General features: G+C 45.3%; 2 protein-coding genes across 2 annotated transcripts in view; one reads left to right on the forward strand and one right to left on the reverse strand.

The window, feature by feature from the left end:
- Window positions 1-22,913, forward strand: part of Nfkb1 (nuclear factor kappa B subunit 1) — a 113,624-nt gene extending 90,711 nt beyond the window's left edge. Inside the window, exons 13-25 of the mRNA XM_032897276.1 lie at window positions 199-345; window positions 1,832-1,921; window positions 3,259-3,447; window positions 4,576-4,717; window positions 6,791-6,905; window positions 13,028-13,229; window positions 13,664-13,833; window positions 14,131-14,233; window positions 16,278-16,402; window positions 17,103-17,169; window positions 17,448-17,620; window positions 18,407-18,584; window positions 22,057-22,913. Of these exons, the coding sequence (XP_032753167.1) occupies window positions 199-345; window positions 1,832-1,921; window positions 3,259-3,447; window positions 4,576-4,717; window positions 6,791-6,905; window positions 13,028-13,229; window positions 13,664-13,833; window positions 14,131-14,233; window positions 16,278-16,402; window positions 17,103-17,169; window positions 17,448-17,620; window positions 18,407-18,584; window positions 22,057-22,217 (1,862 nt within the window). The 3' untranslated portion in view covers window positions 22,218-22,913. The remainder of the gene's footprint in view (window positions 1-198; window positions 346-1,831; window positions 1,922-3,258; window positions 3,448-4,575; window positions 4,718-6,790; window positions 6,906-13,027; window positions 13,230-13,663; window positions 13,834-14,130; window positions 14,234-16,277; window positions 16,403-17,102; window positions 17,170-17,447; window positions 17,621-18,406; window positions 18,585-22,056) is intronic.
- A 12,157-nt stretch (window positions 22,914-35,070) lies between these two features.
- Manba (mannosidase beta) lies at window positions 35,071-118,978 on the reverse strand. The gene is made up of 17 exons (XM_032897277.1): window positions 118,734-118,978; window positions 101,267-101,361; window positions 98,506-98,611; window positions 97,609-97,779; window positions 91,078-91,201; window positions 86,769-86,944; window positions 85,273-85,383; window positions 70,381-70,532; window positions 67,477-67,594; window positions 65,917-66,003; window positions 64,882-65,049; window positions 61,997-62,215; window positions 57,258-57,422; window positions 42,387-42,531; window positions 39,955-40,097; window positions 38,868-39,125; window positions 35,071-36,314 (listed from the first exon to the last, which is right to left on the reverse strand). The coding sequence occupies exons 1-17, from the start codon at window positions 118,908-118,910 to the stop codon at window positions 36,084-36,086; spliced, it is 2,646 nt and encodes an 881-aa protein (XP_032753168.1). The 5' UTR covers window positions 118,911-118,978; the 3' UTR covers window positions 35,071-36,083.
- Between the last annotated feature and the right edge of the window lie 9,287 nt (window positions 118,979-128,265).

Consider the following 128,265-nt stretch of genomic DNA (forward strand, 5'->3'; position numbering starts at 1 on the left):
GGCGTGTGCCACACTGTGGTCTCTGAGGCGAGCTCTCGGTCTTCTTGTCCTTTGGAATAAATACCGTGCTTCCTCCTTGGGTGCCTGTTATTTCCCTTTAATGCATTTAAAAATACCATGCGAATCCATCGTCTCTCTGCGGCTGCTGGTGGAACCCAATCAGTCTTTCCCTTCTGGTTTCCCTTCCTGTAAATGCAGACAAGGAGGAAGTACAGAGGAAACGCCAGAAGCTCATGCCCAACTTCTCCGACAGTTTCGGCGGCGGCAGTGGAGCGGGAGCGGGTGGCGGAGGCATGTTCGGTAGTGGCGGTGGCGGCGGAGGGAATACCGGAAGTCCTGGCCCAGGTACGAGAAACATCTCTCCTGTCTAAAGCCTTTCATGTTAAGGAGGGGACAGGTCTCCTTCCCAGGTATCCAAACATGCCTGCCCATTGAGTGTTGGTGACATTTACTAACCATCAGATTTCAAATTAATGGAACATTTCCTACAAACGTAAAAAAATTTTTTTCAAAGAAATATATGTTCATCTTAAGGTACAGCACCCCCCCCCCGCACACCCCCCTCATCCAGTTTCACTTTCTGTGGTTTCAGTTACACGCGGTCAGCTCGAGTCTAAAAATATTACCATTGTGTTGACAGAGAGAGAGACCACATGCACAAAACTGTTTTCACAGTCGGCTGTTATGGCTGCCCTGTTACTCTGAGCTACTGTTCTTCATCTCCTTCTGTCTTTTTACATTGTCACCTTTACCTGGGTCTGTATGCGTCTGTAGCTTTAAGGATGGATACTCTGGGGGCCTTGGGTTACATATTATCTCTTTCGGGATAATATGTAAACTGTAAGAAAAAAGCCAACTGAAGTGTTCCTGGAAGAAAACCTTTCTCGAGTCACTTTTGAGTATTTCTCCCTCCCTACCCCTATTCTTTTGGCGGAGCAGTTGGTCCATTATTCTGGGGAAGCAGCTCTCATACCCACTGCATGGTAGACGGGTACACTATGACTGCACAGCATAGTCCCGTCCAGGGCAGCGCTCTGACAGTACGTGCACTGCCCCTCCTAACTGCCACGCACGTAGGTAGCACAGTAAATATTTATGAGCTTCTCGTGGGCACAGCTGCGATCCCCACGCGTGGATTCCAACCATCTATTTATGTCAGCTTTTGACCAGCGTTGCGTCATGCTTACGGGTGCCGGGTGACGCCGCTGTCGCCTCAGATGTTAGCTTAAGCATTTCTATGGAAACGCAGTTCTTATAGAAGCATACTTAAGTGCGCTGTTCAATGACTCATACCTATAGCATAACTGACTTCAGTGCTGTTTCCTGTTTTCTGTGTAAGATACCGTGCTGAGCATGGCTTTCCTTTATTCCAGATAACCTGTAAACGCTTCAAACTGTATGTCAGAGAGTGTGGTGTTAAGTGCTGGCTGGTCCTCTCGAGAAATTTATCATTCATCTTTCCACTGAAAATGAACGTGCTGACCATTTTTTCCACTAAAGTATCAGTATATTACTGTACTGGGTTTTCCTCACCAGGGGTCGTCCTATGTTACTGTAGGTCTGAGTCTTGGTGTGATGGCTTACCATCAGCTTTTCCCTTCTCTGGCAGGAGAGGGCCTGCTCCGCATTAAGTTGTCCAGGCTGCCAGTCTGGGCACTGCCTGGGTTGCCACAGTGAAACTGAACTGTCCGTTTCCCACAGTGTACCCTGCTAACTCTGGCGGAGCCTGTGTAGGCCAGCGCCTCCCCACACCAAGGCCTGCCTCCCCTGAGTGGGTCACCATAGTGTTAAAAATCTCCCTGATGTTCCCTTTGTCTCATTGCTGGTTCAGGGTATGGCTTCCCGCACTATGGATTTCCTGCTTACGGTGGGATTGCGTTCCATCCCGGAGCCACTAAATCCAACACAGGCATCACCCATGGTAAGTCAGAGCTGAGTACCGAGAACACTGCGTGGGCATCAGGATCGTCCTTAAAAGCTTGAGGAAAGAACTTTCCGGTAAATTCGTACTTCACATTATTCTAGGACAGCATAAGGAACACCCCTGACACATATCTGCTCATCACACTGTATTTATGGAGGCAGAACAGAGGCTTTAGACAGAAGATACAGACTTGGCTCCGCAAACGTGGAAATGCCACCTTCGTGCCTGACCCTTCACCTCACATCCCACCCTTTTGAAATCAATTTTTTTTGTGTGGCGCCAGGCCGTTTCCACTCTTGGGCATCCTCTGAGTAGCTGTGGTTACGGGCTGCTCATGGCTTCTACAAACCATTCTTTGGTACCATGGAAATCATTCTATAAAGTCTCTTCATACATAGCGCCTATTCATGCCAGATGCACACATCACTGTAATCTTTTTTTAAAGATCTTAACTGACATTATAGTTTTATCCTATAATCAGGTCACCATTTGTCCCATAAAACAGAATTCCCATTACCCACAACCTCATGACCCCTGTGCATGGCGAACACTAAGCCCAGCCCCTTCTGGACAGAGGTGAGCTTCAGAAACTCTCGGAAGACACAGCAGCAGGATCAGGTTCTGTACCAGGTCTGCCCGGGAGTCTGACCTGTCGCCCTGTCACATAACATGGTTCCGACAGCAACCATATTCAGACATGGCACACAAGAAGGGGCCACACGGGAGGGGAATGAGCTCTGCACAGCTCCCTTCCCTCGTTACTCAGCGTTAGGAAAGAAAATAACCTTACACTCCAACCGGCTCTCAGCGTGCAGAACTTTCTCTCACGTTTCTTCTTCACAGGTAACCAAACTGAGATTCATTTCTTGTTTCTGTCTGGTTTTGTTTGAGAGAGAATGTCACTGTGTGACCTTGACCTTGTGGGACATTTTGGGTGGGACTCGCCAAATCTGGCTGCAGAAATAAGATGTGAGTGTTGGAAAGACAAGCTTTTGAATTGTTTCTGAATGTTTGAAATATGTCTGAAACAGTCGAGGTGTTACGGCACACGTCTTTGGTTCCAGCACTTGGCAGGCAGAGCCAGGCCGACTGCTTGTGAGTTCAAGGCCAGCCAAAGCTACACAGCAAAGCCCTGTCTGAAAGAGTAAAGAAATAAGGAAATATATGTCCAGAGCACGTTACTTATGTTATAAATATTTATAGTTTTCCATTTTCAGCCGACATCCCTCCTTCCTGTCTTCCTTTCTTCTGCCCTGTGTCAAGACAGTGAGTTATAGCTTAATTAAAAGATTTTTTACTAAGAAAAACATTGATGTTTTTGCACTTTTTCCTAGGCACCACAAACACCAAATTTAAAAATGAGCCTAGAGATTGTGCCGAGAGTGACGACAGGGAGATTCTGAATCCCCCTGAGAAAGAAACACAAGGTGAGGGGCCCAGCCTGTTCATGGCCAGCACCAAGACCGAAGCAATTGCCCCAGCATCCACCATGGAAGACAAGGAAGAGGATGTGGGGTTTCAGGGTAGGTGAGCGTGCCCACGAGGGTTTCCAGGGACAGCTGGGGAGGGTGCAATTCTAGGTACAGGAAGCTGTCTCCAGAAGACAGGTTTCCTTCCTGCTGATCTAAAGCTGATGGGTCAGCATCTCGTTTGAGTGCTCTGCCCGGTGCCCTGGGCCTTGCAAGAGAGGCGTCTTGTAGAACCATTCACCTTTGCAGCATCAGATCTGACTATAAAATGCAGAAACTTGCACGTACATTGTCCAGTCATATGCAGTTCTGGGTATGAGAAGAGGCAACTCACGTTGTCCCTGGCCCAGGTCACAAGGAAGTTTCCATGTCCTTCACGTGCCTCCCAGCAGCCAGCTCAGCTGCCTCCTTGAAGATGTTTGCCCGAAAATGGGACTTTTCCTTCTTTTCTTTTGCCCTCCTTGAAGAAGCAGAATGAGAAGGAAATGCTTCCTGAGAGCAGGCCTCATTAGCATATGAGTCATGATTCTAGGTCAGAAGTGGTCTGTGAAGAGATAGTAACTATTTAGACGTGGTGACCATACATAGTAACTGTTTAGACATGGATGGTGACCATACATGGTTACTGTCTTGCACTGTCCTTTTATTCTGTTTCTTAAATACCTCCCTTGACACGCACAGTATATGTCTACTGAGCCATAAGAAAACAGGCTAGATTCGTCCATTTGTGCTGAGCTCCCAGTTTGCCATCCCTTGACCTTAAGACAATAAATTTTCCAAAAATGCTAGGGCTTTCTTTCTGAGTCTGCCTGGGACTGGAAGGGCATGTTCCTTCACTTTAGCTCAGACTGGATTCCAGAAGAGAATTTGTTTACAAAAATGATTGGTTATTCAAAATTATGGCAAAGTCTGAGTACCCTGAGATTGGTTGCTCCCCTTAAATCACTGACGCTGATTGTTCTTCTTAAAATAGCAGTTATATCTAGGTGGCTCCTTGCGGCCCACAGACACTTTAACTTTAAAATCAAACTCTTAACTGTATCATCTGTCAGTGAGACAATGCCCAACTGTGCCTTTCTCTAGTCAACACAGCCCAGAAGCGCCAAAAGGAACATTTTTTTCAGCTACACACGTAGGGCGAGCAAGTGAGACTCAGCTGTGGTTGTGGACATTGCCTTGCAGATAACCTCTTTCTTGAGAAGGCGCTGCAGCTCGCCAAGCGGCATGCCAACGCCCTCTTTGACTACGCGGTTACGGGAGATGTGAAGATGCTGCTGGCGGTACAGCGCCATCTCACCGCGGTGCAGGATGAGAACGGGGACAGGTGAGTGGAGTGGGGACGGCTGCACAGCAAATGCTGTCTCAGGATAGGGATAAGCAAGGGATACTGCTGGTGCAGGCCGCCTACAGAGGGAACACTCTGGGGCTGTAGTCAAAACAGAGCTCTGCCCTCATCAGACAAGGCCTCCAGTGTGCTGCCTCCCTGGGCGAGAAGACTCAGGTATGTGAGCGTGTTAATTTTAAACCCTTGCCTTGTGTGTAAAATAATAGTTGAGAAAACTATTGACAGTCCCGCCAAGTCCCTGAGGCGTTATTGTCACAGTGTACCCAAGGGAAAGCCTGGTAAAGACATTAGTACAGTAACTAAGAGGAAATGCCTTTCTTCCCTAGCTCCTGGCTGCTTCTCCGTGGTCTCTAGTGTGTGAGTGGACCAGGCTCTGCCTCAGCTCCAGGCCAGGCTGCGTGGGAGTCTGACATTCCAGACGCCAAGCCTGCTTTCTATTCCTGAGGTTCCGTTTGCAAAGGCACCTGGCTCCTTCCTAAAGTGTTCTCTTAGTCCTTCCATTGAGCCTTCTGAAATGATCTAAAAGCCTATAAAAATAGCCAGAGACAGCAGTCTTGAGATTCAAGTGCTTTATCTAAGGGGGTCCTAAAATAGCATTAACGCTGAAAAGGAGTCCTTTTCTGTGGCAGCATTTGGGAGTGCCGTGGTAAGTCTCAGTTTAAAAACAAAATGCTTTAGGAGGATGCCAACCTCAGGGGTTTCGTACAGAGACCTTTGTCCCCGTCACTTGCAGTGTAACTAAGGATGTGGTATAACCGCTGGCCTTGTCCTACAGTACAAGAGGAACCCAGAGAACCTTCTCTGTAAAAAGCCCTGAATAGCAGAAGGCGCCTTTAGCGGGAAATCATCCCGTTAGCATTCAATAGCAAATAACCACAAAACAGAGCGGATAACCAGGGCGCACACCCATCGGTACCTCAGGTGCCATCTTTAAGGACTGGCTCAGCTCATGAGTAACGAGGGCAAGCATGGTAGGAAGTGGAACACTGATATCTGAAGGACGCAAGGATACATGTAAGGACACTGGATGGCCATGGGGCAGCCGAGACAGTGGCCGGCATTGCCTAAGCGAGGACAATACACAGAGCCTCGTCCAAGACTTCAACAAGCAGGCTCTCTGAGAGGCTAGGGGTGTGAGACCTGGGAGACACAGAAGACCCACTCAGAAGTGTAGATAAGGGAATATCCTGGTTTCTCATATTTATTCAGCTTGTCATATTTGGACCCTGTCACCATTAGTCATCATAGAAAATACAATAAGGAAAAAATATTGAACCCTCTGGTACTGGGGAAATTCCCCCAGGGGTATGAGAATCTGAGGGGGAGGGGATGCACTTCTGTGAAGCTCTGAGCCTCACGTGGAAATGTTGAAGTAGCTTTTGAAGCCCTCTTACTCGATGTGTGAACGTCTCCATCACTTCTCCATCACGTCTCACAAGCCTCACTTCTGTCAGGGTTCCATCAGGAGCCACAATGAAGCCTGAGGTGTGGCTACAGTGCCTCTCATCAAAGCAGGCATGCTTCACTTGTAGTCAACACCGACACAGGATCCTCTAAAGAGCAACTTTGTGGTCTTCCCTGAAAAGTATTGCTACATGAAATCCTTCAGGGATAAGTAACAAGATCTTGCTTAAAAACAGCAACTGAGTTTTCCCGAACTGTCCCTACGCCTGGGCATTGCCTTTGTTCATGCTCTGTCAGGGAAAGACCAGGGAGAGCTGCCTGGGTCTGAGTCACAGAGACAGAGCTGGCTTGGAGCTTAAGGCCATTTGGTCTCCGACCAACAGGGCAGGTGCCTTTGCACTTCACGTGTCTGGTCAGACATTAACACTCCCACGGCCAGGTGGGCACAATCAGCATATAGTAATCTGCGATGGGCAGTGGGAGAAGTCCTCCAGAGAAATCATGTCATCTCAGATCAGTACATGGGGAGGGCCAAAGAAAGCTATGCCTAACACTTAGATTCAGTCTTCAGTTCCGTCGTTTCTTGACTTTTTTGTTACTGTCACTTGTTAAGCCCCCAGTTAATTATCACCACCGTGTTCATTCCAGTGTCCTACACTTAGCCATCATCCACCTTCATGCTCAGCTCGTGAGGGATCTTTTAGAAGTGACATCTGGTTCGATCTCTGATGACATCATCAACATGAGAAACGATCTGTATCAGGTAAGCAGCCACCTCAAGACAGTCAAGAAGAGAAAAGGTTTACTTTGTAATACATGTGTGTGCTGTTATCGGTAACAGGAAACAAGAAAACAACATCCTTTCATAAGTGGTATCTTAAAAGTATCTTTAGCTGGGAAAGCTATTTTATAAAGAGACGAGTGGGATCATGGATTTGATGACAATCACGCTGCATGGAAATTCACCATCTTCTAGAAAAGCAAACTTTAAGATCTAGAAGTCAGAGTTGATAGTTTTGAGGGAGATTCTAGGGGAGAAAAGTCACAGCTGTCAGGAGAGACAGTCAAAAAGAAAATCAAGGTTCAAAACGCAGTGCTTTGTGAGAATTTTGAGGTCCGAGGAAGGGTATTTACAGTGTGTGTGGAGGAAAGGCTCTGAGGTCAGCTCCTGGAGAGGTGAAAGGCTGTAACAGGAAGAGGAACCAGCTCAGGTTTGAGAAGGTAGGGAGGACGGAAAACTCCAGGAGAAACCAGCTGGAGATGGTGGCGCAGTCAACTGAGGATAGATGAAGATGCTGAGGTAAAGCAAATCAGAAACTCCACAAGCAGAAACAGGACGGTGGCCTCCTTCCTCCCTCACCTCTAATTCTCTCCAGCCCTTTGTGCCCCCTCCCCCCCCTACCCCCCCTTCCCCCTCCCCTTCTACCCCCCTCCCTTCCTACCCCCCCTCCTCTCCCCCCTCCCCCCTTCCTACCCCCTCCCCTCTCCCACCCCTCCCCCTCCTACCCCTCCCCTCTCCCCTCCCCCTCCCCCTCCACCCCCTCCCCCACCCCTCTTCCTCCCCACTCTACCCCTCCCTCCCACCCCTCCCTATTGGCGTTCCCCCCCCCCCCCCCCCCCCCCCCCCCCCACCCCCCCCCTCCCACCCCCCCTCCCCCCCTCCCCCTACCCCCCCTCCACCCCTCCCCCTCCCACCCCTCTCCCCTTTCACCCCACCCACTCTCCTACCCCCTCCCCTTTCTACCCCTCCCCCTTTTCTACCCCTCCCCCTCCTACCCCTCCCTCTCCTACCCCTCCATCCCTTTTCTGGGTCTGTTGGTCTTTTCCTCTTGTTGACTTTTATGTTTCTCTGAACTCACTTGCCCAGTGTGTCTTTCTGATCCCACAGCCAGGATGGTGCTGAGACCTCTGCTTCCAGGTTATGTTGCTTTCATTGCAAAACTGTGGCCAATAACCATGCATAATTTGTGCTTAGAAGAGACAAGAACTAGTGGAGTTCTTACTTGGCGTTTGTTTGTTTGTGTGGGTTTTGGTTTTGGTTTTTTTGGTGTTTTGGGTTTTTTGTTTGTTTGTTTGTTTGTTTTTTTTTTGGTTCATTTTGGTGCTTGGGACTACACTCAGAGCTGAGCGCATACCCTTCCATACAACCACGCTAACTCCATTTTTAAAACAAGTTATTCAAGTTGTTATATCCAGGATTCTCCCTCTCCCTCCTCCCCCCCCACACACACATAGCCCAGGATGGTATTGAACTATCAGCCTCCCACCTCAGCCTCCTGAGTATGGGATTGACAAGCTTGTACCACAGTTCCTGGCATGTGATGTCACGTTAAATTTAAAAAATAATAGTAATAATCATTATTTTAAAGGAAATTAGAAACAATGAGATGACTCAGTGGATGCAGTATTTGGGGTGCGAGTATGAGGACCAGTGTTCAGATCTCCAGACCAGACCGTCACCGAGCCAGATTTAGTAGCAGCAACCTCCCATCTTGTCTGGAGGAAAGCACCTTGCATATGCATCGAGGAACAAAAGGCCCCGCCTCAAAACATTGTGGAAGGCAAGGAACAACACCCACGTTATCCTCTGACCTCTGCATGCACGTCCCTGAACACACACACTCAACAAGGAAGGAAGGAAGGAAGGAAGGAAGGAAGGAAGGAAGGAAGGAAGGAAGGAAGGAAATTGTCTACACATACTCACTAAAACAAAGAGCTGAAACATTTTTATTTTAAAAGAAATCATTAAATTACTTCTTATTTTTTTAATTCAATATTTTAAAGTTACTTTGAAAAACACAAACAGGAGGCTGGCAGTGGATCACATGTTTAAAGCTTTGGCTCTGGTCCCCCACACCAAAGAAAAGGCTGACCAATCTGTTGGCCTGCAGCTCTCAGTTCTCAGTGACTTTCCTCACAGAGGAGCGCAGCTGCTTTCTGCAGGACACTCCGCACTTCTGTCTGCAGCGACTCATGTCCAGGGGGAGCTTGGGGCCTTCACAGAATCGTGAAATAACTAGGATCAGGTATTACTTTAAATGTATACCTCAAGATCGGTTTTCCTCAGGCTTCCATGCCATCTTGGGGTACTGTAGATATTTGGAAAGTCATTGGGTCCCAAAAGTTTAATTTTCCAAACTTTTAGGCAGATTTTAAAAACTGTCTATGGAACCTTCGTGAGCCTCACGCCGTGCATCCCAGTTTCGCGCATCTCCCCATCTCCTCATGTCTGCCCTCTGCCCTGCAGCCTCCCCACAAAATAAAAAACACTCAAATAACAGGAAAAACAAAAGCAAAAAAAAAAAAAAAGCATAGAAAACATCTCAACGTGGAAGCCGTAGTATGTCACAGCGTGTCCCACAGTGTACCCCTCTGTCCACACACCTTCACTTGCAAATGTTCATTGCAATGAATCACTGGTCCTCTGTGACACCACGGTTACTGGATCCTCATGGAGACTCCTCTGCGTTGCTATTTCCCCATGTCGTGGAGATCCTGCAGCTTTGACTGACCCTTTCACACATCTCAACCATTTGCAGATGATATAGATTTTGGGGTGGGTCCTCTCAGAACCCCGGATCTGGGCCTAGGGAGTAGCTGAGCTGGTCAGCCCACTGGCTCTCCTTCATCCACACCACCAGGGTGAGCTCTCCAACACGGCTCTGGCTGAGCCACCCAAGTGTGGCCATCAGCAGGAGTCAGAGTCAGCTTTCCTGCTCTCATGCCCTCCTGGTGGCTCACCCACACCCATGCCTCCAGAGCCAGCTCTGCTGCGCTGCCCAGAGTGTGGTGCCCACTCTCCCAAGTGCTGCAGCCTGTGAAGGGCAGGGCCGGTTCTCCAGCTCTCACACCCTCACGGAGGACATCACCCCCGCACCCACGCCACCTCATGGCAGACACTGGCAGATTGCCTTTTTAGCCATCACAAATATAAGAATAAACTGAAGAAGAGGAAGTGGTTACTTCCTAGTCTTCCTTGCAAAAACTGCTTCCCTCCGCTGCTGGAGGTTGGATTCAGGAAGCCCTGTTGGCTGTTGGCAATAGGATCTTCGGAAGCAGGCTCCATTGTGTGTGAACCAGCTCTTCATGTATGGAACCTCTCCAGTGTGCATAAGCCAAAAGCCTCTCTGATTTGGAGCCCCCAGACCCTCCTTCTCCCCTACTTTTTCCACCTTAGCCTCAGGGACATACTAAGTGACTGGCAGCTTTTGTGTTTCTGGTAACTGTTGAGTTTCTTTGTTTGGCTTCGTGGGGTTGTTTTGTTTTGTTTTGTTTTGTTTTGTTTTGTTTTGTTTGAGAGAGGATCTTCCTGTGTTTGAGACTGGCCTAGAACTTGCTGTGTAACCCAGGTTGACATAGAACTGTCAATCCTATGTTTTCTTGGGTGCCAGGACCACAGATAGGTTTCCCACACCCAGCTTGAGAACTATTTTTTTTTTATTTATTTTTCCCCCCTTTGGTTTGGTTTTGCTTTGTTATTGTCGTTTAGACAAGATCCTACAATATAATGCAGACAAAATTAGAACTCACTATGTAGGCCAAAATGGCCCAAAATTCATGGCAATCCTCCTGCCTCAGAGTCCTGTGAGCTGGATCTGCACCATCACACATGAGGTAATAACTATTCTTGACAGAACAGTATACAGTCCTCTAAGTAATTTGGATTATTTGTAAGTTATCTCAAACACTCTCCCCGCCTGTCTTCCACTAACCATGGTACATTTCAGTGGCCATCTGTCGGAACCCACTCCCTCTCTAGAGTAGCCCAAGTGTGGCATAGAAAGGACGGAGTCTGAAGTCTTTAAACTGCGTTCCCCTCCTGCATCCTCCAGTGTGTGAGTGACGTCGGCCATTTACCTGTGTTAGCTCCCACAGAATGTGTCCCAGGCTCGCTATTGCCATGTTTGTAGTTATTGTAAGTTCATTATAAGCACAATTCTGAAATAACATAGAAGTTTATGCTTTTGGGAACCCAGAATCGCCTTTGCATAGACTCTGACAGGTCCCCGTTCCCAAGAGTTCTTTTCCGGGTGTTGCCTACAGACGTGTGCTCTGGAAAGACTTGTATTCTTTAGTGTACTCGCATGCAGTCTGCACGGTTTTACACATACATTTCCTACCCCACACCAGCCTTTCCCTTTAAGTTTCAATTTAAAGTACTTTCCCAATTCATAACTTTTGCAAAATTAAACTGAGAAGACCTATATATCCCTCCCCCCCTCCCCCAAGATTGAACCGGAAGTTCACCTCCTAGTTTCCCCCCAGCAGTCACATCCTACTTAACACGATGTTACAATTAGAAAATTGCAACAGGCCCTAGTCACATTTCACTATTCGTATGTGCATAAGTACATGGATAGCTCTCTAAGACTTTTTCCCTAAGCCAAACATGGCTGCATATGTGTTAGTTCCTGTTCTTTGGGAGGCTGAGTCAGGAAGAATCCTTGACTATAGATGTCCAGTGCAGGCTGGGCAGAAAGCAAGACTGTCTCTAAAGGGAGTGAATGAACGAACGAGTAGTCAATCCATGTGTACGTAGATTGTGGATGTGTGCGTAGCGTTGTACTGTGTCCTGTCTGGGCTCTCTACGGCGTTTATCCATCAGTTCCATGGACAGCTTGTTTGTTCTCATTGCTTCTGAGGAGAATGCTGCAGTAAGCACCTGCACCATGCCTACCTGTCCATCTGTGACAGAAGCGGGTTACTAGGGCAGTTTGAGCACTGAGCTCCACAGATCGATTCTAGCGATATCTTGAGCCACACATTTTATACGAGTTTAAGATACAATCCTAGGGGTTAAGATCTAGACACCTAAAGTATCACCGTGGTGATTTGTGTTGGTGGCCCACCTGCCGCTGCCTCTCCAGCGGGAACTAATTATTCCCTGAATGGGAGTCCTCACTAGGCAGCCTGGAGTTCACTGTAAAGCTCCGGCGAGACAGACTGGCTGACACTGAAAGGTGTCACTCTCCATCAGTGATCTCAGTTCTTTGACGGACACTTTCGTGATTGGGTTGGCCTTGCTCGTTTCTGAAAACAGTTTTCCATGCATCCTCCTTAGACCCATGGAAGCACAACTTTGTGGTCAGGGTAGTCAGAAAGACTTTCCTGTACCTTTTATGCACAGTAGCTGGGGTTGTTTTCCGCCTGAGCTTTCTTAGGGCGAGTGTTGTGTTGGGTGGCTGTGCCAAGGAGAACCCGGCAGTACCTTGGGTAGCACGGCAGTATCGCTTGTAACTGTGGCTCTCTTGAAGCCAGCGTGTAGCACTGTGTTCTGGTTTAGCATGTGCATTTCCATACTATTGTGAAGGACGGCCCCTTTCTTGATTGCTTTCTTTTAATAGTGTATTTACATTTCCTTGTTAAAACCACTGCATTGGGAGCTGCAAAGATGGCTCAGTGGTTAAGAGCACTGACTGCTCTTCCAGAGGTCCTGAGTTCAAATCCCAGCAACAACATGGTGGCTCACAACCATCTGTGATGGGATCTGGTGCCCTCTTCTGGTGTGTCTGAAGACAGCGATAATGTACTTATATATAATAAATAAATGAATCTTAAAAAAAAAAAAAAAAACCACAGCATTGGTTGGATTTGATACTGTGTAGAATTACCAGATATAGATTCCTATCGGAAATTCAAAAAAGCTTAATTTTACTTCTACATGGCTTAAAAAATCATTTAGTAGAACTACTAAGCGTTTTAAGTTTATCCTATAACCCTGACTGTTGGATGCTGGTGCCCTTCTTGGGCCTTTGAGCCTGGCATGTGGAACAGAAAGCCCCTCGAATGACAGATGTCCCTGCAGCGTGACTCCATGGCATAGTTCTGAAGCCAGGGGTTACAGATGTTCATAACCAACGGCTCTCCTGCCCCTTCTCTGTGTAGACACCTTTGCACTTGGCCGTGATCACCAAGCAGGAAGATGTGGTGGAGGACTTGCTGAGGGTTGGGGCTGACCTGAGTCTTCTGGACCGTTGGGGCAACTCTGTCCTGCACCTAGCTGCCAAAGAAGGACAGGATAAAGTCCTCGGGGTCCTCCTCAAGAGCAGCAAGGCAGCACTCCTCATCAACCACCCCAACGGCGAAGGTAAGGGCAGTCACGCTGCTGGCCAACCTTCCCCTGCCGGCTGCTGCAGAAGAGCTTGGCATTTGGTAAATGCATCTGACTTTCACCATACTCCTCTCTGCCAGCCGGAGTTCCTCAGATGTCGTGGTTATTTCTGCTGTTTACCCTTAAAGATGATTCGGGAGAGTTACTTAGTAAGTGGGAAAGCAGGCCTGGGCAAACAGTAGTCTTATAGAAAGCATCGAGTATGTGGAGAATGTTTATTTGGTAGCTCATTGTCTCCCTCACGGAGCACAATAGAGCTCGTGGCTTCTAAAAACAGAGCAGTGGCCCTTCTGAGCCTTTGAAGCAAGCCCTGAACAAAAACCGGAAGTGCCGTGACCTGGCGGTGTCCCTCCTCCCCACAGCCCAGCTCTGGCAACCTTGCCCACATCTCTGCCTTTGCTTGGCCTTAGGTCTGAATGCCATTCACATAGCTGTGATGAGCAACAGCCTGTCATGTCTGCAGCTGCTTGTGGCTGCTGGGGCAGAAGTCAACGCTCAGGAGCAGAAGTCTGGGCGCACGGCACTGCACCTGGCCGTGGAGTACGACAACATCTCGTTGGCCGGCTGCCTGCTTCTGGAGGTAAAGGACGCCCTTGTGATCTTGAACTAAACGCCCCCAGGGAACTTTGCAAAGAGTGACGCTAGGACCAGCTGTGCTGTCAGCATTCAGCTCTGCCTGGCATCTGCTGGAGCTCAGAGAGGCCACTTCCTGCGTCCCCACCTCCAGCCCAGCTCCCTAACTGGACTTCTCCAGTGACAGAGCCAGCTCAGTCTAGCAATTGGGCTAACGATATAACCTGAGGATCCGTGGAGATGTGGAGGTAGACAAGTAGAGGAGAGAGCCTTCTGCTAACTCTCTCTTTGTGGGCGGGTTTAGGGTGACGCCCTCGTGGACAGCACCACCTACGATGGAACGACACCTCTACACATAGCGGCTGGAAGAGGGTCCACCAGGCTGGCAGCTCTTCTCAAAGCAGCAGGTAAGATGCTGCTGGTCACTGATGGACATCAGCAAAGCAAACTCTGCCTGCAAGTGCAACGCTGCCTTCGGAAGCTGCACTTCTGCTCTGGGGAAGCCTGGGTAAATGAAAACCGCATGGCTGGTCACACTTCAGCTGCAGTGAGGCTCGGTGTGGCCTGATAACCTGGGGTTGACGCCTGTGTTAGTTTCCTCTCCCTGGTTAGCTGTCTATGTCGGGTTGTTCAGGTTGACTCAGTGACTATAAAATCTCGAGCTCTGTCAGTTTCTGGTCCTATTACAAGCCTCCCAGAAGGAACATATCTAAAGACTTCCCTTTTGCAAAAAGAGTCTCCTAGAAGCCGAAGTCGTAGGAAAAGCAAACGGGCCATGTATTAGTATTATTGTGCATGAGGCCTTTCCTGTGTACATCCAGGCACCATGTTGACATCTCACATGCAGCCTCCTTTACCACACGTAATCCTCAGTAACTCTGAGACATGTTGCTATTCCTATCTTAGAGCCAAGTAGGCAGACTGGAGAGGTGATCAAGCCCCACTCCCAGTGTCTCAGAGAGCTTTGAGTCACAGCGCCGCAGCCCGACCTGCAGACTTATCCTCCACACTGTGTTCCTCTCAGTTGGCCTGGGGTTCTTGGGTTCTTCTGGTTAGCTCCCTAGTCCTGTAAAGCACAGGGAGACATTCCAGCTCAGCTCCTGTCTCCACTGCCTAGTGTGTTTAGCGTTAACACATGGTGGGTGAGATTGGCATTCCGGGCCTGTCCAGACATAGCCTGACTTACCTCAGAGGTTGATAAGGGAAAGATTTGTAGACGACACACTCTTCATAGATTCAGGCAAAGAGGCCCTGGTTGTGTTGTGCGTGAGTCATTTTGGAAGTCACTGATTATGCTGAAGAGAAAAAAAAAATGTTGTCTCTTGGTCAGACATAGTGACGTACACCTGAAATCTCAACTCTCAGAAAGCTGAGGCAGGAGAATTGCCACAAGCTTAGGTTACCTTGGTCTACATAGTTCCAGGCCAAACCAAGATGCCTAGAGAGGTCCTATCTCAACAGTAAATGCATGAATAGATGGCAGCGGTTTTACTCGAATTCCCCATGGAACAGTAGCAAATAACAGCCACTCTTGGTTAAACATGGAGTCGAACAGAGCCAGGACGGCCGTGAGAGGCAACTCGCACTACCATTTGGGTTACTTTTCGAGTTTTCTTGCTGGCAGCTGAGGAACAAGCAAGATGCCCAAGACGTGTTAGCACATTTTCCCCATAACAACAAATCCTGCTTAGCACAGGGTCCTTGTGGGGTATATTTCTCTGTGGCTTAAGAACTAGGGCCCCAAAAGTACAGCACTCGAGGATAGAATTGTCCAAGCAGATCTGTCCCACCCAGGCAAGAGAGAGTGTGAGAAGTGTGCATTGGTACATGTAAGTGTGAAAGTTCAGGGCTTTGCCCCAGGTACATCCTGGCCCTGTAAATTGCCACCTACAAGTCCTCAGGTTAAAATGCATCATTTAGTTAAAAAAAATCCAAATCGGGGGAGTCTTATTCACTCACTTTACATCCCAATCACGGCCTCCCTCCTCCCAGTCCCCCTTCACATAACTCCTCCACCTCTCCCCCTCTGCTTCTCTTTCGTTTGTGATAGTATCCTTGGCTATAGAGGGTACCCAGGATACCTTTTCAGTAGAAGTAAACTAAAATGGTGAAAAATTGTTTTAAATTTCCCCAGAAATGGAAAGCTAGCCTGTAATCGCCTGAATGAGCGAGACATAAATTGTCCTTAGAAATGTGAGTCCTGGGGCTGGAGAGATGGCTCAGTAGTTAGGAGCACTGACTGATCTTCCAGAGGTCCTGAGTTCAAGTCCCAGCAACCACATGGTGGCTACAACCATCTCTAATGTGATCTGCTGCCCTCTTCTGGTGTGCCTGGAGACAGCTATGGTGTACTCATATAAATAAAATGAATAAATAACCCCTTTAAAAAAGAAAAAAAAAGAAATGTGAGTCCTGTGTGCAATCCTAACACTGTGTTGCCTGACTCCATAGGAGCAGACCCCCTGGTGGAGAACTTTGAGCCTCTCTATGACCTGGACGACTCTTGGGAGAAGGCTGGAGAAGATGAGGGAGTAGTGCCAGGCACCACACCCCTGGACATGGCTGCCAACTGGCAGGTGAGCCTTGGCCAGCCCATCTCATGGGTGTTTGGTGGGGAGCCAGCGGCTCAGGAATATAAAAACAGATGGTCTTCTTGGCACTGTCTTCCCTGAAGAGCATGCCTTTGTTTTTATGGAGTCTGCTTACCCAGAGGGTTTCTGTCCTAAAGTGCCTATCCATGCAAGAGGGAGGTCAGCTGAGCCCAAGTTCGAGCTGTTTGCTTAATTGGGTCAGAGTTCAGATGTGAGAGGTTAGAAAGGCACAAAACTCACAGAAGAGTTACCCCATCTAAGCACACAACCAGAATCCTTGCCATCTCAGTCAGAAGCTAGCTTGCAGAGCTCGGGTAAGGGGTTTCTGCACATACAAATAAACTAGAAATTCTGCTGTGGATTTCCATAAACATATTTAAAACCGTCCTTAAAACACAACTGAGCTTACAGTTAAAGGAGAAAACACTAGATGTTTGGGCCAAGAGAAAAGAACCAGAGGGCAGGGTAGGCAGTGTATGCGTCCAAGACAGACAGATGTGTAGGAGTCTAGACTCTCTGCACCTCTGGGAGCCCGTTTTCTGGGCTGGGTGTCCCTACGAGGAACACAGAAGACCAACCCTTGACATCCCTATACTGTGCACCGTCAGCAAAGTCACCTCAGAGAGCGGCAGGAATTTTTAAATTCATTTCTGTGAGTATTTTCTTATGTTTTTCTATCCGACAGGTATTTGACATACTAAATGGGAAACCATATGAGCCAGTGTTCACATCTGATGACATACTCCCACAAGGTGAGCTGTGGCAGAACAAATTCTCTCAGCCACTGTTGCCCGGTGCTGTGGTTTACAGGAAGAGAGGAGAAGCCAGCCCGGGCCGGGATGTGCTGCGAACACTCTAGCTTTTATTTCGGAATCTGAGGTCCCTGGTGGCGTGGCTCTGAGCTGCTGCTGCTGGGCAGGGCCTCTGGACTTTGTAGAAGCTTGGTTGCCTCCATCAGAAGCCGGATGATGGCTTGCCCCCTCAGACTGATTGTCCCGGGAAGGCTAAAGCAGTCACGTTTCCTCCCTAGGGGACATGAAGCAGCTGACAGAAGACACGAGGCTGCAACTCTGCAAGCTCTTGGAAATTCCTGATCCCGACAAGAACTGGGCCACTCTGGCGCAGAAGTTAGGTCTGGGGATATTGAACAATGCCTTCCGGCTGAGTCCCGCCCCTTCTAAAACTCTTATGGACAACTATGAGGTAAGGCACCGCCGTACCCTTTAGAGTCGTGTGCAACCATTGGTAGTTGACTGTGCCAACACCACTGAGCGGCACAGCCCTCTCCCCTGCGTTGTAACTTTGTGGAAGGAAACCAGTCGTTGCCTGGGGCATGGGAGGCAAAGGGACCTAGGCCAGGACAGGATGACGCCAGTTTTCCTGAGAAGACTAATTACCTGTCTCTAGGCATTCCCCGTTTTCAAATTCTCAGAGCCTTCTTGTGAAAACGACTACTGCCCACAAGATGGGGATCCCGCCAAGCTGTGATCGGTGTGCTCATCCCTGTGTCCAAGAGGGGGACCCGGGGCCATGGGTTCATTGTTCCGTGGGGTGACTCCTATTAGAGCAATTCTAAAATAAAAAGTAGAAAAACATGGGGGAGATATTCTGAATGAGGCTGTCATTGATAGCTACTGGATTTCTGTGCATAGACATCACCATAAGCAGTCTCCTGTCTCTGTGAACTCAAAAGCTTTCCCCTGCCCCTCTCTTCCCCTCTTTTTTCTTTATCTCTTCACACACACACACCCATCTTTCTTCTCCATCTCCCTCACCCTCCCCTTCCCCATCTCTCCTGTGATTTTTCTGAGAGGATTTGATCTAAGATGGGAAGTAGAACCTAAACACTGTGTTTCTTCAGGTGCTCCTTCCCTGCCCTCTCCTAACCGCCAGGCTCTCTGCAGCAGACACAGAGAAGAGATAGATGTTGGTGCTTGCAGCCTGCAGGCAGGCTTGAACACACAGACATGCTCTCCCTTTTCCTACCAGGTCTCTGGGGGGACCGTCAAAGAGCTGGTGGAGGCCCTGCGACAGATGGGCTACACAGAGGCCATTGAAGTGATCCAGGCAGCCTTCCGCACCCCGGAAACCACAGCCTCCAGCCCCGTGACCACTGCTCAGGCCCACTTGCTGCCTCTCTCGTCCTCCTCCACAAGACAGCACATAGGTAAAGAGGCTGAGAGGTTTTCTTTCCTCTCCGGCAGGGTCTCTGTGCTCTGTGACATGGCACGACACTTCCTTTCCCTAGTCTTTTCCTGGACAGGTCTTCCTACGTGGCTGCTCAGTCCCCGCCGTGCTCCCATACACACAGACCGGCAGTTCCACAGACACTCACATTGGCATACGTGTCACTTACAATCCCAGGAAACAATGGACACTGCTTCTCATACCTGTTAAATTTAGAGAAAGATTCTAAGAAAGATCCACAGGGGTCACAGGACAATGAGTAGGACCCAGAAAATATGCATACTGTATGACCCTTCCTTCCGGGCCACCACCCCTGGGTCCTCCACCTCCTCCCCGCCTTGGCAGTCTCCTTCCTTCAGCTCCTGCCCTGCTCATGGCCCTGACTTTGTCTCCCCACAGTAACAGCCTTCCTGTCGTTCCCCCACATACATCTGTACAAATGGATCCTGGGACAGACCCTGAATTATGTCTTGCACTCTGTCTGTGCTTTGTCCAAACTTCAGCACCCTTTCTTTTTGTTCACTTTCTACCCTAGCCACAAAACTCCACCGAAACCAGGGACAGCTAGCAGTCTCTCATCTTGTATCATGCCAGTACCCAGGCGGGAGGGCTCAGAAGGTGGTGTCTGCCCCAGGGATTCTGCCTACCACCTTCAGCAGGCCCTGGATACCCGATTCTTGTCTCTTTGTCCTGTTCTGTCCGTTCCTTCCCCACCTGCTGTGGATAACCTAGTTGATAGGATATAACTTCTCATCTTTAAAATCAGAAATGTAGAGAAAAATAAGACATCACTTCCTTGTTACATCCTTAAGCTGAGTTCAGGATTCTCAGAAGAGTATGAAAGCCACTGCCCACCTCACTGCTGACCCCTGGTGTCCGGTTCGGTCCCCACCTCTCCTAGGCTCTCCTCCAAGTTGCCTGATTGGCCCTCATCCTGCTCCTCTGTGGCTGCAGCAGTCATAGCTGATAGCCCTCACTAGCCAGTGTCTACTCAGGGCTTTGTCACCTCACACCCATTCTGTCACCCACACCCACCCCGCTGCCTCCTCCTTACCACTGTGCATAGGCAGGCCCAGTCCTAAGCTTCCTCCTCTGCAGAGAACATCTGTATATCTATGCATGTATGAGGCCTGTGTGTACATGTTCATATATGTGTGCACTGGTGTCCTTACAGCCTTTTTATACAGTTCTGGTTTTATTCTCACAACTCCTCGCCTCCCATCCCCCATCCCTGCCCCTGCCCTGTGTCCTCACTTGGACCCTCTTCCTCCCCTGTCTCCCCATCTCTACTTTCACATGTGTTCTGTTACCCTCCCTACGCTCACATCCTTTTAAAGCCTGTTTCCCACCCCCTGAAGGCCCCTTCTAGTTCTCTGGCCTCTGCCCACACTCACTCCCACATAAATACGCATACGTGACTGTTGGAAGCTGGGATCCGCACGTGAGAGAGAACGGTATTTATGTCTCTGGGCTTCCTTGATTAGTATTCTCCAGTTCCATCCATTTCCCTGCAAATTTTATCTTTCTTTATGGTCGAATAAATTTTATCATCTGCACACAACTCCTTACTCTTGCACAAACTCACACTGGCCACGTCTGTCAAAAGCATAGCCAGGCTATGACAAAATCTTCCTGGCATCCAGTGCCTCAGGTTCAACCCAAAAGGTTTCCTCACCTCATGGCAGATGCCCAGTTCAGCCCATCCTCAATGCTTGCCTGAAATCCACAGTGGCTCCTAGTCAGCCTCTCTGTCCCCTCCGTCCCTCCATCTGTCCTCTGCACCACACCAATGTGGCATGATGGGGCTCCTATCATAATCAAAAGCTAAATACTTAGCAGCTAGGAACACAGTGAGGGTGAGAACCTAACTTTGACCTCTGCTGTATCTTTGGGAGAGCCCAGGAGGGTGACAAACATGTGTAGTCCCAGTAGTCCGCATGGAGGAGGAACAGACACTGAGAGGGGCGGATCCATGGGGCTCACTGGCCAGTCTCAAAAAACAAGATGGAGAAGGATCAAGGAAGTCACACAGTGTCGACCTCTCCCCACACGCACACATGTGCACACATCCCACAAACACAAAGTGAATTCTTAAATATTGTATTGCATTTCCCTAGTTATGACCAACTTACAAGGAGAAGAGGTTTGGTTGGGCACGCAGTTTATAATTTCTATTGCCTTTGGGGTAGAGCAAAGCCCTTCATCACGGAGGAAGCATGGGGTAGAGGAATCCTACTCATTGTCAAGGGGGTTGGAAGTGCAGAGAGATGGGGAGGAGCCAGAGCACCGGCTCTCTTTCAAGGCCACACCCTCAATGACCTAACTTCCTTCTTTGAGGCTCTACCTTCAAAGAGTTGCATCACCTCCAAAGAAAGTCACAGGCTGGAAGCCAGGCCTTTACTTAGCACATGCCTTTGTAGGGCATTGTGATAAAGAGTAAGCCTCTAAATACTGCACAGGCCCCGTTACATAACAGCAAATAAAGACAGCGGCACAGGACTCAGGCATGGCCATGGAGTCTCATCACTAAGATTCAGTGACGAGATTCAAGCCTTTTGCTTAGTCAGTGGTGGACTTCTGTTTCTTTAGTCGCTCTATACAGAGATAATCTGCTCTGGTCAGATCCCTGGGGATAAGCTTTCGGTATAGATACATTTTTTTTTTTAATAAAACAGCCTCATTGTCTTGTACCAGAAAAACCATTTTCCGCACTGCGTGTTATTTAAAAGTCCGTGCAGCCCAGAGAGGCGCCATTTTTAGTTCCTGCTTCTGGGAGGAGTTGATTTTGCCTCGTGTTCAGCAGTTTCCCCAGCTGTAAGAAAGTAAAATAATAGAGCAGTTAGGAAAACACGCCTTATTTTTAAAAAGGAAAACGCGTTTATTCTGGATCAAGAGAACTCAGAGCAGATTCCGACAAACAGAAAGATATACTCTTGGCAGGCTCTGACCCTGCAGCGGTGCCTAACGTCACTCGACGGCGCCTGCCCTTCACACGGCCAAGCAACATGGACGGCACGGGGCGGGATGTGTGCTGGGTGGAGGCACATCCTTCCGTGCAGTAGCCCACAGCAGAGCCTGGGAAGGGAGCCCCGCTTCACCGCTGTGGAAGGTGCTCTAGTTCTAGTATGGTGCTGTGACTACACTCTCTAGATTTCTGTCAGAAACTATTGAGGACCGCAGCTGGCAGCCTCGCGGCTCTCGCTGAGCTCGCTTTCTCACACAGCTCGGGACTGTGCTGTCTACAGTGGCCCACATCGGTGATCTGTCAGGACCGTCCCCTCAGACATGCCCTCACAGCAGTCGCATCTGGCTGGTCCCTCATTTGCACCTCCTCCTGCAGGTGATTCTAGACAGTGTGAGGTTGACCGTTGAAGGGCACGAGGACAGCAGGCAGAACGAAAGCCTCGCCATGGCCTAGCGCAGCCCCTGATGAATCTGTGCTTTCTCCTCAGATGAGCTCCGAGATAATGACAGCGTGTGTGACAGTGGTGTGGAGACGTCCTTCCGCAAACTCAGCTTCTCGGAGTCCCTCACTGGAGACGGCCCACTGCTATCTCTGAACAAAATGCCTCACAATTATGGGCAGGAAGGACCTATAGAAGGCAAAATTTAGCCTGCTGGCGGTTCCCCACACTGTAACCAAAGCCCTGAAAGGCCATCATATCGTTCCGAAGGAGCAGGCAAAAAACGCATCCCAAGGTGCTGGAAGGTCACCGGCCTGCAGGGTCAATCTTGATGTCATTCGAGGCCTTCCGAATTTGGCTTCCTTTCTTGGTTCTGAAATGAAATTTAGTTGTCATATACAGATGGTGTCTAGCAATCACGGCTGCACTCGGCTACACTCGGTGTGGCTTGGGGTATGGTGGCTTGAGCTTTTCCAGCTGCTATTGGATTACACTTGCTTCGTGTTGTCACTGCTGTCCCTCTGCTGGGTCCCCGCTGTCATTAAGGTATCGCAGTCCCCACCTGGTGTTCTTTCTAGCCATCTACAGTACAGTCACGCACTCAAATTAAGATTAAGGAAAAAGATATTTTTTAAGTGAGTAATACTTCATGCGCAATAAAAAAAAGACATGGCTTTTTCTAATGTGGTTTATCTGTGATTTAAAAAAAAAAACACATGAACTTAACAATATTTAAAACCTGCTACAATCAGTGCTGATAATAGTATTTCCCCCCCCCTTTCTGCATTTTACTATTGTAAATATGTTTTCTAAATCAAATACTTTAAAAGAAGAAATGTCGGATTTATAAATGCTATTTTTTATTTTACTTTTATAATAAAAGTACAAGCACACTGTTGACCTCATCTTGTCTGGTCTCTGCAGCTACTTTCTCAGAGGAGTCCCTGTCACGGTGGGAACAGCCCACAGCCCGCTTGTCACATCCACGTACTCCTTTAGACACATTCCTTTGCTGCTAGAAATGTCCAAACAGACAGCTATGAAACAAAAGTGCTCTACCCCAAGACTGAGGGCGAGCCTGGCACGTTCTGGCCCAGGCACTTTCATCTGGACACCTGGCGTCAGCATTCCATTCCAGACACCATTCCTCTCCAGGGCATTCTTCCTGTGTCTCTGAGGTATGACATACTAAAGCTTACACGGTCCTCTTCTGGATACAATGTGGCTGTTGCATTCATGGCTGACTACACAAAATCTATACAATACATGGTTCTTTATCATGTATGGGAAGGGACTGATGAAACACACACAGAGAGAGAGAGAGACAGACAGACAGACAGACAGAGACAGAGAGACAGAAACCGGCTGTTAATAGTTGCTAGGTACTGTTGTAAAAATATAAAAAATTAAAAAAGTATCTTTTAGCCCCACTTAGGTCCCGCATCTCAGTGCCCCAAGATATCTGCTGGATATCTTAAGTCTCAGTTAGCAAAGCCTGACTGCTCCATCCCATATCACACTGCCGAAGGCCTCTCTCTGAGCCTGGCAGCAATCTCTCTACCTATCTAGCTCCCAAGGCAGGTTTCCATGCCAGAAACACACATCCCAACTCTGTGGCGGCCCAGACCAGACCAGCCACCGCACACTTTCATACACTTAAATCGCTACATGAAGGAACACACAACACAATAACCTTTGGCCCAATTCATAAGATATACTTGCCCACCTAAACATACAAAGCCCGATACACATCCATCCCTTAAGAACATTTGTAACAACCTGTAAAAGTACAGCGTGGAATCTTAATGTCACCCGCCATATTGTCCTGCCACTGCTTCTCTCCCTGTCCCTCCTGTCTCTTCCTCCTCTCTGTTCCAATCTCCTCTGCTTCCTTCAAACTTTTCTCCTGCCCATCCTTCCTTCTCGTCCAATGACAGCCTCCTTCTGTCTTGTACCTGCCTCGCCTGTGACATCATCCCACAGCTAGGGAAGTGAGTCCTTTCTTCAAATGGCATAGCCTATACCCCAGGAACCATCCCCCTACCCATGCTCATGCAGGCAGCCCTAATTACACTCACTCATGCACATAAGCATGAAGGCACAAAAGCAGCCGGGCTTCTGCGGCAGTGGGAAACCGAGAAGGCAATAGGGTATGTGGATATGATCTCAGTACATCGTATACGTGTTTGAGATCACGAGAAAATAACACATATAATTAGAAACTAAACTTCAACATATGTAAATCATGCACAGTTGAGAACATAGGAGGAGGGGAGATCAATGGCCTTAAACAGACCTTAGGGTGGACTCTGGTGTGCAACCAAGGTCTGCAGTGTAAAGATCAAATCCAAGACCTTCTGGTGGGGAAGTGGCTTGGCAGTTAAGGAACTGGCTGATCTTCCAGAGGACCAGTCCCTAGGTTTAATTCCTGGAACCCCTCACAGCTCACAACCATGTGGAACTCCAGTCCCAGGGCATCTGATACCTTCTTCTGGCTTCTGTGGGCGCCAGGCATGTAAATGCACAGATACACTGCAGGCAACACATCCTACACATAGAAACAAAAAACAAAAACCTAAGGCCTTGCCCATGCCTTGCAAGTGATCTACCACTGATCCCATCCAAGGAACCGGAAACCCACCAGCTACCATCTTTAGGAACTGCGTTCACTACAAAAAGGTACCTCCCCCATTTCCACGGTGGGAGTGAATACCTTGCCCATCTCTGGGACCTTCAGATCCCTGGGAGACAGGCTAAGGTGTTCTGGGCTCATCTCCCTCACAGTTGTCAAGCTCAGGGTACCCCAAATAGACATCTTGTATGTCAGTGCCCATATCAGGGTTGGTACCCAGGGAAGTCCAGTTGCACAGGTATTGGGAGCGAACCAGGATGACTTCGCATATGTTGAATTATTTTACTTAATTAGTCTTAAAAGGGACCTGAATCAGGGGTGGTATGACAAAATATTCCAAACTTACAATGTAGAAAATTGAGGCTAAGAGAGCTCAACTGGGCTGTGGCTAAGGTGCTTCTGAGTTTATATCCAGATATTTAGCTTCTAGGCTCATGAGTCAAGGCATGATTTTACTGGGACAAAAAAGATGATATTGAGTCCACTAGTAGGGATTCGGTGTAAGATTAAGTAAATTGTCATTGATGAAGGGATGGTTAAATATTTTAAAAAATTATTTATATTATTTATATAAGTTATTTAATACTTAAATTATTTAATAAACATTCTACGAGCCTAATCACCAATTAATCCAACCCCTTTCTACCAAAAACAAATGTGAAAATTTAAACCAAATGAATTTTAGACACACTACCAACCTTAGATAAGCATCCTTGACATCGAGAAGGCCCGTCTAAGCAAGATTTCATTCTGTGTTGTGAAAACACATCGGGTTCTACATCTTAGAATGAATAGAAACTGGTTAAAAAGAAAACTCTGTTTTCTATTACAGTATCCTTTCTCCACCCTAACACGCCCTGGTTAGTCTGAGTTTTGGAAACTATAAAACAGAAAGAGTCCTGCTTTGGTGTTCCTTACTACATCCCGGGACAACGATGTCACCACGCCTCAGCCAGGACTTTCTGTGGCTGTCAGATGCGTGTCTTGCAACACGATGCCCTCCCCACCTTAGAGACGCCATCTTTTCCTGGGTTTAGGCTCCTGAGTCTAGGCCACCTGTGGTAGAGCAGGAACGCTGCAGAGTGCCTTCCAAAATTAAATCCCAACTTCTGTCAGCCTTCCCGGAACTTCCTTCCTCAGTTGCCATGTTCAGAGGGAGCCAAGCAGCCATGAATAGAGGGCCAGGACAGGTGTTCAGCCAACAGCCTTACCCAAGCTCCTAGCCAAACCTCGCCACGCCAACAGCTGCCCAGTGACCCTGCTTGGCCTCTAGGCTGTCTCAGCAGAGGCTGCCCATAATAGACACGGGGGCAGATTTGAGAGCAAAGTAAATACTAATGTGTGTGTGGTGGGCGGGGGAGGGGTGTTAAGCCCTGGGTGTAGAGTGGGTGCCCAGGCATCTGATGAGAGAGCTCCCCTACCAGACGTTCAGCATAAAAGATACTGACTGGAAGGACACCAACCAGACTGCTCATGCCAATATAGAAAACAGCATTTCTCTTCTTTAATAAGCAACCCTGGCTCTCTTTTGTTCCAGAAACGTCCCCTTCTTACCCGCTTCCTACCCAGGTCTCTATGCCAATCCACATGAAGGCAGCCGGAGCTGCCTGCCTCTCAATGGAAGGAGAGTCCACCTTCGCCCAGCAGATGGGGATAAACACCGGAGGCAGTGCAGGCGGTCTGCTGGGAAGTTACAATGGGCCTGAAATAAGCTTGCCCTCAAAGCTTGTCTCACAGCAGGCCGCCCCTCAAAAATAGCTTCCTCAGAACTTCAGTCATCTTTTGAGGTCTCTGTACTCTGCAGGCATAACCCAGACCTTTTCAGGATCCACAGCCTTTCTTCTCCAGCAGAAGGAAACCCCGCTGCTGTTCATTTACCCACCTGGGTCCCCTGGGGTAGCTCTCTGCGACACAGACATGGCGGTCAAAGTCTTGGCTAGGGAAAGCAAAGGGTAAGAAGCCAGCCCCTCTCCGTTTCCAACCCAGACACAGAGCTCGAATTTGGCCCATCCCAGATTCAAGCACAGGTCCATCGAACTCCAAAGACCGTCTTTGAGAATGCTTCAGAGTTTTTGATGAAAAATTGGCTGGCTTGTTTTTATAAAAACGTGTCTCCCAGCTCTGTGCAAAGACGGAGTCATAATGTGCCAACACATATGCAAAGTGGGCCCAGAATATCACTACAAGGACATACTGCTTGGTAAAGCCGGGCTTGTGGCACATGTCTGTAATGCTGATGCTCTGGCGGGTGAGGCAGGGGGATCACCATCTGTTTGAGGCCAACCTAGACTACATAGTGAGAGCCTGTCTCCAAAGCAGATGATGATGATGATGATGATGGTGGTGGTGGTGGTGGTGATGATGATGATGATGATTTTGAAGTTCCCTTTTCCTTTCCCAAAGCAGCAGCATACAAACTTGTGTTACAGTATGACTCAAAGACTTGAATGAGAAGCTTCTCAGTGTGGGTGATTTTGTTCTGCAGCGCCCATGTTTATCTCCTGACCAAATGCAAATGTCCTTTACGCATTTCAAATAAAGTTCTCTCTGTGATCTGCAAACAATCATCTTACAAATTAAACAAGCAAATATCCCTTAAAACAGGGATGCTTCCACTTAAAAATATTCCCCAATACTTATTTCCTTAACACTCTGAGGTAAATGGGGGATGGGAGGGGAACATTACACTTCCTGCCGTAGTTCACAAGACCCACGTGCTGGTGCCTGGTCCTCTGTGAGGAGAGGCTAAACCAAAACTCAGCCGTGAGACTTTACAGCTCAGGCCTCAGCTTCAGGTCTGTAACCTCTCACAGAGTGAAGGAACAGATCACACGGTTGTGCCAGGAGCAGCAGCTTGCCAGTCAGGGGCATTGAAGGACATTACTCACAGCTGGCCAGACAGCTGGAAGACAGCATCCCGTGACGCCATTTCCTCTAAGAACACTACAGCAGACAGAACTCCCCCAGACAGTGCAGGAGGGTCCTTGAGAGTGTGTGCTGGTCTTTCTCTCGCCCCTTCTCTTTCCAGACCCTTCTCTCTAGCTTTGGAGATTGCAGGAGTTCCTCAACACTGCCTGACTTTATTTCCTGAGATGCAACGCTTCCCTTAACAAGGACGTAGCCTCAAAAAGCGCACCCATGTGCCCGGCTGTGGTGCACACCTTTAATCCCAGCACTTGGGCGGCAGAGGTAGGTGGATCTCTGAGTTCCAGAGTGGGTTCTAGGACAGCCAGGGCTACACAGAGAAGCCCTGTCTCAAATAACAACAAAAGCCCCATCTGGGCTCCACTCACATTAATGCACAACCCTGTCTCCCAACACCCAGAGTGGCCAACAGGACCGGGCAGGACACCTCTATAGAGCCTTACTGCAGCCTCCTAGGCAGGCCTTGCCACCAGAGCGAGTAATGACCCTTCCTGCTCTCTTCTTGGGGCTCCACAGCCCCTGCACCTCTCCTTCAATCACTGAGACACGAAACACCACTACTCCCCAGGCGCGAGGGCAGTGCGAGCTCACTAAGCGTGTGAACCACTCAGATCTATGCCAAGGCAGCTCTACACTTCGTCCCATCCTGGTTTTGATCCCTTGAAGGTCATAGTCGCTCTTTGTCCCTACCTTCCCCACCATCCAGCCAAAAGCCTATAGTGACTGGCTGGGGAACAGCATTTGCACACAGCGTGGGGGCCAGCCGGCCACTGTGTCTCTGAAAGGCACAGGGAAAAGAGAAGCAAGCAGGAGGCTGAGTGCCAGCCCTTCACACAGGCCATGCCCCATGCTGTCAGGCCGCGGCTGATGGCCACATCTTTTCTTTTGTTTTACTGAGGCTTTTTTTTTTTTAATTTATAAATCATCCAACTTCTCCCCCATCTTTTCCAGAGGTTGGTGTCAAGTTTCCACAGAGTCACGGTAAATAAACTTCAATTAGAAATCACTCAGGGCCAGAAGCCTGTAAGTGTGCCTGCCACCCAAGCCTGCTAACCCAGAACCCACAAAAAGAAGGAAAGAGAGACACACACACACACACACACACACACACACACACACACACACACACACACACACACACATTAAAAATCACTCAGCTGCTATCTGTTTGTCAGGATAGCAGGATGGACAGAAATGAAGTAAATTGAAAGACAGAGCAGGAAGTAGTTCTGGTATTGGAACCCTGTGGCCCAGTTTCCACACTGTCTGCCAGGAGCCTAGACAGAAGCCAGAGCTCTGCTAAGAGAGCTGCAGGCTCCTGCCCTCTTTCTCCTCCCCTCCCCTTCCCCCTTCCCTACCACCCTCTGCCCCTTTCTTTCTCTCCTCTCCCTTCCGGTCACATTCCTCCTTTCCCTTTCTCTCCCTGTCTCTCATTTCTCTCTTTCCTTTTCTCCCTCTCTTCTCTTTCCCTCTCACTTCTCTCTCCCTCGGTTCCTCAACATCTTCCACTCATCGGCCCTCACTACTTCTCCTTTCCTTCTTGAAAACCATTGCCCATGCGTGTAGTTCAGGGCATCATCAGCCAGCTCCCCCGGGCTCTCCTTCACCCTCCCCTCTCCCTTAGAGCAAAAGGGTGCAGAACCCTCCCTCAGGAACCCTCCCCCAGGCATTGGTCAGCCACCTCTGAGCAGCCTCCTTTCCCGCGCATGGGAGATAAGTAGCCTCTGTGGGAAGATGGAGAGCCCTGCAGGGCCCTGGCTCTTGTAGCTCTTTTGTTTTTCTTTTGATAAAACAGACAGAGACATACCAAAAAAAAGAAGGAAAAAAAAAAAAGAGGAGGGGGTGGGTTTGAAATATATTGTTTTCTTTTTCTTCACATCAGGTCAGGTAGACTGGGACCGCCCCCGCCACCGCCTCCGCCCCGCCCCGCCCCCACCTCTGGAGGGGAAGCTTCAAACAACTCTCATTTGAGCAAGAGACTCACTCCGCACACCCGATGGTTCCCACTGTCTTTTGGGGAGCAAGAACCATAAGACAGCATTTACCATGAGCTCATCCCTGCCGGTGCTGAACAATGATTCCACTTAATCTCAGAGCGATGTTGTGAAATACCTGTTATTCTTGACCACGTCTATAAGATAAGGAAATTAAAGCTCGGATGGTACGTGACTGGATCAAGAGTAAAGCATGAGAAGTTAAATGAAGTACACGTAGGCATGGGGAGCCAGCCAGTGACCTAGCATCCTATGGTTGAGGGGAAGCCCAATTGCCCTCCCATTTGAAATGCTATCATTTTATCTAATATAAAAATGATTTTGACTGATTATAAGATGAGATTACCTACGAGTGACTTCAAGCAAATACAGGCTTTTCTTTTTTTCTTTTTTTTTTTCTATAGCATAAGGATTGGAAACAGATAAATCTGTTATTTTGCAGGGAATCTTACTTATTAAACGTTATCGGATCATTCAAATTTCCAGAGCACTCTTTGGCCCCATCTGCTAACCAAATGGCCTCTGTGGCCTTTACCAGAACTTTCTATAAGTGTCTTCAGGACAGCCAGGCAAGGTAGGGCGACGGGTGCTCACTGCTTCCTCTCCACTGTCCCTGGATCCCTGGTGACACTGTTCACTGCTACATCCAATGCCTGCCAAGTTTCAGATACCCACCCCCCACACCTGTCCTCTCGCCTTCCTATGGGGGCAGGAATCATAATAATCATAATAATAATTATAATAGCACTCATTTGCTGTATTTGTGCTATCTTTATCTATCTGTCATCTCATTTAGTTCTCACAATTACCACATGAGGTGGGTTAAATCGTAGAGAGAGACAGACAACACCAACACAGACATAGGAGGCTCAGTTGGTAAAGTTCCAGTGCTCACACATGAGGATCTGCCTTGGACCTTCATCTCCCTCATAAAAGCCAAGCATGGCGCTACATGCCTTTAACCCCAGAGCGGGGACAGCTGAGGCAGGTAGATTTCAGAGCTCACTGACCTTGCTACAGCTCGCCTTGTGGAATCAGTCAGTTCCAGGTTCAGAGAGAGATGCTGTCTTAAAAATCTAAGGTGGAGATGTGTAGAGCTTCTGGGGCCACTTCTAGGAATTTGGCAGGAAATTGACATTGGGCTAGGACTAGGAAGTAGGCTCAAGATGAGTACAGCTGAGAAATGTGTTCTTCGTACCTTGAGGGGCCTTGTTAAGACCCTGAATACCTTAATCATGGGACCTTGGTTTATGCCTTGTTTGGTCCTTACTACTCTACTTATGCCTTAGGACTGACAATATTCTTTGTATGTGTCTAGAATGATATAAAAGCAGACTGGAGAAAATTAAACCCACTTCAGCTTCAGCGCTGACTAGAGTCATGTTATAGTGTCATCTAATGGTCCTTTTCAATCCCCTCTCCCTCCCCTGAGAGTCCGCTGACTGACTGAGCTGGCTTGGTCATGGAGAGATCAAGGAAGACACCCAGCATTGACCTCCACGCACATGGATGCACGCACACACACACACACACACACACACACAGAAAATAGAGAAATCATGACACAGAAAGACTCAAAATCTGCTAGTGTTGGCCCAGTGTTCAAACACAAGTACGCAGTATGTCTGATGTTAGATTCCTTTAATTGTGCCAATTAGGATGATTGTGGCTGTCAGATCCGCAGACCTGACTGCGAGTGGATTAAACAAGTGAGACCTTTCTGGTTGTACTGTAAGAAGACCTGAGAGTGAGGGTGGAGGGTTAACTTAGCAGCCTCTACACCATCGCTCAGCCTGTCAGCACCGTTTCATCAACAGTCTTATGTGTCAAGTCCTCAAATAGGTGTTTCCCAGTCACACCCAGTAGCAGGATTCACATCCAGTATCTCTCTTTAAAAGAATATTTTTTTGTGTGTGAGTGTTGCCTGCCTGTATGACTGTTGCCACCTGCATGCCTGGTGCCCAAGGTCAGAAGAGGGTGTCTGATCCTTGGCAGTTAGAGTACAAATGACTGTGAGCCGCTGTGGGCCCTGGGAACCAAAATCCAGGTCTTCTGGAAGAACGAGTGCTCTCAACCTACTGAGCCATCTCCCCAGCCCCTCCGGGAACTCCCTTACCAGGCAAGAAAACTCCTATCGAGATATCAACTTATGTCACATGCTATGCTGTACACCATCTCCCTGACAAAGGGGAATATGTTTGATGTAACAAAGTATGATTCACCCCCTGGAGGTCACAGCCTTCTCAGAGCAGACACTCACTCCTCTGGCTGTTTGCCGGCTCTCCAGCAATAGCTGTTCCAACTTGTGGGAATGTATGCATTGTCTCTTGGGAGCCAATAATTTTTTACCAGGGCCATAATAAATAATGACAGAATAATAAAAGGATGCTCTCAAGTATGTTCAAGGCAGGAATGAATGCCAGTTTTCAAATAGAAATGTCCCCCTTCCCGAGAACTCTGGGTAATGTGTGTGTGGTATCACTTGGTATTTGCTCAGTGCACAGCATGAGACAGAACAAAAGATTATGCTAAATCTTATTAAAGGGCTAAGGAATCAAACTGCATTATTATTGCAAACTTCCCTTTATGGTGACCCTTGTCTGCAAACATGAGGAAGGATATTTATCAAACACGAGACAATGACACAATGTCCTTATTTCTGCAAAGCCCATTATCGTTTGGCTCCTGCTCAAGGGCTCAAAGATGTCTTGGCAGGTTAACCCTCTGCTTGTATATCAGAGCCCAGCCCGGCTGACCAGCTGATCCTGTAGTCTTCATCAGGTATCAATTACAAAGAAAACCTTTAGAGACTCATTTGAAATGTTTCCATTTTATCATGTTTCCAAAAACATCTTTTCTAAAATGCTGGGTAAGACGGCCTTACTGAAAAGTTTCAGATAATGGGGTTCAAGGGGGGGGGGGACACTGAAGAAGACTGTCCTTTTGGGTAAGAAGGCTATTAGAATAATGATTAATGTCGTGGGCACACAGGGCTTGGAGGAGGCTCAGGCATACAAGGCAGTGTGTGGGGAAGGGCATGGGGTCTTTTTACCGTTCTCAGAGACAGCGGGGACAACTGGAAGCACCATCTTCCCTCACCCTTCACCCTTCACCCTTCACCCTTCACCCTTCACCCTTCACCCTTCACCCTTCACCCTTCACCCTTCACCCTTCACCCTTCACCCTTCACCCTTCACCCTTCACCCTTCACCCTTCACCCTTCACCCTTCACCCTTCACCCTTCACCCTTCACCCTTTACCCTTTACCCAGGGTGCACCTGATTCCTGGATGACACAAGCCAGGGAAGGAATTCCACAGAAGGACTGTGTGGCTTGGAGGATGTAGCAGAAGCAGCAAGGGCTGAAGCGTACCCATTATATGAGCAGTGGGATATGTCCCCACCCACCACCTGTAGAGGTCTGTAAGGTCCTTGGGAAAAGGCACTATGTGGTGCCCATCATTCCCAGACCTCAGACACACCCACCTGGGATGTCTATTTACAGATTCACTCATAGGCTTCAGTGCCTTCTTCAAGTGCCACAGAACCTAGAAAGTCTTTGATGGCTCGAGGCACTCATGAAGTGGACATAGATAAACGCAAGCAAAACAGTCATACACATAAAAGGAAGTCGTAAAAGTATCCTTACTGCCTAATGGTTTTTGTCTCCCATTCTCACTGATAAAATTATATTTAGTCAAAGATCACCCCAGGAATGATGTCAAATGCTCTGAATTCCCCACACAAACAATGCTAGTCTCTTCCCCACGCCTCCCTAAACTGAGAGCTTGCCTCACATTCTAAGGTAGTCCGGTAACTCCCTGTTTCAGGTCTCTGTCACTTTAAGAAGTTAGCAAACATATCTTGGCCTCTCCAGTTCACCTTCATTCCTACAGAGAGTGACATCTTACTGCTTATTTTCTGAGTGACTTCTCCGGGTGTGACAGTGTCTCACGATGAAAAGCCAAGTAGTAAGGAAGAGATAAAAATTACAGTGAATGAAAGGAGAGTTAGTTGCAGTGTTCCCTGTCTGGGAATGGGAAGACCCACTTCTGTGAAGTGGGACCTGCCACCCCATCTCTCTGGAACACATTTTGCAAGGTTGTATCAGCAAGACCTGATCCTGCCATTTCTACCTCTCTACTGTACCCACCAAGACTAAGGAAAGAACTCAGAAACGCAAACCCAGGAGTAAGCACATAAGACTCCATCTCCTACAGTAAACAGGACAAAAACATCTGGCAAAATGGCGCACAGGCTCTCTGAGGAACTGCTAGCTACTATCATTACCTAACAGTAATACTGTGTCCACCTAAGAAAACTAAAGTTAGTGCCCAAGGTCCTGCAGTTAAAAAGCCTCAGAATGTGGGCTTGAGTCTGAGAAGTGTGGCCAGCAGCCCTGTTGTCTCTGCAGCCACACATTGAGCTAAATTATTTCATTTATTCTGCAAAAATGAAACAAGAGGGATCACTGATCCCATTTTACCACAGGAATAGAGAACACAGAAGTCAAGGCACTTCATTCAGGTTGCGGTATTGATTTGGGCATAAACAAATGTAAACGTTACAAGGTATGGCCAGCATTGTGACAAGATGTTATCATCTGCCAAACTCACACTGAAGAACCATTCAACAAGTTCCTCAAAAAAAGTCTCAAAATTTTTAAACATATATGCATGTGTGTCTATGCCTGCTATATATGTGTGCAGGTACCCATAGAGGCCAGAAGAGGGTATCAGATCCCTTTGACCTGGAGTTACTTGCTGTTTAAAGGCAGGTACTGAGAGGGGTTCGGGATTTAGCTCAGTGGTAGAGTGCTTGCCTAGCAAGCGCAAGGCCCTGGGTTCAGTTCCCAGCTCCGAAAAAAAAGAAAAGAAAAAAAAAAAAAAAGATGGGTACTGAGAACCTAACTCTGGTCCTCTGAAAAAGCAGCATACTCTTAACTTTCTAGTCCTAGACTAGAGAGCTCCTATTTTCTCTGGTACTGATAACTACACTCTTCTTCAGTAGGTAGCATTTCGCAGTGCTCAGAATTTGTTTCCACACCTTTAAAATTTAGTAATTTTACACTGCTGTGCTGGGTACACACCTCCCACAGGACACGGATTGTGTATAGCTGCTCGCCTATCAACTTCAAAGCCCACGTTACAGGCTTCTCACAGAGAACTCACCCAGTTAATGAAAAGGGGTCCTCCCTTGCCCTCAGCACCTTGCAAGGTGGAGTCCTTGAGAAGCCTTACACGTGTGTGAGAGTATGTTGGTGCATGTCTGTAAAATGAGGAAGCTCTTGGGTCCTGAAGACTGAATAGCCTGCAGTATTTATCTTCTTTACAGAGTTCCTCAAGCCCAGAGATTCTCAGTGTTAAAAATAAATCCATTAGCTAATGAGTCTCAGTTTTAATAAAATGCTCATCACTGATCTATTCCGCTAAGTATGAACGCTCTCCAATCATCTTAGTTTATAGTCTTCAACTTCGCTCATTTGTCAAGCAGACACGAATGTTCAATGCAGCTTTGTACGCAATGAAGTGTTTATTAAATGGTTAAATAGAGTGCAAATAAACTTTCAAGTTGTCAATGCAATTTACATAACCTTATGGTTTTTTCACATAATTTAAAATATATAGAAAAGTATAAAAGTTGTACCCAAAAGCCCACAAACCAGTACCCAAAATAGCTACTTATTAACATTTTTTTTTTGCCACTTCCCCAAGAGAGCCAATGAATTTAAATGTAGCTCGTTACCTTTGGATTAGAGAGTTCATTAGAATCAGTGTTAAGCCTAAAGCTCATGAGAACACTCAGAACCAAGAGAGGTGAAAAATTCTACAGTGTAGGCAGGGCCAACTTTGAACTTGTGATCCTCCTGCCTCTGCCCCCAGAGTGCCGGAACTATAGGAAGGTACCAGCACAATCAACCTAGACTGCTTTTTAAAGAAAGATCACTCTCTTGGTCTTTAAATAAAAAGAGTTATTGCCAAACCATATGAAAAAGGGAATCCTACCTTCATGGAGATGGTAATCAAATACGACATTCGGGCCCCTCCTCTGTCTACCCATAATCAATATGGCTGCCATCAAGCAATATCTATTGTAGCATCTGAGTTCCCATCTCCTCTGGCAATCGTAGGCACACACTTCACCTTCAGTCGGTAGAATTTGTGGTGCTATGAAAGGCCTACATTACTTCAGAACCCCCACATTTGGTTCCACACGTATCATCGTGTCACAATCTAGTGGTTCCCCAAAAGGTCATCAGGTGTTATAACTCTTCTGGCTGTGTTTTAGCTGTGGAACAAAGTTCTCAAAAACCACAGTCCTGAAAGATTCAGAATAAACCTAGGCAAGACCTTGTCTAAGGACGTCACCTGGATGAGTAGTAGTCACTGTTCAGACTGGAGGAGTGGGAAGTCATAGACCCCAGGCATGGATACGTCCTTGGCTTTACCTCAGGCTGCCTCTCCTCCAACCATGCTCTAGAAAGCCGTCGTCCCCAGTGTCCACCAAAATACAACCCACGTCCCTTCAGTAGAGATCTGTCAGGGAGGTGACACTGAAGGCCTGCTGCAGCTCACTCTTGCTGGTGGGCTTCCATGGGTAAAACAGTACCGAGAGCTCCTTCTTAATCATGAGGAAGCCGTTGTCACTAAATCTCCCCGGGATGCTTCCTACATCCAACCAAACAAAGGGAGTGATGGCTGACGTTGACGATTTCAGATCAAAAACAAATAGATCGCCCTTCTGAGAGATGCTGACCTGAAAATAAAAAAAATAAAGAAGGTAAGCGAAATGAAGGACGAGGGAGAGCTGCGGTCTACATCTGTCAGGCAGACATTTACGTGGGTCTAATAAAAACTGTTTCCCAACACTGTGGGCTGAACAGCCGACGTCGTGTATTCTGTGCAGTTGTGACACTCGCCAGTATCTGGAAAATTATCTAAGTCTGTGGAAAACTGCCAATTGTCATCTCAAACCAAGGGAGTGTTTAAATGCCAATTATTAAGGAAAACATCTCTGAGAAGTTAAAAACCCAAGAAAGGGGCACTTGTCATTTTGGTGGCTTAAGTGACTGTTTCAAAGGATCAGGGCTGGACCTATCGTCAGAGCACAACTACAGAGCTCCTAAACTCAGGAATGAAATCATGCACCTTCTCTTCCAGTAAAGACCCCAATTCAGACACAAGCAAGCAGGTTTACCTGACCCAGGCCAGGAGGCACTAGGGCGGGGGGAAACCTGGGCTACTATTGTTGCAAGGCCAAAAGAGGCGCCAGGGCCTAGCTTTCTCCAATCTACTTTGGAGAAAGATGTCACATCGTTGTGACCCTTGTAGCAGAGCTGGGGTTTTTCCTTGAACTCTGAGTTCACAGGGACAGACACAATAAGTACCCTTAAACAATAACTGCAAATCAACGTTATTACGATGAGGTCATTGATATGCTAATGAAATAGAGCAAGAAGCCATTCTGCCATCTTACCCCAATTATGAGTAATGAAAGTCTAGCTAAAACAATAAACAAATAAATGAATTTTTAAAAAAACAAAATTAAGTCTTTTAGGGGTGTGTGTGTGTGTGTGTGTGTGTGTGTGTGTGTGTGTGTGTCTGCATGCATGCGCACAAGAAAGCATACTGAGAACCACGGGTCAAGGTCAAGTAGCCTCTTAAGTTCCTTATTTGATTTATTTTTGAGACAGGATCTCTGAGTTCAGCTAGACGGTCTGGCCAGCAAAGCCCAGGGCTCCTCTCTGGCTCTGCCTCCTCAATGCTAGGATTACAGAAAGGAGCTGCACAACTGGCTTTTTACTTGGGTTTCTAGGGACCGAACTCAGATGTCCGTGTTTGCCAGCACTTGAGCCATTGAGCCGTCTCACCAACGACGACAGCAAGCCGCTTTGATTTCAACATCATAAGCTGATAGATTTTGAACGTGACCGTTACTTAGGTGTCTTTGCTAACTGTGGCCGTACACCAGTCATTCTGCTGCTGTGATAGGACACCAGGGCAACGTCCGGAGGGGTTTGTTGGGGCTCGTACTTGCAGAGTGTTAAGATACCACAATAGCAGAGCAGAGGCCAGGCAGCAGCAACAGAAGCCGAGGGCTCTCACCTTGAACCACAAGCACAAAGCATAGAGGGCAGGCTAGAAGTGGAGTGAGTCCAAGAAGGCTGAACTTCCTAAACTTGCCCCACTGCATCACCCACTGGGGACCAAATACACAAGCCGTTTGGGGACATTTTTGCATTAAAACAGCATAGGTTGTCTCTTGCCTTGTGGTTTGAAAAATAAAAATAGAAATTGACATAAATGCATAGCGACTTTCCTATCTCTGTCCTATCTCAGTGTTCCAGAGAGCGTATATTTGCAATAGTTTTAACTTCTTTTGAAAAAGAAAAAAAAAAGCCTTTTAAAAGATTTATTTATTTATATGAGTACACTGTAGCTGTCTTCAGACACACCACAAGAGGGCATCAGATCTCATTACAGATGGTTGTGAGCCACCATGGGGTTGCTGGGAACTGAACTGAGGACCTCTGGTAGAGCAGTCAGTGCTCTTAACCACTGAACCATCTCTCCAGCCCCAAGGCTAAAGCCAATTAAAAAATCTCAATAAATTATGTAACAAGTTTAAATTTGGCAAAACAGAGAATGAAAGTTTCTAGAAAAACATTGTCCATTTTTTACGTGGAGGGAGAAAAGGACGGAAAGGTTTTCAGTTAACTAGACCGGTGCCAAGTTTATCAGCTACATTATTTTGATGGAAAAAATGTCCTGATTATCCTTCCCCCCCCTTGCCAATTATAAAGAGAGTTGGTGATTAAGGGACTTAATGAATCAAAGACAGAGGAGTGGTTAATGAACTATTCTAGAGACAAACTAGAGTGATTCAATCACTGTTCTCCCTGAGCCATGGGACATTGAACTTGCTGCCTAACCCTCTGTGCATTGATTATCTCACTTGCAAAACAAGATCACGACACTTCCGGGATAAACCAGAAGTCAGAGCTTATGCAACAGCCTAGAACAGAGCCCAGAGCCCAGTGGAGATGTCATCTGTGTAGGCGCCACCTCTCATTCCGCCATTCCAGCCCTACCAGGGAAAGGTAACAGGACAGAACAGTGTAGCAGAAACTGATTACAAACACATCCTGATGTAGAGATAAAATGACTTAGTCTTAGCATCCAGTAGGAAGAAAGGAAGAAGACCCAGGTCACAGGCTAACAGTACTAAGAGGTAAAGTACCAGGAAACAGCTCAATTGCCCAGGAAAACACCCCACAGGCCACTGGGACCCTGGACAAGAGACACTTACAGTGATGTTGGCCTTGACCAGCCCTTTGGCATCCTTCAGGGAGGACAGGAAATGGTAGTTGGTTGGACTGAAGAGTTCATTGTCAGTTGAGAGGTAAAAGGAAACCACACAGGTGTTCCTTGTGCAATCTTTACACCTCTTCAGCAGCTTAGACACTGGCATCTGGAACAGAACCATCGCCTGCCCGGCCTTAATCACAGCACTCGAACTCACGAAGGTGCACAAAGGCTTCTGGGAGCTCCAGCGGTGGAGCCTCACCTGGGGAGAAAAGAGTGACAGGGACCACTCTTGTCTACTGCTTTGCCTGTCTGTTTAGAGAGAAATATTGGCTGGACAGCAGAACAGGAGAACCAATTGACTGTAAAACTTGTGTCTGCACCCCAGCCGCTCGAAGTTCTAGCCACGTAACTAGTTACGCAATTTCCCAGAATCCATCTCTCCATGCATAAAATGAGAACGACATTGAAAACTTTACTACCGGTCATGAGAGCTAAAAATGGCGAGAGCCCAGCACACTGCAGGATTCTATAGTTGGAACCTGTTTCTCAGGTTAGTGACATCGTCTAAACTGGAGACATCCAAAGGTTTCTAAGTCTTCCTTTTTACTTAAACTTATGACACAAGTTTAAGGTTTTTTTTCTATGTACCCGTTGTGGATAGTTTTACTGATTTCAACCTTATGACCCCCCTTTAACCACTTCCGTGAAATTTGGACTACTCCCAGTGTCTCACAGGGATAATCTTACACTTACACACTTTACACAGCTCTTCCTGTAATTCTTTTATTCATTTTTTTTTTTTTAGATAATACTAAAGGAGACAGACTAGTATTATTTGACAAATGAGGGAATCGAATCCCGAAGATGATAACAGTTTGACTCAGGTTATATAATACGTGGCAGACGTTAACCTTAATAGTGTACGTCTACACAGCCAAGCCCATGCTACAAATATTGAAAAGCATTTTGAGGTGGATTAACTTCTCCTCTGTTTGCTCCCAAAAGAATATAACCAAACAATTAAAGGAGTCATATAAAAGTTGCCCTCAACTTTAGAGACAGGGAAAAAAAAAATCCAAGTAACTCACGGTGAGCTTTGTGCGGTAGTCCTTGTGAAGATCTGACACACCGTAGACATAAAAGACGCCTTCATTTTCAAAACCGACCGGCAGCAGCGGAGCGAAGAAACGCCGAGCGAAGTAATGAAGCATTTTCCATTTCCCTCCGTACTCTGGAAATAGCGAAGAAGAGAGTCAGAGACACCAGGAACAAGCAGCTGGGAGCAGTAGCTCGGCTTCTCAGAATTGTGTGACACGCACGTATGAGGGAGTTTGTACGAGGGTGAGCTCGGTGTTCTAAGGGCTCGAGCGTCAGTTCTGGAGACCGCTTCATGTGAAGCTCACAACCTCAGAAAGATAAAGGTGGGTAGGAACTACCCATTTTCCAAAGGGAGTCTTAAGCACTTAATTGAAACATGCTGGGGACAGCACCTTGAGCCCAGATCTTACTCCAAGACAGGCCTTTCTCAGAGACAGCCTTGCTTCCGGAAGCTCAGCACATCAACGCACTGTTGATATTGTTTGTTTTGTTTTGTTTCACTTGAGATAAGACCTAGATTGGCCCTAATCCCTAGGCTTCCAAACTTCAGCCTCGTCATACTGGAATGACAAGAGCAAACCAGTATGCTGGTTACCATCATTCAACCTTTTAATTTCCTTTCGTTCTCAAAATCTGTCCGAGAATGAAGATCTCCCCACCCCCATCCCCTGATAAAGAACCACTTCTGGAGGCCAGAAGAACAAGGCTAAGAAAAAGGGTGGGGATTTAGCTCAGTGGTAGTGCGCTTGCCTAGGAAGCGCAAGGCCCTGGGTTCGGTCCCCAGCTCCGGAAAAAGGGTGGGGAAAAAACCCAAGCAAACAAAAACCAAACCAAACCAAAATCTTCTCCATGAAGTGGATGTATAAAATAAGTCTTAGTTTTGTTAAAACGGAGGATGAACTTTCTAGAAAAAATTGTTAGCTACTGTCTGGAGGAGGGGGAAATGAAGTAAAGATTTAATTAACTTAAACAGATAACATTTTTTTCCAGCTGCATGACTTTGAGAAAAACATCCTGATTGTCCTTTTTTTTTTTTTTTTTTTTTTTTTTTGTCAATTATAAAAGCAATTTGGTGACTAAGCCATTTTGAAGCAATAAATCAAAGACAGTGAAATGATTAATAGACTGTGCTTAAAGAGGCGAAACCGGGGTGATTCCACCAGCCCCCGAAGCTTGCTGAGCCTCAGAACACCGAGCCCCGCTGCCTAACTTCTGTGGACTGCTTTCTTACTTACAAAAGCAGAGGACAGCGCTTCAGGGATGGATGCTGGAGGGAACCTAGGACCGAGCCTGGAGCGCAGTGGCGCACAGCTGCTGCCACCGAGAGAGACAGAGACCGGAGGTGGTAACACCATGCATGGTGCAAGCGTGGGGGTGAATGGAAGATAAAACCCCAACTCTTTCCAGTTTTACAGAATGTCACGTCTGAAAATCTCATTCCCAATGTGGTACAGAGGAGCCAGTCCCCGTTGGATTTTTACTGGGGAAGTTTTCTGCTAGTGGGAGCTGGCTCCTGGGATAACCTAGTCTCACATATGACGACCATTACGGCCGAGAGACTGTAGGTCGCCAGCATCGCTCCTATCCCTTACGGCATCCCATGATTCCCTCTTCTGAAGGTCAGAGACCGGTTATGACTCCTTAGTTTACACAAATGCATGAAATCATTCAAACCGCAAATTCCACGCCAGGCGTGTCACCTATTGCTAGTTGAGCTGGTTCAGGTGACAACCTTTCCTGCTTGTGTCATTGACTCTGCTACCTTTTCCAAGGCACAGACAGAGCACATGATGAGGATTTTATAACGTTAAGTCAGATTCATCCAGTGGGACACATCGACATATACATGAGCCAACCTTCTCCTCGGCAGAATTCTCCAAGGTGAATGCCTTTCGGATCCTGAAATAAAACCTCTTAAATTCAGAAGCCTATGGGATGAGAACGGGGAGGGAGTTCATGCAATGAGGATGGGGAGTTGGTAAATTGCTTGCCACGCAAGTTCAGACGCTCTGCACCTATGTAAAAGGCTACCGTCAGCATGCCTTGCACTGGGAAGGGAGAGACTGGGGATCCTTGGGGCTTGTGGATTGGCCAATGGGGGTGGGGATGAGGAGTGAGAGTGAGGCAGGGGAGTGAGAAGCAGAGTAATTGAGGAAGGCAGCTCATATTGATCATTAGTCCATACACCTCTCCGACCCACATCAAGCCTGCGATCTCTGTACCTGGACCCACTCCTCCACAGGTGGCTGTGACTTTGCTGAGAGTAGCAGACTCATGGAAGGACTGTTAGAGCCAGTGGAGTTCACTGGGGGTTCAGGGAATAGCCTAGTTCTCCTTGAGGTAATCTGACTCTTCAGGCTCCGTGATTTCCCAGTCCCTCTCCACACTGGCATCGATTTCCCTCACACAAAGAGATACTTACCAAGAGAGGCCCAGGAAGGAGCCTGCCAGATATCATTCAGCTGCCAGTACAGTGCCCCCATGGTGTGGCCTTCTCCATTCACTATCTCGCTGCGGCTGCGCAGGTAGAACTCGGTTTCTGTTTTGATACACTGGGCCTGCATCACCTGATCAGGGAGGCATTCACGGACAGTGTTACTGTTGGATGTAGGCTGTCTAGATACCAGAAATTACAGGCGTGGGGCAGTTAGCTTGCTTGCTTGCCTGCTTGTTCCTTGTTTGTTTGTTTTGAGTAAACTGGATAAACTAGAGAGTTGGACTTGGATCAATTAAGGCTACATTATTTTTATTAAACTGGGGCTAGTCCCTTGCCATAAGAGAAACTGCTGTCTACAACAGGGTTGGTGTTTTATCTGTTATAACAGCAGATGATGAGGGAATAGGATGTGAGAGCCCATGGCGGTGTAGGAAGTGAGGGAAAGAAAAGCCGTCATTCCAGAGCAAGTGCCGTCATTCCAGGTCAAGCAGTGCTTTGTTTCACAACAGTGGATTCTGCAAATACATTCCTAACTTTAAAAAACTCTCATTAGGGAAAAATCTACAAGAAAGTCAGCGTCGTCGTCATGAGTAAATTAGCCCGTCTCTGTTTTTTTCTAGCCTAACTTTTCACATCATGGTTTTTGATAATTAACCTGAGATTTCTTACGGCTGTCATTTCTCCAATCAGAGCAGGACGGGCAGTAAGACACCAACAAATGAAGCCCATCTAGTTCTTGTTTAAGAGGCATGGAAACGCTCCAAGCAGGCCCTTGGTGACTGTCATCGTCACTGGAAAATCGGTTCTGCTTATGTACTGCTGCTCCTTCTGACACTGTACCTTGTGGTCTTAGCTTGGAATTCTGCTCAGGAGGGGCGCGTGGATGGTTAGAGAGCCTCAGAGATGGTCTGAGCAACAAGATCTCTCTCAGAGAACAGAGTGTGGATCACTCCAGAAAGAAAAAGAAGCACTTCTGGCCACTAGAAAACTAAGTGCAGATTACTTCCTTCTATAAACAACAAAGCTTAGATGGGGGCGTTGTTTAGACTGTGGGGGCTGGATGCCGAAGCAGAAGCAATGAGGTGGCTGCTCACGAGTCAGAAACTCGCTTCCTGAAGGGTGAAGTCACAGTCATCCAATAAAGACAATGGATATGTTCCTGATGTTGAACCTCTTATCCAAACAAAAATGAGGATACCCTCCCTTCACAGCATTTATTGCCTTGCATAGAAGAGAGGTCAATGCTTTGAACTCATGTGATATGCAAAGGGGCTTAGTAGAAAAGTAAGGATCATTCTAAGAGAATAGGACAGAACTTTCCGGCACAGAGAACTCTGTGTGTGTGTGTGTGTGTGTGTGTGTGTGTGTGTGTGTGTGTGTGTGTGTGTGTGTGTGTGTGTGTGTGTGTGTGTGTGTGTGTGTGTGTGTGTGTGTGTGTGTGTGTGTGTGTGTGTGCCTGTGTGTCTGTGTCTGTGTCTGTGTCTGTGTCTGTGTCTGTGTCTGTGTCTGTGTCTCTACCATGCACTCGCATGCATGTATGGGCTGGTTGTAGAGAGGCAGAGAAAAGTGTGGCAGAGTTCTGCTGTATCCTAAGAGTAACTGATGTCCCCAGCTGTTGTTCGGTAAAAGAGGGATGTGGTCAACTCACATTCCCAAAATCTAACAAGAACTCTGAGCAGAGACAGGGCTGGGAACAGGCTAGATGGATCTAGGGAGACATCATTGCTGAAGCTTCTGTTGAAAAGGGGAGTGTGTGTGTGTGTGTGTGTGTGTGTGTGTGTGTGTGTCTGAACTGATAAAGACAGCCTTCCTTCAGAGAAAGGACTAAAAGAGCTTGAAAGAGCTTGAGACCCCATATGAACAACAATGCCAACGAACCAGAGCTTCCAGGGACTAAGCCACTACCTAAAGACTATACATGGACTGACCCTGGACTCTGACCTCATAGGTAGCAATGAATATCCTAGTAAGAGCACCAGTGGAAGGGGAAGCCCTTGGTCCTGCCAAGGCTGGACCCCCAGTGAACGTGATTGTTGGGGGGAGGGCAGTAATGGGGGAAGGATGGGGAGGAGAACACCCATATAGAAGGAGAGATGGAGGGGCTAGGAGGGATGTTGGCCTGGAAACCAGGAAAGGGAATAACAATTGTAATGTAAATAAGAAATACCCAATTTAATAAAGATGGAGAAAAAAAAAAGACAGCCTTCCTATTCTGAGCCAGCCTACTGGGGCCAACAGCAATGACAACCAGAGAGTGTGGCACAGGACAGTAAAAACAGATCTCTGTGACAAGCAGCACTTGTGACAGCTCTGAATGACCACAGTGCAAACTTGGAATGTGTTTCTCTAAAAATACCTCAGGAGATGAAATTAAAAAAAAAATAGACCACAGAATTTTTTTCTGTCAGCCAAGCTAATCTGCAGTTGGACTTGGGATCTCTTGCCAAGTTCCCTGTAAAAAATACCGTTCTTATCTGAACTACACAGAGCAGGATTTATCTCCTCTGAGACTTTGATACCTACGCATGGAGAATCTGGGTCCCTGGAGTCAGCATCTGTATTGAATTGCTGTACCTAACTAACTTAGTAAAGCAATTTCTAGAATTTCTATGAAGAGAAGCAGCCAAGAAGTAAAATCCCAGTGGAGATAGATGGGGAGGGTGTATTGGGTCTTGGGTCTATACTAAATATTATTCTATCCCCAATAAATATCTTAAGCTCACGGCTGGGGAGATGGTTCCGTGGATAAAGCACTTGGCACGCAAATGAGGGCTGGATTCCAGACCCCTAGAGCTCAGGTAAATGCTGGGTAAATGCTCCCAGGAATCCTAGCACTTGGGAATAGAAACAGGGGACCCTCAAAGCAAGCTAAAATTGGTAAGCTCTGCATTCAGCAAAAGACCTGTCAGTAAAGTCAAGAGCAATGGAGGAAGACATTGTGTCAACAGTCACGCACACATGCTCCCTCATACATATGAATGCACACACATGAACACACAAGCACACACACACACACACACACATACACACACAAAATTAAAACATGTTAACCTTTCATCAGCATGGAAAGTAACCCATTAGGTTTCAAGACTTGCTAATAATATCCAAATTCATTAAAGTCACTGAACTTCCAAATAATGCCCTTCCAGCCATGCTGCATGTGGTCTCTGGGGAGAGTATCAATTAAAGCTCCTGCCAATGTAGTTTACATACCCAATGCCCCGGTTAACCAAAAATTTCTTACCCCCGAGATTCATGAATCACTCATGGCTTCAATTGTAAAGGACTCACCAGAGGTGTGAGGAGTCCCCATTGTGCCCCTAACTCAAGATTCTAGAACACCCAGGACCCAAAGTATCCCTGAAAGCTGGGCCATTCCTCACATACCAATAGGTTAAGGAGCAGGGCACTCTAAGAATAGCCCTGAGAGCAGCATCAGCCTTGATCCATGAGTTACCACATGGAAGAGGAGGGCCAGTCAAGGCACCTGGGAGATAGGCCACTTTCCGTAGATTTATATATAAGAGAAAAGCAAACACCAGAGAGATGACGCATAACAGGAGGTCAGCGTTCACCAAGTAAGTAAAGAGATCACCTACGTCAGGCAGAGATGAAGCTTCCAGGAAAAGGCTACGAAATATAAAGAATGGCTAGTGTTTAGTTAACTCTTAAAATGCCACAGCTAGATGTTTTCCTTACAGCTTTGATGGACCTAGCATGCTTTTCTTTTTGAACATGGGAATTTTGACTTTTCTTTTGCAGGGAGAGGAAAAAACTCTAATAAGGTTCAAATTATTCACCTGGCTCTAAGCTCATTTGTAATCTCATTAATATATATTATAACTCAAAACCAGTTATTGTTTTCACATTTATATATATAAAATATATAATATATTATATATAATATATTACTTGATATATATATTACACATATAGAGACATTATATATTATATATACTGTGTATATATATACATATATATATATATACACACACAGACACATATATATATCATGTGTGTGTGGTCTGATTCTGTGTGTGTACGTGTGTGTGTGTGTTTCAAATAAATACTAGGTGTTAGGAAAAATGGTTTCTAACATTTATTCTTTTTTTTTCTGGGTTTTCTGTCTGTAGCCCTGGCTGTCCTGGAACTTGTTCTGTGGACCAGGCTGGTCTTGAACTTACAGAGATCCCCTTGCCTCTGCCTCCTGACTGCTGAAGGCACGCGCCACCATCACCCAGCAACATGATTCTTTAACTACAAGGGCCGGTATTTTCCATTCTCATTTTTTCCTCCCTTGTGTTGTCTCTTCTGATAATAATAGATGGCAAGGTAAGCTTAGAAACACTCATGCATGGAATTCGAGCACTTAGAGACGAAAGCAGGGAGGTCAGAAACTCAAGGCCATGCTGATATGGCCCCTATGATACCGTCTCAAATAACAAAACATAAAAAAGACCCTCAAACCAACGTGTGTGTGTGTGTGTGTGTGTGTGTGTGTGTGTGTGTGTGTATTATGTACGTATGTAGGTGTGTGTGTGTTATGTCTGTATGTAGGTGTGTGTATTATGTATGTATGTAGGTGTGTGTGTGTATTATGTACGTATGTAGGTGTGTGTGTATTATGTCTGTATGTAGGTATGTGTATTATGTATGTATGTATGTAGGTGTGTGTGTATTATGTCTGTATGTAGGTGTGTGTATTATGTATGTATGTAACTGTGTGTGTATGCATGTACATATGTGTGCGTATTTGTGTATACATATGCGACAAAGTTCAAAGCTGTTGTTCTATATTGACACTTGCTTTGGTAAGGATGTAGCCATAAACTGGCAACAACCATGCCAAGCTTAGCCCCTCCCTAATTTGTAGGTGTGTTTTGTTTCTCCTGTTGAGGTTATTGTCACTTATTGTCTTAAATCAAAGCCAGCATACTCCATTCGCCACAATCCTCAATCGATATGGAAGAGAATAACCACTTATTCTTGAGAATAAGCACTCCAGACTCTAACATAGAGTAGCACATCCTAGATTCAGACAGTGCCAAGCCAATAACACAAGTCTGGGTTTACCTAGGCCAGTTATTACTACTCAGGAATAACATTTTAGTTCATTGTACGGTCTAGATAAACACCTTCAGCGTTTAAGGGTTTGGTGCCCAACTTGATACTAGACAGTATTATGTTAGAAATGTTAAGACACAAGGCCTAGTGGAGGTCTTAGGACATTGGAGGTTAGTCCCTCCATGAGGTCTGTGGAGCCCAACCCTTTCATTTCCTAGTCTTAAGCTGAGCACTTTAACTTGGTGAGCTTCTGTTATGATGGGCTACCATAGGCCTAAAGCAACAGGTCAAGCCAGTCACAGACTGAAGCCTTTAAAACTTCAAACCAAAGAAGCCTTTTCTCTTCCTAAGGTTTCATCCTACATATTTGCTATCGATGTAAAACTTATGCAAAAAAAAAAAAAAAAAAAAAAAAAAGGCATAGAGGACCGGAATGCTCATTGCTATAGCAGATAGTTTGGGGAAAATTGAGGGAATAGGCTGCAGAGGGAGGGACCCAGTAAGCAGTAAGCGGGGTTTAATGGGAAATTCTGGCTGGGAATCAGAAATGGAAATGGAACACGGAACGTAAGAGCCAGAGACTGATGAGCTTCCAGCCGGAAGTGAGAGCTCTGATGGGAATTAGCAGTATCGTGGCAAAGAATCTGATGCACACCGTCTACCCGTCCGTGGGAGGGAAGGTTAGCTTATCTACCGAAGGGAGCAACTCAAAATAACACAGCATTTAGACAATGACAAAGGGGTCACTCACTACTTACCCTCAATGTACAGACCTAAACCAAGAAGGAGCGGAGAAGTGACATTCTACCACAACTGAAGCTTAGCCGGAAAAGAAACACGCACAATCTTTCAGTCAAAAATGTACAAGGAGAGAGAAAATAAGCCAAGCGCACTCTACTGGAACAGTACGAAAGTGGTCCCACCTACCGCAGGCTCGGTAGTGTTGGAGTACACATTTTGTTCAAAGAAGTTCAAGGGAAGTCTCCTGAGAAGGGGCGTTCAGACGCTCTGCTGACTCATGGTTGCCCAGAGCGGCAAGACATTCAGAAACCACTGCATCTGTGACCCCAGAGGACCAAGAATAACTCACACCAGCAGCAGACCTTAACTTCTCCTCATACATGTAGCTGGTTTGGCAGGCTGACAAAACACAAGAGTTACAGGGTCTTAGAGGCTTCTAGTGAGGTTTCAAAACCCTGGGGGAGACCAGGTGGTGTGTCGGGAGGTCAGAGACCACGAAAGTAACCCCGATAGGGTCACACATGGAACTGTGAGAGCAAAACTGAAGCTACAGTGGAGACCCTGGGGATTAGAATTAGCAAGGCTACAGGGAAGGTCAGTATAGGATGTCATACAGGTGAAGGCAGGTACAAGATAGAACGAGGCCTGTCATTGGATGAGAAGGAAGGATGGGCGGGAGAAAAGTCTGAAGGAAGAGGAGGAGCCTGGAATGTAAGGAGACAGAAGCCACAGAGAGAACATAGAGGTGGATGTTAAGATTCCACTCTGTACCTTTACAGGTTGTTATGAATGTTCTTAAGGGATGGATGTGTATTGGGCTTTGTATGATTAGGTGAGCAATTATATCTTACCAATTGGATCAAAGGTTATTGTGTTGTGTGTTCTTTCATGTGGCGAATTAAGTTTAAGAGAGTGTGCGGCAGCTGGACCTAGTGGGGATAAAGACGGCATTTTTTTATAATTTCACAGCAATAGGTAAGTACTTAGGTTCCTGTAGTTCATATCCAAGCTGAGCTCCTGGACGCTGGGCACTTTAGCACATCATGTTTGCCCTGCTGTATGTATATTTTCCTGTTTAGTTTTACATATTTTTTAAGATTTATTTATTCATTTTATGTAAGTACACTGTTGCTGTCTTAAGACACACCAGAAGAGGGCATCTGATCCCATTACAGATGGTTGTGAGCCACCATGTGGATTTGAACTCAGGACCTCTGGAAGAGCAGTCAGTGCTCTTAACCGCTGAGCCATCTGACCAGCCTAGTTTTGTATCTTATGTTTAAGTCTTTGATACATTGTTGTTGATCTTAGTGAGGTATGAAATAGGAGTCCACATTTATTCTTTTGCATCATCTACCTGTTCCAGAGCCATGTGCTGAAAATTCTATCCTCCCCTCGCCCCTTATTACTGTCTTAGGAATGGAAACTAGAAGACACTACACAGGGTCCTCAAGATTTAAAATAGGGCCTCAGGACAGTTTAATAGATACAATAATAGGTTTAGATCCCAAAGAATGTAAATTAGTTTATCAAGAAGATACCTACATACCATGTTCTATATACTATTATTTTTTTCTTAAGATTTATTTTATGTATAATAGTGTTCTATCTGCGTATACACCTGCATGTCAGAAGAGGGCATTAGATCACATTATAGATGGTTGTGAGCCACCAGGCGGTTGCTGGGAATTGAACTCAGGACATCTGGAAGAGCAGCGGTGCTCTTAACTGCTGTACAGTATTATTAACAGCCAAAATAGAATCAACCTAAGAGCCTTGTCAATAAACAAATAGGTAAGGAAAATGTGGGGTCTGTAGACAGTGGAAAGAAGGAAAGTGTGTTGTTCTCGACAGTGTTCATTAACCTGGGGGATATTGCGTTAAGGTAAACAAGCTGTGCTGGATAGTCTTTGACGATTTGACCCAAACCTAAACATATCTGGTAAGAGGGAATCTCAACCGAAGGATTGTCTCCATCAGATTGGCCTGTAAGTAAGTTCAAGGGTCATGTTCTTGATTAGCAATAGGAGGGTCCAGTTTACTGTGTGCAGTGCCACCCTGGATATATAGTCCTGGCTTTTTTCTGAAGAGAAACAGGAGTGGATTGGGGCAGGGAGTGGGAGGGGGGACTGGGAGGAGAGACGAGGGGGGAAATATGGTTGGGGTGTGTACCGGCTGGTTTGGGTGTCAACTTGACACAAGCTGTAGTTAACACAGAGAAAGGAGCCTCCATTGAGGCAATGCCTCCATGAGATCCAGCTGTAAGGCATTTTCTCAATTAGTGATCAAGGGGAGGGCCCCTCATGGATGGTACCATCCCTGGGCTGGTATTTCTTCGGGAAGCTGGGAAGCCGTGGGAAGCAAGCCAGTAACACCCCTCCATGGCTTCTGCATCAGCTCCTGCTTCCTGCCCTGCTTGAGTTACAGTCCTGACTTCCTTAGATGATGAACAGCAATGTAGAAGTGTAAGCTGAATGAACCCTTTCCTCCCCAACTTGCTTCTTGGTCATGATGTTTGTGCAAGAATAGAAATCCAGACTAAGACAGGGCATAAATAAGTAATTAATTAACAGACTGAGCAAGCTATGGGGAGCAAGCCAGTAAACAATGCTCCTCCATAGCCTCTGCTTTAGTCCCTGCCTCCTGGTTCCTGCCAGGAGCTCCTATCCTGACCTCCCTTCATGGTCAGCTGGAACTGAAAGCCAAACCAACCACGTCCTTCTCACGTTGCTAGTGATCATGAAATTCTATCACAGTAACAAAAACCTAACTAGTGCACAAGCCAGCTTCAGAAAAAAAAGTGATACCTAAAGTCACCTTATGTGCAGTTGTAAAAAGCTGAACCCATAGAAGCAGAGAATAGAAGGGTTACCAGAGGCTGGGGGAGGGAAGATGCAGATAGGCAATTTCAGTTAGAATTAAATTCAAGAGATCCGTGTGCAGAAAACAATGTTTAATTAGTTTACATTACATATTTCAAAAATGCTAAGAAGGCAGATTCAGTGTTATTACTTCAAAAAAAACATACGAATGTGAGGTAATGCTTATGTTTGACAGCTTAGTTTGGACACTCCGTGTGTGGCCTGGCCACTTTTCTTGCTGCTGTGGCAGAAGCTCACAGTTCTAGTTCACAGGTCACTATGGTGGGAGGTCAGAGCAGCAGACGCTCAGGGTAGAAGGTGAAAGATGTTTGTGCTCACGTCACTTTCTCCACTTACACAACCTGGCATGGCAGCCCGAGAAACAGTACCACCCACAAAACATGTCTCCCCACCTCAGTGAACCCAACCAAGGTCATTCCCCACAAGAACGCCCAGAGGCCCATGTCCCAGATGATTCTAGATCTCATAAAGTTGACAACTGAGATTAACTATTACAGTGTTTATTACATCGTGTTGCATACCATAATTACACACAATTTTTTAATTGTCAGTTGGAAGGAAACAAAAACTTAATTTAAAAATTTCAGCTAAGCATAGAGAGCATATTGATTTCTAGGCCTCCACGCTACTGAATGACTGTGACCCAGTCTTGATTCAGTAGCTTTACTGTGAGTTTTAATATTAGAAGTATGAGTCCTCCAACTGTACTCTTTTTCAAAGCTATGCTCATTGACTATTTGAATATCTTGTATTTCCAGATGAACTGTGAAATCTGCATGCCCATTCTTTAAAAAAAAAAAAAACAACTAATAGAAATGTTGACCAACACTGAATATTGAACCAGTAGATCTACTCAGAGAGCACTGTCATCTTAACAATTAAGCCGGCTGATTTATGAACTCTAGGGGTCATTTTAACTATTTTGTTCCTTTCAACCACTTCTTGGAGGGGGGGGGTGTCAATTTGAAAACCTTGTGCCTGTTGTTGAACTGTATTTCCAGGTACAGATAGTCCCCAATAACAGCAGTTTGATTTATGATTCTTCAAGGTTGTAATGATGAGAATAAGGTATACTCAGCAGAAACTGAACCTCCAATTTGAATTTTTATTTTTTACTTTTTCCTGATGCTAATACTATGTGGTACAATAACCTCTTCCCATGAAGCTATAAGCACATGTGGTCATAATGGTAAACAGTTGATTCAGCGTATTGTAATGTGTCTGACCTATGATACTTGGTAGGTTAGGTGCTGTCCTAGGTTAATTGTTGACTTGACACAGCATAGGGTCATCTGAGAGGAAAGACTTGGTTGAAGAATTGTCTAAATCAGATTATCTTGCAGAAGCATGTCTGTGAGACATTATTTATTGTTGAAGAAGGGCACAAGCCGTTGTGGCAGCATCACCCCAGGCAGATAACTCTGTGCTAAATAAGAAAGCTTGTTCGCTCGGTCTGAGCCTGCGAGTGAGGCAGCAAGCACCATTTCTCCAAGGCGTCTGCTTCAAGTCCTTGCATGATCCCTGCCCTGGCTTTACTCAATGATGGCCTGGGAGTAAATCAAATAAAGCCTTTTGTCCCCTAAGTTGTTTTTTATGATTGCATTTGTCACAGAAACAGAGTGAACTGGATCCAGTAAACTTGCATTCAGTGTTCTACTGAACATCCCAGCTAGAGCATTTATGAGTAAACGAAGTGCAGACATCCAGAAGGGGAACAAAAACACGAAACTATTGCTATCTGCTGGCTGGTGACTTGATCTTGTATATGGCACACCCTAAAGAGTAAAGGAAAATCTTGCTAGAGCTAAGGAATGGGGCTTTTTTTTCAAGTTTATAGTATATAAGGTCAAAATAGAAATATCCATTTTATTTTTATAAAATAGCCACAGACGAGTGAATTCAAATAATTTAAAGTGAAATTAAATAAACGTTTACCAGTTTTAATAATGACCAAAAGGATAAAACAAAGATTATCTTTGACTTAAGGTGATGTTTCGTTAGTGTAAGCTCATCACAAATTAAAATTAAAACTCGTCATCAATTAAGTGGGAATGAACCCCACTTGGTTAGCTGTGATGGTCTAATCGGATTCTCTACTTCATGAGTCAGTTCTTCACCGTTTCACTAGTAATACATTCAGCTTCTTGACATTCCTTATCAAGCTGTTCGCGTGGTCCTCTTTCCTCTTCCAGTCCTAATTTGGTCATGTGACTCTTCACTTGACTAGTCTGTCTGCTCTATCTAAAACATCATCCATTTTGTTGATCTTTCCAAAGAACGATCGCTCCATCTTCTCTAGTGCTCCAGTAGGGTTCTGGGGACTCATGAGTCAGCCCAATGCCTCAACAGTTACACAGCTCCCACGTTCTCGACAATAAGGTGGTAGAATATCAAAGATTAATTTAAAAACTGAAATTTCGTTCTAGTCACTGATGAGTTCTTGAGCAACGCATTGCCCTTCTGAACCTCTGTTTCCTCAGGTACGAAGTCAAATAGTGGCAGTAGCTGTAGCTACTGAGAGTGGGCTTGCCTATCATGTATAAGGCCTTGCCTATCATGTATAAGGCCTTGCCTAGCATGTATAAGGCCTTGCCTAGCATGTATAAGGCCTTGGGCTTAATTCCCTCAATATTGCCAAAAAAAAAAACTAAATAAAAATCCACTTTATGATATAAATAGCTAATATGTCTGAAGACGTTAGAATTCATGAAAAATGATTCAAAACATAAAGTAGCAGACATTTAGTAGACACTTAGAGGAATCTTGATTGCCTGATTATTAAATCACATGATGCCTTGGAAAGATTCTGATATATGCCATGTGCTATGTTAGCAAGCGCTCTTTCATTTCCTTCAATGCAATACACACACACACACACACACACACACACACACACACCACACACACACACATACTACACACTACACACTACACACGCACATGTGCACATGCACACATCTTTCCTGTGGTGCTTGGAATGGAAGCCAGGAAAGTGCTGTGTCACTGAGAAATACTCCTAGCTGTAATTTATATATCCGAAAGGACTTCTATAAAACAAATAAGTAGAAATCTTGAATAAACACTTTACTATAAAAAGCTACCCAGGGGCTGGAGAGATGGCTTAGCAGTTAAGAGCACTGACTGCTCTTCCAGAGGTCCTTAGTTCAATTTCCAGCAACTACATGGTGGCTCACAGCCATCTGTAAAAGGGTCTGATGCCCTCTGCCCTCTTCTGGACTGCAGGTGTCCATGCAGATACAATAAATAAATAAATAAATAAATAAATAAATAAATAACTACCCAAGTGGTTCTATGCTTTACAGGGAAGTGATGCCACATGACTTCAATCCTGGCACTTGGGAGACAGAGGCAGGTGGATCTCTGAGTTCAAGGCCAGCCTCGTCTACAGAGTGAGTTCTAGGGAAGCCAGGGATACACAGAAAAACCCCATCTGGGAAAAATCAAAAAAGAAAAAAAGTGCTTAATCACATTCTATAAAAAACATTTATTTGATATGTATGGGTGTTTTGCCTGCATTTATGTCTGTATACCCTGTGTGTGTCTGGTGCTCCCCAAAGCCAGAAGAGGGCATTAGATTTCCTGGAATTGGAGTTCTGAGCAGCCACTGGGTGCTGAGATTCAAACCTGGGCCCTCGAGAAGAACAGCCCGTGCTCTTAACCACTGAACCACCTCCCAGCTCTCTAATCTCACTTTTAACTAAGCAAATGGAAATTAAAGCCATTTAAGACGCACACCATCGGATTTCCCATGATCGAAGGCTGACAGCACCAGCTGCTGAAGTGAAGCAGAAGCTAAGCTGTAAAACGCTGCTCGACAAAGTGTCAGTTTGTTTAACCACTTTGGGAAGGTTTCCGACAGTTCCATCAAAGTCAGATACTTGGCTCCCCTTGTAAACCAGCGGTATACTGCAGCAAATACACTTGTCTACTAATAGTCATTTAAAATCCTGTTCACGGCAATGTCACTCGTAACAGCCACCAGCTAGAAACAACGTAAGTGTCCCTCAGTAGGGAAACTACATGCAGTGTGATTTGTTCCCATGGTGAAATAGTCCAGCGCCACACAAGAGAACACAGGCTCATTGTATTATCAGCTTAGGCACCTCTCACAGAGTGAGTTGAGTGAGTAAGCCGAGACAGATCGCGTTGAAATCTAAGTGTGGGGAGTACTAATCAAGGCAGACGGGCACCAGTGGAGTTCTCTGCCTGTGTGTTTTCAGTAGGGATGAGGTTTGCCTGAGCATTTAGCGTTCATATCCAACCAAGCCTTGACTCAGAACTGCACTTGCTCTCACTTGGTTTTGCACTCTGCGTTGATGGGACCTCAAGGGAATTCATCTGCTGACTTTTCTCTCTCCCCTCCTATCTCCACCTTCCTCCCTACACTTTCCACCTCCTCCTTCTCTCCCTGTCCACGGGAACACCCACTCCAGCAAGGTGGTCCTCACCAGACTAAAGCCAAACAAAAACTGCCAATTAAGTAAGTTTAAATAAAAAAATCAATCCTGGAACTGAAAGCCAGACCTTGCCAGGTAAGAAGGAACAGGTCAAAGACAAGGAAGCACCAGCCGGGACGGTGCAGGAATGGAATCTTATGTATAATTCTCTCTTCCTGTGTAAATGACAGGAAGGAAAGAAGCAGGGAGTAGGGAGGAAAACTCAGTGAATTCCTTCTCCGCCTCAGCCTCTCTAAGCTCCCTCCCACTCACTCTTCTCTTTTCTTATTAGTCATTCATAAGGTTCTGAAGAACAAGATGTGTGACCTCGTCGGTTCTTAAGACTCTTATTAGTTGAACAAACTTTGTAGCTATCGAAAAAGTTTGAACAGAGAAGGCTTTGCAGAAAGCTTCCTTATAAACATGTCCAGACTTCCTTCCCTGCCTTGTCTCATCGTAACAAGTGGGTTCTTCTGCCTCCAGTTCTCCCGGTCTCTTCCCATTCTTTCTTCTCTGGTTATAGCTGTTCCAAGTAGCCACACACCCAGCGCACTCTCTCAGTCTGTGATTCACGCTTCCACTCCCTAAAGCTGACTAAACTGCATGAGGCACTCCAGCAGGGCCTCGCAGTGACCACCCACACCAGGAGGTACCTTCAGCCTTCACCAACCCCTGAGCTTAGAGCCCCCTCTACTGCTTTCCTTTCTTCCTACCATGTATTGGTTGGGCATTTGAAGACAGATTAGTTCTTTAAGGGTACCTTTCCCTTCCTGCTCCCCTGATAACTCCAGTTGACTGTGGGGATGGATAACTATTCTATTATCTAAGAGGAAAGACCTAGGTTGTGCCTGAAGGCTCAGGTTTGAGTTAGATGTGGTTTATTTGGTAAGCAACAGACATAATACAAGACCCAGGATAGACCAGTTGCATATAAATGATTGTAATCATATGGCCTCAATTTAAATCTTGTCTTCTTCTCTTTCTTGGTAGTGCTTTTGAAAACAATATTCCAAAGCCAATGATTTTAGTGAAATACAATTTTATCAGCACTGTTTTTCATGGTTAGTGTTCTTAAGCTTTAAGAATTCTTCTCTGCCTGTCTCTAAGTCTTGAAGACATTGTCTTGTGTTCCCTCTAAGACGTTTATTATGTTGCTTCCTTATTTCAGGGGCCTCTTTTCTTTGTCCCAGGGATCGAATCCAAAGCTTGGAGCATGCGTGTAAGCACGACCGTGCTCCAAACCCTCCCATTTGAATCTCCATCAGAGATGAAAGGAATTTGTAAACCTGGAGACTTTCAATTTACCATAATGCAATCTACTCGATCCAGCATACTTCATCAATGACTCTATCCTTTTCCACCCAAACTTCCAGACTGCATAGCCAGACCCCAGGTAACCATATTGTATGTGAGTCCATTTCTGCCCTTATAGGACATTCTACTGCTGCCTTCATTGCCGAAACTTTATACCAATCTTAAACAACAAACTTTAATACACAGTTTTAGAATTTCAAAAACTGTTCTTGTGAGGAGAAACAAAGCCAAAAGTTAGATACAGGTCTTATGGGTTGTCTTGTGTTGTGAAGAAAACAACAACCTTAACGAGAACATGCAAACCTGAAAGTTTTCCACCATACAAAGGCTACCAAGTCTGCATACTTGCGTATGTTTGGTGTAGACACCAAATGAATTCCGTACTAAGAATGGCTTACCTGAGTGAGGTAGATGGTATCTTTAAATGCACGCACCGGGTCTCTCCTTTGGGGGAGTTGGAAATGAAGCTGTACCTGGTGAAGCATTTCATTGTTGCCATTTCCATGATGCTGCCGATGAAGGGAGAAGCGGCTGCTGTAAGACCAGTCCTCTTGACGCGAGACCTTTGGAAGAAAGAGTCACAGACCTTAGCCATGAAGCTATACTTCTCTCACACATTCCTGACAAACCTGGAAAGTTCTCTCTCTACACACCGGGTAAGAACTTATGGATTGTTCTGGGGTATTAATCCTAAACACTGAAGAGAAAAGTCATTCTCATTATTACTGGTAAAGGCCAGCCAAGGTGGGATCCGATTGTATTTCTCTTAAAAGCTTGGCGTAACAAAACATTATTCTGTTCATTAAAACACGTGTCACTTCTATCTTCTTCCTGTTATTGCTGGCCTTTGGTTTGCTGAGGTAGGAACCCACAGCAGCCTCTCTGTGTATGTATGACACTGAGCTCCTTCCTCCCAAGTGCTGGTCTAAAAGCCATTAGTAGGAAACTGGCTTCGCTGTGTTCATCCTACAATCCCATTTCATTTATTTAGGGTAAAGTCTGTTATTAGGTTTTAAAAACTGAATGATGGTCAACAATTGATATTCTGTTTTAAATGTCATAGTTTTAAATAAGAATCAAATACTGCTATTGCAGTAGTAAATGTTTTACAATTTGTTCATATTCCTTATCTGAGAGCTGCCTAGACCAGCAATTCTCAACCTGTGGGTAGCGACCTCTTTGAGGATCAAATGATCCTTTCAAATGGGTTGACTAAGACCGCCAGAAAACACAGATATTTACATTACAATTTGTAACAGTAATAAAATTACAGTTATAAAGTAGCAGGGGAAATAATTTTATGGTCTGGGGTCAGCACAACTTGAGAAACTGAATTAAAGGGTTAGGAAATAGAATGAGTTAGATTATAGAATGAGTTCCAGGACTAGTGAAATCCTAAGGCAATAAATAAAATTGAACAAAGGATCTGAATATACACTTCTCAAAGGAAGATACATTAACTGCAAGAAGCATGGAAAGAAATGTTCAGGATAATCAGATATTGAAGAAATGCAAATTTTCTGTAAAACTTCATTTCCACAAAAATGTTTTCAAAAAAAATGGAAAAAGCATTGGAAAGTATTTAGGAAAGGCTCGGAGGAAAGTTAATCAGTGACACCACTTGAAAAGCAAGTCTGAGTCTTAAGACAGTCATCGAATGACACAGCAGCTACACTCATAGGTCCATACCCAGTAAGTCTGAAAAACCTTTATTCAAAGACAGGCACACTGACGCTCACAACAGCTTTCTTCTTGACAGCTAAGAGATGAAAATAATGTAACTGTCTATCAACAGACAACATGATCAACAAAGGTGGAAATACATTCAACAGAACAGAATGAGCAGTAAGGAGTAATGAATGGTCTTCTAATACAACACATTAAGCTAATTTCATAACACCACATAAGGTATTATACTAACCACATGAATTGTGAAGAATATGGAAGCCAGGAGACACAGACACTGAATGAGGATGGAGAGGAGGATCAGAAGAGAGTGGAGAGTGACTGCTAACAGATCAGAGTTTCTACTGGGTGATGCGAATGCTCCAAAATCAGACAATGGGGTTGGATATACAAGTCCGCAAGTACACTGGGGACTAGCTGAGTTATGCACATTAAATAAGCAAATTCTTAACTTCTAGGGGAATCACCATCCCTGACCTCAAGCAGTATTACAGAGCAACAGTGATTAAAAACTGTATGATACTGGTACAGAGACAGATAGGTAGGTCAGTGGAACAGAATTGAAGACCCAGAAATGAACCCACACACCTATGGTCACTTGATCTTTGACAAAGGAGCTAAAACCATCCAATGGAAAAAAAGAAAGCATTTTCAACAAATGGTGCTGGTTCAACTGGAGGTCACCATGTAGAAGAATGCAAATCGATCCATTTTTATCGTCCTATATAAAGTTTCAGTCCACGTGGATCAAAGACTTCCACATCAAATCAGATACACTCAAACTAATAGAAGAAAAAGTGGGGACTGGGGAAATTTTCCTGAACAAAACACCAATGGCTTATGCTCAAGAATCGACAAATAGGACCTCATAAAACTGCAAAGCTTCTCTTTTTTTTTCAAAGATTTATTCACGTATTATATATAAGTACACTGTAGCTGTCTTCAGACACACCAGAAAAGGGCGTCAGATCCTATTACAGATGGTTGTGAGCCACCATGTGGTTGCTGGGATTTGAACTCAGAACCTCTGGAAGAGCAGCCGGGTGCTCTTAACCACTGAGCCATCTCTCCAGCCCAACTGCAAAGCTTCTAAAAGGCAAAAGACACTGTCATTAGGACAAAATGGCAACCAACAGATTGGGAAAAGATCTTTACCAATCCTACATCTGATAGAGGGCTAATATCCAAAATATACAAAGAACTCCAGAAGTTAGACTCCAGGGAGTCAAATAACCCTATTTTAAAATGGGGTACAGAGCTACACAAAGAATTCTCAGATGAGGACTATCGAATGGCTGAGAAGCACCTAAAGAAATTTTCAACACTCTTAGTCATCAGGGAAATGCAAATCAAAACAACCCTGAGATCCTACCTCAAACCAATCAGAAGGGCGTCAGATCTTCTGACTAAGATCAAAAACTCAGGTGACAATAGATGCTGGCGAGGATGTAGAGAAAGAGGAACACTCCTCCATTGTTGGTGGGATTGCAAATTGGTGCAACCACTCTGGAAATCAGTCTGGTGGTTCCTCAGAAAATTGGACATTGCACTACCTGAGGACCCAGCTATACCCCTCTTGAACATATACCTAAAAGATGCTCCAACATACAACAAAGACACATGCTCCATTATGTTCATAGCAGCCTTATTTATGATATTCAGAAGCTGGAAAGAACCCAGATGTCCTTCAACAGAGGAATAGATACAGAAAATGTGGTACATCTACACAATGGAGTACTACTCAGCTATCAAAAACAATGACTTCATGAAATTCATAGGCAAATGGACGGAACTGGAAAATATCATCCTAAGTGAGGTAACCCAATCACAGAAAAACACACATGGTATGCACTCACAGATAAGTGGATATAAGCCCAAAAGCTCGAATTCCCCAAGATACAATCCACAGACCACATGAAGCTCAAGAAGGATGATCAAAGTACAGATGCTTCACTCCTTCTTTAAAAGGGGAACAAGAATACCCTTGGCAGGGAATAGAGAGGCAAAGATTAAAACAGAGACAGAAGGAACACCCATTCAGAGCCTGCCCCACATGTGGCCCATACATATACAGCCACCAAAACTAGTTAAGATTGATGAAGCTAAGAAGTGCAGGCTGACAGGAACCAGATGTAGATCTCTCCTGACAGACACAGCTAGAGCATGTCAAATACAGAGGCAAATGCTAGCAACAAACCCCTGAACTGAGAACAGGATCCCAGTTGGAGGAATTAGAGAAAGGATTGAAAAAACTTGAAGGGGCTCGAGACCCCATATGAACAACAATGCCAACCAACCAGAGCTTCCAGGGATTAAACCACTACCCAAAGACTATACATGGACTGACCCATGGCTCCAATTGCATATGTAGTATAGGATGGCCTTGTTGGGGCACCAATAGAAGGTCCTGCCAAGGTTGGACTCCCAGTGTAGGAGAATGTGGAGGCGGGGAGAAGGGGAATGGGGAAGTGGAACAGCCTTATAGAAGAAGGGGAGGGGGATGGAATAGGGGGCTTATGGCCAGGAAACCGGAAAAGAGAATAACATTTGAAATGTAAATAAAAATATCGAATAAAAGAAAAAAAGAAAGAAGAAAGAAAAAACAAACGAACAAAAAAGCAAATTCTTTACCAAGAGAATTGCATCTCATGTGTGTTTTTAAAAGAGCACACACAATGCTAAAATTAAATCTTCAGATATAGCAAGAGGAGGAGGAAGAGAAGGAAGAGGAGGAGGAGAAGGAGAAGGAAAGAAGAAGAAGAAGAAGAAGAAGAAGAAGAAGAAGAAGAAGAAGAAGAAGAAGAAGAAGAAGAAGAAGAAGAAGAAGAAGAAGAAGAAGACGACAAGAGAAATAAAAGGCAGATATGAGGAAGGAAAACTGAGTAACACAGACCAGGACTTGCTTAACCTGTTCACTTCTTCTAATGTGGTTGAACATCCAGTTCTATAGCTATAAATGATTACCCTGTACAGAAAGTATCACAGGGTCAGAAGGGTAGCCCAGCTGGGAAAAGCACTTGCTGCCCAGGCTAACAGTTGGATTCTCAGAACTCCAGTGGTAGGAGAGGACCAGCTCCTAAAGCTGTCCTCTGACCACCACACACATGTGGCAAGAGTAAACTAGATGGATGGATGGATGGATGGATGGATGGATGGATGGATGGGCAGATGGATGGACAGACAGACATACAGTAAAATGTTTTTAGTTTTCATGTACAATTATAAGTCAAGCTTAAGTTTCCAAGGGCTTCCATTTAAGCCCTGAAGGCACACAATTAAAAGCACACTGGGAAATTATCCATTCAAAAGGCAGTTGTACCATTTTATCTCCTCAGACATTAAGGCAGGATTCTTCTCGTTCATCCTCTTCCAGAGCTATCAGCGAGATAAGAAATGGCTCTCGTCTGAACCCACTGTCTACTGTTGTCAATTGGGAAAACTCAAGGCTCACCTTTTGCAGTGTGCTGAAGGAAGGCCAGGACTGGTAGCCATATTCAGACACTAACCGAGCTTTTGGAAAGACCTTCCAGTCCCAGCAGTCACTGAAATAGTTGTAAAAATGCACGTCGCCATACCGGATGCTATAAGGGTCCTTAGAGATCCAGCCTTCCGCCATGGTTTTGACCCCATTGGTTGGGCTGGATGCAATGAACGGACGACTCCTGTCTTCCTGGACATGGGAATAAAGTGATTTTAAGGTTAATATGCTAATTTGGCAAGGTGCAAACAGTTAACTTCTTTAAAAAAAAAAAATACCATCAATTCCTAGAAAGATCAGATCACTGAGAGGAAGTTAGCAGGGCGGACACCACTCTTCCTGTCAACACTGTCTTGCTCAGGTTTGCTGTCCTTCCTTCAGTCCTGAGCACGTGAGCCCATGGCTTACAGCACCTACTCTCAATGCTTTCAGCCATGGTTTGCCTCCTTTCTTACCCCACAGGTATGCCGTCTCACAATGTGTCCTGACGTTGGCACTATTGACTTTAGGGTTAATAGTGGAGAGGAGCACTTCATGCTAGGACTCTCTTGTCAGGAAGGCATTGGCAGCATCTCTAGCTTATATCACCTGCTAGCTGGGGCGAGCGTTTGTTTGCCTCTGCCACATGTGTGAAGTGGTCAGAGGACATATCTTCAAGCCATGACAAATTTTCCCTAGGGACAAAATTGCTGTATTTCAGGATCCTAGGTTAAAAGCGAAAGCTATTGAGTCAGAAATACTTGGGTTTAAAACTCAACTCAAAATCTTACTGGTTTGGGGTGGGTCTCAACCTCAGGAATCTTATCTGAAAAGAGAAGAAAATTCTAGATCATGATCTTAGATGTTTGCTTAGAGTAGATGAACCACTAGCAGCTAATCCTAACAATTATGTCTCGATGGAGACAATAATAGTAATTACCTGGAATTCAACACTATCCGTTTTCAAGAAACTCCGTAAACATCATGACTGAGAATCAAGTCGTCTGTGACGTTTGAGACAGAGTCATAAGAGCTCCTAAGAGTTAGTCCCTCTTTCTAACTCAGTTTTAGAACTTGAAAAATGGGCACTAAGCAAATTGCCCAAGATTGTGTAGATAGTACACTGGGAAGCGTGCACGCTTTATCACTCTACTGTCAAATTTAAATCCCCAGGCATTAAAATCAAATTGTTACATTGATCAAATTTGAAAAAGAAATATTCTTAAATAATGAGCCATTTCTCCAGCTCACAACCACCTGCAACTCTAGTTCCAGGGATCCAATGCCCTCCATGGGCACCAGCCAAGCACCTGGTGCAGGCGCACACACACGCACACGCACACGCGCACACACACGCATGCGCACATGCACGAGCACACACACACACACACACACACACACACACACACACGTGTAAGGCTCGAAGTACCGGGAACCCCGCCTCCCAAGTGAGACACGAGAACGGAGTTCGATGCAAACGCAAGAGGTTTAATTTCTGGTGCATTGGATTCGATCTTCAATCAGCCCCTGGTGGCGAGTGACTGGAAGGCGACCCTGGATGGCTACAGCAAACAGTTTTTATACCTTTAGAGGTACAGGTTACATCAGCAAGCTTACAGTTTAAACTTATATGGCATGCCTTCAAACTCTATCTGGGACAAGAGGGTCAGAAGATTATCAGTCAGTACATTCTGCAGATTTTCAAGAGTGTCCCTGGTCCTCACAGAACTGTGGGTGGAGAATGGAACTGAGGCAGGAAGCTGGTACTTGGCTTAATCTTGACCTGAGCCGGTGGGTATAAGGCTGGCAAAAGCCCTTAGGGTCCCCATAACCTACCTACTTTCGACCGGGCCAAGCCTCCTAATAGCTCTTATGCTTCAGTAAGAACTAGGGTCCTTCATATGCATGCAGGGAAACACTCATAAAATAAAAATACATAATTTTTTAAAATAAATACACATATAAATATAGGGTTCCTGTGAAGGACCCTAAGGGCTTTTGCCAGCCTTATACCCACCGCCTCAGGTCAAGATTAGGTCAAGTACCAGCTTCCTGCCTCGGGTCAAGGATAAACCAAGTTCCATTCTCCACCCACAGTTCTCCAGAGGAGCAGGGACACTCTTGAAAAACTGCAGAATGTACTGATAGTCACCTGACCCTCTGGTCCCAGATAGAGTTCGAATGCACGTCACATGCTTACTATCCAATAGATTCAAAGGTCAATATGCTTTGCCAATAAGTTTAAACTGTAACCTTGCTGATGTAACCTGTACCCGTAAAAAGTATAAAAACTGCTCATTATAGCCATTCGGGGTTGCCTTCTACTCAGGGCTGATTGATGGTTAACCCAGACACACCACAAAAATAAGCCTCTAGTGTTTGCATCGAACTCCTTTCTCTCGTGTCTCACTTGAGGAGTCTCCTGGTAGTTAAGACTCACTTCGAGCCTACAGGCATATTGAACAGTCTGTGCTTTTTTTTTACATCAAGAAGAAAGTGGTATTTTTTTTCCAGCAAGGATATTTTTTCAGCAAGCAAGAACAGCCAATGCTATACAGAAAAACCCTGTCTTGAAAAAACTGGGGGGGGGGGGACATATGGTAGCCTACATCAGTATTGAAACCTATGCATTTCTTTTTTTTAAAAAAAATTTATTTATTCTATATAAGTTCACTGTAGCTGTCTTCAGACACACCAGAAGAGGGCATCAGATCCCATTACAGATGGTTGTGAGTCACCATGTGGTTGCTGGGATTTGAACTCAGGACCTCTGGAAAAGCAGTCAATGCTCTTAACCTCCGAGCCATCTCCCCAGCCCTGGGACCTGTGCATTTCAAAAGCACATTCTTAAAATCTACTGCCCCCAAACCATTACCCACCGATAAGACAATCTCCCTGATGGTTTTCACGTAGAGGGTCACATAGTCGTTGATGTAAGTCCCCAGGTCCCTGGGGTTTACATGGAACCAGTTCACCCCGAGAGCCACTTCATTCTCATTATTACCACTCCAGATGATGATGGAGGGGTGAGACTTCAGTCTCCTTACCTGAAACGTAAGAAAACATGAAACCATTTCCCCATACCTACCACAGAAGAACTCAGTGCTTTAATGATTAATAAAATTGCAAGCATGCGTTTCCACATAGACGTTCTTGCCCACCTGATACCTCACACAATGGCTACTCAGGCTCTCTGGTAATACCATCTTAATAGCTCTCTGAAAGACGGGGGGGACATCGTTCAGTCTGTTAAGTCATTCATTCGTTCTACTTAAGCGTGAAAACCTGAGTTCTATGCCCAGCACCCCTGTCAGAAACCGTGGGCAGGGGTGGAACACATTTGTAATTGTGGAGTTGGGGAGGCAGAGAAAGGAGAATCTCAGGGATCACTCACTGGCTGGCCAGCCTAGCCCAACCCATGGTTCTCAGGTCCCAGTGAGTGGAACAAACAAACAAACAAGCAAATCTTTTAAATAAATAAACAGGTAATAACTGACAAGGCATGTGTGAAATGCGAAATCACTCATGGATTCAAGAGTCACATTACATCTTTGTCCTGAGCTACACTGGTGTCCATTTGCTGAGGAAAACTCCAGGAGCAGCAGGACTGGGGAAGGAGTGGATGTATGGTTTGGACGTGTTACACGGAGATGCCCACTAAACCTCTGACCACACCACCAAGCAGCAGTTGGATACGAGAATGAGGGATTCATCAGAGACTGGAAGATTGGGAATGAGTCCAGGAGTTCTCAGCAAGGAATCATGACACTGGATAAATCACTCAGGAGATGAATTACCAGACTGCAGTTTTCTCAGAGGAGTTCATAGGAAACACCAAAAAGAAATGAGTGTTTTAGCAAAAGGAAAAAATAAGATGTATTCCTTTTCTTTTTGGAGGTGTGACAATACCATACCTGGTAAGTGACTTCGTTTCTCACTGACTCTAGGAAGCCTGGCTCAGTTGGATAGAGGGCACTGGCAAACATGAAGTCCTGCCACACCTATAGGACAAAAGAAAAGGCAGTGTCACCGCACAGAAAGCAAGACTGCACTCTCACTTAAGGGATTATTTTTTAAATTAAGGAAAAGCACGTTCTGCAAAAGCACCCACCTGGGCATCTCTGTGGAGGAAGATGCCCACGCACTGCAGGTTTTTTGAGGGTGGAACAAGAAATGTTTAGAAGATTGTTAAGCAAGCAGGAAAGATGCAGAAGGAAAGAGGGGACCCAGATGCTGAGCCCAGTGTGGCCTTGGTGGGGACAGAGTGACAGGGCTCCTGCCCCAGGTACAGGGCCCTGGTGTGTTCCTCCACGAATGACAAAGGCTGCTGTGGGCGTAAGGTTTGTTTGTATAATAATGCATGCATTTCACATTCCTCTGAGGAATGTCCTCCGGGTTAATGTTAATGACTCCATGAGAATTAGAAATAGCAGGAGTCCGAGAGGCGGAAGTGTGGCTAACGTCTCAGCTACACTGGTAATGGTAAACACTGGGACCTTCAGGACCACCCTTAAGGCGATGGAAAAGAGCTCTAAATACATGAGTTTAAAATACATATAATTTCTCAGCTATGCAAAATATAAGGCTGCAGTATGAATTATGGGGGCTTCATGAATCTAAAGGAACAAAGGAGTGAGCGGGCTTGTCAGAAAGATGCAAAGTCAGTCAGATTCCTGAGTTCAAGGTCAGCCTAGGACACAGGGAGGTAAGGACCAGGTGTGGTAGAAATGGTAATTTCAGGACAGGGTCCCACCCAACTAGCTTAACAATGGCACACAGATCTCTGAATCCTTTTTGCAAAGTTAAGAAAAAAATGTATGCTTGCAGTCTCTCGAGAATCAAAGGGCTGGGTTCACATGACGCTCATTCACAAGATAATCAAAAGGAAACCTGGAGTAAATGACTGGACTGATATGTAAAATAAAAAGCTAAGGCTATGCTCTGCAGGAGGCCAGCTATTCAGAGAATTTTTTAGGATAAAAAGAGAACTTCCTAGAGAGCCCACGCAGGCACAGGCGCATACACAAGTCCATTCTCCAGAGATAATTAAGGACAGAGGCATCTTCTTGCTTAGTCCTCCTCATTGCAAAACTTGTATACTAAGAACATCCTTTCTTTGGTTAACTTTATCATTTTTGTTTCTCTCCAGAGTTCATCAGAGCTCCTTTAGTCACTTAATTTGTTTTATTACGTATACCCACATGTCACGGGAGAAATTGTGAAGAAAGTGTATATAGACATTTGATTAGCTATAACTCACCCGCAATGGCTATAATTTTAAAGCGGTAAAGAATTCTCGTTTTTGTTAGCAACTATAGTTCATTTATTCCTTGGCCAAAGTTAATAAATAAACAAACAATGGAACATGACTCCTTGCTCTGAGAGAGGGTTTTAAGGCATAATAAAATCAACCCACAACCCCAGAGTGGGGAGGGGTCACCTGTAGGTACATGGAGACGGCATCACAAGCTCACCATTATTCCAAGTTCGTCACACAGTGCATAGAATTCATCCTGCTCGTAGATGCCACCCCCCCACACACGCAGAGTGTTCATGTTAGCATCCACGGCGGACTGGAGAAGGAGCTGCAGCCTGTAGAAGGAGTGGCGAGAACAAATGCTAACTCAGACATCGGGGAACATTACCTAATTTTTCAAATCTGTTAAGGGAATTAACCACTTCAACATCAAAATGATTTTGCTGTAATCAACGCCAAAGACACTGGGGTAGAATGACACAGATTCATAATCACAATGAACTGAAAAATCTCTGTATGATTTCCTCATATGAATTGTCGGTAACTTTACACTATTTCTTAAAATATATTTTTATTTTATATTCCTTTTTTAAGGATTTACTTTATGTATGAGTACAGCGTTGCTGTTTTCAGACACACCAGAAGAGGGCACCGGATCCCATTACAGATGGTTGTGGTTGCTGGGATTTGAACTCAGGACCTCTGGAAGAAGAGTCAGTGCTCTTAACCCCTGAGCTATCTCTCCAGCCCTTTATATTCTGACCTACAGGAAAGTGCAGCCCACGGCCAGGGAAACGGCTTAGAAAGCACTTGATGCAGAAGCGTGAGGACCTGGATTTGATTCCAAACATTCATGTAAAATGCGGCGTGTGCAGGCTACCCCTCAGCATGGGCACGTAACTGTAGCCTACCCCTCAGCATGGGCACGTAACTGTAGCCTACCCCTCAGCATGGGCACGTAACTTTAGCCCATCGGTAAGCCCCAGGTTCAGTGAGAGATCCTGCCTCAGAAGGTAGGGTGGAAAGTGACTGAGTAAGATACCCATATCAACCTCTAGCCTTCACATACGTGTACATGACACTGAACATATAACATACACCAAAGAAAAGTACAGTATAAACACGCCACATACATGAATGTATATTAATTTTACATTCTAATTTCCTTCGAAGACCACTTGTAGCCATCTTCCAAATAAAGAGCTTTCACGTTTTTTTTTTTTTTTTTTTGCTTTGCTTTGTAAGTTTTCTTGTGTGTGTATTTAAGACACGCATGGCATTGTAGGACAGCTGTTGATATAAAAAGGTTACTACTGAAGCGGAGTAACAGAGCCATCACTTTGAATTATCTATCTCCCTTTGGTTTTGTGCATAGGAAAATGGTCTTACCCGGAATCCTCAAGTCCTAATGGTGTCCTTCAGATCTCCAGACTTGTTCTCCAGGCATATTGACTATTTTGTGTGCTCCTCTTATATTTTAACATTCCCCTCCCACCAAGACATTTGTTTAGTTCCTTAGTGAAGTTTAAAAAAAAAATGAGTGGGTGGCTGAGTGGGTAAAGTGTTTGCTGCACAAGCATGAACCTGGGTTCAAATCCCCAACCCCCACACAAAGCTGGGTATTCTAGCGCACAACTGTAATTCTTGGGGTTTCTACGGCAAGATGGGTGGTAGAAATAGAATCCCTAGATACTCGTGGGATAGATAGCCTGTCACAAATGTAAGATGAGTAGTAAGGATTGACACCCAAGGCAAACCTGTATGTTGCATAGTTTTCTGTCAACTTGACCCAAGTTAAAGTTATCAGAGAGGAAGGAGCTGTAATTAAGAAAATGCCGTTATAAGATGGGAGGTCTGTAGGGCATTTTCTTAATTAATGGTTGATATAGAAAGGCCCAGCCCATTGTGGGCAGTGCCATCCCTGAGTTGGTGGCCCTAGGTGCTATAAGGAAGCAGGTTGAGCAAGCCATGGAGAGGAGGCCAGTAAGCAGCACCCCTCCATGGCCTCTGCCTCAGTTCCTGCATCCAGGTTCCTGCCCTGACTTCAGAGATGAACAGGGCTATGAAAAGACAAACCAGGGCTGGAGAGCTGGCTCAGCAGTTAAGAGCACTGGCTGCTCTTCCAGAGGTCCTGAGTTCAATTCCCAGCAACCACATGGTGGCTCACAACCATCTGTAATGGGATCTGATGCCCTCTTCTGGTGTATCTGAAGATAGCTACAGTGTACTCATATACATAAAATAAATACGAATCTTAAAAAAAGAAAGAAAGAAAAGAAAAGACAAACCAAACAAATTCTTTCCTCCCCATATTGCTTTTGGTCATGGTGTCATGGTGTCAGGCATGTGGCATACGTGTGATTCCACATGTATACACATGAACATGGACATGTGCACACAAACAAACACACACATATCATACACAAAAAAATATTTTTAAGTGAAATAATATTTTAAAATAATATTTTATTTAAGTAATAAATATTCAATACTTTAAAATCTTTAATAGGATATTTTAAGTAAAATAATATTTAAATAAAAAATAAATAAATGTAGGCCCTTATCCCTTAAAACCATGCTCAAAAGAATTTAATGTATTTTTTGAAGAACAACAAGCTGGATTTAAATTTTCTCTGAGACTAATTAGTCTAACTATCAATGTGTCACTTTTTTATATACAATGGTTTTCTTTTTTTTAAGAACTATTCATTTATTTAATGTATATAAGTACACTGTAGCTATCTTTAGACACACCAGAAGAGGGCATCTGGTCCCATTACAAATGGTTTTGAGCCACCATGTGGTTGCTGGGAATTGAACTCAGGACCTCTGGAAGAGCAGTCAGTGTTCTTAACAATTGAGCCATCTCTCCAGCCTATAATGGTTTTCTAAAAGATATGGATAACATATCTTTAACAATCTCAGACTAGTTATCTGTAAGACTGTATCTCAAGAGGGAGAATGATCTTGTCCATCCTGAAATTCCTGTCATACTTTCAAGCTATTCTAGCCTCGGGTCCTTTGGCTGAGATTAAAGAAAAAGACAGATGAGTCACTTGACCTTTGACCTCAGTGGCATTGCAGAGATGGAGGAGTGACAGGGAAAGAAGCCAGTACTCACAGTTCAGAAGTGACTTTGTCTTGGAATGAGTCGGCTGGGATCCAGTTTGAGCCTTTCAGAAATATAGGAAGCCCATTAATTTTGAAGTAGAAACTCAGACCAGGAGACCCTGTTATAGGTTCTTCTATAAGTTGCACTGTCCTGAAATAAACCTGTGGTGGAAAGAAATAAACATCGAATGGAAACTTAAAGGCCTAAGCAAACTGGTGCTTTGCAAAGGGAAGTGGGGAGGTGGGAAGATGGCTCACAAGTATGAGAACCCAAGTTCAGATCTCCAGCGCCCGCCCAGCTAGATGTGACCGTTCCCTTCTGTGGACGCAGTGATGAGAGGGGTGAAGCCAGGGCCATCTCTGGGGCTGCTGACCAGACAACCTAGCTGAGGAAGCAGTGAGCTCCAGGTTCTGTGAGAGATTCTGTCTCACGGGAACAAAGTGGATAGCAATAGAGGAACACACTGGAATCCTCCCCTGACCTCAACATATGCATGCATGGGTGTGCACATCTGCATACATCTGTATGCACACACACACACACACACACACATCACACACACACATCACACATACACACACATCACACACACAAAGAGAGAGAGAGAGAGAGAGAGAGAGAGAGAGAGAGAGAGACATAATCTTTAAAAGGGGAAGTTTGATGGTTTGATTACTTAAAAGAGATGTACTTTGTGTGTTCATGCTCCCATGCTCGTGCACCCATGCACGAGAGAGAGAGAGAGAGAGAGAGAGAGAGAGAGAGAGAGAGAGAGAGAGAGAGAGAGAGAGAACAGAGCTCTCATAGCCAGAGAGAGTGTATAGCATCTCCTGGGAGAGCAAGAGAGAGGCAGAGAGAACAAGCACTTCCAAGCTACACTGCTTCCCTGCTACGCTGGAAGCCGACACTCACTGATCCTGGATCACTCTATACAGGCTGTCCCCCGGGAAAGCCCGCACAGCAAGAATGTCTCTGTCCATCCAAATCTGCTTCGTTGGCACACCAAAGTGGCCCAGGGAGGAAAGGCACACTTGTCTGCCAGCCAGAAGACCCAACTTTGAACCCGGGACCCCACATGATGGGAAGAGAAAACTGAGTCCCACAAGTTGTCCGCTGACCTACATATGTATTCACACACATACACACTAAATAAATGTGACTTTAAAAAGAAAACTGCACTCTCGCCAGCCATAAACTAGAGCAAGGATTGAATGACATGGTCCATGCTAGTAAAGCCTACTCTTGAACCAGAATGAAACACTTCTCAAGTTTTAAAAATGATTAATAAATTGGTCACCTATCTCATGTAAGGGAAGGGGCTACCATGCTCCCATTTTCTCTCCCTTCCTTGCCTTTATATTGATGACATAAGAAAGGGACTAACATCATAAAAGGACAGAATACCTGGACGAGGACAGTAGACATCTCCACAAAATCTACCCTTCTGCTGTAGACATGAAGAGATCACTTGATATTTTTTTATAATTTTTTTATTTTATTTTATCCATATAGCTGGGTTTTTTTTTTAAGATTTATTTATTTTATGTGTGAGTACACTGTCACTGTCCTCAGACACACCAGAAGAAGGCATCAGTTCTCATTACAGATGGTTGTGAGCCACCATGTAGTTGCTTGGATTTGAACTCAGAACCTCTGGAAGAGCAGTCAGTGCTCCTAACCACTGAGCCATCTCTCCAGCTCATGTATGGCTGTTTTTGCTTGCATGTATGTATGTCTGTGTACTATATGTGTACCTGATGCCCATGAAGTTAGAATAGGGCACCAGATCCCTGGAATAGGAGTTATGACTGGTTGAGAACCACTTGTTAGGAACGGAACATGGTCTTCTGCAAGAACACCCAGTGGCCTTAACCACTGAACTGTCTCTCCAGCCCACAGAGGGCACTTTATGATGAAACCTAGGACAGAGGTGTCTCGGGGTGACATCCTGTGGTCCAAGTAAAACTGTGACATTTGCCTCCTCCTCTCTCGCTATGTGGAAAGATAGTGGGACTTTCCCGAGACAGGTGACTAGGATGATGTCATCAACAACAGAAATAGATACTGGATGCATGCCCTGAGTGATCTGTATCTAAGGTAGAGGTTGGAAGTGTAAAAAATGGTTTTATTGTTATTGCTGGTAATTTTTTGTTTGCTTGTTTTTTGTTGCTGTTGCTGCTGTTCCTTGTCTATCTGGTTGGTTGGATGGTTGGTTGGTTGGTTGGTTGGTTGGTTAGTTGGTTGGTTGGTTGGTTGGTTGGTTGGTTGGTTGGTTAGTTGGTTGGTTGAATGATTGGTTGGTGGGTTGGTTGGTTGGTTGGTTGGTTTTTTATGACAAAGTCTTACTATAAAGCTCTGGCTGGCCTGGAACTCACTCTGTATACCAGGTTGACCTCAAATTCACAGAGAGCCACCAACCTCTGCCTTGTAAGTACTGGGAGTAAAGGTGCATTCCACTACTCCTGTAGTGGAACTTGCTATAAAAGCAAGTTTAATAGACTAATTTAGGCAGGGTCTGGTCGCATGTGTCTCAGTTCACGGATTCTGGGAGGCAGAGGGAGACAGATGCCTATGAGTTTAAGGCCAGCTGGGCCTACATAGTAAGTTCTAGACCAGCCAGAACTACAGAATGAAAAGTGTTTCAAAGAGAAATAATAGCAAAAGAGATTAATTTACAGGCTGGGAGTGGTTTTGTACACCCATAGCCCCAGCACTCAGGAAGTAGAGATAGGAGGAGAGGGAGTTCAAGAGCAGCCTGGAATATATAGTGAGACTAGACCTCATGTTAGAAAAACAAAACTGAAACTCAGTTTGTTCTCTATAGCTTTCCTGAGAGCCTGCTGGCTATCAGTGGCCATCTGTTCTGAATTTGGTAACCTTTCTATTGCTCAACACATCCTCTTTTTGAACCCTAATGTTTTCCCAGAAACTTACACAAAAATATAAAGACTAAGTTGTATTCATTAATTTGGTTTGCAGTGATATTTGGATGTTTAAGTTTTAAATTATCATTTTCATTATCATCGAAACTCTCTTTAGAGTTTAATAATATTTTGGCTCATTCTAAAAGAACACTTATAATGTTTTTTCTTACTCCAAAGATGAATTGTAAAAAGATGTATTGTAATCATTTACTGTAAAGATGAACTGTGATCAGAAGGCTTAAATTCTCAGGCCATAGGTGTGGCTCCATTGGAAGCCTGCCTAGCATCCAGAAAGCCCTGGGTTGCATTCCTGTGTCTCCTAAAGCTAGGCATGGTGACACATTCTACGATTCCAGAACTCAGGAGCTGGAGGCAGTGGTAACAGGTCATCCTTCTCTATATACCAAGTTTGAGAACAGACTGGGTTATAAGCAATGGGTTCTAACAAATGGAACATTTCAATTCTCAACATAGAAACTTGAAAAAATAGATAAGAGAAAGTGGGTATAATTATAAACAAGAAATGAGATTTTTGATAAAGGGCATATTTCCCTTGACTTTTCAGAAGTCAATAATTTATTATACCTAATGCAAATGTAACACCTTTTAAAAAATATTTATGGGGTATTCCTCCTTTGGAAGTTCTTTCTCACTTTTCCTTTATAAATCTTTTCACTGTTTAAAAGTAAATAAATAGATAGACAGGTAGGTAGATGATAGATAGATAGGTAGATGATAGATAGATAGATAGATAGATAGATAGATAGATAGATAGATAGTTGATAGATGATAGGTAGCTAGATAGATGATAGATAGATAGATAGATAGATAGATAGATAGATAGATAGATAGATAGATAGATAGATAATTCTGGGGGCTGGGGAGATGGCTCAGTGGGTTATGTGCATGTCATATCATCATGAAGATTTGAAATTGAATCCCCAGCATCTATGTAAAGAATATCAATATGGCTATGCACCCCTGTAATCTCAGCATGTGCATATAATCCTAGAATTGGGAAAGTAGAGACAGGAGGATCCCTGGGCTGACTCGAAGTTTAGTGAGATACTTTGTCTGAAAGACATCAGTGATGAAAAACACCTTCTATCAACCTCTGGCCTACACACATGAGTGTATTATGCAGTGGCATGAGCATGCACACACACACACACACACACACACACACACACACACGCACTTATTCATATATACACCACACATGCACAAAAGTGTTATGGTACAGTTGTGTCATTTTATGGCTAGTTATTCATAGTATAAAGAAGTAGAAATCGAATATTTAAAGCATAGACATAGTAAGCCCTTACAAAGCCAAGGACTGGTTAACCTTCACCAACCAAACACCAAGACGGCATCAAAGTTGTTAGAGGGTGGACATGCTGCACTGGCTGGAGACGTGTATATTAACTGAGAAAGAAGCAAGCAGCTGGCGCTACTGTACACCTACAAGAAGAAACAATAGTGAAAGAAATCACAGCCTCTCGGCAATGACAGAGGAGCCGGGTAATTAAAAGATTTAGCTGCGAGAGACAGAACAGGTGGACAGGTTGTCTGCAGATACTAGGCTTTAGAAATGGGTCACTCTCTGGGTGCTAATGGACCTGTATTTTGTTCTACTCCCTTGTTGTTTGGATTAAAATGTCAAAGACAATCTACCATAAAAAAATTGCTGGCACCAAAATGTGAGGAGTATTGAACTAGTCAAAGGACAAGGTGATGTGTGGCCCTTAGAATAACCTATCGATTCTGTGCTAACATCTGCACAGATGTTGCAAGAGTAGACATAGGTGGGTTGGGGATTTGGCTCAGCAGTAGAGCGCTTGCCTAGCAACCGCAAGGCCCTGGGTTCGGTCCCCAGCTCCGGGAAAAAAAAAAAAAAAAAGAGTAGACATAGGTGACACTGAGCTGCCTTAGTAGGAATCCCAGCAGTACCTCTAAACGGCCCTGGGGATCACTGCTCTGTTTACCATCATCTAATAGCAAGGAAAAAAATAACAAATTCACCCAAGAAAATCCCTGGCAAAACAGAAAATAAATTAACTTTATAAGCCCCTGGGGTGGATTGAATGAGAATGCCCTCCATGGGCTCATATGTTTGAAGGCATGGTCCCTAGTTGGTGGAACTGTTTGGGAAGGTTTCAAAAGCCTAGGCTAATCAATCTATCTATCTATCTATCTATCTATCTATCTATCTATCTATCTATCTATCTCTGTCTCTCCATCTCTATCTCTGTCTCTCTCCAACTTTCAAATAAGTTGTAAGCCCCAGGTACTGCTCCAGCATCATGCCAACCAGCCTGCTGCCCTACACCCTGACGGCCATGCACTGACTCTCTGAAACTGTAAGGAAGCTCCCAACTAAATGGTTTCTTTTACGAGTTGTATTGTCAAGGTCTCTTCACAGCAATAGAAAAGTAACTAAGAGAAACCCCAAAGCTGAGTACGTATCATTTCAATATTCATGAGACAAAATGGAGAACATAACCAGAACACCGCACCAACAATGTCCTAAGGGGAGAGCCCCGAGCCAGCCCCTGAACAGTGAGCTGAGCTAACTATCTAGCTCGGGATGTACATTTATTCAACTGACCAGTTGACTAACAACCACAGCTACTCAGCCTTGAGGCCTCTTCTTAAAAGTAAATGAAGTATACATGGTCAACGTCTGAGGCCAATAATAAAATTCAAGAGAAATACAAGGCTTAAGAAGACTTGTGCCCACCACCTTGGGCTTAAGAGAGTCCAATACTTAACACACATCTCAGATGACACCCATGAAGACACCAAGCATGTGAATGTGCTATCACGGGTGGAAATGTTCCAACTTTGGGAAGATTTATAACCCTCAGGAAAGCAGTGCTTTTCAAATAGCCCATGTGGTCCATTACTTTATCACACGTGGGTAGACCCCATTGTAAGTAAAGGCCAGGGAGGGTTCTAAAGACAGAATCAAGAGGGCATTGAAATGCCTTTAATTCACAATCTAACTAACTTTAAGAAACTAACTCTTAGTAGTTTTACTTTTTTAAATTCTTGTTTTGTTTTTAATTTTTAGTTTTGCGTATGTGTCTGTGTCTGAGTGGGGGTATGTGTAAGTAAGTGCAAACACCCAACCGGGCCACTTGAGGTCATCAGATCCTCCGGAGCTATCCACGGTGCTAGAAACCAAACCAGGGTCCCATCTCCCAGCCCCAGGAGCCAGCACTTGTTAAACTCTAGTGTGACATCTACAACTATCTGAAAAAGACTACTCATGTCATCTCTCCCTTTCCAGCTAAACATGAATGATATATAAAATATATATTATCTTTGTTCCAAAACAACACTGCAAACTGCTTATATGCAGATGTAATGAGAACTTCATCCTCCTCATAAAATATTAGACACTTGCAAGTATGAAAAATGATGTTATTATTCACTCCCAAATTTTTATTTCCTAACTATATTATTTTTTGCAATAGCAGTCAATGGGCCTTTAGAAGTTTATACCCTAAAGTTCTGATGGTGACTTCAAATGAATAAGTAAATTACCTAATTCTCAGCTTCAATGCTTAACATACTAAACTGTGGCCCACAGAAACATATGCATAGCATAATGTTTAATATTTTTTGAAAGTATAAAGTAGTTCTATGTCAAAAATAAAATTGGGAATGACTAATGTAGAGAAATGAATTGTTTCTTACCATCTATCAATATTACAAATAGTATTGATTATAAAACACCTTTCAATTTTTTTTCCTGTGAAGAACTATCTCTACCTTGCCCCCAACCTCTGTAGCACAACCCTCCAGCAAGCGTGAAAGGATGCCTCAAAGTACCCAAGAACCTTTGAGGAAGAGGTTCTCAACCTGTAGGTCGAGACCCCTTGGAGGGTCAAATGACCTTGTCACAGAGATCACCTAAGACCAACAGAAAATAGATATTTACATTACGATTCACAACAGTAGCAAGTTACAGTTGTGAAGTAATTTTATGGCTGGGGTCACCACAGCATGAGGAACTGTATTAAAAGGTCATAGCATTAGGTGGGTTGAGAACCACTGCTCTGGGTAGAAGCCACAGTTACCAGTCAGTCACCTTGCTCTGGCACTTGGATAGCTTAAAGGCCAGCGACCTCAGGATGAATGTCAATGTCCTCACGTTCTCTGGAAGCCTTGACTGGCAGCCCAAAAGCCTTCTACAACAGGTATTTTACTTCCCAGGATTCAATGGCCTTTGAAAACAGCTTTTGAAAAAGATCCCTGAGCAATATACATTTGCATTCAGAGTAAAGGCATCATCTGCAGATGGGACAAAAGAATTTTTTCTTTTTTTTTATTATATATATTTCTTTACTTACATTTCAAATGCTATTCCCCTTCCCAGTTTCCTGTCCATAAGCCTCCATCCCCTCCTCTCCCCTCCCCCATACAGATATTCCCTTATACATCCCCCTTACTGCTCCCCCCATATCCCCCTGCACTGGGGGTCCAACCTTGGCACTGGGTGCCCCAATTAGTGCCCCAACAAGGCTATTCTCTGCTACATATGCAGTTTGAGCCCTGGGTCAGTCCATGTGTAGTCTTTCGGTAATGGTTTAGTCCCTGGAAGCTCTGGTTGGTTGGCATTGTTGTTTTTATGGGGTTACAAGCTCCTTCAACTCTTTCAATACTTCCTCTAATTCCCCCCCGGGACAAAAGAATTTTAAACAGCCCCAAGAAGTAAATGTTATAAAAGTAGGGGAGGGGTACAAATATTTAAAAAAAAAAAAACTTGAAGAAATGTAAAATCAAGCAGTTTAGATTTTTAAATGATTTTTTAAAAGATTTATTTGTTTATTTATTATATACAACTACACTGTTGCTGTTTTCAGACACACCAGAAAAGGACATCAGATCTCATTACAGATGGTTGTGAGTCACCATGTTGTTGCTGGGATTTGAACTCAGGACCTCTGGAAGAGCAGTCAATAACCACTGAGCCATCTCTCCAGCCCCTAAATGATTTATTTTCTTTTTTAAGATGTATGATATTTTTATTTCAGGGCAGCGAGTGGTGGGCACTGTGTGAGTGCCAGTCAAGGCCTGAAGAGGGTATCTATCTGATCCCCTGGAGGTAGTTACAGGGGTTTACAGGCTGCCCAAAGTGGGTGCTGGGAACCAAACTCAGGTCCTCTAGCAGCAAGCACTTCTAAGCCACTGAGCCAAGCCCCAATTTTAAAATCCTTAGCATTCAAATGTTTCTACCTCTTCTTCATGGCTCTATAAACTCATCACGTGATCAGTTAAATTCATACGGCAGTTAAATTCAATTCATAAACAGTCTTTTTATTTTGCTGTTTTGTCTTTTGAGGCAAGGTCTCACAAAGCCCCAGGCTGGCCTTGACCTCACTATATAGCCAAGGCTCGCCTTGATCTCTTGATCCCCCTGCCTCAGCCTTCCTTCCAAGTGCTGGGATGACAAATATGGGCCAGTATGGCATCTATGGCTTCGTGGTTAAGACAGAAGTGCTAGATTCGAACGTGCACAGCGCTGGTGCTGTCCTCACAATGCTAATGTGTCAATGCTAATGCTGATGGGCTCTGGATACTGAGAGCAAAGGCCAGAAGAGCTCAGGACTGATAAATACCTCCCTCCTCAAGTTCCTCTCTCCTGATCAGACAGATAGCGATTTACACGCTCGCAGCCACTTCTCAGCTGTGGACAAGCAGACATTTACAGAGCTGCCCGGAATTTTCTTCTGAATAAAACTGCTTGTTTCTAAACTTTGGCAAACCTTGTGCTTTCCAAACTCCTTTCAGACCTACCACTCTGAGCTTTACCGATAAAGACCGTGTTATCTGCACCAAAAAAGGACCACAGACGTGGAGGGGGAAATTGCCTGGTCTCCACAAACAGCTCCAGCCTGTGAACATGACACATCCTTCCCTTCACTGCCCGCTTGCTAACAGCACACACGGAAGCCACCAGGTTGGAGTCCACATACCTGCAGAGTTGTCTGATCACGTTTTAGCCAGGTGTGTATCGTGTGTCTCGGATGCCCAAACAACCATCCCGATGCCTCCCTTTTCTATGTGACAGAGCGGGACCCGGTTGTAATAATAAAATGGCACAAGTGATGTAACCAACATCACACGCAGATGGTGGCAGCGGTCTCTGATTGGCCTTTGTTTGTAGAATTACGCCATTTCATTTTGTCAGGGGTGACCCAGCGGGCTTGATCAGGGTTACTCACAGGGCGTGCGTCAGTGAAGGGCTAGTTACAGGAGCATGGTCAACGGAAGAAAATATCTCCCTCAGCTCCGTAACCATTACCTCTAGGCCCTGTGGCAGGATGGTGGCTGGAGCAGAGAGCTGAGAGCTCATATCTTTTACTGCAAACACGAAGCAGAGAGAGAACTGGAAATCGCATAAGCCTATAAAATCTCACCTCCAGTGACCAACAGCCAGGGCCAGCAAGCCTCCCAGAAGAACATTGGTTACCAGCTAGAGCACTAGTGTTTAAAACACGCACCTGAGAGGATTTCTGAGACTCGAGCACAGCACTGGTCTTTGGATATACATAAAGAATACCAGGCTCGCCCGCCAATCTGCCACATCCCAGCTGAAAGGAAAACCTCCTTTGGTTGGTCTCAGAGATGCTCTCTCAAGTGAAGTCAAGAGATGGGGATACTTTTTAAACACAACCAAAAGTTCGGCAGACGTCCCTGGCTTTTCTTTTTGATCCATCCCAACAACTTGCTACTAATGACTCTGAAACTAAAATAAACAAGTTCTCGAGTATTTCTTCTACAAAACCAGAGAAGGGCTGAGTGAGAGCAAACAGAAATGTTTTTCCAGTCTGCCGAATCAGAACAGGCGTCTAGTTCCTGGTGCAATGGCCAGGGCGTTCTGTAGTCCCGCCTGCAGGGACCTCAGCGTACAGCGGCACAGACAGTTATTTCTCCGCACACTCTGCCCCACTCTTCTCTGACGGATGGACATCTATTTCCTCCCATTTATTATTGCATAGTAAGTTGCTTCTACCAAATTTCCTGTGCACTATTTCCAAAGAAGCTGCTTAAACCTTGCTGGTTCAAAACAGTGTATATTACCAAATACACTATCTGATGGCCCTCACCTGGAAGGACAAGAAAAAGATAATTGCAGAAAGAACAATTCGTGCAGACCAGTGCAAAACCTGAGATGAATTGCGATGTCTACTTTTTTTTTTTTTTATTCCATGTCAAAGTTCAGATTAAGTTCTCGGGCTGTGTCCCTCTTCTGCCCCGGGTCCACAGTAAACACCTCAGTCAGGGAGGAACTTCTAGACTTTGTGGAATTTTTCCATTGAAGAGTTAAAGTTAGAAAGAATGAAGTGCTTCCACTGTTCTGAAAGGTTCACATCTGAAGAAATGCTCCCAAAAGAACAAGTTGGACAAGTTTCGCAGGGCGAGCTTCAGGCCGCAGAGGTCAGCTTGGGGGTTGATAGCGTTGATCTCTGCATGACCTCCAAAGTGATTGTTGTTGGTCTTGCTAGCATTTTTATCTTGGACAATGGCAGGGAATTAAGAAACATGGATGCAGTCGCTTGAAGATATCCTGCCTCTGCCTCCCCATCGTTAGGATTACAGGCGTGGGTCACTGCAGCCAGTGTTTACACGAGGGCTAGCGATCAAAAGCACACTGAGCCGTCTCCCAGTCCCTTCACTTATTCCTAACTACATCTCAATGAAACAATTTGATATGAAGGCAATGACTGAAGACACCAACTGTGTTCAAAGCAAGCTCACGCAGAATAACTGCTTTAAAAAGAACAATATGGGACTGGAGAGAGGGCTCAGTGGCTAAGCATGCCTTGCTCTTGTAGAGGACACAGGTTTGATTCCTAGCACCCACATGGTGGCTCACAACCATCCATCCATAACTTAGGACAGGGGGATATAATGCCCTCTTCTCACCCTCTCCAGCACATGTAACCCCAACACTCGCAGTTAAAATAGAGCAAACAAATCTAATTTTAAAAACTCTTTAAGAACCATATGCAAAGGAGTACACATGAGACAAGGGATACTATGTCACTTGAGTTCTCCAAACAAACGAACATATATAACAAATATTTACTAAAGGAGAAAGCATCAGAGAGAGCCAGATCCAGTTCTTCACATGTATTCAAGGGTGATCACACACATGTAAAAAACTTAGGCCAACAACAGATGTGGAAGAAACAGTATTTTATCCCTGGCGTTTTCTAGAACTCCCAAAACATAGTAATAATTAATATTTGACAACAAAGCAAGGCACACACTTACTGCATGAACTTGGGCGAACTGCTCTCCAGCACCCCGAGGAAGCCACTGACAGGAGCCAGTTTGTCAATCGTTAAGTTTTTGACAAGGAGAATGAAGGGAGGTGGACTGACTTAAACATTATGTTCTCAAAAGTCAGGTCTACTTCAGACCCCAAATAAGTGGTCTTATTTGGAAATGAGGCTTTAAAGATATCAATCGTTGAGCTTGAATGAGGTCGTGCCAACCTCTAGCCCAGCTATCCGGTCAGAAGGAGGGTGGGGTGACTTGTGCCTGTGACCCCAGCATTTGGGAGGCAGAAAATTAATACACAAGAAAACACTGCTCAGCCTCCGGGAACTGTGTATGGAAATGCATGTTCATTATTCTGAATTCCAGGCACAAGTGAGGTCTTCAGAGAATTCTGAGCAGCACTGAGAAATGATCTAAGTTTCAGGCCACCCTGGGACACATACTGAGACCTTACCTCAAAAACACACAAACTTCGAGAGAAAGAGAGATATAGGAGCAGGGCAGGGAGGGGAAGTGGAAAGAGCTCTCAGGTGAAGGGGGCAGAAACTGGAATCAGGCGTCTACGGAGCACAGACAAGGAAGGTTTCCGGCAGTGAGGGGAAGAGGCATGGAAGGGCCATGGATAAGTCTGTAGGGAAGCCTGGCTCCGGATGCACCCTGGTTTGGATTTGCAGCATCTGCTGCTGTGAGAAAAACACGGTCTCACTGTTCCGAGCAACTCAGTTTGTCAGAATTTGCTCTGACAACACTGGGGAAATTAATACACGAGAAAACGCTGTACAGCCTCGGGGAACTGTGTGTGAAAACACACCTTCATTATTCTGAATTCCACGCTGTCTGCCTGGGAGCTGGTGAGGTCTTCAGAGGATTCTGAGCAGTACTCAGAGAGGAAAAGCAAGAATTCCATGGGTGTCAAGTTCCCTTTCTGCCCTAGGAAACTTCAAAGATGAACATGGGGATTTCAAACTCAAAGAAAGGACTGAAGCGTAGTTTACACATTTAAAAACCAAAGAAGTCCCAGTTGCTTTTCTAATTAGAACAGCTATTGGCAATCTTCTGCATTCGGCTTGGGAATATTAGACACAAGTTCTAATTGGCTGCTTACATTGTCTTATCGCCTTGAGACAATAACTTAACTGAACAATCTTGACACCAGAGACAATACAAAGAGCCTCCAGCAAAATGAGTTAGTTTCCATGGAGAGAGATGTTCAAGAGAAATGGCAATGAAGTGACTTTCTGTCCCATAAAAAGCAAACTATGGTTGTTATTAAAAAATAGTCAGTGGGTCAGTGAGCCAGCTTAACAGCTCGAGGTGCCCACCGCACACAGCTGATGGCCAATCTGACTCCCCAGGACCCCAGTGTTGGAAAGAGAACCAACTCCAGGACACTGACCTGTGACCACCACACACGAGCTAAAGGAAGCCTTTCTGTCTCTCTTTCTCTCAGGTCCTTTAGTCACAGAGATGTAAAAGTAGCCAGCACACACACACACACACACACACACACACACACACACACACACACACACAATATATATATATATATATATATATATATATATATATATATATCAAACATTATGCAAACTCTGGCTCCTAGCACATCACTATATCCATTTATTTGCTCAGATGCTAAATGTGGGCAATCTCCAGATCCACGGTTGGCCACCGTTACACCACGGTGAAGTCAGACACAGCAGTGTTAGTAGTTGCCACAGCCCCTGTCTTAACTGCAGTCATTGCTAGAAGAACTCTTGTAGTTTGGTTTCCATTCTGGTCAAGGCAACCAGTGACCTTTCACAGCCAACCCACAAGATCCTCCTCCCTGTCTTTCTGTCTGGAGCACCTTTGCAGTAGCTGATGCCTGTGAGCACCGTGCGCTCCTAGAACATTCTCCCTTGGGCTCCATTCTCCCTTGGGCACTGCACACCTCTACCAGGTGACTCTCTACCTCTGACCATTCCTTGTGTGGATTGATCTACAGACTTTTCTCTTCCGCATCCTTTCTTACTATAATTCCTCAGGGTTTTGTCCTCTTTTGTCTTCCCCTACCACACCTAAAATTATCAATATTTTTGCTGAGTTCATGTTCCTAATCCAGTTCAAATCCTTATGTTGTTCTGTTTCTGTGTTTTGTTTAGAGATGGGGGTCTTACTAGATAGCTCAGGCTAGTCTCAAACTCTGACCCCTTTGCCTCAGTCTCCCAAGTGCTGGGATTACAGGCAAGTGCCACCATGCCTTGGCTTGCCTCCAAATCTCTCTATTTCTTTAGCATGCTCATCAACTGTCATTGTAAGTGCTTGCTTCACGAAGTCACCTCCCCACCAAATTACTAGCGTTTATCAAGGTCTCAGAAAGAAATGAACAAAACGTACCATCGTGAGCATAGCAGCCAAAACACAATAGGACCCCAAGAGGTAACTGAATGCATGAACATTCACAGCCATGAGCTCCATGGAAGCCGCGGAGAGAGGCTACACTCCACACCCACGCATGAGGGCACGGAGGGGTGACACGTCATCTCTCTCTTCAGTGCTCAAAGGCTGGCCTCTCCATGCAGAGTGAACAATAGGACAACCGCGGTGAGTATAAATGAAAAGGAATGGTGTACCACAAACAGAAGCTCTTCTTCGCTCTGTAGTGGGCTTGGGTGACTCATTACGCTTCACGTTTTTATGAAGACCACACGCAATAAACCAGCATGTGGGAGAACACATACCCATGGCCAAGAGGGTGAGAAAAACAGTCCCAGAGTCATTCTCAAACACGCTATGTATGTGTGTGCACACAGAAACATTCACACTCTGATAGAAACATGCAGCAGCACAGTTAAACAAAAGAAAACAGCAAATGCAGCACAAAGGCTATGTCCCACACTCGGGATGCCATCCGGGCTCAAAGAGAGTCGATACCCATTGTGAGAGGCCACCTCCATCAACCATAGACACCAATGGTCCAGGTCAGGGGAAGGAAAACTCTAGGAAAGGATAACTATCACTGTGATTTCTATCCTGTGGCTGTGAGAGGCTAGAACTGAGTTATATCATTCTAACTGCTCCGTCTTAAGATAGGGAAATGGCCCTTGAAGGGGTGAGTTAACCCACAAAGCTAATCAGTAAGAAAGGACAGCTCTTTGCCTTTCTAAGTGCTCAACCCCAAAGTGGGTAGGAGGGGGAAGTTAGAACACAGAGAAACACTCGAGTTTGGAAAACAAAAACAAACAGCTGAAGAAGTTAGGAGACGTTGTTTTTGTTGTTGCTTCCCTGAGTGTGAGATGTAAAACAAGAAAGGGCAGAGTTCCCTCTGGTCATAGAACCTTTCAGCAGTATGTACGCTTTACAATGACATATGCATGCTACTTGGATAGAACGGGAGAGCACACGCAAGGCCAAGGCTGTGGCATACAGAGCAGGACGTGGTCTGAGGTCCTGGCTCAAACCCTAGCACTGAGAAAGAAAGAAAACACAGAGAGGGTGTGAAGCGCAAGAAGCTTTGGCCAAAATAGAAGCTCGATCCACGGAGGAACCCACAAGGACACATCCAGAAGCTTCGAGTGCTATTCATTACTCTGGGTGGTAGAACTGTAAATTTTGGTAATTGCTACCTTTCTTTCAAATCTCAGTGTAACTATTTCGTCAAGGAACAACCTCCTTTTCACAAAACAGTTTATTTACTTACCTTGGCTGCTTTTTCAATTTTTAAGCCTCCATCCAGCGCAAAGAGAATTGTCGTGTTGTACCCAGTCTGGTTCCCATGTCCATGAGGCCACCAGGTCTCCACGGCGACGTCCTTTTAAGAAATATGTCATTCTAAGTAGTACATGCTTAGACATGCTTAAACATGTGACACATGTTTAGAAAAACGTTACAACCCAGAGCGTTTTACATGAAATTCTCAACGGTGAGGCACAAACCGTGCCCTGAAGCCACACAAGTCTCTGTGCCTACACCGTACCCAAGCTGAGTCACAGAATCACGGCTTTAAAATTTCATAGATCTGTTTGCTTATTTTGAGTCAGGGTCTCCCAAGTTGACTTCAAACTCTCTGTGTAGCAGAAGACTACCATAAACATCTGATCCCCCTGCCTCCACCCCCAGAATCCTTGAGCTACAGTTATGTGGTGACGGGCATCAAACTCAGGACCTCACGCATACTAGGAAAGGACCCTACTGTCTGAGCGCTCTTCCCAGCCCCTCCACTGAGATGTAAAGCAAGATGTTGGGAGCATAGCAGATTCCCACCACAGAACAGCACGCTACAGAAAACCAGCTGATGCCTGCTCTACCTCTCCTCGGGCGTTTAGTCTCTAAGGTGCTACAGTTGGGCTCGGATGCTGACTGTTCATCCAAGACTGAGCTCTTGTGGAGTCTGGCTTCCTTCCAAGTTGCAGTCACTCTGCTCTGTCCTTCCAGTTGACAATCACTAACCGATTCCTACAACAACAAAAGCTAAAACCTGCCCCACCTAAGTGTGAAGAAACCTCAGTCCAGGTCTAGAGCTCTACAGAAGGAATGAATGCCAACATTCAGAGCAAAGGAAAAGAACGGAAGAGACCCACATTGAGCCCTGAAACGTAGAACGTGTTAGGGGCAGGGATATTACAAGTAATAGGGAAAAAAAATTAAAGGTGTACCTGACTTCTTAGAAGGCAAACTGGAAATTAATCTCATCGTTTCCATTTTAGGAACCTCACGTGTGAGAAAAGCAACCATTGGCTAATACACAGAATGTATGAAAAGTTAAAAATAAAGGCAAAAATGTGGCGTGTGGTGGTTCACACCTGTAAACCTGGAATCTCATCACTTAAGAGAGCCAGAGGCTGGAAGATTGCTGCAAGTTGGAAAGCAGCCTGTGCTACTACATGGCCAGCCTGGGGCACAATGTAAGGCAAACATGCCAAGCAACCAAACAAAAAAAAAGCCACTCTGCCTGGGCTGCATTGTGAGTTTGAGTTTCACTTTGTGCTGTAGTGTGCAATCTTGTCTTAAAAAACAATACATGTATGTATGTGTGTGTGTGTGTGTGTGTGTGATTTAAAAATAAAATAAAGTGAGAAAGTGACGTAGAAAATACAAGGAGGAAGTCGATAGCCACCCCCACCCCAACTTGGCCATTTTGTCCCTTGATCAGCAAATGCATTCATCTAGCACTTCCCAGGAAGTGACATCACTCACCTTCCTAATTTTGACAAGGAGTTTAACAATCCTTTGACCATGTTGAAGTTCAATGTAGCTTGCCTGCTGTGTTTTCAGTTCGGGGATGGCTATAGTCACCTGACCACCAACTGGCTTTGTGCTGACAACATCAAAAGAAGCCTCTATTTCAATAGTCCACGCCTGAGAAGTGTTATCTACGGCACAGAGGAAAAAAAAAAAACAGGCGCACCATTCATGCACACCTCAGAAACCATGGAAAATGAGAGGGAGCAGTGGCTGAGTGGTGAGCGCTCCCTGGGGCTGCCACAGCAGGGGGAGGGGGAGGGATTGGGAGGCGGGAGATGGATGGGGATGACACACCCAGAAGAAACCATCCTCATTCTAAACAACCATACTTGTCCATTTTATACAGATTTGTAGTAGCACATGGAAGATCGAGCAACTTGGAGTTTGCAAAACCTTAAGTAGCCGGTGATTTTTATGACATCGCTAGAATGGTGTATAAAGCTGTCCTCTACCTTGTGTACCAGGAGCTACGTCTAGACACAGCTTCCTAGAGCATCTCTCCGGGAATCTACAAATCACCAGCTCCTACATAAACCTACAGTCCTCCGCTCTCTCTCATATGCAAGACAGTTTTGAAAGTAGCTCTGGGAGGCAAGAACGGAAGAAGAGGGCAGCGAGTTCCACAGAATCCTCTACAGCACCTGCCCCTCCCAGACTTCCACTAAGTCTGGTGTCCTCACTCATTCTTACACCCTAGGCCCAGACAAGAAATGGACTCTTGAAGGAACAGGTATGTGGACAGGCAAGGCTGGCCTTCCCTCTCAGTGAGGCTGGCCTTGGCCCGAAGCCTCCTTCCTCCCTGACGTCCCACGCAGGAAGGGCTGCAGCTTATTTTGTCTATGACCTCAACCAAGAGGGCAGGGCAGACTGTGCTTGTAAACAATGACTCAGGCTAGGGTTTTCCCAAGGCCAGCTCATGCTCTCTCACGTAGGTTCTTGAAAGGAAGGAGGGAAGAAAAGAGAAGGAAGGGAAGGAAAGTAAAGGAAAACCTCGTGTCTAGCCGGGATGGAGAGTCGTAGTAATACGAAGCAGACGTTCCCCATTCAAAGGGTCAAAGAGTCCCTAGTATGTGTGCTACACATTTGACTGAAAAAAATCCTCTCAGGAAAGGTGGAGGATGTAACTAAGTAACTCATGCTTGCCCAGTGTGTGTGAAGTCCTAGGTTTCTCCAGCTGGAATGTCAAGAAAGTCTCCATTGGCAGGGAATGGCCATACACATTAATCCTAGCACTTGGGAGGCAAAGGCACTCAGAGCTCTGTGAGTTGAAGGCCAGCCTGGTCTAGAGAGGGAGGGAAGAGGGAGGGAGGAGGAGGAGGAGGAGGAGGAGGAGGAGGAGGAGGAGGAGGAGGAGGGGGAGGAGGAGGAGGAGGAGGAGGAGGAGGAGGAGGAGGAGAGGGTGGGGGGAGAGTGAGTTCCAGGACAGCCAGGGTTCCACAGAGAAACCCTGCCTCAAAAGAAAAGTGGGGGGGAGGGGGTTGGGTGAAGGAATTCTCCAGAGATTTCCAGCTTTTGTATTATAATAGAGTCCACATCTTTATCAGGATGACAAGAAAGAAACAGAAGAGTTAGCTCAGCAGGTAAAGGCAACTGCCACGTAGCCTGGTGACCTGGGTTCTCTCCCCAGGCCCCACACGCGGTAGAAGGAAAGAATCAAGTCCCACAGCTGGCCCTGTTGCCCCGCCAAACGCCGGCAAGCAGGCACCTGTGCACACACATCCATCACATGAATGGATAGAATGTATTCTTTTTAAAAGAAAGAAGAAGCTTTACTCATCTGACTATTGAAAAAAAAAAAAAAAAGCTGGTGGAGCACAATGGTGGTCCCAGCACTTGGGCAGTACGGGCAGGGACTTCTGGAGGTCACCGTCATGTTCTGCCAGGCACTGAGTAAAAGAGCAGTCTGAGTTTTGTGACACCCCCTTCTCAAAAAGCACACCAAACATAAAGAGAACCGGGGCTGGGGGAGGGTTGAGGAGAAGTTGGTTGAGTTCATCAAGTCTAGCAGTATGTTTCCGGAGGATGCGCTCTCAAACCATTGTTCTACGGGGCTGAAAAGATGGCTCAGTGGTTAACGGTGCTCGCTGCTCTTCCAGAGGACTAGAACTACATTCCCACACACGTCAGGCAGGTCATCCCTGTTCTCTCCTGCTCCAGGGGATGTTATAACCTCTCAATAAACATTTAAAATAATATCCCAAGCCTTGCTTTAGCTCGTGTCTGCTATAATAAAGTCTCAGGCAACAATGTCTTCATTTGCCATATGGTGTGTGGCTTCAAGAGAAACCGAGCTCTTCCCCAACTCTCCCAAGGTGGCGACTCGATATCTGATTTGTAAACAAAAGGAGAGGATCATGGGAAATTAGAGGCAGAAGGAACTTGGAGGTCTCCGGTTCCAGCGTATCCAGCACCCTCCTCTGAACTCAGGCCCCTCATACACGTGTGCTACATATACACATACGCAGGCTAAACGCTCACACCTGTAAAGGAGACGGAAGGAATGAAAAGCAAGGAAGGACACCCGGGGCTGCCTCCACGTCTGTGCGCCAGTGGGAGGGAGGCATCCGGCGCTTAAGAACTAACACGGAGGTGGGAACCGTCAGGTAGGCATGGGTTGGTCTGCAATCTGTAACCATTGCTTGTGTAAGAGCAGGGTGGTTCATCTCATGGGCAGGCAAGGCTGTTGTTCCAAGGCAGCTGCCTTGATTGACTTTTTCCCATTGACTCCCTCACAGGCACCTTCCCGCGCTCTGCGCTCCTGAACTAGAAATTGAGAGGCTAGAGGGGACCCTGGTCCTGGGCATCTAAAGAAGGTGGAGGACAGGGTGCTATGACCTCTGAATCACAGAACGAGCAAACTCCAACACCATGCATTTTCCCACACTCGCATCAGAAGTACAGGACAGATTCAAGCAGCCGATTGTCAGGAAGCTGCCAGCTAAACTGGCCAGACGGGCAGGCTCGCCGCTGATTGACGCAGCCCCGTGCCCTGACTCACCAACCAGCAGAGCTCCTTCCCCATTTAGAGTAAATCCTCAAAACCGAACTGAAAGCAAAACACCTAGGGCAGAATCCACACAAAATAAGGACAAGCCAGTGAGACAGTAACATATCAGAGTGACCAGTGAGAGAGCAAGAAGAGAGACATGCCACGCAGCCTAATGTAAATGAAAATCTTTTAAGAGAGGACGCTGGCATCTTAAGGGGAAGGGAGTCAAAAACGAACACAAAGTAGAAACTAAAAGAACAGACAGATGACATCAACAACAACTGCCAATAAGACTGACAAATTCTTGTCTATTTCCCAGATGAAGGCTTGGTCAAGAGCAGCTGTACACCAGGCAGGCCACAGTCAGGCCTCCACTCTTAGGCAGGCCCTCTAGAACGAAGGAGGGGGCCGAGGCTGAGGCAAGCCTCTCCATGTGGACAGGGCAAGAGAGGAGAGCCTCTGAGTTGCTGGACGCGTCTTAAGCACTAAACAGAGACCAGCAGCCCTGCTCAGCTCAGTAAGTCCACAAGCAGGCTGGAGAGATGGCTCGCTGGATGAGCCCTTGCTGTGCAAAGCCAGAGACCTGAGCTCCGGGCCAGCACCTACAGAAAAAGCTGGGTGTGAGCAACCCCAGTGCTGGGGGGCAGGGTGGGGACAGGATGAGGGCTGGGGTTTGCTGGCTGCCTGCGTAGCTCCAGTTTTACTAAGAGACCCTATCTCAAGGAAATAGATTACAGCGTGATAAAGCAGGAGTTTCCCACACCATATACATGCTCACGTAAAATACATTTAGAAACAAATAAATGCACAGCATCAATACAACATTAAGAAAAAAAAATCAGTGTGAAAGGAAACTGACAACAGACACAGCTCTGACAGAGAGTGGAGCCATTCCAGCATGGAGTGGGTGGGAGAGCGCGCTGGGGAAGGGTAGCTAGACCAGGAGGCTGTCTCAGGTGTGAGGCAGCCCCATGACTGCACGAGAGCACGCGGAAGCAAACCGACCATCTTCCCTCTCTTTCCTTCCTTTCCTGTTGGGTTTTCTGCCCCCCCCCCAAAAAAAAAATTTTAGCAGGTATCTACCTACAGGCCTGGTCTGTGATGTAAGTTTTCATGACGAACCATTTGCATGTGTTTCGCACTGCTATAAATGGGCTATGCTGCGTTATTTTAAGAAGTCTCTAAAGAATATACTTACATTCCAAATTATAAGCGCACCTTTTGTAATTTAAAAAAGAGACATTTTTCAAGAGATCGCAAATCTTGACTTACCATACAATGGCAAGAACGTCAGGTGATCCAGATGAGCGATGTTATAGGCTTCGATTCGAACGTCTTTCCAGATTCCTTGAGAGGGAAAGGAAGGGCCCCAGTCCCAGCTGAAGGAGCACTGCTCCTGGAATTTTAGGGGAGGAAAAAAAAAAGAGGTATGTTCTAGTTACTTGAAAAATTAAACAGTAGGGGGGAAAAAACCTTTTCAGGGGGAGTCGTCTATAAGAGCGCAGGGTAAGATACCTGTGTACGAAAATGTTACGATACACGCTAAGTGAAAAGTTAGTGAAAAGGGAAAGATTCTGCCTTTAAGATATTATTCCGTATACACTCCCACACCAGTTTACAAATGATCACACAGCAAAGCACTGGACTGGAGGGGGCGGGGCTTCACCAGCTGAAATGTGTTTGCAGATGGCTACCTTGGTCATTTCTGTGCTTCCTGTCCGTCCACACCTCCCCATCCCTTCCTCTGCTGTCCACAATTCCTTACTCTAAACACCTTGTTTAGCTTAGTCACCTTGACCAGGACTTCAATACAGTTACTGTTACATCCTGAGGTTCTCAAGTAGAGGGGGGGGGTTAAAGCTTCAGCATGAGAATTTAGGGAACACAGTTCACCTCCTGACTGTGTTTGGGTGTCAAACGCGCACGCATGTGTGTGTGTGTGTGTGTGTGTGTGTGTGTGTGTGTGTGTGTGTGCGCACGGGAACGCACACGGGTGGGTGACACAACACACACAGCTCAGAGTCTCCCTTCTAGCATCCATGCCCTCCCGTGCTCCTTTGCGCATGTGCTAGATAAAGAGAACCACTTCCTATGAATAGAATATGGCAGAGGTGATGTCATTTCCAAAATTGGGTTATAGATGACCGGCCCTTCTGTCTGGGGCCCTGTCCTGTGCTCACTCTTGGCCAAGAGAGAAGGCGGCTGCTGTATCCTGGAGCAGCGCTGCGGGAGGCCTGCGGAGAGATTTGGGCAGTAGATCTAAACTTCCTCAACAGCCATGCGAGCCCAGAGCTCTTGTCAGCCCCAGTCAGGCCGAGGTGATGGCTTGATTAAAAGGTCCTGAGCTACGGGTGCCTTGGCCAAACTGTACTTAGGCTGAGTCACACGGGCTTAGTTTCCTATACATTGTTGTTGTTATTATTACTATTATTATTATTATTATTTGCTATACAGATTATTATTATTATAACCAAAATGCCGACCTTAGTGCTGTAGTTAAATTTATCAAGAAGAACATAAAATCTAGCTATGCCTTATTTCACATTCATTCTTCAAAAGCCTACTATATCAGAGCACTGCTATTTATTTATTTATTTATTTATTTATTTATTTATTTATTTTGTGTCTTGCTTTTCAAGTACCACTGTGAAACCCAGGCTAGCTCTAATCCTGTGCTCCTCCTGCCCAGGCCTGAAAATTCTAGGACTACAAGCAGGGCCCACCCCCCCCCCGCAAATGTTGACTTTCTCTGAAGCTCTCCAAAATACTGCTGTGCCTAACCACTCCTGTGTAAAATGTTTACAACTTGATGAATGAGAAGCCTCATTGGAAGATAAAGATATTATTAACGTGTTTTTAAAAAAAACAAAAAAACTAGCCTTATTCCCTACCTCATTAAGTATGAACTCAAAAGTCCTCGTTCAGGAATACCAAACACAAACCAGTGGTGGCATTTGCCTTTAATCCTAGCAGAAATGAAGCTCTGCAAGTTCTAGGCCAGCCTGGTGTACATAGTTTTCAGTGAGTTCCAGAGACAGCCAAGGCTACACAGAGAGGGGACAAAAGGAATAGCAGGTGCATACACACAAACACACACACACACACACACACACACACACACACACACACACACACACGCACACATACAAACAATCACTTCAGACTTCAGACTCAGGCCGCTAGTTATCTGAGACACCTAATTTTGTCTGCAGGCTACCTGTCTGAGAACCATGACACAAAAAAAAAAAAAAAAATCCAACTATGAAGTTACAAAGGTTCAGATTCAAACAGTAAGAAATGATTCTGTGAAGATTAACTTCTCAAGGGAGTGGGAGGGGGAAAGTAATAGAATACAAGAGATAGAAGAAACAGAAGGGAGGAGACTATCTGGTGGGGGGAGGGGACCAGCCAGAACAGGGTTGGGGACCAGGCTGGGGGGACAGTGAGGGCAGTGGGGGAGGGAACAACTGAGCACAAACCAGAAAGCCACCAGTGTCTGAGCTGCCATAATGAAACCTTTGTGTGCTAATCTAAAGGTTTAATTTAAGAAAACCAGAAATTTAATAATAATAAAAAAAAAATCCTATGAAGCAGAAACTTTTTTTTTTACTTCTTAAGAATAAAAAATATTTTCAAGATAATAAAATCTATGACATTGTGAGTTCAGCTTTGAAAAGTTGAGGGGGGAAAAGAAGCACCCTGAACTTAGGGATGGGGGCGTCTGTCTGTACAGAGGATCTGGCCAAACTGCTCTCACTGAAGTATTATTTCCTTCGCTCTGTATTTGTGTCAGAAGAAATTTGTGTCAGATAAATATGTTTCTACTACAGAGAAAAACAAGAGTGTGGCTCTCACCCCTCACCAGAGAAGCTTCTCTTCGCAGCAGACAGAGACCATCTCAGAAAATGACAACCAGTCAAAATACAGAAATCACCAGACCATAGGATTCCCAGTCACAATGAGGGCATCCTCAGTATGGCTCTGAAACCTGAGGCCCGGGGAATACTAAGGAAGAGGTGGTGGCAAAACTGTAAGAGCTAGAAGATCGGCAAGTCCGCTGGGACCCTGTATCCATGAGACCATGACAGTGACAATATGGCGCCCTAAACAAGACCTAGACAATGAAAGACCAATAGGTGTGAGTGGGAACATTTTCACAGGGCCCCCACCCCTAAGCAAAGGACAGCAGCCTTCGAGGGACTGCAGAGAGAGGGAGAATTCACCTTCCCCAGGAAAGAGATCATAACTGGATGAAGGACACCGAGTGGTCAGCCCTGAAATCATGTACACAAAAGCAGAGTTAAACAGACGCAGCAGGCTGTATCTATGTGTTTATGCATTTTTATATGCACACATACAACGATGATCAAGGAAAAAAGGAGCCATAGATTTTAAAGGGAGTAAGAGGGGAACAGGGTAGGACTGGAGAGAGAAAACACAGGAGGAGGGAAATGATGTAATTATATTGTAATTAAAATAAATAAATATTAAGAAAAAGCAAGACGAACAACTAGAGTTCTCCCTGGCACCTATGCCTGTCTAAACTCACCGCTTAGCTGTCAGATTTTCTTTCTTTTTTTTTAAGGGTTCTTTTTTAATGTATAAAATTATTTATTGTCAATAAATTTTTATTTAAGTGGTTGGTTTGATTTCTTTGCTGTCCATCCAGGCACTCTGAAAATAGCCCTTTCTCAAGGGCATCCAGTTGTGCTTTTTAGCCCTGCATAATAAGAACATGGGAGTAATGGGATGAGTAGTCAGTATTCTAGAACCATCTACATATAAAATAACAACTGGATAAAGATTTGCTCAAAAAATGTTCCCAACAGGTTAAGTGCTACTCAAGTAGCATATGGAAAACCTATGGGAAAGCTGTCAGATTTTCATATCTGAAATGAAACCCATCCCGAGGATCCTCACAGAACATTTGTAAACACATAGATAGGTTCGGATCTTCTGCTGGCCGTGTGGGGTGTGCTGGCTAGTATGGCAACTTGACCTAAGCTAAGTCATCTGACAGGAGGAAACCTCAATTGGCAAGGCGCCTCAGTAAGACTTACTTATACAGACAAGAAAGTAGGGCATTTTCTTAATTAGTGAGTATGTGGGAGGGCCCGGCCCATTGTGGCTGGTTCCATCCCTGGGCTGGTGGTCCTGGGTTCTACAAAAACGTGGGCTGAGCAAGCCATGAGGGACAAGCCAGTAAGCAGCACCCCTCCACGGCCTCTGCATCACTTTCTGCCTCCGGGTTCCTGCCCTGCTTGAGTTACCGCTCTCACTGCTTTTGATGATGAACTGTTACATGGAACCGTGAGTGAAATAAACCCTTTCCTCCCCAAGATGCTTTTGGTCGTGGTGTTTCACTGCAACAATGATAACCCTAAGTAAGACAGCAGGCAAGGAGAGAGCAAAATATTCAACACCCCCATCGAGCTTCAAATCACTCGGTTCCCTCAGCCAATGAGGATTTTCACTGACTCAGAAAGTGCGAGTGACACCCTGTGACTCAGGTTGGGATACATCAACACACAGCACAGTAATGGATCCTACTCCTGATGCTCACAAACGAGCTAGGAAGTTGGGCACCGAAGGAATAATACATGCATGGTGAGCTTTATAACGGAAATAGGGAGCTAGAAGCAGGGAGGCAGGGTCAAGTATCTACACAAGTTTTCCGAAGAAAAGAAAGCAGAAGAAAAAACTTTTAAGCTGAGGACGTGACTCAGTGGTGGAGCGCTTGCTTAGTATACACAAGGCCCTGAGTTCCTCCACAGGGCAAAAAAGTAAGGTGCTTCTCTTGCGCATGCGCATGGAGGGGGGCCTCTTTCTTCCACCTTGAAAGGAAGTGGAAGGGCTCTGTCAGAGGAAATGCGTGTGCAAATGCCATCAGGATGCAGCCTGCTTCAAACAGGAGGAGGTGGGGCGAAGACTGAGCTAGGAGCTTTGGGCATTAGCCTACTGCTGGTGCCAAGCTGTTGAAAGATGAAAATGATAAACTTTGAAAAGCATAACTAGTCCTATCAGTTGGTATGGACTACCTCAGTTCGTGTGGACTCGGAAGTCCGTTTCTGTTTTACGTAAAGGGATGCTGTGGTTATTTTTGTCCGAGGAGACCATGCCAGCTGCTCCATGGATAACTAGTTGAAAGAAAGCCAATGGAGTTGTGGGAATGCCAGTTGGGTGACTAGGGCAACATGCTGTGCAAGAAATGACAGGACCCAGATTCAAAGAACAAAGGTTGCCTAGAAAATGGCAGGAACTAGAATGTGGGGCCCTGTTGGAGTGAACAGATCACTGATGCCATGCCCTTGAGGGTACCCCCAATCTCAGTCACTCCCTCGGTATCCCTCTGCTTCCAGGATGCCATGACGAAAGCAGCTTTGTCCTGCACTCCCTTCTGCCTTGGTATTCTACCTCACCGCAGGCGTAGAGCCAGACAGCACGGACTGAACTCCTTTGAAACTGAAAACCAAAAGAGATGCTCCGCCCCCAGCCAATCTGTTCCACTGAGCATGTTGCCATGGTGATGAGTAGGTGACTGACAAGATGGGAGGAGTAGAAAAGGAAGCAGAGACAAACGAGGATTTACATTGATGTGGAAAATATAGAAGGGCCTAACACTTGATGAAGAAGAGCAACATTTTCTTCTTAAAAACTAAATGTCTTCCAGAGCTCTGGAATCAGAGGCAGGAAGATCTCTGTGAGTTCAAAGCCAGCCTGGTCTACAGGATGAGTTCTAGGCTATCCAGGGCTACTAGTGAGACACTGCCTCAAAAACAACAAAACAAAAAATAAAATCAACCAAACAAAACCTAAACGTAACATACAATTAAAATGCAAAAATTACATAGTAGTATATGTTCAAGGACTGTAGAAGAGAACAAACCTCAAAGAAAAATCATTTGTGGGTTATACCTTCCCATTCTGCCTTTTAAGATCCTAGCAGTAAAATATGAGAACATCTCAGAAAAAAATATCTTTTTCTTTTTATTTTTGTTTTAGCGGGGGTGGTGTGGGATGTTTCTCTGTGTAGCTCTGGCTGTCCTGGAACTCACTCTGTAGACCAGGCTGGCCTCGAACTCATGCAGATCTACCTGCCTCTGCCTCCCAAATGCTAGAGCTGAGGTGTGTACAACAACACACACCTGAGAACATATTTCTTTCCAGCAGGATGCTACTCACAGGAATCACTAGTAAGTTTTCGCATCTGGTAACAGCTTTGATAAATTAACTTACGGAAATGGGACTGTAACTCAGTTGGAAGAGTTAGCCCGGGGCTCTGCCTAACATACACCAAGCCTTGGGTTTTCTCCTCAGGACCTCATAAACCCAGGCATGATTGTGCCCACCTTAAACTCTGCACTCTGCAGAGAGATGAGGGGCAGATTGGAAATTGGAGGTCATCCTCGGCTACATAGCAAGTTTGAAACCCACCAGGGCTGGAGGAGTCCCTGCCTGAAATAATAATACAGTAATTTATAAAGTCCTATTATCAGCCAGCCATGGTGGCTCATGCCAGTAATCCCGAGACTTGGGAGGCTAAACCAAGAGATTGCCTCTTTTAACAACATAGTAAGTTCTAGGCCAACCTAGGATATAACATCAAGGTCTGTTATCCATTGTGTGTGTGTGTGTGTGTGTGTGTGTGTGTGTGTGTGTGTGTACCTAAATTCTGAAACATGCTTCAGGAAGAAAACCTAGAAGAATGAGGGTCCACCACAAGAATTCAGAAAATCTTGTTTTCAAATCTTCAAGTCTGACAGGGGCAAAGCTGCGGCTCACACACATTTGAAGGAGGATTACCTTTCGGATGAAGTTGACGTGGCATTCACCCTTCTGTTCCACTGGGGGGCACTTTGGGGGCACCCGGTATTGAGTGTGAGCTTTGCTCTGACACTCAGCATACTGCACTGCTGACTGGAACCGCAGCTTTAGGGAGTTCACGTCTTTGACCACATTGGTGACGTCAAAGCTCTGAAGTACAGAGGAAGAAGATACAGATCCATGAGGAAAACCTAGTCTTGTGTATAACATTTTAGATAAAGGTAGACCACATGGAAGATACACACGATAGCCAAATCTAGAGCTAGCCTCGTCAACAGAAGGAATCCCTCTGAAAGAGAACTTAGTGGACATTTCTAGTTACACCTCCAACCTCCTGACCAAGCGTGGGTTTCTAGGCGTCTCCTATTTTTACTGACAGAAATATGGTCCTAGAGAAATATTCAGGACAGAAAGTATCTTCAGCCTTGGAACATCTGCTGAGGCTTCTGCACGTGCCCTTGAGCTGCCAAAGATTCCTAGGCACCTGACCCACCAAAATGCAATGTGTATTTCTAAGTCATAAGTTATTTTTGTCTTCCAAAGGACACCCTTGAAACAGAAGGGAAATACAACTTCAGAACATATTTCCTCTTCAAATTGTCTGTCACTTGTCATTTCCCATGAGTGTGGATCACCAGACCACTGAGAAGTGAACAGCAAAGCTGTAATTTCCTTCCTCAAGGCCCACAGAACCAGCCTGGGATTTGCACTGCTTCTAACATCCTGTCAAATAGGACACCTGAGAAGCCCAGGAATTCACCAGTGTTTCAAAGGCCTTGTACTTGACCCATGGCAAACTACGCAACGGCCCTTCCCTATTCACACCAGGAGCCTAAGAGCATGCTCGTTCTCTTGAATCTAGACTTGTGTACTCACATATCTGGTGAACATGTTGTCTGTCTTCCCAATAGTGACATTATTGAACAGGATTTCTGCAACTGTATCGACTCCGTCAAAAATCAACTTTACCTTCTGCCATTCACTAAGAGACAATAAAAGATTTTTAAAATGTGGTATATAAAACATTAACTCACGTAAGTTGCTATCATCCGTTAAGAACTCACAAAGAAAAGATTTCACAGGAAAACATACACCCTTAACGTTAAAGACATCAAATTTCAGGAGTATGGGTTTGGCATAACTGTAATTTCTTTGGGTGACCCAACTCATTTGTTCCTATAATGTGTCAGTCAAAGCTTTGCCTTAAAATCAAGAGGGCAAAATATGATTTCCAAATGAGTTGGTCCTCCCAGTTATTTCAGAGTTCTTAGGTAACACAGAAAACATTTCCACAAAACTATTGAATCCAAGGCCACACATTAACCACCACCTAGTGTCAATGATGGAGAATTCTGGGCTCAGTACTCTGTTCAGCCTTACAAGGAACAACTTGGGAATTTGAAGTCTGTAATCTGGATGGCATTCAAGTCTAAAATACACAGGAATCAAACAGAAATGTCTTGATCTATTGGACAAGGGCTAACAGAGGCTTATCATGGAAGAAAGAAGAGAATAAGAAACAAGTGAATAAGAAGTCAAAGAAGTGGATATTCTCAGCAATAACAAGGAACTATGTCATGATGAACACTAAGATACTGATGAACTGGGGTTGTTTAAGCAGAGAAGCCTGGACAATGGATCGGTGTCTCTAATGTGCTCCATCAGTTAATGGTGCTACATCCCATCTACATAGAGGGAAAGGGAGTTAGTTACTGGATGTCTACGCTGGGATAGGAGCACTGGATGGGAACGGGAAGTGACAATTAGTGAGTAATGGATGGTGGTTAATTTAATTAGGGTCTCTATTGATGAAAAAAAAAATGCCACGACCGAAAGTGACTTGGGGGATGGGAGCAATCTCAGCTTACAACTTAGGTCGCACTCCAACAGTGAGGGAAGCCAAGGCAGGCTCTCAAGGCAGGAACCTGGAGGCAGGAGCTGAAGCAGAAGAATGCTGCTTACTGGCTTGCTCCCCAGGGCTTGCTTGCTCACTCTGCCTGTTTATACAATACAGGACCACCTAGGGTAACACCCACAGGGAGCTGAGTCCTCCCGTATTAACTATTTAAAAAAGGACAGCAACCCACCCACAAAACCTCCCACTCGAAATGTGCCCTGTCTACAAGATGTGCAGGGACAAAAACAGCAGAGACTGAGAAAACAGCCAACAGAATATTTTCAGTGCTATCTGGAAACAAAAGCATGACCCACAGTAGCTTGCATCAGCAGACAGACCACAGTGTGGTGTGGATCTCCTAGTATATTGATCATAATATTCTGGCTTCTTTCAGCACCGAGGGTTTGCACACTAAACAGGTTTTTTTTTTTTTTTTAACCCTATCCTTTGGCTTTAGATTTTAAAGAGATAATAACCAAAAAAAATTATATATAAGACAATTATTTAAATCTAGTAATAATGGTGGCTTGTATACTTGTTTACATTCCGCTTCACCCAGAAATATTTTCTTATGATAACAGAACACTACCGAAAGCAACACTTGTACTTTTCTTTATGGCCACATGATGTAGAATAAACCTCCTGGCATGCTGGGAGTTGTAGTTCTTGTAATATTACAAAAGCCTCATGGGAAAGTATGGTGGACTATGGGTTTGTCATTATAAACCCCTGCAACATGTGTGTCAGGGCCATTCAGCATGGAAATTACAGGGAACGGTCTTGACCAAAGTGCATATCTTGGTCAGTCCTTAATATTTAATAAAGCTTGCTTCAAATTTGGCCCAAAATGGTGGAATTGGTTTTTCTCCAGAGAATCTTGAGATTAAACAGTATCAATGGTTGTATAGCATATAGATCTGGGGAAAGTGCTTCAATGCTAAGGTTCAGGGCTCAGATCCGAGAGCCATCCCTACACACACACACACACACACACACACACACACACACACACACACACACACACACGCAGTGGTGGTCAGGGAGCCTGTGAAGATAACTTGGTCAGTAAGGTGCCTTCAGGGCAAGCATAAGAGTTCAGTTTACAGACCCACAGGGATACAGCAGCCTATACTCCCAGAACTGGGGAGGCAGAGACAGGAGAATCCTTTTGACTCATTGGCCAGTCTAGCAAAATTGGAGAACGCAAAGTCCAGAGGGAGACCCTGCCTCAAAAAGCAAAGTGGGAAGTAATTGATTAAATCACCTGGCATCTTACCTTTGGAGATGAACACACACACACACACACACACACACACACACACACACACACACCACACACACACACACACACACACACACACAGAATAACTTCACAAAACATACTGCCAATCAATACATTCTCCTAGATCCTTGGGAGGTCCAGGACATTTCTATAAAAGAACTGATGGGATTTAGGTGACCAGTATAGCCAGCCACTGGAGCAATTATACCTTAATGCCATGACTGATGAGCAGTGGCCCCATCCTCACGCATAAAACGAAACATGAATTACACAGTCACTTTGATAACACAAGGGTTTAATCTGATTTAACTCCATTACAACCTAAGCAGACATAAAGCATAAATGAAACTCTTGTCGCAGTACAGTAAATATGTGCATCTTATATAAAATATAGTATATATAGTATAGTGTATATGTGCATAGCATATGTAATATAGTATGTCTAAACATATACACACCTGCGATTAAAGGGGATTTTAAATTCCGTGCTGTAGGTCCAGTTATCTAAGGAAATCCATCTGTAGTTCAGGTCATTAAATCTGTAGTAAGGATCCTGTTGGTACAAGATAAACGTTATGGAAGATGGCCAATTATGCTAAAAAATAAATAAAATAGGAGACAAACACTGGCTATTGATCACCTAAAAAGTAATGAACTCTTGGCCTAGGAAAGTCAGATCATTAACACCAAGAATGTGGGCTCTGGACCAGAGGCTGCAGATAGAGCCCAGTGGTGGGATGTGCAAGGCCCTGAGTGCAATGCCCAGTGCTGTTAATTAACAAGGATGTGGGAGAAAATGTCCAACAATGTATGTGAAATGAAAGACCTCTGAGGTCCAAACAGTGCTCATCATCAGAGAACGTGTCTGGAGACAGATACAGTCTCCCTTTGTATTGATTGTTTTTTGTTTTTTGGTTTTTTTTGTTTTTTTTTCCGGAGCTGGGGACCGAACCCAGGGCCTTGCGCTTCCTAGGCAAGCGCTCTACCACTGAGCTAAATCCCCAACCCCGATTGTTTTTTATTATAGATTTATTTTATGTGTGTGGGTATGCTCATGCGTATACCACTGAGGGTCTCCCTTCTTCCCAGAGTCATCGGCCACCCGCCCACGTGGATGAAGGGTGCAGAGTCGACGAACAGGGTTTTGGAAGGCCTGTGAGCACAAAGGAAAATGAAGTCATTCCTGGATCAGTTTCGCGGAGGCCGACCGACGTTATTAGGGTGAATCAAGGGTTAGGTAGTTTTGGGGAAAGGAATAGGAATATCCGGATGGGCAAAGGTCATTGGCTGAAGGTTAACGTACTGAGATACGTCATTAGCATAGGGAGGCATTCCAGGAATCTCAGGTGCTTGCTGATTCAGTTCTTATCTTAGGGAGAAAGGAAGCTGACCCTGTAATCTAACCGAGGCTACCGGACATTCCACAGATAGAGAGAAGTAGGGAGGTGGGGGTTGAACTCACCAGACAAGACCAGAGAACGAGAAGCCTTGCTGGTAAAGAGTCCACTATTTTGTGAGAGCTCAGAAGGCTATCTGGACATTGATAGACTTGGACCTTACTTAGCCGGGCAACGCACCACAGCATGTATGTGGGGGTCAAAGGACATCGTGAGAGAATCAGTTCCGCATTTCTGTTGTGTGGGATCCGAGGACTGAACTCAGCCATCAGGCCTGGAAGCAAGCACCTTCACCCACTGAACGGCCTCAGTAGCCCGGGCTGCCTCTTCTAAGCCAAACACGGAACCTCCAAAGTACTGGCCGTAAATAAAATCTGAAAGCACTGGGACAAGTCTCCTTTCTCTCCCAGGGACCAGTTTTTGCTCACTGCTGCCACTACCCCAGGTAGCCTCCAGGGGGCAGCACATCTCCTGCCTTCTACTGCCCAAAGTTCAGCAAAACTCCCATTCCTTGGAGTCCTTAGCATTTCCAACCTACTTTTCACTATGCCCTCTAGGTGAGCACTGATCAGGGATGAGTAGAGACCTCACAGGCGGTACACTCACTGCCAGACTCGTAAGAGTTGGCTTCCCTGTATTATCCACATTAGCAAACTGCAGCCCGTGGGCTCGCTCCTGTGTGGCGGTCAGCCAAGGGCCAAGCGCTGACAAAAGAGTTACTGTGGCTTTGGCGCATGAGGCAGAGCACTTGCAGCAAAGGTAAAAGGATCTCAGTTTGATTCCCCAGCAACCCCATAAAAGCTGAGTGGAACCTTGCCCGGAGAGTAGCCCAGCAGCTAAGGGCACTTGTCGCATTTCCAAAGGACCAGGAATTGATTTCCAGCGCTCAACTGGTGGCTCACAATCATCTGTCACAATCATTTCCAAGGGGTCCAATGTCCTCTTCTGGCCGCACTGAGCACACATACACACACACACACACACACACACACACACACACACACACACACACACATGCAAATAAAATAAAACTTTGAATCCTAACCATTTTCTTAATGAGTCAAGCTTTGCAGGCCTGTGCAATGGGCTGTTGGCATTCCGGATAGCACAGTCACAGTCACCCCGACTACAATACAAAGAGAAACGATGTATGTAAGTCTAGTATCCAAGCTAACCACTAATTGTTTCAGCTCTTTCCGCTCTTGCAGAGGTCCCAAGTTGGGTTCCTAGGACCCACACTGGGTGGCTCCCAACCGCTTGTGACTCCAGCTCCAGGAGACACAGTGCCCTCTTCTTGTCTCTGTAGGTTCCTGAAGACTCGTGGTACACAAAAACTCATGCAAACTTAGTCAGATCCAGGAAGAAGGGATCGTGAGTGAGAAATGCCTCTATCAGAGTGGCCTTTAGGAAGGTGTGTGGAGTTCTGTCTTGATTAAGAATGGATGTGGGGGGCTGGAGAGAGATGGCTCAATGGTTAAGAGCACTGACTGCTCTTCCAGAGGTCCTGAGTTCAAATCCCAGCAGCCAATGGTGGTTCACAACCCTCTGTAATGGGATCTGATGCTCTTTTCTCGTGTGTCTGAAGACAGCTACAGTGTAGTCATAGATAATAAATGAATCTTTAAAAAGAAAAGAAAAGAATTGATGTGGGAGTGCCCAGCCCACCGTGGGCCATGCTATGCTGACAGGTGGTCCTGCTTATATGAGAAAGCAGGCTGTGGGAGACTTGAGGACCAAACCAGTGAGTGGCATTCCTCCAACTCTTCTGCCTCAGTTCCTGTCTTAGCTTGCCTCAATGAACTGTGACCCGGGACGTGTATGCTGACTAGTTTATGTCAACTTGACACATGCTAGAGTCATCTGAAAGGAGGGGACTTCAGCCAGGTGTGGTGCTGTACACCTTAATCAGAGTACTTGGGAAGCAGCAGGTAGATCTCTGTGAGTTTGAGGCTAGCCTGGTCTACATGGGTTCCAGGGCAGCCAGACATGCGGTGAGACCCTGCCTCAAAAAATAAAACAAACAAAAAGGAAGAAAGCTCAAGGGAGAAGACAGCGCTATAAGACTAGGTGGTAAGGCATTTTCTCATTAGTGGTTGGTAGAGGAGGGCCTAGCCCATTGTGGGTGGGAATGGGCCAGGGCTGTTGGTCCTGGGTTCTATAAGAAAGCAAGCTGAGCAAGCCACAGTGAGGAAGTCGGTACACAGCACTTCTCCATGACCTCTGCATCAGCTCCCGCCTCCAGGTTCCTGCCCTGTCTGAGTCCCAGTCCTGACTCCCTTTGATAAGCTGTAATGTAGAAGCATAGCCAAAAAAGAAACTCTTTCGTCCCCAAGTTGCTTTGGTCATGGCGTTTCATCACAGCAATGGAAACCCTAAGGTAGAGTTGGGTGTCATTTCCTCAGGGGCAGTAACTCCAAGCATAGACAAAAAAGCCAGTGTTGTCCACGATCCCCTGAAATGAGAGCGGACTGGCCATGTTTGACTGGTAATGGCCATCTGGACAGCAGGGTTCCCACCCATGAAGAAGCACTATGATGTCTCCAGGGCAGTACACTGGGGTCAAGATTCTGATCTGCGACGACACACTGCTCCTAAATGGCGTAGTTTGATAAGCTGCCTCGGGAGAACATAACGTGAGATTTATGACATATTTTTTTCCTTTTTTTTTTTTTTTTTTTTTCGGAGCTGGGGACCGAACCCAGGGCCTTGTTCTTGCTTGGCAAGCGCTCTACCCCTGAGCTAAATCCCCAACCCCGTAACGTGAGACTTAAAGCTACAGAACAGATTTGTATTTTAAGTTGTGCTTAATGGTGAGACTCTGTTAAAGGGTGTGTGAAAGTCCCAACTACCCTGCCTCCTTTTCTGCTTCTCTGGGCCGCCCTGGTGAATAAACACAGAATAAATATTTAAGAACTCAGGCTGGAAGAGAAGCCTAATTATTAACTTGCCCAAATGTCTTCCCTCAGCCCTATTTATAACCCCGCCCTGTGGACTTAAACCAAGATGGTTAAAAATATCATGAAAAAAAAAAAATACTAGTGAACTGTAAGGGCAGCTCAGCCAACCACTTCAACAGGCTGCACCCCAAAGCTAGCTGGGCTTGGGTCTACATCCTATGTCCTTCCACTATGTGGGTCTTAGGGACTGAACTAAGGTCATTAGCCTTAGAGGAAAACACATTTGCCCCATTCCAACCTTAAAAACAAAACAAACAAACAAACAAAAACCTAGTCTATAAGGTTTATTGAACAGTAGGGGAGGTGGCAGAATTTAGCTACAAAGACAATGGAAAAAGCTCTTGTCATTCCAGGCACTAGCGGTTGCCACACAGGGCCAGAATACAGCCCTCTGAGGTGTTAGTGTCAAGACTTTGTATGCTGGAACCCCCTCATGCCTGAACCACTTACTAAAGAAGTGAAAAATTGACCCACAATGGCTTGAGAGGGCAGAGTCTCCAACTTCACTTTCTGTGGTATTCCTGCTGTCTACACCCTGGCGCTCTGGTGTCCACAAACACCTTACAAGTACTCTGTTCCCAACTCTTCTTAGAAACCTGAGGGCTGCAGAACCCACAGGGCAGGGAGTAGCTGAGTTTCTGGAAACAGGACACCAACCTGAACAGACCTGGTCACAATATGACCTGGCAGTGACTTGTGCAGCTTACAGAAAACGCTACGTTGGTGTACTAGCTGGCAGGGAGAAATAGAAAAGTAAGAAAGCCCCAAGCTTTGGAGGGGTCTGGACAGAACACTCCAAAACTCAAGGAACAGGTCTTTTAGCACCCTATCGCTGGGACGGATTGGATGGACACAGATAGCCAAGATCACTTTTGGACGCATGGGTATCTTCATCTTTTGACATAATCTTTTTGACATCTACAAACTTTGTATTCATGAACCGTGCAATCAAATTACAAATAAATGAGTCACACAGTAATGCCTCCATGTTTTAGGTAAAAATTTTCTATTCTGTGTTAGGATCCACTCACAGTTATCCTGTGGCAAATGGAGCCCATGGACCATAGCCCCAGACTGGGTGAAGGATCTCTTGCCCTAACCTTATCAGCCTGTCTATCTCAGCCAGCCTCCGCCAACTTCCTTGGTTAACAGTTGGCTGAGGCACCAAGACCTTTTTACATGACTGCTGCTTTCTTCTCCTTCCAAAGCCTAGCTGAAAAGTCCCTTCCCACCTTTGCCCTTTGCCCAACAATTGGCTCCTACCTTCTCTATTGACCAAATCAAGAATCAATTAGGAAACAGACCTTATCAGCACCTTTCCCTCCTTCACAGTGCCAGCTTACCAGCTACTTCATTACAGCTCACTGGTGCAATAGCAGTGTGACAGCTATGAAGGCAACCGCTTTCTGACTGGGTTCTGAGGCCTGTTCCACAGAAGTCAGTTAATGCCTGCCTGGTACTGAAAACCTGGTCAAAAGCCATGGCTGGAGAAGCCATACACATTCAGATTTGTACTGCCCTCAACTTTGGTCCCAGAAGCCTCTATTTGCAACGGTCAGGAATTAATGCTGAGACGTCCAACAGGCTAAAGTGCGGAGCACAATTGACTGTTGAGTGCTCAGTCCTAAACAGACATTCACATCAGTCCCTGTCCTGGTTACTTCCTTACTGTTGTGATAAGACACCAGGAACAAGGCAGCTTATAAAAGAAGACATTTAATTTGGGGCTAATGGCTCCAGAGTTTAGATTCCAAGACCGTCATGGCGGGGAGCCAGCAGCAGGCAGGCAGACAGGCAAGCAGGAAGGCATGGCGCTGAAGCAGTAGCCGAGGGCTTATATCTTCCATAAGCATGAAACAGAGAGTGAGAGACACTGGGAATGGAGTGGGCTTTTAAAACTTTGAAGCCACCTTCATTGGCACACCTCAGCCAACAAAGCCACACCTCCTAATCCTTCTCAAACAGTCCCACCAACTGGGGACCAAGTATTCAAGCATATGAACCTATGGAGATGATAATGAATCAAACCACCACAAACTCTTCCTCCTTGTCCTCCTCTTCCTCCTCCCCTCTCCCTCCTCCTCCCTTTCCTTCTCCTCTTCCTCCTCCCCCTCCCCCTCCTCCTCCTCTTCCTCCCCTTCTTCCTCCTCCTCCAAGGATCAAGGAGCATTTTAGAAGGGATGGAGTATTATAAAATGCTGTTTTCTGGACATACTGCGACCATTATACTCATGAACTCACCGCAGTATCGTTAGGACCCAAACATAATCCTGCTGGTCAAAATTCCAGCATGGATTAGGGAGGACTACACAAGACCCCAGGGCTAGCTGAGAAGCTCATGGTAGTTAGTGGCCTCTGAGAGAAAAAGAGTCATCTTTCTCTTGGGGTGTGACTACAATGGGTGTCCCACCCTCACCCATGGACAAGCAGCACTTGCTGGATCCAGTGGGTTATTTACCAAAGAGGAGAAAGATATAAAGTTGGGACACAGACATGTCGAGGAGAACATCTCGGGGGAACTGGAGAGCAGAGTAGGGAATGGATATGATCAAAATGTGTTCTCAACAAATAAATTAAAATCATTATATTCAGAAAAATTAGGAAGGCCATTGTTTTGGATGGATTCTGAACAGACCAGACAAACAATCACTCATGATAAACATATCAAAATAAATAATCAAATAAGCCTAGGGGCACTGATAGATGCCCACATAAATGAGTTTTTCTTAAAGATAGAAGATTCTAGACTATCTGAGTCAGTGTGATAAAGGTGAATTTTGATTATCAACTTGATTAAACTATGACCCATTTATGACATTAGTGAAGCAAACTGTGAGAGAGGCCCGCAAACAGGGTGGGTTTGTAAGGGAAGAGCCACCCTGGATGTGAACGGCACCACGCCATGGTCTGGGGTTCCAGCCTGAATAAAAAGAGGAAAAGGAGAAAGACGACCACCATGTTCCCTGCGCTCTGAGTCCCGGCCAGCCCATGTGAGCGGATGCTCAGACACACATGCTGCCCCATAAATTCTGCCACACCTGCCCTGCACCTATCCCACGGACTCCGCTCTCACAAACCGTAATTCCAGAACAAATTCTCCTAAATCGCTTTGTATCAGGTTCTCGGTCAGAGCAACCAGAAAAGTTCCTACCACAGAGAGCTCTCTGCTTGAACTCTCGTGAGGAGCCTGGTGTTACCCTATTCACTCCTGACAAGCAGCACTGTGCCAACTAAAAGGCTTGTGCATAGCAACAGAAGAGAGTGAGCAGACAGCGTACAGAACAGAAGAAGACCTCTGTCAGTTACGCTTCAGAGGAAGCCTAATAGCTGAGTAAGGCGAGAACTACAAAAGTTAAACCAGAACCAGAACTTCCAGTTGCCAATGAGTTCTCGGAGGTAGCAAATCTTTTAGAAGTGTTTAACCTCCTTGGTAATCATGGAGATAAAAATGAAAAGTACTTTGAGGTATGATGACTCAGTAGGTGAAAAAAAAAAGCTTGCCTGCTCAAACTGGAAAACCTAAGGCCAATTCCCAGAATCCACAGTGGGAGGAGAGAACTGACCTCTGACCCCGACACGGCCGTGGCTTGGTTAGCCACACATGTGTAAATCTCTCTCTCTCTCTCTCTCTCTCTCTCTCTCTCTCTCTCTCTCTCCCTCCCTCTCCTCTCCCTCTCCCTCTTCCCTCCTCCCTCCGTCCCTCCTCCCACCTTTTCCTCTCTCTTCTCCCATCCCTCTCCCTCCCCCTCCCCTACCCCTTTTGCTTTCTTTTTTCCCCATCCCTCCCTCCCCTCCCCCCTCCCCCTCCCTCCCTTCCCCTCTCTTGCCCTCCCCCCTCTCTCTTCCTCTCTTCCCTATACCTCCCCCCTCCCCTCTCCTTCCCTTTCCCCCTCCCTCTCCCCTTTCCCCTCCCCTCCCCTTTCCCCTCTCTCATGCCCTCCCCCCCTTCTCTTTTCCTCTCTCTTCCACCATCCCTCTTCTTTCCTCTCTGAATACCTAAATTTTAAAACATCATCAGGATAGCAATTGGGGGAGAAAGAAATGCTGATGAAGATGTAAGGAAGAGGAGCTCTTGGGCCTTGCTGGTGAGGATGTGACTGGTGCAGCCTCTGTGGGAACCACCGTGGCATCTTGTCAGCCGCTAACCACAGCTGACCCAGGTACCCCATGCTCCTGCACATCTCCGTCTATTGCCGCTCAATTCACAACATCAAAGAGCTCAAATCAGCCTAGATGTCGAGCAACAGAGGGTTGATAATTAAAATGTGGTACACATACACAATAGAATTTTGTTCCAACTGTCAAGAAAAAACTAAAGTTGCAGCAAAATGGATGGGACTGGGAAATACTGAATCAGGTAAGGCAAACCGGGCTCAGAAAGCCAAACCCTGCAAGTTTCCTTCCGTGTGCAGATCGTAGTGCCTAATGTTTACACATGTGTATGTATGTGGGAGAAAGTGTGCAGAAGCCAGGAAAGTGGGAAGGGGCCCACGAGGAGAAAGAAGCTGTAGAAAGGGGGACAGAAAAGTAGAGAACACATGTGATATAACAGGCTGGAACAAGCCACAGCAAACCTGTTAGTCTGTCTGCTACTTAAACAAAACTCAGAGCAGTGAGATGGCCCAGTGGGTGACGGCACCTGCAGTCTAGCCAAGCCACCTGAGTCCAATCTGACAGAACCCACGAGGTGGAAGCCGAGAATCACTGCCCGCAGCTGCCCTCTGACCACCACACAGGCACCATGATGCCCGCATGCCCACATGCAACAAACACGTTCACACAAAATAAACAAGTAAGTGTGCGTGCGATGTGAAACTTTAATAAAGAAATAAAAAGTCTTTCCGCCATCTTGGTGCCTTTGGAGGCCTGCTGGGAACGGGTCTTCTAAAATAAAAAGCAAGTCATGTCTGGAAGGCTGTGGTGCCCGGCCATTTTTGCTGGCTACAAGCGAGGCTCCCCGAAACCAAAGAGAGCACACAGCTCTTCTTAAAATGGAAGGCGTTTGTGCCCGAGATGAAACTGAGTTCTACTTAGGCAAGAGTCGTGCTTATGTGTACAAAGCAAAAAACAATACAGGGACTCCTGGAGGCAAACCAAACAAAACCAGAGTGATCTGGGTAAAGTAACTCGGGCCCATAGAGTTGGGATGGCATGGTCCGTGCCAAATTCCGAAACAACCTTCCTGCAAAGGCCACTGGACACAGAATCCGTGTGATGCTGTACCCATCCGGGATCTAAACTAATGGAGAGTAAATAAATAAAAGTAGATTTGTGCTCTTGTATTTTTTTTTTCAAAATAAATAAATAAATAAAGACTTAAAAATAGACATATAGAGTAAAGACTTAAATCTCCCCTCACATCCGCACCAAATTGGCTCATAAAGGAAAAATCACTTTTGGTTCTTAATAAGGGAATGTATTATGAAAAAAAAGCTCAGAGGAGATATATATATATAGATAGATAGATATATAGATAGATATAGATATAGATATAGATATATAGATAGATATAGATGTATATATATTAAATGCTAATCAGGCACTTAATTTGGCTCCAGATTGGCTGACCCGCTCTGAGCCACATTAAAACGTTGAGTCCTGCTTAACATGAACAACAGATTGGGGGTCACCTTTTTCTTGACCAAAAAGAGTCAAGCAGGCTGCTGAGCTGCTGAACAAGCCCTGGAATCCTCGGGCTGATGTAGTCCAGCCTTTAAGGTAGCCACTCACACCAACAGAATCAAACATGAACTGCCTTATCGGCTTACAATGGAAGAAACCTAAAACCCAAAAGGTAGCTAGAAGACACTGCTTGTGACCCTGCTGGTCCGGTCTGATTACCATTCGCTAACACGGAATCCAAGGCTCAAAGTCTAACAGCTGTTGAGCAGTGGGACAGTGAGTCACCCCGGGAAAATCCCGCATGCCTATTCATGACCCAGTACTTAGGCGGTGCCTCGGACACCACTGGCAATTACGGCGTCAGTGTAAATCGAGAGCCACGAGATAACCTTGCCAAATAACGAGTGTCTGAGTAAGTTATGTGTAGCTCCTATTTATCACCCTTACGGCAGCGAACCAGGTTTGTAATCTCAGCACCTAGGAAGCTGAGGCAGGAAAATCACAGCAAAGCTCAAGGCCACACCGTGAGCTCCAGGCCAGCCTGAACCGTGCAATGAGATTCTACTTGAGAGAGAGAGAGAGAAAGAGAGAGAGAGAGAGAGAGAGAGAGAGAGAGAGAGAGAGAGAGAGAGAGAGAGAGAGAGAAATCGAGAAATCAAAGCTGGTGCGGTGGTACAAGTCTATAATCCTGGCACCAGAGAAGCTAAGGCAGGAGGATCGCCATGAGCAAAAGGCCAGGCAGAGCTACATAATGAATTCTAGAGCAGCTTGAGAGCAAAACACTGTCAGAGGGAGAGGGAGGAAGGGGGGGGGACCTCGAAGCCTCCGCTTCTTCCCCTTAGCCTCTCTGTCACGCATGAACACCAGCTCTGCCACACACAGACACATGGCACACCATGTGTCACCACAGGCCCCAAACTGCAAAGCCAAGTGAGACAAACTGAGGCCTACGAAACCAGGAGCCAAATGGGCCCTCCGAGTTGCCTAGGTAGTTAGTTCAAGTATTGGTGACGGTGACGCAAAGCCAGCGGGAACAGCGGGAAAGGCAGGAGGTGGGTGGGTGACCTCGGAGAGATGTGTGGTCTCAGAAGCACATGGGTGTTCACTCAATTATTAGAGTTTAAAAATCATAAACCTCAGGGGCTGGAGAGATGGCTCAGTGGTTAAGAGCACTTGCTGCTCCTCCAGGGGATCCGAGTTTGGTTCCTGGCGCCCATATCTGGCAGCTTACAGTCACATTAACTCCAGCCCCAGGGGATCCGATGCTCTCCTCTGGCTTCTGTGGGTGCCACACACAGAGCTGGCATACACACAGACATCTAAAAAGATAATGAAACCTGGTGGCAGTGACCCACAGCTTTAATGCCAGCACTCAGGAGAGGAAGGTGGATCTCTGCGTGTTTGAGTCTGATCTACGGAGTGAGTTCCAGGACAGCCAGGATTACACAGAAACTCAAAGAAACATGAATAAACAAACTTAAAGATCACAAATACACATGTGCATATACCCTTTCATGTGCTAAGGACTCTATAATAAGTAATATCAAAGGGATGCTAAGCTAAGACAAACCACATTGAAGGTATTAGCGAGGTCTACTCACAAAGTTCTGTGTTCTCCAAAGTTCCGCGGCTCCATTATCAACTGTCACCTTTACTTATAGCCTTTACCCCGAGAACCTTTACTTACCTCCCTTTAACCAAGGTGCATGGGTACAGCCCATGAGTCAGCCTGAACGCGGTTTCTCTAAAATCCTTCTATTTGTAAATACTGCTTCCGCTGACCCCAGACGAGGCAATTGCAATTCAAAGAGACCTGCTACCTTTTTCTGACCAAAGTGAGTTCAATTTAACAGGGAGCACACCACGACGCACTGTCTTAGCCCACCACTGGGACTACAGGATGTAAGTCAGACCCCTGACTGTAGGGCAGCAGGGAATTCTGATGCTGGTGCCCATGAAGGGTTTGGAAGGGTCAGAATTGGGTTGTACTGAGCCCCTGGAGAATTCCAAAGGCCGCTGCTGCCTCTGAGGTCAGGAGTATAAAGCCTGCCAATGGAAGACCCTGTGACTAATCAGCCTCTAATGATCTGACTCCTGGCTTAACCTGTAGGATGATGTCATTATAAGGCAAGGCGGGTCCAGGATAAGGCAAAGTCTATCATTGGATGAGAAGGAAGGGTAGGCGGGGGAAGAGTCTAGGAAGGAGAGGACTCAAGATGAAGATGACGGAAGATGGTTCTGATCCAGGTGGTCTAGGTGGGCGGTTTCTATCTTTATTAATTGGCAGTGAATTTATTCTGTGGAGGTATTGTGGATTGATTAACATATAAATTTAATTGCTAAATTACAAGTTTCTGGAACTTTGATTTTACCCACCAAGGGGACAGTGTGTGAAAGCTGCTGGCAGAGAAACAGCGGGAACGCAAGGCTCCCCGAGGCTCTGCGCTAGTGAGACCGCACGCAGGAGCCAGTTCCGCCGCTTTTTAAATCTTACCACAACGGAACCAGACTGCCTGTGGAAAGGCGAAGGGCAGGAAACATGCGTTCAGAGCCAGCAAGAAGGCTCAGTGGATAAAGACACTTCCGGTCGAGACTGACGTCCTGAGTTCAATCCTCAGGACCTACAGGGTGGAAGGAGAGAACTGACTTCTACAAGCTGTCATCTGACTTCCATAGGTGCCCCCACGATATGTCACCCACACCACTGCAATATAGAAAAATGCAATACGTTTTTCTTAGAAAGAAATCTGTCTGTGCAGGCCTGTCTGTCCCCCCCGCCCCCAATACTGCCTCTTACACACACACACACACACACACACACACACACACACACACACACACACACACCCCACCCTGCTCTGGGATGGAGAAGGTAACTGTTTCTCAGGATCACAAGGACTGGGGAGGTTAAACTTCTCGGAGCTGTTCCCGACACAGAGTGAGCATCCGGTCATGAGAGCTAGCATCCCTGTATGCACACAGATCTGAAAAGCTTTCTGAGATTCATCAACTTCAGCTTAGTACAGACAAGTCTGTATAAGGTCTACACCTACGTCTTTCTACAAATGAGAACTCACAAGGAAGTGTGGATTGTGGCTGTCTCTGAAGAAAGAAGTAGCGATCTAGGAGGCGGGCAAGAAAAGATTGGGTCTGGGAAACGGCTCAGCGGGCAGAAGGTGCTGGCCGCACTTAGCCTGACAGATCGAGTTCGCTCCTACAGCTCACAGAGAACCAAGTCCTGGGCCAGCTCACCAGCCCCATTGGTCTTTATTTAGATAAAAATTAGAAAAAGTTCCTTTACTCCTATACACCTAGGGGCTAGACATTCTACACAGGCACCTCAGACAGTCAGTTGTGAGACAGCCAGGGTTGGTCACAGAGCCTCTCTGTAAATCCAAGTTCCGTTTGGCCACTGGCTCGGGTAGAACTGACTGGTGCCTTCTCAGGCTCCTCTTTATCTTCTACTGCTCACCTCCAGTCTGCACACACGCACACACACACACACACACACACACACACACACACCTGCTGGTCCTCCGGGTGACATGTGCACCCACAGTCACTCAAGCCAGGTGTGCTGGTACACATCAGAATCCCAGCACTTGGGAGCCTAAAGCAAGAGGCTCGCTCACCTGGGCTACGGAGTGAAACCCTGCTTGGAAAAATGAAACAGGGAGGGTCAGCGAGGTGGCTCAGTGAGCAAAGGTCTGACTGCCAAGCCTGACCACACGAGAGCTTGATTCCTGGGATCCACGTGGGCAGGAAAAGACCCATTTCTACAACTGGTTCTCTGACCTCCACACATGTACCTTTTGTGAGTTTGCAAAGACACACACACACACACACACACACACACACACACACACACACACACACACACACACACACAAAGGAAACATGGAAAAAAAAAAAAAAAGCAAACCACAAAACTACTCTCTTCATTTCTTTGCTCCAATACAGAAATCTCCAGGCCCCAAGACCACAGCAGACTCCAGGCTTCCATTGCTGTGCACAGCAGTCAGGAGAGTGACCTTTTACATGGTAAAACCACCCTGGAGAACTATCTTTCATAGGGTTTTATTGCTGTGAAGAGACACCGTGACCAAGGCAACTATTTTTTTTAATTTATTTATTATTTATAAGTACACTGTAGCTGTCTTCAGACACACCAGAAGAGGGCATCAGATCTAGTTACAGATGGTTGTGAGCCACCAGGTAGTTGTTGGGATTTGAACTCAGGACCTTTGGAAGAGCAGTCAGTGCCCTTAACCACTGAGCCATCTCTCCAGCCCAAGGCAACTCTTATAAAGGGAAACATTTCACTGGGGCTGACTTAGAGCTTCAGAGATTAGGCCATTATTGCCATGGCGGGAAGCACGGTGTCACACAGGCAGACATGGTGCAGGAGCTGAGAGTTCTATATCTTGGTCTCCAGGTAGCAGAAGGAGACGGTGTGTCATACTAGCCGTAGCTTGAGCATATGAGACAGCCTCCACGATGACACACTTCAACAAGGCCACATCTGCTCCAACAAGGCCACCCGTCCTAATAGTGCCAACTCCTTATTTCAAACACATGTATCCGTGGGAGCCATTTCTATTGGATCCACTACAAGAACTACGCTTCTCCAAGCCAACACCCTCGACAGTGTGTCACCGTGTGTAGAATAAAGACAAACGGTTCCATTTGTTCTTGCACCTTGGCTGACCTTTGAACTCAACTTCCTCCAGCACTCGCAGCCTGCTAGTCCTCTGTCCTGCTTACTATTAATAAGACCTATGAGGAACGTCAGGTTGTCTTCTAGCCCACTTCTGCCCTTTTCCTTTACAGTGGAAGAGTTCTCTGATAAGAAAAATCCATAGTAAAATGGCTTTTTAAAAAAGCGATCTTTCCAGCCTTCTCTTCCTTTTATCTGCTAATTTTGTTCTGCAGCTCACCCAGTAATTTATTAACTTGGTAGCTGACTGCTAACTCTCCAGAAGGTTCACTGGAGCAAAACTTCTTTTCTTTCCTGTTGGATTTCAAGCACTTACAACAGAGCCTGTCACAATCGGAGGGACCAACTAAACACAGGGTAATTAATTAGGTAAGTGGAGAAATAAATGGCTTTCTCAAGATGAGGTTCAAGTTCATATCAGCCCAGTGTCTGTGCCAAACAATACAATGTTTCTCAAAGTCATCCCTAAAAGGGGATGCTACAATAACAGTGTCACCTTAATCAATGGATGGAGTCTTCCCGGATTAACTAATCACCCCTCTTCCATCGAACTACCACCAGGGACTCCAACCCACTCTATTTCAGCTTAACACTTCTAAGTATTGGTGAGGAGGTTGCAAGGCCTTCTCAGTTACTCCTACAAAGACGCATTTGGTAGTTACTTCACAGCCCAAGCAAACATCCTCAGTCAGAAGTAAAGCATTTGTTTTCGTATGTAGCCTGATAGCACAGGACAATAATCTGGTTTGCTCAAGTTACTATTTCCTGTTGGCTTAACTCGGTTAGTAAAAGGCAAAATGAGGCTCTGCAGGTAAAGGTAGAGTGGTAGCCTGCCACATGTGCATGGGGTCTACTTCATATCCTTTACTGTTTGCGTACAAAGCATGAGGTTTCTGACACTTCTTTCAAACGATTTTCATTGTTTCTTTTCTCCTCTTCCTCTCCCCTGTCTTTCTTCCTCTTTTCCCCTGTCCCCCCTCCCTCCCCTCTTCCTCTGCCTCCCTTCCCCCTCTTCCCCTGCGACCTCTCATTTAAAGCTACCGCTTTCCAATTTCATGTCACATGTCACTTTTTACCTTTCCTGGTATACTTTGTTAATTGTGAATATACTACTTAAGTTTCAGAAAGACTTACCTAAAAAATACACTGTGATTCTATTGTAATTCATTGAAATTTTAACAATGAAAATTCATTGTAGGGTACAGCATTTACTTTCTTTCTGATATATGAGATGAAAAAACAAAACAAAACAAAACAAGAGAAGCAAAGGCAGGCAGACAGTCATGAATTCCAGATCAGAAATTTTCATAATCCTAGTTTGACTACCATAGCATCAAGGGCAAAACCATAAATGTCCTCCCAACTGTCAAAGGCAGTTTGTGTGTGTGTGTGGTGGGGGGGTAGGGGTATAGTCCAGTGGTAGGCACTTGTCTGGCATGCATAACGTTCTAGGTTCAATGGAGAAAGAGAGACAGAGACAGAGACAGAGAGAGCACAAACTCGTGTCAACACACACACATACACACACACACACAACTACGCAGGTTTGCTGTGCAAATCAGTATGGAAGTTCCTCAAACCATTAAAAATCATGACACTGGACCTGTGGTAGTGGCTCAAGCTTTCATCCTAGCACTCAGAAAGCAGAGGCAGGTGGATCTCCGTGAAGCTTAAAGCTAACCAGTCAGAGCTACACAGAGAAACCCTGTCTTGAACAAACAAACAAAACAAAGAAACAAAGAAAACAAAAAAACCTCTGTCTCAGAAACAATAACAATAAAAAAAATACTAAGAATAAACCTACCCTGTACTCCAGCAGCACCGCTCCTGCCTAAGCCTGAAGGATCCTAGGGCAGCATAGTGCAGAAATATCTGCACATCCATTTGGTTGCAGCATGACAGCCAAGTGATAGAATCAGCCCAGGTACCCATGAACAAACAAATAGATAAAGAAAGTGTCACACACACACACACAACACACACAACACATACACAGACACACATGCAGACACACACACATGCACACATACACACATGCACACACACACACATGCACACACATACACACATGCAGACACACACACACACATACACCCCACACACACCCACACACACACACTCTATCCATACGGAAAACTGTAATTAGGCTGTGCAAGGTGGTCTACACTTGTATCTCCAGCACATGGGAGGAGGAGGCAGGAGAATCAGGGGTTCAAGGCTATCCTCACTTACATTGGTAGTTCAAGGCTAGCCTGAACTACATGAGACCCTGTCTCAAAAAGCCAGTGAAAGAAGGTAAAGATAACAAAGACAATGAAATTTGGTAAAAAAACAAAACAACAACAAAGTAAACTACACAGGAATGGAAACAGAAGTAATCACGTTAGGTAAAACAGATCAGACTCAGGAAGGAAACAAACGATGGCGTTGTTTCACTCCTGTTGGCTCTAGATGTAAATGTATGTATGTATGCATGAGCGTGTATCTACAGGACACCACCCTGGAGAGAAACTACTTATACGAGGGAGGGATCCCATGATGGCAAAACACAGTAAAAAGTGAGTATGAGCAAAGTACATGGTGCCCTCACATGAAACTGTCATAACCAAACCTATTACACTGTTGGATGAACATACTCCCATTTAAGAAAAAAATCAGCACCTTATTTAGGTTTTAGGACTGGGGTGTGTGTAGTTCTGTGGTACAACGTGTGCTTAGCATGCTCGTAGCTCTGGGTTTCATTCACACACACACACACACACACACACACACACACACACACACACACACACACACCTCCCCAGTATACTCTTCATTAGCATCGACAACCAAGCTTTACTAGTGCCCTCCCCAATCCCTTGCGTTTATTTCAGACCTGACTCCCGAGGCTTCAAAGCAGAGGAAGAAAACCTGAGACACCACAGTCGATGACCTTTGGTAACTAAGAGCTCCTGCAAGCATGCAGATGATTGCAGCTGTAACCCGGTCCTTGGGGGGAAAGGTAAGTCCTCTTCTGAAACGCTTGAGCAGAGAATCACCACAGTAAGTAGACAGCAGACATACTGTTTGTTTCGTATAGGCAACTTCCGCCTCCCGGGGTCGCTGACGACCCAGCGAGAGAGGGTCAATGTCTACAACTGGCCTGAACCCCCACAGCCAGGCCATTTCCCCCGTTTCCCACAGCAATATAGACCGACCTGGACCCGCGTGGAGGGGTGGCTGTGCGCCCTACCTGGATCAGCCCGTGCTGCTGCAGGGCGCTGTGCACGTAGCCGGGGACAGTCGCCGGCAGCTCCAGGGAACTATTCCCGTTGCTCACCCGCCAGCTCCCTCTCAGGCTGTAGCTGGGACCTGTGGCCACACAGCCTGCCCCGCACAGCGCCAACAGAAAGAGCAGGTGGAGATGCATGCTGACCGCTCGCAGCAGGGACCCGGCAGTGTCACCCAAGCCTTACCAAGGCCTGGCCACTTTGTCCCCGCCCCGAGCCCGGACCCGCCCCCAGGTCAGCTGAGTGCTTCCCGCAGCCTCCCAGAGAGGAACTGCGGCAGCCGGACTGCCACCCGCCACCCGGGTTCAAGCACCGCCCAAAGCCAGGGTCCCCTCGTTGCTTTTCTGTGTGGGAACCATTTTGTCAGGCCAAGTTCAAGAACTCTTGTTCTTGTAGAGGACTTGGATTCAATTTCCAGCACCCACTTCGTGGCTCACAACCACCTGTCACTCAATCCCAGGGAATCCAAGGTCCTCTTCAGACCTCTGATGGCCTGAGACACGCGTGTAATGTATATACATATATACATAAATACATACTGGTGAGACATACATTCACATTAAATAATAAAACAAAATGTTTAAAAATGTAAAGTAAAAATAGCAAGAAAGACTAAGTCTGTGGGTTTAGGTGGGGAATACTCCAATAGAATTGCTTGTGGAGATTAGGAACACAGGAAAGCCTGGCACCTCATTCCTCAGTCAGAAGCTGCAAATGTAAAAATCCCTAAACCCATCAAGAATGAGGAGGGAAAGAAGCAGGCAGACAGGCAGACAGATACACACACAGAGAGAGACAGACAGACAGATAGAACACCTGATGAAATAGTGCTTGGGGAAGCTTGACAGTTGCCATGGTCCCTAGACTCTCAAATAACACAAAGAATAAAAATGGTAGAATCTGTGCTCACCATTAGGACACAGTACATCAAGAATGCATGACTGTGGTGAACCAAGAGGACCCCAAGGAAAATAACAAGGCTCGATCCAGTATACTGGGATGCTGCCCAAGATCATCAGAGGTGCCATTCACAGGACACACAGACAACATCACCAAACTACAAGAATTGAGTTCCTCTGAGGGAGCTACCAAAGAACATCACGGTTTCTCTTCAAGCATGGTTACCCAACTGTGGAAAAAAAGGGGGACCCAGAAGTAAGGGCAGCTACAGACAAGTAAGGAGATAGAGAAAAGAAACTATTAACTCTCATCTCCTCCACTGGACTGTTGGGAAGAGAAATGTTTCCTCTTTGTGAGATTAAAATGTTAAACAGAACTGAACTAGACTGTTTAAATTCCTGAAGTGTGCTAACAAGGTGGCTTTGTTTGTTTGTCAACTTCACACAAGGGTCATCTGGAAAGAAGAACCTTGATTGAGAAAATGCCTATACAACATTGGCCTGTAGACAAGCCTGTAGGCAGTTTCTTATTAATGATTAATGTGGCAAGGGCTGGGTGACTGTGAACTGGGAAGTTGGGCCTGGGTTTTCCAATAAAGTAGGCCGGGTGGGCTATGGAGGGCAAACCAGGAAGCCCTGCTTCCATTCCTGCCTCCTGGTTCCTGCCCTGAGTTCTTTCTCTGACTGTCCTCAGTGGTGAGCTAGAATAAGGACACGCACATCAAATGAACCCTTTCCTCTCTCAGTTCCTTCTGGCCAGCATTTTATCATAGCAAAGGAAGTAACTAATACTTGAAGGGAAAGGGAAAAATGAAATGGAGGCCAGGTGTGACGGCTCAGTCCTTTAATCACAGCACTGGGGAAGCCGGAAGAAGGTGGACCTCTGTGAGTTTGAGGCCAGCCTGGTCTACAAAGGGAGTCAAGGACTACAAAGAAAACTTGTTTCAAGACAAAACAAACAAACAAACAAAAAAAAAGACAAAAAGAAAGAAGGAAGAGAGAGAGGGTGGAGAACATCATCTGATATGATCAACAAATGCGTGTAATGAAGGCAGAAGGCAAGAAACTTGATTTCAATGAACTAGTTACAAAATCATAGGCCATTCTTCCGGCTTCCTCAAAATATTTGCTACAATGTAACTAACCTAGCACATTACATAAAGGAATCTTATCTCTAAGGGACCCGGTGAGAAAAGATACTTTGTAATTTTAATACCTTTACTATCAGTGTTCTTGGATTAGCTAGAGGTGAAGGTAAAGAACAGAGACCAGAAAGTGGGTCACAGAGCTTAGGGAGTGAGCAATGCAAGTAAATGCCCTTCAGCAGAAAGACTTCAGTGTGCCTGACTGCCTTTTAATTCACTTGCAACACTGGCGGGGAAAATGACACTGTACCAAGCTACAGAGAAAATACCAACAGATTCCAAAGAATTAAGAAAGGGATTACTAGTCATTTTCCTCATTGCTGTGATGTATCCAGTAAAAGCAATTTAAGGAAGTAAGAGCTTATTTGTGCTCACAGTTTGAGGGTACAGCTCATAGGAATGGGGGTTGGGGACATGGTAACAGGAATCAGAGGCAACTGGTCCCATTGTAGTCACAGTTAAAGATCCATTATATATATTATAAGTACACTGTAGCTGTCTTCAGACACAGAGGGTATCTGATCTCATTACAGATGGTCATGAGCCACCATGTGGTTACTGGGATTTGAACTCAGGACCTTTGGAAGAGCAGTCAGTGCTCTTAACCACTGAGCCATCTCTCCAGCCCTGTAGTCACAGTTAAAAAGCAAAGAGAAATAAATGTTTCTGCTCGGGCAGCTTTCTCCCGTCATGCACTCCAGGAGCCCAGCCATGAGTGGTGAGCCCACCGTTGGTGGGGGTGGGGTGGGGGGGGTGGGGGGTGTCTTCCCATCTCAATTAACCCAGCCTAGAACCTCCCTCTCAGACACACCCAGCGGCTTCTCACTTCATTAATTCTATATCTCATCAAGTTCATAATTTCAACACTGCATGGCAGTGTTCTCAGAACATGTCAATAAAACTCAATATCGACGACGACGATGATAATAATGATAATGATAATAATAATAATAATAAAAAAAAAACAAGTAAGCCAGGCAGCTACACACCTTGAGTTCCAGCACTCCAGAGGCAGAGCCAAGTGGATCTCTGTGAGTTCGAGGCCAGCCTGATCTACATAAGTTCCAGGAGAGCCTGAGCTAAATCAGAAGACACTACCTCAAAACAAAACAAAATGAAAAACAATAAAATACCCCTTTTATTGGTGCAGACCTGTAATCTCAGCTACAGGAGAGGGAGAAGGATCATGATACAAGGCTACTTTAGCTGCAGAGAGAGTTCAAGGCTAGCCTAGGCAGCTTAGTAAGATCCTGTCTCAAAATAAAAAGGGAAGTGAGTGCTAGAGATGTGGCTTGGTGTCAGCATATTCATCTACCTCTTGGGGGGCCCTGGGTCTTTATCACAATGTCATCCAAGCAAGCAAGCAACAGTAAAACTGGATTTATAAAACCTATGGGCTAAAGAACTAGGACTGGAGAGATTGGTCAGTGGCTAAGAGCACTGCCTGCTCTTCCAGACGATCTGATCTGGGTTAGATTGCCAGCACCCACATGGTGTTCCATAACAATCTGAGGCTCCAGTTCCGGGGATCTGATCTGACATCCTCCTTTGGCCCACACACACAAGGCAGGCATGCAGTGCACAGACATACATGCAGGTAAAATACCCATATACATAAAATAAAAATAAATACATTTCATCAAATAACTATGATTTACATTTTAATCATTTTAATTTTTTAATTTAAAGAAAAGAAATAATTCTGGTTTCTGATCTGATCTGTTAGGAGTGGGCATGATGACTTTCCTTGGTGTTGGGACCAAATATCTGGCAAGGAGCAACTTGAAGACCCCAAGTTTAAAAGGGCACGGTTGATGGTGGAGAAGGGACAGCACAGCCACAGCAGTAAGTGCACATGCCTGGGACTCATTCCATCAAAAAGCAGTGATAGGAGACCGAGAGATGGCTCAACAGTTAAGAGCACAGACTGTTCTTCCAGAGGTCATGCATGGACTAAATTCCACTGCTCCACAAGAGAACATCACTGTCATCTTTTTTTCTAGATAATTTGCTACTTTTTGTCTACTTGCTTTAATTCCCCCACCCCATTCATTCAGCACAATGTCTCAGGTGTTGAATTTTTCCCCTTTATCTTTGAGCTTCAAGTGGGGTTACTCAATCTGTATTTTATATAAATTCTATTTTAGAAAAAAAATGAGCCCTTTTCTCTAAAATTTCAAAACTTTCTTTTGCTTCATTCCCACATTTTTTTTAAGAGTCTAAGTTCAATCAGTAAAGAAACATAGTAGGTTAGCTTGGAGTATAATATAAAAATTAACTAAGATAATACATGGCAATAAAAGAAAATTACAAGGGACCTCAGGCTGAGGGAGAGTATCCAAGTCTGCTAACTTGAAAATGGAGATTCAGATCCCTTCAATTGTGCCGAGTATAGTCTGTTAGCTAGCAAACAAAACAAAAGAAAAACAAAATATGCATTTAGCCAGGCAGGCCTCGACCAGTCTGGAGTTACCAGGGACAGACCACAGATTGATTATAAACATGGAAGCAGTTGATTACGACTGGCAATGTCGACTTGCTGCAGGAGTCCAAAGGACTCAGATCCCCTTTAAGATCATTCAGCCTGCACAGAAACTTGCAGGGGGAGCAGAACCTGTAGATCCTTTGGGCAAAGTTAGTATCCATATATCACATCACTGCCCACAGATGACTACTTGTCAAAGAGGCACAGAGAGGTTATCCTACAGCCAGTGCTGCAAGGACTTGTACATAGACACATACTGGCTCCATACTCCTGCCAGCCAACTCTCAGTCCCACTCCAGAAATTTCTAGAGGATCCACCTCCTGCAGTCTCTCTCCAATGTCCTTTATTGAGGAAGTGTAACCATACACCAACTTTAAAGCGCTACCTAGCAAGCGCTCTACCACTGAGCTAAATCCCCAACCCCTATCTTCGTGTTTCTTAAAGGCTTTCTTCATTTCTTGTACTACACTCAAAATTACTTTATATATTGAAGTTCTAATGCCTTTGTGAATTACACCTTTCAGGCCATTAAACCTATCTTCTAAGACTAATTATTCAACTTTTTAACCTGTAGAAGTAGTCTGTAGTTTTTATTAGCATTCTACTTGTATCGTGCTCATCATTTCTCTATTTGTGTTGAGAATGTAGATGACTGTGCATGTGTGGAGAGGCACTGGTATGCACATACATATGCATATATGTGAGCAGGCCACAGGACAGCCTCAGGTGTTGTTCACTCCCAGGAGTCATCTACCTTTATTGAAAAAGGGACCCTGGGATTTGTTGAGTTATGGTTAGCAGGTCCCAGGGACCCAGCCAAGGTCTCTAGTTCCCAGCACTGAGATGACAAGAATGTACCACCACATTAGGAATTTTACATGTGTGCTGGGTACTGAACGCAGATTTTCAAGTTTGTGTAGCAAACTGATCTATCTCCACAGTCCTCTGGTTTTAGTTTAAGTTCTCTTATATACACCATAATGGTTAGGTGCTAAGATTATGGAAGATGAATATCTCTGCCTAAATCTTTTTTTCTTCCATTTTTATTAAGTTGGGTATTTCTTATTTATATTTCGAATGTTATTCCCTTTCCCGGTTTCCAGGCCATCATCCCCCTAACCTCTCTCCCTCCCCTTCTATATGGGTGCTCCCCCAACAATCCTGTACACTGGGGGTCCAGCCTTGGCAGGATCAAGGATTTCCCCTTCCACTGGTGCCCCTACTAGGCTACTCATTGCTACCTATGAATTTGGAGCCCAGGGTCGGTCCATGTATAGTCTTTGGGTAGTGGCTTAGTCTTAATCAATGAGAATTAGCTTTTTTCCTCAAGCTCTTACTTATAAAATGTAGGGACAGTGTTATAATCATACCATAATAAACATACTACAAGTTACTAGGTTTTAAAGTTGATTTATAGGACTGGAGAGATGGTTCAGTGGTTAAGTGTGTCTGTTGCTCTTTCAGGGGACCTGGGCTCAGTTCCAAGCATCCATGTGGTGGGCTCACAACCATCCTATTTCCAGTTTCAAAGGAGATCTGATGCTCTTTTCTGACCTGGGTATCAGGCACGTGTGGTGCATTTACCTACTATGCAAAAACATATACACATAAAATAAATATTTTTAAAATTAATTTTTCACATGTTGACATATGTAAAGAATTTATAACAGAAATTGGAAACCCAAAAAATTATGGTTTATCTATCCTTTATGCTGATATATTTTAAAAGGGAGATTGATATAAAAGTAACCATTTAAGATTATAAAGGTTATATTTCAGTGTATTTAATATGTTCCATAGCCATTACTTAGGGCATTTTCATTTTGCACAAAGGAGACTCCTGTTCTTAGTAGACAATCACTTCCCATTTTTCCTTCTTGGTGCCGGGCTCACATCAGCTGTTTTTGTAGATGTAACTATTCTGATTGTTCATATAATGTGGTGTCTTTAGTTTTGTTTTCTTAATGATTTTAAGATCTAACTACATTCTAGTATCTTATAACTAAAAAACTATTCAAAATATGAAACTCAAATTCGTTCGTTTCAACCCTTCAGTAGTTATGAAGAAATTCACATGAGAACTCATTCCTACTTGCTTAAATGCTTGTTTTCATTACCCTTGTAGTGTGATTACCCTTGTGATTTCATTGCCTCTTCACTGATGATGATGTCCAACCTTCTTTCATGATTGCTGGCTATTTGCCCATTTTTTTTTTGGAGAAAATTTTTTTTAACAAATCCTTCATACTTTTGGATTTTACTTTTTTTTTTTTAAAAAAAGATTTATTTATGTGAGTACACTGTCACTGTCTTCAGACAGATCAGAAGAGGGCATTGGTTGAGAGCCACCATGTGGTTGCTGGGGATTTGAACTCAGGACCTCTGGAAGAACAATCAGCACTCTTAACCACTGAGCCATCTCTCCAGCCCCATACTTTTGGATTTTAGATTCTTAACATAAAACCTGCAACTGGTTTTTATACTGTACATTTGCACAACTGCTGGCCTTCAACTTGAGTATTCTTCTGCTTGTGCCTATGAAGTGCTAGGATCACAGGTGAGCCTCATCGCCACGCCTGGCTTGGGCTTCAATCCATTCCACGTCAATCCTTCTAGGGTGATGTAAGGCAGAGGCCCAAGCACATTTTTATGTATTTACTTGGCAGTTTCAGTACTTTGTTGGTGTCTTTCCCATGTGAATGGCTTTGCTCTATCATGTGAGATGTGAACTGAGCAGAAACACATGGCTCCTCATTGCTATTTCAAGGCCTATGCTTTTTCCCTCCAATCAACCGTTTTGGTTAGTGTAGCTTTGCTAGCTTCTGGTGAGCCTAGAAACGTGGTTTGATTCTTTTGTCTTTGACAGAAGTAACACCGAATCTAGATTGCTTTAAACATATTATCTCAACACCTTAAATTGAATACATAAACACAAGATTTCCACCTTTGGACTTAGATTGCTTTCATTTTCAGTGTGCAAGTTTTGCACACCTTTGATAACTTATTCTCAAGTATTGTAATTCCTAATATTTCACTTGTTATAAAACTTTTGGTTTTTGTATCCTATAACTTTAATTACGTGGTTTGTATGTGAATTCTCTACCAGCTCCACATCTCTCTCAAAGTTTAACGTCTTCCCATTTCAAAGATTATAGAGATTTTTTAATGTGGATCATCTGTGTATATGCCGTACTTGGTAATTACTCACTGAAACCAGAAGAGGGGGTCAAAGTCTTCACAGCTGGTGGTGGGAGCTGCTCATCATGGTTGCTTGGGCTTAAGTGCCCAGTCATCTCTATTATCTTGAAAAGTTGCGCTTTTTCACTAGGAGGCTACTGTCATTTTCAGTCTGTTGGCCACCAAGTTCTTGTAAGGTACTCTTCAGCTGATTTAGAACCACTTTAAATACTCTTGGTTTTCCAGGACCACCTATTTTGGCTATATTCATCTAAGCCTTACTTCAATTTTTTTCTCTAAGGGAATTTTGAGCACAACAGCAAAATTGAAGTTAATAGACTTCTAATTGTAACAAGGATGTGTTCATAGAGAAAATGACACCACTGAAAACACACCTGGGACTTGGAAGAGCTCAAGGAAACTACCTGGGTATGTTTCCTGCTTGATCTTTGTTTTAAATTTTGTTTGGGCTTGAGAATGCTCCTACAGCCCCATGGGGTCTTGCTATGTAAACAAAGCTGGCTTCCAATTTGTGATGGTCCCACCTCTGCCTCCCAACTATTAAGACAAGTGTGCACAACTGAATCATTTCTTTCAAAAGAGCTAACTGACATTTACAAGTTATTCCCAAAATGTTTTATAAAATTGTCCAGTTTGTAATTTGTACTAATAAGTCTATGCTGCAGTTTCATCTACAGTACTCTAGAGCTGAGACTCTTAAACTGAGTCAGAATCCCACATGGTAAGTATGGGGGGCCACAAACACGATCAACAGTAAACACAAAAACACAGCAACCAAGAGAAAGCAAGGGAGAAAGTTAAGTGCACCCAGTTAAGCCTGCAAGGAATCTGGGTGTTTTTGGCAGTGCTCTCCTGAGTCACTTTACTCCACACTGGTTCTGTGTGCAACATGCACTGCATGTAGCAGGCCACACACACAGCAAAGGATACCTGTTTTATAAACCTTATCTGCTGTAGTTTTCTACTCTTACAGAAAGTTACCCATGACCACTTCTAGCTCAAACAGCATCATAAAAAAACAGGAATTCGGAATTCTCCTACCACTACCTAGCATGCAATCAATTATCTGTGTTGTAATGTTTCAGTTTTTAAAACTGGTTATACTTGGCAACTTGTTTAAAAACTGTTGAGGAAATTTGGCTTGAGATTGTGAAATGGACCTAAATATACTTATGCCATTATTTGTCTTGTATTTGTGGGTAGCATTCTCACTGCTGCTGATCTGAAATTAAAAACTTCAACTCGATGTTTTACATGTTGTAATCACAATACCCAAGCAAGAGTCATGCAAAATAAAGACACCCACTTCGATGACTTATCTTTCAAGAATATTTAAAGTTATGTGTTTGGTTTGTATACCTATATACTGTTAAAAAATTTGGGGTGAAAAGCCCTCAGTAAAGGTTATAGTGTAGAAATCTGAGATTGTAGCCACAAATTGTCATTTAGGCGTAGAAAACTACCTAAAAACATTCAAAGCATTCAATACGAGGGTAATACAGAACCTGTCTTCATGGAGTTTACACTCTAGGATGGACCCAATCAGCATTAAGTATGCCTTTCACACAGGGAAAACAGCGCCAATGTACTCTACAGTTGATACACTGTATAAAATAAAATGCTCAAGAAACGTGGCTGACATTAGAAATGTACATATAAGGCAAAAAGCTGCACATAAAATGTGGTATGAAATTAACATCTGTCCATATAGAGGAAGCCCATTATGTGTCTGCAGGGACCAGGGTGAACTTAACCTCTCATACTAGT

This window comes from Rattus rattus, chromosome 3 (assembly GCF_011064425.1).
Source record: "Rattus rattus isolate New Zealand chromosome 3, Rrattus_CSIRO_v1, whole genome shotgun sequence".
NCBI lineage: Eukaryota > Metazoa > Chordata > Mammalia > Rodentia > Muridae > Rattus > Rattus rattus.

What these genes read in the sequence shown, in the direction of transcription:
- Manba (XM_032897277.1), bottom strand. Translation starts at nt 118,910, where the DNA reads ATGCATCTCCACCTGCTCTTTCTGTTGGCGCTGTGCGGGGCAGGCTGT. An exon ending in TCCTTCCTGGGCCTCTCTTG is followed by an intron (nt 40,098 to 42,386) that starts GTAAGTATCTCT and finishes CGCTATTTCCAG; the next exon opens with AGTACGGAGGGAAATGGAAA. An exon ending in TGGTCAAGGCCAACATCACT is followed by an intron (nt 36,315 to 38,867) that starts GTAAGTGTCTCT and finishes TTTTATTTTCAG; the next exon opens with GTCAGCATCTCTCAGAAGGG.